At 41.1% G+C, this 121,896-nt stretch overlaps 4 protein-coding genes and 1 long non-coding RNA gene across 6 annotated transcripts; 1 reads left to right on the forward strand and 4 right to left on the reverse strand.

Annotated features, from left to right (window-relative positions):
- Nucleotides 1-12,654: 12,654 nt before the first annotated feature.
- LOC128198931 (uncharacterized) lies at nt 12,655-14,754 on the reverse strand. 2 transcript variants are annotated; one of them, XR_008251630.1, is made up of 2 exons: nt 14,404-14,754; nt 12,655-12,947 (listed from the first exon to the last, which is right to left on the reverse strand). It is a non-coding gene; the product is annotated as an uncharacterized LOC128198931 (long non-coding RNA). The 2 variants fall into 2 exon arrangements; XR_008251631.1 differs by having other exon boundaries at nt 14,213-14,754.
- A 17,371-nt stretch (nt 14,755-32,125) lies between these two features.
- Nucleotides 32,126-33,525, forward strand: LOC112052361 (actin, muscle). Its single transcript, XM_024091400.2, has one exon. The coding sequence runs from the start codon at nt 32,206-32,208 to the stop codon at nt 33,334-33,336; it is 1,131 nt and encodes a 376-aa protein (XP_023947168.1). The 5' UTR covers nt 32,126-32,205; the 3' UTR covers nt 33,337-33,525.
- LOC112052372 (uncharacterized) lies at nt 33,345-38,090 on the reverse strand. The gene is given in 13 exon segments (XM_052884828.1): nt 33,345-33,458; nt 35,423-35,450; nt 35,452-35,471; nt 35,473-35,628; nt 35,630-36,143; nt 36,145-36,189; nt 36,191-36,301; nt 36,303-36,366; nt 36,369-36,540; nt 36,542-36,606; nt 36,609-36,732; nt 36,735-37,178; nt 37,440-38,090. Coding segments are annotated over 13 exon segments (2,448 nt in total). The 5' UTR covers nt 38,031-38,090.
- Nucleotides 38,091-40,184: 2,094 nt separating this feature from the next.
- Nucleotides 40,185-52,824, reverse strand: LOC128198607 (uncharacterized). Its single transcript, XM_052884840.1, has 6 exons — nt 52,679-52,824; nt 51,511-51,608; nt 44,460-44,783; nt 41,874-42,037; nt 40,907-41,102; nt 40,185-40,597 (listed from the first exon to the last, which is right to left on the reverse strand). Exons 1-6 carry the CDS (start codon nt 52,822-52,824, stop codon nt 40,200-40,202), a joined length of 1,326 nt encoding a protein of 441 aa, XP_052740800.1. The 3' UTR covers nt 40,185-40,199.
- A 17,424-nt stretch (nt 52,825-70,248) lies between these two features.
- Nucleotides 70,249-118,233, reverse strand: LOC112051930 (retinal homeobox protein Rx1-like). Its single transcript, XM_024090788.2, has 3 exons — nt 117,186-118,233; nt 98,956-99,200; nt 70,249-73,058 (listed from the first exon to the last, which is right to left on the reverse strand). Exons 1-3 carry the CDS (start codon nt 117,592-117,594, stop codon nt 72,726-72,728), a joined length of 987 nt encoding a protein of 328 aa, XP_023946556.1. The 5' UTR covers nt 117,595-118,233; the 3' UTR covers nt 70,249-72,725.
- Between the last annotated feature and the right edge of the window lie 3,663 nt (nt 118,234-121,896).

A 121,896-nucleotide genomic window follows, 5' to 3' on the forward strand; every position in this document is an offset into this window, starting at 1 on the left:
AGGAGCGCCGCGACAGGTGGGGCTAAATAAAGGTAATAGAAAACGTCGAGTCACAAATCCGAAGTCAGGATTTGCCTCAGTGCGCGCCGCGCCTCCCCGCGCCGTAAAGAAGGGTACAAATCGCTGTATAAACTTAATATCGGGCAAATTGGCGGCGCCGGGGGCGGCGGGGCGCGGGGGGCGGCGCAAACATCTGGAGCTATTATTGCGATGATCGCGTATTGATTCCACTCATAAGCGGCACGCGTAATGTCATCTGCGGCCGACGCGCGCCCGCCGCGCGGCTTGTGCGCGGCTCTGAACAGCTTTTACACGTAACAGAGATACCTACACTTATACGCAAAGAATATGAGATTTGCTCTCATAATATTTCAAATTGAATAACTATGCAGAAAACTACAATAAATAAGAGGTTTTTGCTGCAAAATAATGCGCGAATTCATGGGACTATATCTACCTACTAATAAAAATTAAAAAAATATTTTTTTGCTTTTCTAAGTCAGTAATTTAAATATTATTAGTTTAGTAGGTAATTGAAAAATATTCAGTATTTACCTACTTTTTATATAAAAAAAAGCTTATGTTTGACCACGATATCATCTGATGGTAAGTAAAACACACTAGACTTGAAAATATCCATTTACTCTAGTTTAAAGATATTCAAGTTGTAGAATCAGCAAAAACACTCAAAAAGGTATCACCACCCTAGCCGGATATACAATTATTGTTGTAGAAGTCTTAGGGACATCAACGATCTAAAAATCCACCCAATCTCTTCGCAATGTGACGGTACAATGTCGATAATTAGGTATTACAAAAAATAAACACTGTGCGGGTTTATGAAACCTAGTCGCAAGGGAAACAATTGGCTTTGCAATGCCGAGCTTTCATTTAAACCCCGTTTCTGCATTCGGCTGTATGAAATGATAAATAACTATAATAAATGATAAATCGATAAAAAACATTTAAGACATTTGTTAAAAAAATATTTTTCAGTCGCTTACATTATTACTATTCAATAATTTCAAAATGATATTATGAGGTTGATAATAATTTACAAAGGCGCATCGCCGTGCGGCGCGCCGCAGCAGTCGCTGCACGCGCTAGTGTGGCGCTCGGCGAAGGGACACGGCTGAGGTTTATTAAAAGGGTAGAAAAACTGCTCTGTTTGCTCCCGCCCGCCCCCCGCCGCCGCCCCGCCCGCCGCCGGCAAATTAGTTTTACGAGGGCGTGATTATCCGTATTAGAGGACTATTTGGAAGTTTTTTTATGGATTCCGTTTAATTAAAAAAGTTTGATTTTTGAACCGAAGCTACACACGGAACCGTCTCCTCTCGCCGCCGTGCAGCACGATTCACTCGTCGTCATAGCTTGAATATGTTTAACTTTGAGCAATAGATACAGGATTTATTTCATTGTAAATTATTTCTCTGCAAATAGATATGTTACGTGCCTACAAAATCACCGCAAAAAGTGTTCCAAACTCAGATACTATGCTCTGGGCGCATACCTGCACAATTTTGTGTTTACCTACTTACATTATACTCGTAATATGGGGAATATGTATACATAAACATATTACGTATACAATTCCTGAACATACAACTCGGCATTTGTAGACAATATTTAGGTACAGTTATGCTCAAATAACTTTTTCACTACTCTTGCTCAAAAACACCATATCATCATATTGCCACTCCACAGCGGGGCTAAACAAGCACATTAGCCTCTAGGGGCTAAAGTAATTTTGTTTTTTTAATTCTTGTCTGTTACGAGTACTAGCCAAGTACTAGCCTACTATAACACGGAGGAGGTTTTATTCGAAAATAGAATCATTAAAGGTAAGGCACTGATTGTTTTGAAAAATAAATAAAAGCGAGAATTTAAAAAACAATTGGCGTGAATAATACACACTTGATTTTTTTCAGAAATTCATTGTAAATTTGTGACCGTAACTTACATATTTTTCAACAATAATTGTTATTATTGTCTTTATCTAGTGAGAATGGTGATCCTAATTTGGAGATGGATGAAATTTTCAATCTGTTACCATCAAAGTCGAGACGCATTTACTTAAATAGGTACTTACCTACGAAAAATTTTATAAGTGGAGAAAACAACAACGAATGGATTCACTTACGAAAGGAATTTTTTAAACTATTATCTCCCACGTTTATCTTACATACTTATTATTTATCTGCACAGTAGTCGGAAATTATGTTACTGGGTAAAAGCGGGAGATGCTTTTAATATCCAATTTAATATCCAAAATTGTAGACTTTGTATATTTAATTTTCAATTAAAATAAATCATTGAATATTGTACTAAACTATTTTATTTTCTCGCAATCGTAGTGAAAAGCAGAGTGTAACACGTGGGGCTAAACCCATTATAAACTCGGTTTCAAAAATACCTCGTATATAATGGGTCTTTTTAGCCCCTTGTATAACAATCTACTATTGTTGTTTACTATATGTTTGGCCAATTGGGTGACTTTGACGCTTGCGACGCGCTGGTATATGTACTAAATAAATTATCACTTTTTGTTCGATAGTGCGAGATTGCGTTGACTGCAACTGAAGAATCGCTAGTTTTCTACACACGTCGAAGCTCAGGTGCGATAGGTCATCATAGGGACAGCCATTCGTCAAACAATAAAACAAACGGTCTGTGCGTGTTCTCGCGCCGCGCGGCGAGCGGAAGTAATGCGCGCGCTCGAGTGCTGGCGCGAACAACGGCGGGCAGCGGCTGCGTAATTTGCGCATTATGCGTGTGCGGCGCTAATATCAATATTTTCAAACAAGTGATTAAGTCTGCCTGAGACGAAGACTGCGACGCGTTCCCACGTCATACGACGTTGAGCGTACACTCAGGCGACCTGCGGGCCAGCTCTCCGCCCTGTCTCCGTGCCGACTTACTGCAGACCTCGACGAGTCCGACGAACGTACGACTTACGGAAAAGTAACGATAGTGGCTAGCGAAACCGTGTGTAGCGGCTGAGGAAAGTAAGTGGCGTAAGCTTCGGTGTAGCACGAACAGTGTCGGGTGTCGTCAGTCAACTCATCACCACTTCACATACCTACTATTATCAATATTCAGTAGAACCCGTTTAATACGATTTCGCAGGGCCCCAATTAAAAACGCGTCTTAGACGGGAAAGCGTATTATACTGGATATGGGTGGGGGGTAGTCAAAAATATAATGACTAATGTAGCTAGAAAAAAATTTTAATAAAAAAAATACAACCGACTTCAAAACCTAAAAACGTACCCACTAAACTAAAAAGCGAAAAATAACATCATAATATGTTCTACCTGCTGATCAGTATGAAGTCGGTGCTAAGCCGGTGATGTATTAATTCAAGCCATGTGAGCATATCTTATAGATTTAGATTTTGCAGACAGTGTTGTTTCATGTTTTCCTGTCAGAAATGGCTTAAATTAAGACAACACCGGCTAAGCACCGACTTCATACTGATCAGCAGGTAGAACATATTATGATGTTATTTTTCGCTTTTTAGTTTAGTGGGTACGTTTTTAGGTTTTGAAGTCGGTTGTATTTTTTTTATTAAAATTTTTATTATTTTTCAATTTTTAGTGTAAAATTTCATCTCAAACGAATACATCAGACCCCTAATGACAGTCACAACCCATCTTGGTACAAAATTCTCAGCAATACAAATTAATCAAGCCCAAGCACAAGGTAGCTACCGTAAAAGGTCAAGGGGTTCCCTTCATTGACCTTGGTCTTCATCATCAGACCCATAATAACAGACACAACTCATCTAGGTAGAAAGTTCTCAGCAATACGAATTAATCAAGGCCAAACACAAGGTAGTTACTGTAAACTGTTAAGGAGTTCCCTTAATTGTCCTTGGTCTTCATCACCAAACCCCTAAATGACAGTCACAACCTATCTATGTGGAAAGTTCTCATTAATACAAATTAATCAAGCCCAAACACAAGGTAACTGCTGTAAATCGCCAAGGAGTTCCCTCGTCTGTTTTATGACTCCATCATCAGATCGATTTCAAACCTTCATAATTTTGTATTTTTTAAAGGTACTAAATGGAAAAGTTTACGAACACACTAGACTCCCATATAATTTTCGAAAGTTCCCCTCAATTTCTCCAGGATTCCATCATCAGATCTTGTCATGATGGCAATGGGACCAAATGGGGACTATACCGTTTCAAACAAAAAAAGAATTTTTGAAATCGGTCCAGGCGTCTTTGAGTAATCGGTGTACATACATAAAAAAAAAAAAAAAAAAAAAAAAAATACCGACCGAATTGAGAACCTCCTCCTTTTTGAAGTCGGTTAAAAATTAGTGTATGTATTTGGTGTAAAAACTACCTAATTATGCTACATAAATTACTTATTCTGTTATGACAAAAAGATGTTGATGCATTACCAGTTACGAAATTTTCAATAAAATTTTACTTTTGCAGTGTTTCTTCAAAATTTTCAGTTTAGAATTGCATCATGTCAAGGGTCGTTTGCTGTCAGCGTCTTTCACTTCTTTAAGATATCATGATATCTTATTGATTTTTTTATATTAGATTATTTATTTTTTATATTTTATTATTTATTAGATGATTGATTGCGCGCTAGTCGGACCCCGCAATGCCGCTCACTGAATGTTATTAGTCAAATTGGTCTTGACATACTTTTAGAACTTTATAAATAGGTACAAGCTGATACCCGCGACTTCAACTTGAAATTAGAGTTTCCACATTTTTTTTCCAAATAACAGCCACATCCAGTTATTTTTGCGTTAAAGAGTTTAGCTTGTTTCAACAGGGGCAGGTAGTAACAAGCCTAAGCTACTAAACTAAACACGACAAAGTACCAATTTAGTATCAACTGCGGGTGCTGCCAACGAACACGTGACAGCGCTTCCACTGCCTGCTTGTTGCCGTGTATCGTGGATATCGCTTCCACTGCCTGCTTGTTGCCGTGTATCGTGGATATCGCTTCCACTGCCTGCTTGTTGCCGTGTATCGTGGATATCGCTCATGGGTGCAAAACATTTATTTTTCATTTGAGCTTTAATTAAACGCCTTATTTAATTAATTACTTTCGTGATATCATGATTTGAATTGAGGATTCATGTACATCTAATGATTATCAAGTGGAGCATAACATCTGTATGTTGTTTTGTTAAATGAAAGAAAAGTAATTTTTTAATATTTTTTTAAGTTTGAAATTAATTGCGTCAAAAGGCAAAAGTATAAAAAAACAGCTAGCAGCACCGCGGAGTTGGGAAGTCGTCGATGTTGGTACTTACAAAAAAGCACGTAATGCAGTCGGTCCTGCACCTGATCTTTCACAGGTCGTTTCATCGGACTTATTACAGTGTGTACATAAACACGAGGCTCCGCGCCTTTTCAGTATTAGAATATAGTTATTAATAAAGATTAATAAAAACTCAGATACTCTTTGTAACTTGCACGGGTCTCCTATGAGGGTACTAAGCTGATGAAAACAAAAAAAAAATCGAAAAATTTCGTCATTGAATGAGGTCGTTCAGTATGATAATTTTTTGATGCAATGATTCCTTTACGAAATATTAAGCTCATAGACTGATAGTGGATAGTGTATTGGATAGTGAATAGGTCTCTAGCTACACCAATTACTGGTAATTTCAGTTGAAACTATAAAGTGCTAACGAGCGCACGACGCGCGCTATCGCGAGCTAATTGCGCGCTGCTACTGCACACTACACAGGGTGCTCGCGCCGGCGACTTACAGTAGGTATATTATACTATGTTTTAATCAAGCCCAATCACAAGGTAGCTACTGAAAACCGTTGAGTAGTCCCCTTAAATGACCTTGTCCCCATCATCAGACTCTTTATGACAGTCACAACACATCTTGGTATATAATCCTCCGAAATACAAATTGATTAAACCTGAGCACAAGGTAGTTACAGCAAACCGTTCAAAAGTACCTTTATCTATCCCTCGTCTTCATCGTCAGACCCTTAATGACAGTTACAACACATCTAGGTGGAAAGTTCTTATAAATACAAATTAATCAAGCCCCATTACAACGTAACTACTGTAAAGCGATGAGAAGTTCCATTAACTGTCTCTTGTCTTCATCATTAGACTTCTAATGACAGCGCAACCCATCTTGGTGAAAAGTCCTCCTGAATACAAATTGATTAAGCCCGATCATAAGATAGATACGGTAAATCGTTCAAGAGATCCCTTACCTGTTCTTCGCCTTCATTATCAAACCACTAATGTCAGTCACAACTCATTTAGGTGGAAAGTCATCATCAATACAAATTGATCAAATCCAAACACAAGCTAGCTGCTGTAAACCGTAGAAAAGTTCCTTACTCTGTTTTTCGACTTAATCGTACGATCGATTCCCTTTATAACGTTGTAAGTAGTGGTTTGAAGTCCTTAATGAAAAGAATATTAAACGCCATTAAATATTTTTAAAGTTCCCTTTGATTTCTTCAAGATCCCATCATCAGATCCTGACATGATGACAATAGGACCGCCTCAGAAGTATACCCTTATAAACAAAGATTTATTCAAATCGCGTAACATACATACAAAAACAACATAGACTCGAATGGAGAATCTCGTCCTATTTTTAACGTCGGTTAAAATACAAGTCCTCAAGAATGTTATATAGTTGGTTTACTGCTGTTAGATACTGCTGCGTAACACGGGAGTTGATGCGGGTAACTGACACCTGCCGAGGTAGGAGCACCCCGTGCGTGCCGAGCGTCACTCGCGCGGCAGCGGGCGGCGGCGGGCGGCACTCGGCGCTGCGACGCGACATGGAGCGCGCGCTGCGACTGCTGCTACTGCCGCTGCTGGCGGGCGGCGCGGCGGCGTACGGCGACGGCGAGGCGCGGCGCGGCACGCCGGCCGGCACGCTGAGCTCGGTGGGCGCAGGCGGCGAGCAGGCGCCGCCCGTGTTCCGGCCCGGCTCGCAGGCCTACGTGGTGTCGCAGCTGGTGAAGCCCAAGCCGCCGCACCAGTACTGGGAGGAGGAGACGGCGCCCGCGCTGCTGGCCGAGAACCGCAACTGTCTGCTGTGCGAGGCGCAGGACTCCGGCGCCTGCCGCGCCATGCCGTCGTGCGTGTACTGCGAGCGCACCGTCACCGCGCTGGCGGAGCGCGGCGCGCCGTGTCTGCGCTGCTCGGGTCAGTGCTCTCCTGATGCAGGCGCACCCTGGGGCGCCGGCCGCGCCATGCCGTCGTGCGTGTACTGCGAGCGCACCGTCACCGCGCTGGCGGAGCGCGGCGCGCCGTGTCTGCGCTGCTCGGGTCAGTGCTCTCCTGACGCAGGCGCACCCTGGGGCGCCGGCCGCGCCATGCCGTCGTGCGTGTACTGCGAGCGCACCGTCACCGCGCTGGCGGAGCGCGGCGCGTTGTGTCTGCGCTGCTCGGGTCAGTGCTCTCCTGACGCAGGCGCTGCCCTGGGGCGCCGGCCGCGCCATGCCGTCGTGCGTGTACTGCGAGCGCACCGTCACCGCGCTGGCGGAGCGCGGCGCGCCGTGTCTGCGCTGCTCGGGTCAGTGCTCTCCTGACGCAGGCGCAGCCCTGGGGCGCCGGCCGCACCATGTCGTGCAGAATGTAGAATAGCAGCAAAAAAAATATCATTCTGGTTGAATATGAATAGGGGTAAGATGGTCTGCGTACCGTATTTACCATGCGTAAGTACGGTAGACAATCACGGAGTTTGGACCATAACAGCTTTGGAAGGTAACATATTTCAAGGATCCAGACTCCTTCTTATTATATAAAACATTTTATTTATATCTACTAAATTGAAAAGAACTAATAAAACCAGCTTTGACTTTCGATCTCATCTGCGTGGCATTAGGAAATTAAAAGCAGATAGAAGTTACATATGTCAGTATAATAGTCAGAGGCGGGCTGCCACTGTCGCCGGAGCAGTGCGCGGAGGCGGGCACTGCGCTGTGTGGCAGTGGCAGTGGCAGTGAGCGTGCGTCTGTCCGCAGTGATCAAGAACCCGTTCTTCAAGTGCGTGCCGGGCGAGAAGTACATGGACGAGTGCGACTCGTGTCGCTGCGCTGACGGACACGGCGGGCGCTGCAGCGAGCAGCACTGCGAGTTCCGCGCGCTGCAGCTCTACGCGCTCAAGCTCTCCGACGGCGAGTTCTACTGAGCGGGGGTTCCGCTGCTGAATAATAAACGTTATGTGCTTGCACTGATTATATTATTGGCCCCTAAATATCCCGTACAAGATACAATACAGTTCCACTACACACACGAATGTCAATTGTAAATTATCTGTTTGTCTGTGTGTCCGTCCGACTGAATCAGTGGAGAAAGTGCCGGGTAGTGCGGGTAGAGCGACGCTACCTGAGCGCTAATTGCCACCAATATTTACTCCACTGGACTCAATTAGCCGTTCAGGCGTGTATCCTCCGCGCCGACAACGCCGCCCTATTCCCGCAGCGATAAGGTTGTAAATGGCGCACTCGGCTGGCGGACGCGAGCGAGGTGGGTGGCACCGGGATAATCCTTCAGAGAATAGTTGCTATTACTTCCCGGCGAGTGACGAGGTCGCGGCGACTGCCGCCGGGCGTCGCGCGACACGCCGAGCGGCTCGCCACAGGAGGCCCGTGACCTATAGAAGACTTGTGGGTCTTCAATTTAAATTTATTTATTTGCTAAGAATAGATAGATTGACAAATGTATTCGGCCATTTTCAGTGCGAGTTAACCTCGCGTGACGAGGGATCCGAACGATGTTTTATTATCACGTTTTTTTGGAATCTGGCATTTTTATATCATAAAATATTTTTCTATGTTGTAATGTATGTTATATGTCATTTCGTACAATACCTAAGAAGTAAGTGACGTTCGAAAGGCGTACATTCAAAATTTTCAGTTTTAAGTTTTCCGGAAATGTTCAAATAGAAAGCTAACTTTTGTATTTTTTTTAAATTTTAGATTCAGTACTTTCGGAGAAAAAGGGTGGAAAGGTAAATTTTGTTGAATAACCTGGAATTTATATATTTAGAAATTACAAAACATATATTTGAAATGCTCCTAACAAGTCACATGACGCAGTTTAATTTTTTTTTGTGTTTTCCATGTTGCCCTCCAAAAGTTACCTTTATATTCAAAAATTTCAAAGTTTTTCGGCAATTTTCAGATTTCTTTTTCGTATATTCTTCAAAATTATAATTACAGTAGTTTCGGAGAAAAAGGGAATGGTCAATTTTCGTCTATTTGTGTAAATAAATTATGTAGCTTTTTTTTTAAAGAAGCTATTTTTTTCAATTCCAACAAAAACAATTCAACTTTCCATGTTACCTCATAAGTGCCCCCGTTAATCAAATTTCACCTAATCACGGTATACCGCTGCGTCTGGGTCACAACAATTAATATGTGTACCAAATTTCAACTGGATTGGTCCAGTAGGTACATTCGGAGAAAACAGACAGACCTTAACATGTGCGCGAGTGGTATTATAAAATGCCGTCTATGTACTACGTACATACGTACGTACGTACATACGTCTACGTACATACGTACGTACGTTCGGAATCCTAGAAATAAGCGTAGTAATTAATCTGTGGAACGCAATAGCAATTCCTTAAAAACTATCATTATAATATTATTTATTGTTATCAGAACAAAAACAAAATGAGCCCCGCAGGACTTCCCACGACTTGATGACAAAATGTTTATTGAGACGTGTACACAGTACCTCTACACTGTACTTGCACTGAATCATATTACTATTGTGTGGTTTGTGAACCGGCTCGATGACAGTTTGTGGCAAATTGTGATAAAAAAATATCTAAAAGCCTCAACATGTAAAAGCCTTTTGAATACGAGAATAATTTCCGTTCGGATCGGAACTCAAAGCCTAAGTCCCGAGTAATTGATATTTGAGTAACACCTTTGTGTCGCGAACTGTCGCTGCGACAGAAAAAACACAAATAGAAACGTATCACTGACACAAAGAACCACCGGCTGTCGCCGCGACCGGCGGCGGGACACAGACTCAGTAGGAACCGAAGTGCAGCGAACTTAAGGTCGACATTCGCTCAGCGAGGCGCAACCTCGGCGGGCAGGTTAATAATGTGTGTATTAACATTTGTCAATGCGCACTACACGTACTATTATACCAGTACACGGCGCAGTCGCGGCGAGCAGCGGCGGGCGCGCCGCCATCTGCTCGTTTCTTAATGATTTTATAGAAGTCAGAATTTCCAGTTCAGCTGTTTAAAGAAGGTCGGTGGGATTGCGCTTACGGCTACATCTAGCGTTTGGTTTGCATCAGATGTTCAGACATCGGGCTGCGCTTAACGGGCTCTCCGAAGCACGGAGTGAAAACGCTTAGTTTCCTCACTGCCGGCCGCTACTGAGAGTTTCACGAAAGAAAGGAACATGTAACCAATATTATATAGCGCTCTCCTGGGAATCGAACCCATGATCTCGTGATCCGTAACACCTACTGCGAGAGCACTGGGACTGTGAGCCATCAGCCGTGGCTCGCTCGCGCACCCCCCGCCGCGCCATTGTGCGCGCAGGCCGAGCGCACGCGGCGCGCAGCACGCGCGGTCGTCGCCTCGCGCTCCGTGCGCTGCCGCTGGCTCCGGTGGTTAGCGTATGTGGCTTGTGATGTTGGGCTCCAGCTGAAGTGCTTAGCTTTTTCTTCAACAATCATTCTCGGGTTGGAGTGGCAGCCGGCTGTGTTATGTCCCAGTGCCTCGGAGAACACGTTAAGCTGTCGGTTCCATACATTATTATCATTGACATCTGATAATGGTCGTTGAGCACCCATATTGAAACAGCGTGATGGGTCAAAGCTACAAATTATTATCTTTTATAAGGAGGGAACGCTTGGCCCTGCAGTGGACCGTTGAAATAGGCTGATAATGATAATGATGATACTTTTCATCAATATATTGGCTATCGTAATCTTAGCGACTAATAGCAGTCGAACGAAATAGAGGGCGTTCCTACAAATAAAACTTTCAAACACACATACACGTAGCACGATATTCCCAGTGCATTCCAAGTTAGTTGAGTTAGTACATCACAGTATCAGCACTTCATGCAATCATTATAAGTATCATCATCACCAGCTTTGATTGTGATACACAAACATCATCACTACAAGCCCAAACCTCCTTCCGTGGCAAATGTAGAGTGTAGACCTGCCGCGTTGCTCCAATGCGGATGGGCGGGCGGGCTTTAAAAGTAGGTAGGAATAACTGTTGTAAATTATACAGTGTAATAAGAAAACTTGTTACAATGTTTATTATTTACTGGAGTGCGAGCAAGCTGCCTGAGCCCGCGAGTGGTACGCGCGATAGTTTTGCTGTGAACTCGCGCACAAGTCCCACAGCTGCTCTCCGCCGCCCGCACTACGCACTTGTGCCGCTGCTCGCTAATATTATTCTATTGTATGAGTGTAGAAAGTCCAATAAAACTAATTTAAAGTTGGTCTACTTTAATTTTTACTAAAGTAGCTGGTTTACATGCTACATACTGGCTGGCTTAGATCCTATATTATACCTTGACTTGCATTTTCTGTGTCTCGTGCAGACCTTAGATGATTTCGCGTTCTCTGTAATGTTAAACACATGTACCCTATGTTTTGCTCCAAATTCACATTTACCATTATATCAAAATTCATTTTGATCGGTTCAGCCGTTTAGCCGTGAAAAGGTAACAGACAGACTTACATTCGCATTTATAATATTAGTATAGATTAAACGTGCTCCTGGTCTAAACTAAAACTAAGCGTGTTGTTACAGTAAGTACGCGTTCAGAGCGCGCCGTCCGCGGGCGGCCTGCGCCAGCTGCGCCGGAGTGCGGAACATAACTAATATAATAACTGTGCGCCTCGCCGCGCGCACACAGCGCCGCGTGTTGGCACAATATTACATCGCTCGCTACAATGATCCTTTGTTTCGTGCCGCTTTCTGTGGCTGTTTCAGGATAAAGGCTGTGTGGTTAGAGATTTTTTTAAATCGATAATAAGTTACAAAAATACGGGGCGGCCGCGACCCAACGACGGGGTTACAGTTTGTTTATTGTGAAAAGCTTTTAATGATCCACTCGTAATAAAGGAGTATTGCGGGAGCGATAGATATTACTTCTACCCTCTTTAATTTTGAAATTTAATATTTACACGGTCCCTGCACGGAATTTAACCAAACTTCAAACAAAACAAAATAAGAGAAAATAATATAATACTCTGAGCTGTTTTTTTTCTTTGCAGTTCAGTGATTTTGCTTATACTCGTGGCCTTTGTGGTATTTATAATTATAATGTTATCAATTATTGTTATTCACATGAAATCTAATGATAATCTACCAGATAATACCAGGTGTGAGAGCAGTGTTTATGTCGATCGTGTTGCGGGCGTGTGGAGTAGGAACGAACTCGCGGGCGTCCGCTAGTGGTGGCTAGTCACGTGTGTACAATGGAACGCCCCCCCCCCCCCCCCCGTGAGCGCGCTGCGCATTCTGCGATGTCGCGTCAAAAGACGCATCGCAGAGCGCAAAAACTTGACCCAAAAACCTTGTTCACACGTTGTGCGCTTTTGTGGCGCTCACACACCGCGCCGCCGCCCCAGCGGGACATTGTAGAGCGCAGTTTACCTACAGATCCACGGTAAATAATATGCCATCATGATAATAGAAAATAAAAAAATAGTTTTATTAAAACACAAATAGTACGATTAAACTAGGCTTACGTTAAAATAAATTAAAACTAATACTTAAAAATACTTATCAAAATTGACCGCCCTTGGTAACCATCACGCAGGCAGCATTCCCGCGTTGAATTGCGATTGAAATTAGTTTGCGCGAGAGTGCTGCGTCCGCTGCCGCCCGCGGCGTCCGCTGCTCTCCTCGTGCAGTCTGCCGCACCGACCTGGTGCGTCCACACCAAACAAGACGAATTCATATAGGGCGCCGAGACAACTGTAATATTGATTATTTATTAACTTTGATAACAATTGTCAAGAGCCTATATGAGAATTAGGGTTCCTGCCCTCAAAGCCTTGTCTTGCGTACAAGACAAGGCTTTGCGAGGCCTTCGGTGGACGTACAAATGTAACAAACAAAAACGGACAGACTAACATTTGCCTTTTTATTATCGTCGTTGACAACATATTCGGCTCACTGCTGAGCTCGAGTCTCCTCTCAGAATAAGCAGGGTTAGACCAATAGTCCACCACGCTGGCCCAATGCGGATTGGCAGACTTCTCACACGCAGAGAATTAGGTAAATTCTCTGGTATGCAGGTTTCTTCACGATGTTTGTCTTCACCGTTTGAGTCCAGTTATATTTAATTTCTTAAAATGCACACAACTGAAAAGTTGGAGGTACATGCCGCGGACCGGATTCAAACCCACACCCTCCGGTTTCGGAGGCAGAGGTCATGTCCACTGGGCTATCACAGCACTATATTATACCACACAGCCAGCCTTTTTATTATATCACACCAAAAACATTTAAAAGCAAAGTGGGCAATGCCAAGGCGAATATTGCTTGCACTGTAGGTAAAAAGTTCATATCTTAATATGGACAACCGACTCTATACGCGCTTACTTGGTAGTAATATCATCTCGTCCACGCCGGTCATTACTATTAATATCTTGATAATGATCGTTAAAGAATTTAAAATGTACACCCTACGCTCGCCAACCTGCATTGAAGCAGCGTGGTGGGTCTGGCTCTACATTCCCAACAAGGGCTCTGGCTTTGTTGTGGCCTGTGGGCCGTGAAATAGGCTGATAAAGATGATAACTTTTTTAATGTTGTGTTTGCGCGTGTTTACACGACATTCAGCACTAAATGTGTCGATGGTACCGTTTGAGCTGCGACACGACTGTGCGCCACACGTGGGCGCCACACGTGGGCATCATACTGTTCTCCATTGAGCTTACATGTGCCATCGTCCGCCCGCCGCACGCCGTTGCTAATAAGTAACACCATATTCAGTACTGAGAGAAGTACGAGCGCGCATTTCTCTCATACACAGAAGAAATCAGATCATAATTGCGTTAAATAGAATCAGCAACAGGTTCGCTGCAAGCTACTTTAGACACGCCGGTTGTGAGTGGTCATCATAGAGATCGTTCCGACAGCGCCAACCGTGCGCGCGCGCGTTGGTCAGTCGCCGCGCACGTAACGCGGAGTTCTACAAAAGCGCAATCCTTGTTAGCGACTGTTTTGTTACTTACTACTACTTGCGTTCCATAACATCGGGAGTGGGAGTCGTATAAAATAAATGAAATGCACGTCTCACACTGCGCAGTGCTAGACCACTCCACACTTTAGATCCAAGGTATCCGTCGGTGAAAGCTTGTTTGTATCACAGTACAGCGCGAGTTCTTTTGTTTAGGACCTCTACAATGAAAAATTGAAAACTCACAACGAGTGTGTCTATATAAGGTCGCGGCGTAAGCTTGCGGATGCGTTTCTCTTGTAGACCGAATATGGTTACTAAGATTGCTAGGGATGTCGTAGGTACATTGGCGCAAGTAGCCATGCTCTGTGCGCCAGCGCCACCAGCACCACTGGGAGGCAATGGCGCACGTGCGCGCGCGCCGGCGGCCTCGCGCCACTGCGGCCGGCCGAGCGCGCGGCGACGCTGACGTCGAGCGGCCGGTGCTCACGAGCTCTGTCAACTGTTGATTTGATCACTGATTAAGCTTTCCGAAACAGTAATAGAGCCATCCGTAATGGGTGTCGATGCCACCTATGAAAGCTGTTTTTGTCCGTGACGGTCTGCGTGGGTGACCCTGATCATGATGATTATGATGTGTAATCATAAACATAAACAAAGATAAGCCTTCAATGGAATTTGATTTGATTCGATGAGGACAACAATTCAGAAGGTAGACTTTAATGCAATAGATTCAGGAATTAATTGGATAGAATTTATCAGCTCGCTGTAATTCATTTAATATCCGTGTCTATCCGGTACACGTCATACTTTTTTTAAAGTCTGCGTGCTTTTAACCATTGTTTCTGTAGTATTTTATCTTGTCGAGCTAATTGACGTATAATATGCAAACATATCGGTGAAGGAAACCTGTATACCTGAGACTTGTCTTAATTATCTTCGTGTGTGTGCATTGGCTAGCGTGGTGGACTATTAACCTAAATGTAATTATGAGATGGGTATAATAAATAAATAAGCCGTTTATTCCATATTTACATTTACATTTCTAAATCACATTTCAAAAGTTGTTAGTAGTTTGTTAGTAAGTTTTCTTAAATTATGTTAGTAAGTTCTTTTTAAATATGGACCCCAGAAAGGGTAAAGGCCTCCTCCATCCACAACTCCCTGTCTTTGGGTATAATATGGGTTGTTTATGATGATAATGGATCATGATGATGTTGAAAAAATACACAAAATATTTATTTATTTAGGGTCCCGAACATACGTAGTAAAAAACGGAACCCTATACTACGGTTAGTAGTACTGTTGACAGAGAATGGCTACTTGCGCCAATGTACGACAACCCTAGCAACCTTAGTAACCATACCCTGGACTATCACAGCTTCAGGTAAAACATAATGTAAACGTTAAACAGCAGTGAAGGCGCGGGCGAGCCGGCCCGCGCGCGGAGTCTCGCGGCGACGCGGTCTGCGCGCGACGTACACATGCAGAGATCGACTGCAGCCGCCTGTGACGGCACCGCCTTTCGACTCACGCACGTGTTTCGCTCATTCGACATCTTTGAACACTGGAGTCCATGATTCGCTCTGAAGTTCCGATATTACATAACTCTCTTATATATTTAATTATTTACAACCTTCAAACAATATGCACCCACTCAGAAATTCTGCTCCTGTACCTATATTGTCCATGTACAGAGTATGTGTATAGACATGACCGGTCTGTTGAAAGCATGTGCATATAGACTGCTAACTGACTTAGCAGGCTTCATTCAGTCGGCTAGAGAAACGTTCCTAAACTTATACGTCTTGCATTCCCTGCCTTTCGTACCGAGTGCCTCTGATATTCCAAGGTAGGTAAATTCTTTCATTAACTGAATGAACATATAGATGAGTATACAGTTGATTGGGTTCATCATGTAGAACAAGTGAAATGTGATTTGATTTGTGGATACAAAAGCTTAATCCTGAATCCATCAGTACTGCGAGAGAGTAAGACTGCGTCTCATTATTGTGATGTATGTCGCAGAGATAATACATACTAAGTACTTATGATAATGTACTTATCTCGGAATACGTTTTATATTTTCAATAAAGTGGGCTTCTTTTTTGCTGTTCAGTCTCACCGCCCTGTTTCACTTCGACTAGGGTTTGTAATAAGCTGCGACATGAGACCACGAGCATGTCTCTCAATAAGTTCAAAGTTTTTTTTTATAGAAACTGCTTATTATACAAGTAGTGTATTGATTATATAAACGATAAAATAGCTTTAAAATTAAATGCACTATTTGACAGGGTGCTAATTTTAGAACGTTATAAACTGGTGATAAGCAAAAAAAATATACAATTAGCGTCCGCTAGTTTTTTATAACAAAAGTGCAGGAGTAGCAGTAGTGCGGTGCGCGAGAGATGAGGGCAGTGCAACAACAGGCTTGTTCGCAGTAGCTGCTTTGTTTATTTCGTCTAGTTTATAATACGTTACGCTGAGTACAGCGAGCGGCTTGCGCTAAGTTGCAGCGAAGTGCGCAGAGCGAGAGCTGTGAGTACGGTCACTAGCGGGCGCTTGTGGCTGCGCTGCGGAAGTGCGCCCAACTCTAACCGCGGCGCGCCCGCAGCGGTGCGGACCGACCGATTATTCTAATTGATTGGCAGGTTGTCAACAGTCGTTGACTGCCAACTCACCTGATGTTAAATGACGGTGCAGACTCAAATGAAAGAGGTACAAGTTCATGTTACCCTACCTCTGACGGTTTCTGTACCGCATCGCACCAGAATGCTAAATATATAGAGGAAAGAGGGATTACTATCTATTTGTACAGTTTATATTATCTAGTTAGCTTAGGTTAATAATTTAGTTATGTTCAGATGACATCATCTGTGTAGGCCGACAGACTCGAGGGCGGCGGTGGTCATCGTCAGTACTGTACTGATGTGCTGCCGGCGGAGACCGCTCTTGAACGGACTTCTCGAGCTTAAATGGACATAACGTAATCGATATAATTTCCAAAACTCCATGTCCAATGCGATTTGACAGACTAAGTGTGATAAAGTTTTGGCTGTGCTAACAGGACTACTGTTAAATAATAATTATTATCGACCGTAATCATCGAGGCCGATGGCTCGACGTGCTCTCAGACAGGAGCCTATCACATCGCCGACTTCGAATCGACACTGATAATTAATTTGTAAACAAAAAATGCTCAATATTGTATTGCCTGCAGTCTCCGGACTCGAATTCGGGTCTTCACGATCCGAAGCCCCACGAGCTGACCCCTGGGCCGACCGGAACGCGCCTGCCGTTCAACAATAACCGACATCCACGCACGAGCGCCGCGCTCTCACCAAATAAGTCAACTCGGCGCGCATTCTGCAACATTCTATTAATACAGCGCGCGGCGCCAGCGCAATGTGCACCTTGCGCCGCCCGCGCACGGCTCACAGTCGCTCGCGTCCACACCTGCCCGCTCATAGACGTCGCCTCTCGGACGACTCGCGCGCTTTCCAACTGACTGAAAAATTCGACACCGTGTCACCGTCCCGCGGGCCGGGGCGAGCCCGTGTCGCGCCGTGTCGCGGCGTGTCGCGGCGTGTCGCCGGGCGGGCGCGGCGGTGGCTGAATTGTTCGCTGGCCGGCCCCGCGGCGCCCGCAGTATTTAAATTGCACTTTAAACTTTTAGCGGCTGAAATGAAATTTGTTCCGCGCTGTGTAAATCCAGGAATAGCTGGCCGAGAGCTCGGCGCTCGAAAATCGACTCTCCGTCGTCGGCCCGAGGTCCTCCTCCTAGGGTATTGCACGGCGGCAGGTTTTCGCCTGAAATGGTGTCCCGCTGCAGTCGTTCCGTTTCAGTCCCGCGTAATAGGTTTTTAGCTGCCGCGCTACCGTGCGGATGTACGCAGGCGGGAGTGCGTAGGGGCGTAGCACGTAGGCTTGCGCTCGTAGCTGCCTACGCGTGGAGGGCTACGGCTCGAATGGTGCGTAGCCGGGGCTACGCGTACTTGAAGAAACTCTCCATAAATATTAAGAACTCGAATTTTTTTTTCAAAATTTCCCATTTAATAGTGTAGTGATTCGTCAAACAGCGTTAGAAATTTAATTATATTCTTTGATCCTTCAGTAATTAAGCATCAAAGAATATAATTAAATTTCGGATGTTTTAATTTTTATTGTATTGGGGTTTTCTGCACATCTTTTCTGAATTATTAAAACAAATTAAAAAATTAACAAAACTAAACTTTATTACACACACAGCAAATGTTTGAATTGTTTGGTTTAGTCGTGCGCGTCGTGCACACACAGACACACACAGACACACACAGCCGGTCCGCCCAGCTTCACTTACATACTCGACGGGCACTACCTCAAGAGGACAAACAGCACTCACACACAGTTTGTTGTCTGTCTGTCTGTAGAGACACTTTTTCTCGAGAGTGCGTGGAGCTTTTTAGTAGATCAAGAGGTTCCCCATACAATTCCACAAATTTTACCGATAAATGTAAAGAGGTACAGATTCACAGAGTCTAATACTGATTCCTCACTAGTGTGCCAACAACAAAGCATTAACAAAACTTTCAAATGGTGGGGTATTAGAACGAATACCATATGAATTTAATTTTTTTACACTTATTTATTACACTAAAAATTCTAAAACAAAAATGCAAATAAGGCTTGGCACCTCTTTCAAACTGATCAGTAGTAAAATATTTAAATGTTATTTTTTCCTTTTTAGTTTCGTGGGTAGGTACGTTGATGTTTTGGAGTCGGATGAATTTTTTTTATATAATTATTTCGTTAGTAAGTATTTTCTGCTATTCTCCGAATTATCAACATCTATAAGTTAAAATAAGATATGTGTAGTTACGCGAGTGAGTAGTAATCGTGGGCGGTGTGGTGGTCGTTTGGTGGGCGCTGACAGTGGCCCAGAGGCGCCGGGTATGACACGCCACGAGCGCTGGTGTAGCGGCGCGGAGCTCCTGTATGTGTAGGTCACATGTGTCTATAATAATAATCATTGCCCGTTGCCGCTACTGCATCACAAAATAATTATTGGCAATTATTATTATTGGTAATGATGATTATTTAACAATGTGAACAGTAAATAATTTAATTCGCTCGTTTGCGCAGACCCTTCGTGTTGTTGTTTACCCAACAGTTTCGCGGCCGAGCGTGGGAACTGGTGCGCCTGCGCCCACAGCTGCTGCAGCGCCCGCCACCAGCCGCCAGCCACCAGCCACCAGCCACCAGCCACCAGCCACCAGCCACCGGCCACCAGCCACGCCCGACTCTAGCGCCAGCCATTCAAGGACGTGAAAGATCTGCTCGAGGAAGCGGCAAATAAGAGGAGAATATTTACGTACACCACTCAACACTTGTTCTATGTATTGTCTGTATATCATGTTTAATATTATTTAAATATACGATATATTTAATGAAATTTTAAATAGTACTATATAGGACAGTTCCATAACCAGTAGTGGGATTATGTGCTCCGTAACATACCTACTCTCAGATTCAGTTTCATTCATATAACAAAATAAATGAATTGTACAAAACAAACATTTGTCTCCGGCCGGCGTGCGCCGCGCCGCTCACTGAACGAGCTAATTGACATCTCCGGCGGGAACGCGGCAGCTAATAAAATCTGTCAACTTAATAACGGTCACGTGGCGTCCCAAAAGAGCAACAATCGGCAACAATCGGCAGCGGGCGGCAGCGAGCGGCGACAATGGGCAATTAATGCGGCAAACGAGCCGCAAGCGATATTATCGCGCCGCACCCTTTCCTCGTGCGGGCCACGACAGCTCCCGCTCAGACGCTCACGCTCCGATATACTCAATATGCGATCTACAAACGAGCTTCGAGCATGATTCGTCAGACCTGTCACAGGAACACCTGTGTCTGTCACTGTTCACTTTCTTTGTCTGTAAACTGAAAATAGGACAACTCATAAAATTAATATTGTTACCCCGATACCAAAAAAAACATGATTAAATGACACAAAGAAAGGCCTCTATCCGATGAGATGGGATTATTATATTTTTTAATCATATTAGCCTTAATATCTGATTAAGGTTTCTGAACATTTCTATTTTATAAATCGTTGAGCAAATTGAAGATCTCTCTCTAGAAATGTACCCTCTCTAGGCCTAAGCCTACTGGGCCTAGAGAGGGTACATTTCAGGGGCGTACTTTGAAGTACATATGACCGCACTAGGTCCAGGCCTAATAGGTCTTAGAGTAAATGTAGCTGCTCTAGGTCCAGGATTACTGGGCCTTAGAGTAAATGTAGCGGCTCTAGGTTCGGGCCTACTGGGCCTAGTAAATGTAGGGTAACTGGCAGATGTCACAAATAGGCTCACAGATACACGGCCAGTCACGTAGGACATAATAATTCTGGTACTAAAAATAAATTTGTTATTCCATTGTCCAGCATGAATCAAATGTTATGAATGAATGAATGATCATTTTATTCACAAACATGTAGATCGAACCGATGGTACAAATAGAATTGAGTCCATACATTTTACCATAACTGTTGTATGAATGTTATTATCTTATCTATTTAGATACATATAAACGAAAATAAAAAATTAAATAAATACAATTTTACAATTACAAAATGTTCCATGTCCATGTTTGGTCTTTATTATCAACCTATTAAAATAAATATCAAATCAATTGACAAAATGTAACTACCTACTATAAGATATCCACCAGGAGGTACCGGATGACATTTGTTACATAGAATCTCAATTTCGTATGTGTCAACTAGCATATGTCAAAGATAGTGATTATAGATAATTAGCCAGCAAGGCTTCTCTTGTAGATTATTCGGAAGTTTGTTGTAGATTTTCATTGCCAAACAAAATGAATATTAAACAATATTTTAGTAGTCGTATGATTGCAGAAGTGGCGGCGGCAGCGGTCGTGGCCCGCCGGCGCGGCTGCAACAATTAGCGCTGTGCTTGCGGCGCACACGCGGCGCACACGCGGCGCGCACGCGGCTCGGCCGGCACAGACTAGGCGCTGCCAGACGGGACGGCTCAGTTTTAACCTAATTTAACATGTACGGTCGCATTATAGTAAATCAGAAAATCGAAGTTTTAGAATTATGTAGTTTTATTTTCATCCATTAGGAATTGTCTATCGTTATACTGATGCTACTGTTTACAAAATATTGTGATTCAGAAATACAAAATTACCTTTCGGTTAGCGAGTATACCGGGTTTTTACCTTCATTGCAAACATATACGAATGTAAGAACAAACGTAGCTGAAAAATACAATACAGTCTTTACCTTTCTGTTGAGTTTTGGAAGCGGGTGGGTCACCTGCGCGGCGACCAGTTCCTTCTATTGCCATGTTAAGATATCTGCGCTCATACATAACTGTTTGACCCGTTTGTACTTTGACGTCGATGGCCGGTCTGCGGCGGCGCATTCTTTGACGAGTGCATCTCGGTTGATTTAATCTGTCAGTGTATTAGTGCCCCCCGGGCTCCGCGCCGCCCTTTATTGCTGCAATTTGGTTGCTAATTGATTAATAATCTTTCCGCTACATCTTTATTAAATCTTTTATATCGAATTTATTAGTAACATACATACCTATCCTATTATAGGATCGATAATTTTTTTCTTGTACTCGGCTGCACATATAGCCACTAGTAGATGTGATCGTTTTATAAAGCGATTTATGAAAGCGAAAAATGCCTGCATATAAAGTGTCGCCTTGAAGATACTCATATCATAGGTTCCGGTTACAACGGAACCATTCCACTGTGTATCAGAAACGAGCACCCGAACTGCTGACGTGAAGAGGTCGCCGCACTTTCTGTAACAACTCCTCTGTGTGAAGAAGTTGACCAAAGATCAAACAACTAGGTGAAACCATCCATCCGGCGCACTCCGATGTTCACTTTCCGAGTATTTTCCTAAAGTAATCTCGAATATGCATCAAATCATTGCAATTAAAAGTAAAATTGTAGCTTTCTTCCACCACTCACTCTACTTCCACTGCGCGCCGTGATCTGCCAGCCCCGCGATACCGGTGGGAACCGCGGGGCTGGCGGATTAATACAATAATAAACGATAATACTATCCAATGTTATAATAAAAGGGAATCAGTTATCAGGGTTACTATCTGCGTACTCTATAAACTGCAACAATATAATTGCATTCACCCGTTCCATGAGATAAACCTGCTTTCAAAATCGATTCTTTTGTCATCGAAATAGATTCTAAATTGGCTTGTCATTTTCGAGATCAACAAAAGGTATTATATGTCAAAACATATTTAATGAAAATCAACTGTACGTCTACGAGATAAGGTTTACCGTGGTCTGCGGCGACGGTGCGATGGGTCATTAAAATCGCCATACGCACACACACGCGTGGCCGTTCAGAGGGATTACTCTTTGTGTCAGTTATCGCCAATTAACGATGTTATCGAGTAATCCGCTGCTATCGGCGGCCGCTAATTGGCCGGCCAGCGATACGGCGGTGCGGCGATACGCGGTGCGGCGGTACTGCGAGTGCGTGCGACAAACGTCAAACAAAAACATCCAATAGGTATATAAAGCCTGTACTCAATTATTTTCATAAACTTTTTAATACATATTTTTAGTCAATTACAAGCTATGGTCCAATTTGGCCCAACTACAATCATCATGAAAAGCGTGATAGGTTTAAGTTGAAGCGCGCTTGTCTTGAAAATCTTATAAAAATTTTCCTTGAAAATGTTTAAATAAGAGACTCGTGCCAGCAAACACAAACGCCGGAAGGATCACACAAAACATGATGCGAGTCGCCATCCCGGCGGCTTACTGTCGCATTTAGATAGATTACGCAACGTTTGCAATTTCGACTGCGTCATCGATACATTCACAATGATTCTTCTTTTTCTACGACAGAAGTGCGAGCTGGACCATCCTAACTATTGCTGTACTCTATGCTAGCAGTAGGGCTGTTTCGTCGTTCTACATTAAAGATTTATTTTAGCATTTATGGAAAGCTTGTTTAAAAAAAATAATATTTTATTTATTTAAAAAATATAATATTAATTTAAGTTGTAAATAAGATAGTAGGTACAGTGGTGGCGGGCGGCGGCCGGCACTGAACTTGCAGTCTATTAATACGCAGCCGCCCTCCGCGCCACTGCGCCGGGCTCGCCTGCCGCCGCCTGAAGTCGCGAATCTGTTCGGTTCGTCGTGTTTGTACCACACCATACTTGTACCAGGCCACATTTGTAAAACATAAAATTACAAAATCAATTTTAATTTTTGGACATTTCAACTGTTCTTATAGGTTTTCACATTTCCTTTTTTCCGGATCACATAGGGAACAAACTTCGAAAGTTTTTGGAATCTTATAGAAATGAGAATCAGTAGCGTTTCACACGCGAATCCACGGAGAGTGACCCGCCGACCTGCAATGAAGCAGCACGGCGGGTTTAAGATCCAAACCTCTTCTGGAGCTGGTCCGACTGAGCAGTGAAGCATTGCGGCAGGTGTATGTGGACGTGCCGTCAGCTCCCGGCCGGCGTCCGCTCGGGCCGCGCGGCTGACGTTATCAGAAACACAATGAGCAGATAGCGTGAAGTGACCGCAACATTTGCTTTCCGTGTTTCCTTTCCACTCCGCTTCTGTGTTCACAATCACACTCACCCCTTTTAGTACCCGATTGCAAGAAGTATGTATGTAACTATGTAATATTTTTTATTACCATACCTTCCAATATACCAAACCGCTGAACGTATTGACATAATTAAGATATCGTTAGATAATCTTGATAACCCAATTGTTTCTTCAAATAAGTGAAATTGAAAAAAAAAAACCAACACAACTATGAGACGCTATAGACTCGAGGTGAAAAAATTTTTTTTTAGAATATTGTAATATGGCTACCAAATTTAAGGGCTCATCGTGAGGATTATTTTAAAATAGTCATGTTAAAAAACTACAATAACTATACTATAGGTGCGAGTAAGTATGTGAGGTGAAGTCATAAAACACCTAAAATGAATTAGATATATTGATTTTAAAAATCAGACAAGTGCGAGTCGGAATCGCCCACCGAGGGATATAAATAAAAAGATAAACGTAACAAATCCGAAATTTACCATCATATTATCATCGTAACTAAAAGCAATTATAAAACAGTCGGGACAGTTAAATAATGTAAACTAAAACCATTCTATCCAAATTGGACACGACTGTTTTCTAATTGCTTTCGACAATTCTGGACTGGGCTTGTTTTTTTTCTCTTCAGTTTTATATTTTATGCAGTCGGGTTTTTAATTTTTAAATTATTTTATTTATACGTCTGGGTGTCTGGCTCGCAGATACTCCAGCCTAACAGCTAAATACATACAGAATTAGATCGAAACTAGAACAACATGTATCGTAAACATTTATTTTATGTCCATATGAAAATATTTACATTTATTTCTGAACGTATTCGACGCACACGTAGACAAAACTTAATTAATGCAACAGAAACCATAGAATTGATCGTACAGTAAAAATGTACCATTGTGAATAATAAAGGCGTATCGGAAATACAGTAGTCGCCTACCGTCGGACGCCGTCGCCACCGGCAGCGTGGCGTGTTGCGGCGGCGACGGAGACGGTGACGTAGAGCGACTGCTCGTGTTTGTATCTGCTTGTACTGCGGGCGAGCGCGCCGAGCGAAGGATTACATTCATCATTGCGATGTAGCGAATCAACCTGGATACGGTGCAGTTTGTTCAATCCTTCTGTTTTGGTTCACATAGTTGAGTGACTTAACTGTCACTTTAACAACTGTGTGGTTCGGAGACGGCGGCAGATGGCTGCTGCTGCTGGTATTAGTCGCTGGACAAACGTTTGATATCACAAATATATCCATGTTTTGCACTTGCCATTCAGGTAACATCGCAAGTGCGTGCGGAACTATTAAACTAAACACACCGACAGCACTGGAGATAAGAGCTTCGAGGTGTAACATATGGTGATCTCGACAGCTGACCTCCAGTATGGAGCTTCTACTGAAAGTTTCTTAAAAGGACAGCTAAAGTTTGTCGGTTCGACCGCGTACTAGAATTCCGGAGCTCGCTCTCTGTAGTCAAACGCGCCACCCCCTGAAGCGGTAGGTTAGAGGAGCGAGAGGTCAATCGCACCGTTTGTTTGAAACTTATATAATATCTTAAAAAGAGCATAGAATGTAGAACAGTACTGAAATCATTCATCGATGCAGAAGGATGGTCTCGTTGACGTACGTTAAATAGCTGCCGATAATTTGATATACACTGCTGACAATACTGGAGCACAGTGTCGCAGCGTCCTCGGCGCCGCGGCGATGCATGCGGCGCGCGGCGGGCGCCCGCGCGGCGGGTGCATTGGCCGGCTATTTGCGGCGCGCGCAGGTGCGCTTGTATGGCGATGCTGTACGCGCCATCGCTCACGCCGGAATAGCGCCGCGTAGGCGTGTATTTATTTCTGCAGTGGCCGGCGGCCGCCGCACAAGGAATGTGCACTGCCGTGTCGACGCAGCGTACGAGTACGTAGCGCAGAGAACGAACAGGATGCTCCGAGAGAGTCGAACTTTTTAGTTCTCACGCTTCGTTAGTGACTTGGAGGCTAAAAGACTAAAAAGCTCTTTAAACTCGAGCATTGTTCAATATCATATAAACAATTATCCATACTAATATTATAAGGCTGAGGAGTTTGTTTGTTTGTTTGATTGAACGCGCTAATCCCAGGAACTACTGATCCGATTTAAACAATTCTTTCAGTGTTAGATTATTATCTCCGTCTCGATTATTATCTTCCTACGGGAGCAATAGAGTCGAATCAGCCAATAGAACAAGCAGGCTTTAGATCTGGATTTTCTACAATAGACAATATACACGCTGTCGAAATATTGATAGAAAAATTTCAAGAATACCAAAAGCCACTCTACATAGGCTTTATTGACTACAAAAAAGCTTTCGACAGCTTGAGTTACAAGGCTATATGGAAAACATTGCAAAACCTAAATATAAACCAGGAATACATAAAAATACTGAAATATCTTTACGAAAATAGTACAAGCAGGATCCAGCTAGAATCCACTGGTCCACCATTTGCTATCAAGCGCGGGGTAAAACGAGGTGACCCGCTATCTCCGAAGGTTTTCATAGCAGTGCTAGAGTCAGTCCTAAACACTCTAAACTGGAATAATTTTGGAATCCGTCCGATCTTAACCTACGCTAGTGTAGTGTTTGCCCACCGTCCCAAAGCGACCCTTAGGCCGCTTCAAACCCTACAGAATCGTTTTCTGCGTCAAATCACGGGCGCGCCGTGGTTTTTACGCAATAATGACCTCCATAGAGATCTAGAATTACCGACAATAGCTAAGTACATGAAACAGCTCTCTCAAAACTATTTTGACAGAGCTGCCATCCATCCCAACCAACTAGTGGTTGAGGCCTGCAATTACACTCCCAACCTAAACGCTAACTGCAAGCAGAGGCGTCCCAAGAACGTCCTTTACGATCCAGACGATGACATAACAACCGACAATGCTTCCCAGGCAACACAATCACAAGCTACACAGCGTCTTCGCCGGCGAAGACAAGGTCCCCGATATCTAACGTCACCCGGACGTGGGTTTTCTAACTCACGATCTTGGGGGCGTCCGGACTGATTCACTCAGGTCACGGTTACCTCCTCCAGAATGGCCTTCTAAGCCGAGGTCCGAGTCTCATAGGAGACGCCCTTAGAGAGCCGTTCCGTCCTCTATCTTTCTTTCAGCCTTCGGGTCACATCAGGCGATGCTTCTGCGCTCGCCCAACCCCCCCGGTGACGCCGTAGTGGTTCCGCAGGGAGCTATCGGCACCTACTCAGACAGAAAAAAAAAAAAATAATTTTGGAATATATATACGAGGAAAGTACTTGAGCCATCTGAGATTCGCCGATGATATAGCCATTTTCTCAGAAAGTAGTGAACAAATGAAGTTCATGCTGAATTCACTAAGCGAAGCAAGCGAAGAAGCACGTTTGGAAATAAATTTTAATAAATCAAAATTAATGACTAACCATATAGAAACTCCAATAATGGTAAAAAACACACAACTGGAATTTATAAATAAGCACATTTGTTTAGGTAAGCAAATATCCTTTCAAAATCATAGGAACGAAGAAGAAATAGAAAGGAGAATTAAATTTGCGTGGAATAAATTTTGGAGTATGAAAGAAGTTTGCCTATGAAGCTGATCAGCAAAATAATGAACTCCTGCATCCTACCTACTTTAACTTATAACAAATATCAAAAAAAAATCACAAAATCCGTCACTCCATCATTAGACAGAAAACATAAATAATTGACGCCCTAACCTTCGCATTTAAAGCCAAATGGAAATGGGCCGGACATGTCGCTCGACTCACAGATGACCGCTGGACAGTCAGATTAACGAAATGCCCGGGACCTAAAGGATCTCGAGGTAGAGGCAGACCACGCTATCGATGGGACGACGACATAACTAATTTCACCGGCGAAAACTGGCTACTGAAGGCAAAAGACCGATCAAAATGGCAGCACCTGGAGGAGGCCTTCACTGCTAAAGGTTCTTCTTTTAAATAAACTAAAAGAAAAAACATTTAAGATTTTAATGCACTTAAAAACTAAAATACTTAGTACCTAATCAATTGTTAACTATTATGAAGAAATAAAAGGCTTTTTTTTTTATTTATTCCTACGGGAATGGGAACCACGCAGGTAAAACCGCGCGCCGTCAGCTAGTAAGATATATAGCTTTTATTTAACTCCCTTTTCTGAAATAAACCTAATGCGTTTCGCAATTTTTAACGTATAGCATAAAAAATTCAAAAGCTCCTTGACAGAGAAAAGTGGAGATCGATCTTAATGAAAAGTGGAAAAAGAAGGCTGTCGAAGGGCACGCTTACGTATATAATTAATTATGTGTAAATGTAACCAATCAGCAGTAATTAAAGCTTATTTATAATTTTATCAATCGACGAAAAACGGAATGAATTCGACGTGTACATTTTTGGAGCTTACTCCGTAAGAATCGATTTTTCATAATATACCTATTAGCTCCCGGTATGAAAAAAATATGGGCTGTAAAATTCGATGAACGAATGACAGACCTTGCGCTGCCGCCAACAGCGTGCACATGCGTGCGTGCGGCGCGCACGCCGCGGCCTGCTGCTCCTCGGTCGCGCACCTTTCACTTTTCAGGCGTTAGTATTGAGACGTACATAGAAAGTCGATCTGAAAGAGTAAAATCCATTCGTGCGTCGGAGTTGACACAAACTTTTTTATGTAACTTTGTACTGAGTGGTCTGATTTTGATGATTTTTTTCTTTATTGTTAAAAGTATACCTTAAGTTTGATCCGATATAAATTTGGAAAAAATATTCGAATTCTAAGGGAAGATTGATTGTATTCCCATTATTTGTAAAATAAAACCACGCATAACTTTCTATAGAGTAGTCCGATTTTGATATTTCTTATTTTATTAGATAGGGCCTCAAGATAAGCCCCACTTTAAGTTGAAAAAAAGTTTCTTACCTAAGGGTGGGGGAAAACGGGTGATATTATGTGCATCATTATTGGAACGAAGTTCCTTGTCATTATCACAGCCGCGGTTTCACCCGCGCAGTTCACGTTCCTGTGACAATGCGGGGACAAAATCGGGAAAGTCGGTGCCGAGCCGAGTGTTGATTTTAGTCATTACTAAAAAAACCACATGAATGAAAAAAAAATAAAGTTCAAAAACTATAACCCAACTACGAAAAACAGTGGTCTTAAAAAGATCGAAACAAGATAATATTTCTGATAGATATCGGGAAATGCATAGGTACAAAAATGTTCAAGGTAGAGCCGTCTCACCCGTTGTATACCGACCATGTTACGTGTACCTATGTTTAGTGGAGCTGTTCCCTGCATTGTTACAGTACGTATGTAGGTGCGACCACGGCTCCACCGTGATAATTTTTGTACCTATGCATTTCCAAAATTTTGATCTCAAACACATAGTGATTATCTTGAATTAATTTTTTTCGAGGTTAGAATATGAGGTTTAAACTATGTCATATACTTTTTTATAAAATGTATATTATATAGCCTTTGTCACCCGCGATATTATTACAAATCTTTTGACACCTCATTCATTAAAATCAATTCCGTAGTTTAAGCGGTACGGTCGGACATACATAGATACATAGACTGCCAAAATCATTACCCTTCCTTCTAGCTTCGCCGTAGTAAAAGAATGTCTGTGAAACATAAATATTTATGATTAGATCACATTGCCTGAGTAGGTCACGTCAGAGGCTTGACGTGCTCTAAAGTGATCAGTGCAGAAACTATTATAATGTTATTTTTCGCATTTTAGTGTGGTGGATACGTGTACCTACTGAAGTCGATTGTAATTTTTTTTAATACGTATTTATTTTGATTTTTAGCGCTAATAATTCTGTAACGATGTTTCATATCTCGGCAATGAGTTCAAGTCTCTCTCTCTCTCTCTGAGGTACAGAAACAAGCAAAAAAAACTACGACAGGTCAGACCTATAATCTATATCTAAAAACTTATAATAAATCTGTAGAGAAATCAATTCTGTACATGAAATATATTTCCGAAATACATATAATGTATATAATAATATAATGTCAGGGGGTGATCGATACTGATGCCAAAAATGCAATCAGTAAAATTTTTGTCTGTCTGTCTATCTGTCTGTCTGTATGTTCGTTATAGAAACAAAAACTACTCGACAGATTTTAACGAAATCGAGTAAAATCATTTTACATACTCTTATAGTAGGTATACTTTTCATCACGCTACGATTAATAGGAGCAGAGCAGTGAAGGGAAATGTTGGGAAAACGGGAGAAGTTACTCCAGTTTTATAGCGATACTACTGTAGGGCTGGATTAAAAAGGTCTTCTAATGGCGGACGAAGTCGCGGGCGTCCATAATATAATACTAGTCCGCTGTATGAGACAAGTGTCTTTTTTTTACACGGTTGTCTTTTTTAACATTTTTCCTCATAAAAATACTGCAAGGATTATATTTTTAGTGTTCAGTCGAGGGCTCAAAAACACAAGTTGCGTGTTAGGTATTCAGATATTTTCGATCTAATTCCTTCTTCACATATACTTAGTTTTTCATTTATGCTTATTTTGGGCATTCAGTTATGGACTTTCCACCTAGAGTATGGTTATCTATAAGTCAAATGTGAATAACAATACATACATTGTGGGAAAAGAACATCATGCTGAAGTCTGACGCATTCATAGCTTCCTTTTTTCCTAACGCGAAATGTTCCTTCCTTTAACGCGAAATATTGTCAGTGGCGTGCACTTCAGATACAAATATATACTCCCTATCCTGCCTGTGTTGTTTATGGAGTGTTCCATTTAGTACCTATTGGTAATTACCACATACAGCGCGTACCCTAGTTGCAAGCCTTGTGCGCGCCACTGTATGCATTCTGCGCCCGCAGCAACGCGTCACGACTCGGCAATTACCAGCTCAACACGCTGCACAGTCCGCCACAGCTGCGGAACCCCGGAAAATGTTTTCACGTTTTCTAATACTTCTTCTTACAAAACGAATAAATAAGATATTAAAGTAAAAGGAGATGTTCCATTTGAGGTCCACTCTTGTACCCCGTATCATTATAATTAAAAAAATACAAGGATCTTATTAAAATTTATTAAAGTGAATAAATGTAACTAAGTAAAAAGAAATAAATAAAATTAAACCCCAAGTTTTTGAGATAAATCAAGTTGGCGCCCTTAAAGCAACTATGACATGACAATTCATAGCAAACGTCAAATCGATTACTGCATTGAAAACGTCATCTAGCCGCCATTTACCCCGTTAAATTAGTGTTGCATTTCTTGGGAGATAATGAATATTATTTCGAAAGAATAAAGTAAATTCGTAGATTTGTATAATCAAAAATAGTTAAAATAAATATTTTCTTTTAATTCCGCTAGAGTACAATGTTTGATCCTGGGCTCCATACAATTTTGGACCATCTCCTTTTAATCATAAATTCGAAGAATAGAATAAACTAACCATTCAGAAAAAAATATACCTTCCATTTGCTAATCGCATTTATAATAATATTATTATAAATGCGACAGTTCGTCTGTTTGTTATCTGTTTACGGCAAAGCCGCATATTATTTGAGGCAAATTTTCCAGTACAATACAGTGGCACACACAGAGACCGTGGAGCTGATCTCAGACTACTTTTCATCCTGAAAAGGTCCTTGGCGAACCGAATCTTTATAGCTGTTGTGTTGACATTTGCTGTTTTATAATCAAGTAACAAGCGCCTGCGCCGGCCAGATGTGCCGCATACAGTAGGCTGACAGTTTGTGCGGTCATGCTCCTGCCGTAAGGTATATGTACGAGTGAGTGCCGCGCCCACTTATGGAGTATCGATCGAGGTGGCGTTGGACTGATGCGGGTGTCAAGGGTCCAGATCTTATTTGTCAACCTGAAACATTGAAACATAATGTTTTAATATTTTTTACCAGACATCATGAGGGATCATTTCTCTAGTCGCCAGGCCCTTAGCTATGTGGCAAAGTGTGGTTCTTCACTAAATCACCTTAAAGTTCTCTTTTCACTAAATCCTAAACGATGCTTTTCGAAGGCTTACCGCTTGACTGGTATTTGTAAATTTCCATAATATGCTGAGTAAAACATTAAAAATTACTCCGTTTTATACTGCACGTTCCAAGGGTCCAGATCTGGGATCTGAGACCTGGGACCCTTGGAACGTGCTACACCAAAGTCCAGACACAAATGCTGACAAAGGCTCGTCTGGCTGTCGCAGGCCGGCTGCAGCGCGCGGGAGGGCTGCAGCTGCAGAGCCGGCGCAGGCGGTGCAGTGCGGCGCGCGCGCAGGCCGGCGCGAGGCGCACCTTGTATGGCGCGCGGCGCGCGGCGGCAGCGCTATATAAGCGCCGGGCGCCGCCGTCCGCCGCACTCGCAGTCTCGCTGCCGTAGAGTCAACTTCCTGCGCGTCCCGACACACACCCCGAAGCCGAAATGTGCGACGACGATGTTGCTGCGCTCGTAGTGGACAATGGCTCCGGCATGTGCAAGGCCGGTTTCGCCGGCGACGACGCGCCGCGCGCCGTCTTCCCGTCCATCGTCGGTCGCCCCAGGCATCAGGGCGTCATGGTGGGCATGGGTCAGAAGGACTCCTACGTCGGCGACGAGGCCCAGAGCAAGAGAGGTATCCTCACCCTGAAATACCCCATCGAGCACGGCATCATCACCAACTGGGACGACATGGAGAAGATCTGGCACCACACCTTCTACAACGAGCTGCGCGTCGCCCCCGAGGAGCACCCGGTCCTGCTGACCGAGGCTCCCCTCAACCCTAAGGCCAACAGGGAAAAGATGACCCAGATCATGTTTGAGACCTTCAACTCCCCGGCCATGTACGTCGCCATCCAGGCCGTGCTCTCCCTGTACGCGTCCGGTCGTACCACCGGCATCGTGCTGGACTCCGGAGACGGTGTCTCCCACACCGTGCCCATCTACGAAGGTTACGCCCTGCCCCACGCCATCCTCCGTCTGGACTTGGCCGGCCGCGACTTGACCGACTACCTCATGAAGATCCTCACCGAGAGGGGCTACTCCTTCACCACCACCGCTGAGAGGGAAATCGTGCGCGACATCAAGGAGAAGCTGTGCTATGTCGCCCTGGACTTCGAGCAGGAGATGGCCACCGCCGCCGCCTCCACCTCCCTGGAGAAGTCGTACGAGCTTCCCGACGGTCAGGTCATCACCATCGGCAACGAGAGGTTCCGCTGCCCCGAGGCTCTGTTCCAGCCTTCCTTCCTGGGTATGGAATCGTGCGGCATCCACGAGACCGTGTACAACTCCATCATGAAGTGCGACGTCGACATCCGTAAGGACCTGTACGCCAACACCGTCATGTCCGGCGGTACCACCATGTACCCCGGTATCGCCGACAGGATGCAGAAGGAGATCACCGCCCTCGCGCCCTCCACCATCAAGATCAAGATCATCGCGCCCCCGGAGAGGAAGTACTCCGTATGGATCGGTGGTTCCATCCTCGCCTCCCTGTCCACCTTCCAGCAGATGTGGATCTCCAAGGAGGAGTACGACGAGTCCGGCCCCGGCATCGTCCACCGCAAGTGCTTCTAAGCGCCTCGTTAACCCTCGCGCCGCCGCCGCTGCCGCCGCCGCCGCCGCGTGAGCGAGTGCGTGATAGCCGCTCCAGAGGAGCGCGGACGTTGTGCGTAGTGATACCCGCCAGGACTGAACATCTAAGTGACGCCATCTATCATAATGTAATTTATTGTAAAATTTATATAAATTTAATTTTCTTTTTTATTTTTATTATATTTGGGATCGTTGTGGATCCCGCGCCAAAATGTAATTAATAAATAAACGGTTAATTTATTTATTTTAATTACATTATTTCTTTTTATACACTCGTTGACTTTCGTTTTTGATTAGATTCCCTCTCCTATATCCTTCCGTGTAACATTACACTCGCAAAGTCGACGCACGTGTCAGTGACGTGACGTCACGGCTACGCGCGTCGACCTCTCGCGACTCGACTCCGCACCTGTGGAAAGTGGGTCAGCTGTGGGCCACGGGACGCTGGACGCGCCGGCGCGGGCGCGGCGCGCGGGCGGGCGCTCGCAGCTAACTATAGACCGAGGCTCCCCCACGGGCTCGGAATGAGCCGACGCATGCAACACCATAAATAGTCAACACGGCTCCCGCGGCCGAACCATTTTCTAATTTTATCGAAATCGGGAGGCGCCAGTCACCATAGAAACTTGAGCTCTGTGCTCTGGCAGGCGGCCGAACGTGGTTATTTATACCCGACTTCCCCTCTCCCGCCCGGCGCGATATATCGGGCACGCTCCAGCGGCCGACGCCTCGCGGCAGTCTCTGCTGACTCACATTGTTTTGGCTCGGTTGTGGGCCCAAAGAACGACGTTAATTTCAATGGTCGTATTTATTTCTAATTACGCCATTTGTCTCTGTTTATGACTAGCAGTCGTCTGATTGTTCGCTCGGCCGAGAGCACGGGTGCGGGTCGCCATGCGGTGCGAACGTTTTTCGCCATTAAATCGAAACTATCTCAACGAAGCGACTCCGCGATGAGCACAGTGCTCATCGCGGCATTAGCGAGAACGTGGAATGTAGGACGATCGCCTCCCAGTGTTGGGTTTCGCCCGGAGAACTTCTTTCAGTAAAACATCTGTTTGTTTATTTAATGCCTTGATTTATGGCCCCATTCATGAGTAACCAAAAGTATTTTCAGTAATTGTAGTACCGCGCACGTCACAGTGAGTCGTGCGCGTCACACGCGGGGCCGTGCGCGTCAGGCCGGTGTCTCCCGCGTCACGCCGCTCCCTGCAGCGCGACGCGTAGCGACCACTACTCAGCCAGTTGATGTTGACTAGTCAACCGTTGTGAGCTACTGCTATTTCAATCTCTTTTCCGACTTCACTATAAGATTTGACGTTTTCTTTATTTGAGTATGCTGATTTGTTCGAGGATAAACTGGCAATTTTTCAAGCTTTCTGCAAGACAAGTTGAACTGAAATCTCCCAAAGTAATTCGTACAGGCGAAAATGTAACATTGTTGTACAATCAAGTTTTTCTGAGGATGGCGTCTGGCTGACGTTTTCTGTTGTTGCTCACTGGATATCACACTAGTCATGTTTTAATAGTGTTTCCAGATAGTCGGCTTCCTTTGCTGCAGTAAATAAATTTGTGAACCATAGCTAGAACTCGCAATCAGGACAGTGTCATCGGCACATCTGATATTATTGATTCATTCACCGTTTTTAACAAATAATTGTTGGTTACATTTTATCAAATCTGTTGATCAAATTTATTTAGATTGAAAAGTACCAAAGATAATACAACCCTGACGGACTCCTCTTCTAATTGGTCGCCAGTGTTATAACAACCCATCTATTTTTTACCAGAGCTGCTTGACTCCAATCGAGGAGGTTTCTGAATATGTGAAGATCTTTATCATATAAACCATTTTTCTGCAGTATCTCCATGAGCAATACGTGCTTAACTCTGTCGAATGCCTTTATATCATTCATCATCATCATCATTATCAGCCGATGGGCGTCCAGTGTTAAACTTTGGCCTCATGCATGGACTTCCAAACAAAATGGTCTCGAGCCACCAGCTTTCAGGGGCTCCCTGCAACCCGCTTGATGTCTTCGGTCCACCTAGTGGGGGGTCGACCAACATTGCGCTGACCCCAACGTTCTTAGCTTTCGAACTATGTGGCCTGCCCATTTGCCACTTCAGCTTGCCGACTCGTTGAGCTACGTCAATGACTTTGGTTCGTCTGCGTATCTCCTCATTTCTGATTCGATCACACAGAGAATACCCAAACATAGCTCGTTCCATCGCCCGCTGTGTGGTTTTGAGCCTTCTAATGAGGCCCACTTTTTAGCGAAGTCTCGGATCCGTAGGTCATCACTGGCAACACGCACTGTTCGAAGACTTTCGTCTTCAGGCACTGAGGAATTTTGGACGAAAAAATGTCGCGGAATTTCGCAAACGCTGGCAAACCAAGTTAATTGATTCGGCGATTCACCTCTTTCTCGAAATTGGACCTACCTAACTGGAGTGTGTGTCCTAGGTATATATTTTCATCTACGATTTCGAGCGCAGAGCTCTCAAAAATAACTGGGTGAAGCGGTACATGAGCATTAGACATTATCTTCGTCTTACTCATGTTCATTTTAAGGCCGACACGTTGAGAAACTCTGCTGAGGTCATTGAACATGGTACTACCAGAGTCATCACCTGGTGCTTTGTTGTTCTTGAGTTGTTTGAGAGCCATACTAATCTCGTATAGGCTGACGTCTGGGATATCTTCGGTATAGTGTCGAGACGATTTGGCTCTAGGATCTTTGGTCAAATTGTCGACAGGCTTTTGGTTAGAGGTGTATTAACTGTTAGAACTCCTCTACCTCACTCAAGATCTCGGGCTTAGAAGAAATGATGATCCTGATCGGTCTTCAAACGCGTCAACTGTCTGCGTCCAATAGACTGATCTCTCACAAACACTTTCGAGTCACGATTATTTTCGATTGTATCCTTGATCGCATGTCTGCTTTTTACAGATCTGTCTATTGATCTGATGGTACTTTGCGGCGTCTGTTGGAGACTGCAATATCATTCTTGCAGCTCCTCCGTAAGCTTGAGTATATGGTCCAAGAACTTCTTGGTTCTTTTTGTACGGTGGGTTTTGAAAAACTTAGACTCGACCGTATGGACAGTTTCCACAAGCCTGTTGTTTAGATCGTCCACATCAAGGCAATCTGCTAGGCAATCGAAGCGAACTACTATCGAACTACTGTTGAAAGCTTTCGGGGTTTTGGATTTGGGCACGAGTAGGTCGGAGCGTAGATATCACCAGTTGTACAGTTCCAGCTGTAAGTTGATATTCAACGTGCCTCTTACCATTCGGTGATCACTACCGGTTTTGACCCTGTTGATCACAGAGACATTGTTGAATATATCTCGTCTGGTAGACAAGATGAAATCTTGTCTCATATCTCGTTTTTTGTGGAACCATCAGGGCTCATCCAAGTCCATTTCCTTTGCGGTGGCTTCTTGAAGAAGGAGTTCATCATAAACAGACCCTCCTTCTTCATGAAGTCAACAAACATTTGGCCTCTCTGGTTCCGCTGCCCATAACCAAATTACTCCACTCTCAACTCTGAACCGCTTCTCATACCCAGCTTTGCATTGAAATCCCCCATCACAATTTTGTAGTAGGAGGGCAAGGTATGTATGGCTTTCGATATATCCTCATACAATACCTCTACCTCCTCGTCGGTCTGTGTCGCGGTCGGCGCGTAAACCTGTATAATCTTCAACGAATACCGTTTGGTAATTTGGATTATGAGGTACGCTACCCTACTCGACACACTCTCGACTCGAACAACATTGTTCACGAGGGACTTCTGGTCTCCAAAGAGTTAAAAAATCTTTTGTTGGTTTGGGTGTACTTTTTATAACAAGATCCCCAAGACTGTGATGGACCTGCCAATGCATAGCTTTAGGCAATGTGTCAAAAAACATTTACTTAGTCGAGGTTACTACTTCATTGATGAGTTCCTCAATGATAAAAATGCTTGGAGGCCATTGGATCAGCTTACACCTTCACACAGGAAGTAAAACTATAAGAAAATGAAATATTCTCATCAGTTGTAAATTGTAATATTCTATGATTTTTTAAAAAGAGTAACTGTTGAGTTTCCACCCCGGGACAGTTGGTCGCCCTCCAGATAGTAGAACAAGTTGGCGCATTCCAAGGTTATCGAGTCCTCCCCCTTTCTTCGGACTTCAGACAAACCTACTACACCCCAGCGCAACTTGCTCACTACTTCTTCCAGCTCGATCATCTTTTCGTCGGTCCTTAAGGTGCGTGCGTTAAATGTTGCTAGGTCTAGTCGTCGGGGTTGACAGCGGAATCTTTCCTGGAGATTCTTGACACTTCTTGCCCCGCCGTTACCACGACCTCTGCAAGAGCCGGGAATAGCGGGATCACCGGGGACTAGGGGCTGTTTGTTTTTGGTTGTATCCTTAGAAGTTTGTGCCCGTAAATAACCACGCTGGGCATGCGGGTTGGTCATTCGCAGTCCTAGACTTCTCGCACCGGTGTCACTGCTGCCCGACACCGGTGTGTGATACTTATGAAGTCGAGCTGAATTGAAATGGTTATACCGCCATTTATCGGTCTCCAGAGCCTCGTCGGTCCATCTGCAGGGTGCACCACGAGCAGGTGAGATTGGCAGTTGGGGAGGCTGACTGGTACTAGCCTCCCCCTTACACCCCATTTCAGCCTTTATATACTTGGTCTATTAAAAAAACTTTTAGTTGCATTTTTATGGCTCTCTCTAATACTATATTCTATATTCTACCGCCTTTCCTTTGTAAAGCGATTGCAGAGATCAATCTAGAACATTCAACAACTTGACCAATCGCGACTGTAAAGTACTGATATAGAGCTATTCATAGTTTTAGCCGTTCTTTTTACTCTACCACAATGTGATCCACCACAACATTATTCATTGTTTCATCGAAAAAATTACAACATATCATTAATTTAAAAAGTATTTTAAAATTTTTCTGTCAATGCTATAATATATCTTACTATACTATACTTAATCGATTATTATTTCATGCGTATGATTAATAAGCCAGTTACAGGCTCAGATTTTGTTATCGGACGGAAATGGATCAGACTCGCTATGGTGTGGTCACCAAGTTCAGAGTGTCAGATTATTGGCAGTACGATGGACGGGATGCGCGTACTGACTCAGCACCGACGCAGGCGCCCGAGCCGCGCACACGGCTATAAAAGACCTGCGCTAAAAATACTCGTACAATAGTTCTATTATCGCACCATAGGGCGGGCGGCGGGGCGGCGGGGCGGCTCGCTCCTTGACCGAGAACTTCGGCGACGGCACCGGCGACCTCGCCAGTGATAGATTGAAAGGCTTTACAGTTTATAGTTTTAAATAGTTTATTGAGAACAATTATTAATTAAGTAAACGTCTGATAGAGCACAGTTCAATGGAAAAAGAGACCGATCACAGAGAACAGTTAACATAGACAACAAACTAGTGATTGTTAAGCGGCCACACTATCAACATCCTCTCCTGGACGCGTACACTTTGGAATCAATCCCATAGCTGCTGCAAAAACCTCATGCTTCGGCCGATGCAGACCCTTGGTTAGACTGTCTGCGACCATGTCTCCAGTGCATCTATATTGTATTGCGACTTGCTTGGCTGCAATCTTCTCCCGTACAAAGTGGTAACGGATGTCTATGTGTTTACTTCGGGCATGGTAGACAGCATTTCCTGAAAGACTAATCGCGCTTTGATTATCACAGTAAAGAGTTATTGGTGTACCTTTGAGGTCAGGCTGAAACTCGTCTGCCAGCTGTTTCAACCAAAGAGCTTCCTGTATGCTGTATGCTGATGCTAAAGCCATATATTCTGCCTCACTCGTTGAAAGTGCTATAGTTTGTTGTTTTTTGGAGTTCCAACTTATTGCAGCTCCCTGAAATAAAAATATATACCCAGTGCAAGATCTTCTGTCTTCAATATCATTTGCCCAATCTGAGTCACTATAGCCTGAAATATATCCATCAGCATTCTTCTTATAAATTAATTTCATATGTATTGTAGCTTTCAAGTACCTCATTACTCGTTTCAGAGCTGCCCAATGTTCTTTAGTAGGTTGACTATTGTATCTACTCAAAGAATTCACAATGTAAGTAATATCTGGGCGAGTGCCCTGTGATAGGTATAATGAGCAGCCAATTATTTCTTGATATGGAATATTATTTAAAATTTCTTCTTGACTTTCAGCCTTCTTTAACTTAACATTGGCATCAGCTGGTGTCCACATTGGTTTACAGTGAATCATTCCAAATCGTTCAAGTATCATGCTTATGTAGATAGATTGATCAATAGAGATTTCATTATTTTCTTGTACAATGTTAAAACCAATACAATGTTTTGCTATTCCTAAATCCTTCATATAGAATGTATCGCTTAATTTTCCTTTTATCTTATGTGAGGTATCCTCATTATTGAAAAAGAATAGTATGTCATCTACATACACTGCTATGAAAAGCATATAATTTTCACTCAAAATATGGTGGTAAACACATGGATCTATGTTTGATCGAGTCATTCCAATATTTAACAAAATACTATTTAATTTTTTATTCCATTGTCTGCTGGCTTGTTTAAGCCCATATATTGACTTGTTTAATTTACATACTTTATTTTGATCTTCATAGCCAGGTGGTAAGGACATGTAAATTTCTTCATCAATTTCACCTTGTAAGAATGCAGTGACGGCATCCATTTGATGTATTTTAAGCCCATATTTGGCAGCAAGACCAATTAGATATCTTATAGATATATAACGTACGACTGGGGCGTATACCTCATTGTAATCTATGCCTTTGACTTGTTTGTATCCTTTAATCACCAACCTCGCTTTATAACGAGTAATAGACCCATTTCCATCCATCTTAGTTTTAAAACCCATCTGCTGGGAATTACTGATTTTCCTTCTGGTAAGTCAACCTGTGTCCACGTATTATTCTTTATTAATGACTGATATTCTTCATGCATAGCTCTCTTCCATTCATCAGCTTTTTCGCTGTGAAGAGCTTCTTGAAGACTTTGTGGATCATTATTCAATAAATTCATTGTTGACTCAACATTTTGACACATTAGTGATGAGGGACTCTGATTAACATCATCATTGCGCCGTCTTCTTCTCTGCTGCAATGGTCTAAGATTAGGTACCACTGGGGAGTCAAGTGACTCGTCAGGTATGTATGTCTCATCATTAACATTTTCGAATTGATCAGAATCATCTGAAAGAAAAATACTCTGTGAAGCATCCTGTGTTTCATTAATGTTTTTTTTTCACAGATTCTTCAGGTTCATCACTTAAAGGTAAGTAAATATTTTCCTTTTTTATTACTTCATTATAACTTTCCTTTTTATTTTCTTCTAATTCTAAGTTATGTCTACTAATTTCATTTTCTTTTTCAGGTAAATTATCTAGTTTATTTCTTCTAATTGAAGCTTCAAGGAATACAACATCTCTACTAATAACTGCCTTTTTTGTTTCAGGATCTAGCCTTTTGTACAGTCGCTATATCCAACAAATATTAACTTACGTGACTTTACATCAAGCTTAGTTCTGTTTTGTTTAGGGATAAGCACCATTGCAGAACATCCAAATATTCTCATGTGACTGAGATTTGGTTTTTTGCCAGTCCAAACTTCATGAGGCGTCGCATCAGATAAGGTACAGGTGGGAGAGCGGTTCACAATGTATGCAGCTGTAGCAACCGCTTCTGCCCAATATGTGACCTGTAATTCAGCATTTGTAATCATGCATTTAGCGCGCTCAATCAAGGTTCTATTCATCCTCTCACTGAGTCCGTTTTGCTCAGGAGTATGTACATTAGATGTTTGGTGCAGTATGCCATGTGTCTTTAAGTAGGATTCAAAATTATTTTTTTTGTATTCAGTTCCATTATCGCTTCTTAAAATTTTAATTTTGCTATTTAACTCATTTTCTACCCTGTTTTTAAATTCCATAAATTTTTCCAATACTTCATTTTTACTTTTAATAAAATATACATGTACTCGTCGAGAAAAATCATCAATAAAGGTTACAAAATACCTTGCCCCTCCAATAGAAGTATGTTTCATCGGTCCACATACATCACTGTGGATTAGCTCTAGCAAGCTTGTTGCTCGGGAGCCTTCAATAGGGAATGGTTTTCTTGTCTGTTTTCCTTCAAGACAGGTTAAACAAATATTATTTCCCTTTCTTGTTGAAAACTTTACACCTTCAGTATGGTTAGGTATTTTCTGAAGATAAGTGAAATTTAAGTGGCCCATCCTTTGGTGCCACAGATAAGTATCATCAGCTGTAGCCATCATGACTGATGGAATGAAGCAAGTGTTTAACAGATATGTTTCATTAATCAGTTGTGCCTCAGCAATTAACTTGTTACTAGGATTGTAAATTTGGCAACCATATTCATTAAATGATACTCTGTATCCACTTTTAATTATTTTACTAACAGACAACAAATTCGTTTTAAATTCAGGTACATATAATACATTTCTCACCTGTATTGAATCGGTGCTGCCATCCTTTGTTTTTACCTTGATACATACATTACCGCAGCATTCAACCTTCAATAATTTGTTGTTAGCTATTCTTATAGTTGGTACAGATGAAGGAGTGACATCAGTGAGCCATTCACGGTGCATGGTCATATGCATAGATGCCCCTGAGTCAACATGCCAAAGATTGTAGTCATTTGTTGTACAAGCTGAAAAAGCTGCAACATATCCTGTATTTTTATCTGTTTTTTTAATATTTGTCTTTTTATGCCAGCAATTTTTACTGAGATGGCCGTACTTATTACAAGAAAAGCATCTAGGACCTTTCTTATCACTTTTGGGTTTGTTTGCATAAAGAGCGGTAGTGTCTGAAACTTTCAAAATCAAATTCAAAATCAAAAATCATTTATTTCAAGTAGGCTCAGTTTACAAGCACTTTTGACACGTCAGTTGACTATTTGTAAAGATTCTACCACCGGTTCGGAAGGCAGGTCCTGCTGAGAAGATACCGGCAAGAAACTCAACAGTTGCTCTTTTGAAAAAGTCATACAGTATTATAATTTACAATTGATAACAATTACTGTTTACATTTCTTGTAGTTTTACTTCCTGTGTGAAGGTGGAAGCTGATCCAACGACCTCCAAGCATCTTTATCATTAAGGAACTCATCAATGTTGTAGTACCCTCGACTAAGTAGATGTTTTTTAACACATTGCTTAAAGCTATGCATTGGCAGGTCCATCACAGTCTTGGGGATCTTATTATAGAAGAGTACACCCAAACCTACAAAAGATTTTTTTACTCTTTGGAGACGATATGCAGAAATAACTAACTTATGCCCGTGTCTAGTAAGACGTGGGTATAAATCTCCTTTTCGTTTGTACAAATTAATATTTTGTCTTACATATACTATACTGTTATATATATATTGACAGGCTACTGTTAGTATACCTATTTCTTTAAACTTTTGACGAAGGGACTCGCGTGATTTTAATTGATATATTGCTCGAATTGCTCTTTTTTGAAGAACAAATATAGATTGTATATCGGCAGCCTTGCCCCACAATAAAATACCGTAAGACATTACGCTGTGAAAGTACGCAAAATAAACAAGCCTAGCTGTATCAACATCAGTAAACTGTCTTATTTTTCTCACGGCAAATGCCGCTGAGCTAAGTTTACCAGACAGTTTTTCTATATGAGCACCCCACTGAAGTTTACAATCCAAGGTCACTCCCAGGAAAACTGTGGAACTCTCCATTTCCAGTGTTTCACCATCGATCATTATAGACTTATCTAATTTTTTAACATTTGGCAATGAAAACTCAATACATTTAGTTTTCTTGGCATTCAAAAGTAGGTTATTTGCAGTGAACCAATGCGACACATGCGATATGGCACGGTTTACGTCGTCAGAGTTATCTTTATTTCTGTCGGACTTAAAAATTAAGGATGTGTCATCAGCAAACAGTACAATCTCACATATGCCGCTGACATGGTATGGTAAATCGTTTATGTACACTAAAAATAGAAAAGGACCCAGAATTGAACCCTGTGGGACGCCCATTATGGTAGTGGAACCGTGCGACTTTATATCATTTATGCATACCTTCTGCGTTCTATCACTGAGATAAGAGGCAATGAGATCGAGTGCAACACTTTTGATGCCATAGTGGCTTAACTTGAGTAGAAGGGTGTTATGGTCAACACAATCGAACGCCTTGGACAGATCACAGAACACACCAATAGCATTCTTAGAACCTTCCCATGCTTCATAAATATGTTTTAAAAGTTTAGCCCCTGCATCAGTTGTATTGCGACCTTTTGTAAAACCATACTGTTCAGGATGAAACAAGTTATTTAAATTAAAATGACATAAAAGTTGATTTAATATGATTTTTTCAAAGACCTTGCTAAGTGTTGGCAATATTGTAATCGGTCTATAATTATTAAGATCTGATTTGTCACCTGATTTAAAAAGTGGTATCAATTTGCCATGCTTCATTAGGTTCGGAAAAATACCTAAGTCCACACATTCATTAAAAATAATGGCTAAGTGGGGAGCAATTACATCAATTATATTACATATTACTTTCACTGACATGCCCCACAGATCTCCGGTTCTTTTTAATTTTAACAAATTGAAAGATTTTTTAATGTCTGATACAGTTATGTGGTGAAATTCAAAAAGAACGTTGCACTCTTTAACATTGCCTCTTAATAGTCTCTGGGCTTCCGTAGCAGACGAATCTAGTGACTCAGTTAACAAGATAGGAACATTCTGGAAAAAATCTTCAAAGGCATTAACAACCTCGATATCAGTGTTTACCTTTTTGTCATTGACAATTAATTCAAAACTGATATCCCGCGGTTTGATTTTTCCTGATTCTCTATTAATTATATTCCAGGTGGTTTGTATCTTGTTCTCAGACTCAATTATTTTCTGTTTGATGTGTAACGATTTCGCAAGAATACAAACACGTTTGAAAATTTTTGAGTAACTTTTGACATAATCTAAATAAGTTCGCGTTTGAGTATATTGTTTTTCCTCGTACAACTCGTTCGAGGAAAAACAATATACTCAAATACGTTTCACTTCTTGAAGTAGTTTATTTTTAACTAGATCAGCACTAATCTTCATGCCAGAACTTTCTAAGCCCATGATCATGGGCCTGTACACCTCCGACAACCCTGCCAGCATCAAAGTGCCCAACCACTCATCATCAACATGGAAATTGATATTTCTCAACTTGTGCGCGGCTGTCATGATCTTGTTTACATAATCTTCAACGGATAAACTATTTTCTAAGTTGGTATTAATGAGTTCTTTTAATAAGCCAACCTTACGAGTTAACCCACTATCTTCAAATGCCTTTGCCAATCTTTCCCACACCTGTTTTGCATTTTGAGCATCTTGAATATGTACATACAAAATAGGGTCAATCAGTTATATTAATTTTGACTTAGCTTTTATGTCCAGTTTCATGGAATCAGGCTCGGAGCTCACCGGTTCTTTTAAAATGCAATTATATAAATCCTCGTGTTGCAAGTACGCCTTCACTGCGAAGCTCCAGCTAGACCAGTTGTCTCGACCCATCAACTTTTCAATAGATAGCATTCCAGTATTTGCAGACATATTAATGTATTTCTATGTAAATTGCTGAAAAAAGGAATCACTCGCGGCGCGGTAACTACGGTTGAGGTTATGCACGCGGTTTTACTTTTACCGAAAAACTTCGTAATTATTACTTTATATGCAAAAATAACTTTATTCGGCAGGTACGGTATTGCCCATAACCTGATAGATTGAAAGGCTTTACAGTTTATAGTTTTAAATAGTTTATTGAGAACAATTATTAATTAAGTAAACGTCTGACAGAGCACAGTTCAATGGAAAAAGAGACCGATCACAGAGAATAATTAACATAGATAACCTGAGCCTTCAGTCACAACCTTTACTCAGCATGCTTCAGTCTCGAGTATTCACAGAGACCACATTCATCATCATCATCATTATCAGCCGATGGACGTCCACTGCTGGACACAGGCCTCTTTTATGCAATTCCACTGTCTCGAGCCGCACACGCCCAGTGGCTCTCTCCAATCCACTTGATGTCTTTGGTCTACGTAGTGGGTGTAGACCAGCACTGGGCTTTCCGATGCGGGGTTGCTATAGCACTTTGCGACTCCAACGTACACCGGCTCTTCGAACTATATGCCTTGCCCATTGCCACTTCAACTTCACGACTCGCTACTTTGGTACTTTGGTTCCGCTCCACTCCAAGCATAGCTCGATCCGTCGCCCGCTGAGTGAGTATCAGCTCATCATTGGTTGTCATACTCAGGACGTATCTTTCTTTGAAAGAGAAGTCTAGCTTTCTACAAGTGGTATAAAGCTTCACTGGAATAATACATACAGCCTTGCTATACAGCTACTTCTCTGGCCGAAATACAGATTTGCCTAGTATAGTAACGCAATAGCGTAGTTACTATCACACGTTGTGATCATTGCTAACAAAAGAATTGATATCTAAGTGGGTGCCACATTCTATAGAACTTAGAATACATTAAAGCTCACTTTGATTTGACTTTTGGCAAATTTCGCATAAAAGTATTTTTATTAATAATTTAGAGTTTCAAATTATTTTTCTTATATGCGCGTAAGGTATTTTAAGTGTCAGAACTAGCGCAGAGCAGCTGCTGCAGCCATCGTTCGGACGGATCTGTCAAACACCAGCTCGTGTCTAAACTTGCGCAGAGCAGATACTTTCACCAACTTCTATTTTTATTTTAGGGTCAAAAAGTGGCCTACGTTTTGCTCTAGGATACCATTTGCCATTATACCAAATTTAATCTTGATCGGTTCAGCGGTTTAGTCGCGAAAAGGTAACAGACAGACTGGCAGACAGACTTGTTTTCGCATTTATAAAATAGTATACGAGTAGAAGTATAGATTCAGCCATACTATGAACTATATTATATATGAATGTGTGCCAAAATTAAGTTCAATTCGATCAGCTGTCTTTGTTCTGAATACATACATCCAAGTATCCATAACTTTTACAGGATTGAAGATACGCGAAATTAATATCTCAAGTAGGGATGTAACAGAATTCTTAAAGTAAATCTGCGGGCGGCGGCGGCGGCGGCGGCGGCGGCGGCGGCGGCGGCGGCGGCGGCGGGCGGGCGCGCGCCTGTTGTGCCGCACCGCCGTCACCACGCGTTGTGATCTGAGAGCCTGTGGATGGTCAGATGGTCGTCATTTTATGACGTCTAGCCAATGGGAAAAGCCACCATGATTCAAGCTTATCTCATGTTATAGTACTTAGGTATACCAACAGGAGCTATACACTGACAAAATTTCAGCATCTATAAAATCACGAAAGTCACATACAGGCTCTCGGTGATAGGTATACGACTGTACGCGATTTTCAAGTTGGTAATGAACATTTGCGGCCAAGTTTGTTTGAATTCGTGGAGTGGGGCTGACACACTGTTGCTTCCCTCCCGGCTTCGTGTTGTTCTCGTATGTACGACAAATAAGTAATATGATTTATTGCGGACGTGTTGTTGTTGACTGTTGTTGTCGTTGTGGCCGACCACGACCACGAGTGTGTTGTCTCCGGTACTACGAGTAATTTAGAATTGTAATATTAAATCTGTGCCACAGAGCATGCATATCTAAGTATTATTAGTATACCTACATAAACAATGTTTCTTTTGGTCTTGTCGCGGATGATCCGCGACTTTCAGTGGGTCATGTAATCACACTAGGTACCTAATAATTTTCATACTATAGTTCAGTTTAAAAATGTACTATTACATATAAATATAAAGTATAAGTATGATGTAATACCCAAATGTATGTAATGTAATAGGTACTCGATAAAAGTAAGCTTCTAAAAACTTTATAATTATCTCAATGCGGATGTGTGCGTTACGTTGACAAACACAAACACCCCCCTCCCCCCACATCGTGCGCCTCACAGTACGTTGATAGTCATATTCCCCGAGTGCTAATAAAGTGCAGAGTTTGAGAACAAAACAGTGAAAGGGTTGCGGTCGCCGCGAACGAGATTATGAGATGAGCTTCCGAACTACTCGCACTACTTAACAGTGGGCAGGAGATGTGCTCGCACGCCTTATTGCTAATTACATTCTATCGCGACGAACTTGTTTGAATTTTGTTTTTAATTCCCTTGTAATATGTTTCATAATCAGATACTCTAACATTACTGATTGGCCCTTCTTAGTACCATCATCTCATAGGATTTGTAGCTTACACGTATCGGCCGCCGCTGGTCCAGCGAGCGAGCTGATAGGTTTATTACGAACACCGTTAATACTTGTAGGTATATGCTAGAAGCCGAAGTCCGCACGACCCTAGGTGAGAGTGTAGGTACTGCTCTAGGTACTTGCGGATCTGTACCTACCTAATGTTACTCGTTACTCGCACTTTTTTCCACATTTTATTGGAATACATATTAAGGCGGAAAAATGTAACGACACTCTTCACAGAATGTTCGCGGCGCACATCAGGGCGGTGAAGTGGCGACTGAATGAAACTTTTCATTAGGTAGTACCTACCTGTGTACCTATCCCTGAAGTAAAGGAATTACTACCGAATTCATCATTATGTAATATTTCATAAAACTCTAGGTATTAGCTGTAAAAAGGCGCGCCGGATTACAAAACAGCTGCATCTTTTTATCTGGCACGATTTCCGTACCTCGCCGTACCTATGGCGTGTTTTGCAATGCGGTTGTGACATGATTTATTCTTCGTGTGCTTGGAGAACACTTGGAGAGCCAGGTGTCGCGCTCCGCCCACTGAGGCAGCCACCACTGAGCTGGCGCTGTGACAAAGTTGGCGGCATCCAGAGAAGCAGCGAGATTCCTTCGCGCGTACAATGGAGCGATCCTCCGCACCGACGCGACCGCGGCGTTATTAGACAAGTTGCTTATTTACACCTCCCGCCCCCGCCGCCGCCGCCCCCGCCGCCCGCGACTTCAAACTATATTAATCAGAGTTATTAACCCAGGAGCGGGGGGGGCGGGAGCGGTGTTGCCCGCCTCGCGAGAACTCCTCGAAAATGAACACAAATCATACATTCACTGTGGTAATTTATTGAGATATATATCTTTTATTAAAATTTTGCATCTTCTATTTAAAAAATCACAATCAAAATAAATCTATTTTAAGGGTCGGAAGGCAAATTCTGCTGAGAAGAGCTGGTATTAAACTCACAATTGCTCTTTAAAAATCATTATTATTCAATAAATATTGATTTACATAAATTATAACATTACAAAAAGAATATTCTAAGCCTAAAGCTCATCCCATTTCTTCCATCTTTTAGCATATTATCTCTCATCGTTAACATCTTTGTCATTATTTTCATTTTATTTTTATATATATTTTTTTATTATAAGTAAAGTACTTTTAAGATAATAAACATAGATAATTATTTAGTAATTAAGCTTTAAACTGCTGTGTAGGAAATATTATTAATTTTTGTTTTGCTGTTGCACGCTGTGACAATGCCAGCTCACCGGTAAAATGACTGTACCTTCTTGTGTACATCTATGTTGCAATCAATAAATGAATTTGAATGTTAAAAATCGTCTGAGTAAGTAATTTTGGCCCTTTCTACTATTAGAAAGGGCCAAAATTACTTACTCAGACGATTTTTAACATTCAAATTCATTTATTGATTGTTATACCAAAAATAACTCACCGTCCGCTCGCAGTCCCAACCTACCAGCATATTGTACAAGTGCTTAAGTTGAAATATATTTTTATTTTTTATTTGCATGATAAATACGGTATTAACAATTAAGTTTTGTTGTAGTATTGCGGCTCCACCTGACATCTAGACACCGAGTGTCAGGAGCAGCCGCCGCCCCCCACGCGCGGGCAGCAGGCGAGCGCCGGCAACCCCGGGGAGCTGATAAAAGAGCATTGTAGGAATGCCGTCAAAGCATAGATGAATTTAATTGCGAGCTATCAATAAGGGCGCGCGGGGGGCGGGCGGCGCGGCGGGTGCGGGGGGGACACAGCTGAAAGCTTTTTATCGAATGCGAGATTCAACCTTAATAACTCGACCTGATATCCGATTTCAATAACGATTGTCATTTTTTACTCCACGTTGGAACTCTGTCACTGTACGGGTGCGGCGATCTGTTCCCTGGCACGAATCGAGGAATTACGAGCGCCAGAGCGACAAGGTTCTAAACTCTTTATTGTTGTTTATGAGTGTACAAATGGAACGCTTTGATATCATTGTGTCAGGATCTGATGATCGGATACAATGTGCGGGCGGGGGCGGAGGGGGCGGGGGGGCGGCTCGCTCGTGTGTCAATTAATTTGCGCTTATTACTATCTGTGTCGATACTTTATTGGCATCCCTCTGTCACCTAACATTTATATGACAAAGCACTCGACACTGCGGGTTCGTGTCAAAGACGTGCCGATCACATTATGATTTAGCATTTACGAGTGTGTATGTGAGGTAGATCTCGTCCGTACCCACTCAGTGCGATGTGGTGAGCACTAGTAAAGGTCCGGAAGACGTTTGCGGCTTCCAACATAATTATGAGTTTAGTACGTAGGTAAGGCTTTTTGTGCCGGAGCGCGTCCGGGCAATTATTGCCGCCATGCGTATTCCTGCGGCGCTGCTGCAGGCCATTGTCGCGGTAATTGCAGCACACGTAGGGCGCACCACCGGAGTACGTACGCGCGCTGTCTCCGGTACGTGAGCTCAGGCTATGAGCACGACGTGTACGCGATTACGAACTATTGAGTACGTATTCAGTTAGTTTGGCGATGCTGCCCAATTACGAGTGCGATACGTGGCTTATTCCATTATTTTCCATTTATAAATGGTTAAGTATAATACTTTTTTCGCTTTCAGCGGTAGACTAGTAGAGTTTAGAACATTTTTTTACTATTTCGGCTCACTGTCTTAACTTAATTATATATTATTCGGAGGATTATTTTCTTCAAATAAAAAATAATAAAGAGTTTTACTTCGTAACTTTGGAACTCCCATTCTCTTACGTTAAGATTTCCTCTTTTTCTACTTTTGTGAACCTAACTTACCTTATTCTTACCTGTCGTACTAGTTGAGTATTTCTGAAGTTACCTACTTTTATTTTGGTTGCCCTAAATGTACCAATCAATATCAAGGGCTCACACTTGGTGGAGGCACTTACTCATGTGTGCCAGCCGTTGAATGTACACAGTATGTACGTATGACACAGTATGTACTGTGTGCACAATTACAAACTAGAAGATGAAGTGCAGTATGTGGGCCGCTTTTGCCATCAAATTATAAAAAATTGAAGATTATGGAAGAGTTTGGGGGAAGCTCTTTTATTATTGGATCAGCAAACAAGTTACCCCTAGTACTAATTCCTTTTCTCCTTACTACAATGCTATGGTGGCGGCAGATCGTTCACTTTACGGGTTCACTCGTATTTATTGTTTGATTTTCCCTTTAAATTTAGTTTCCCATATATGTTAATTTTGTTATTTTATTACTCTGTCCTTTTTTGTTTCATTATTTTATTTGACTTAGTATAAATTATATAATATGTAATCATGTATAAGTTTTAAGTTAAGACACGTCACGTAGACACGTCCGTGAACGCACAAGGTTTCACCTGACAACCAGCGCCACAGCTCGCTGTGGTATCGTGCTGAGGTGGATACCTGTTTTGTCCACGACCAGATATTTGTATGTTCTGTTTGTTTATTTTATTACTTGTGTTTGGACAAATAAAGATATTCTATTTTTTCTATTCTGTTCTATTCTATTCTAATCATAGATATAATAAAAACGATCTACGCTTCAGCGATTCGTTTACGAAACCTATCGATGAACAGATACACTCACACACTAATCTTATTTCCGTCATTGTGTAGCGTGGAGTCAGCGAAGGCTACCTGGAAATACGCAGCTCATACTTTTTGTCATGTTTATCCATCTCACAAAGGCGATAATACTTTGGAAAGTAATTAGTTTTAAGTAAGTTACGTGAAGTCGGTTAACAAGTCTCCGCATTAGCGATACACAGCCGGGCTTAGCGACGGAGCCGTGGAGAGGAATGCTGAGAACAAAGGGAGCATTACCACTTACCGGGTAGTGCGCGCCGCAGCTCGGCAGAGAATGGACTTCCGCTGCGCGCGCGATACTTACGAGGATTACGTTGTATCGGTGATTGCTTCTGAGAAACTCTACACCGAACATTACACTTATTCGTCGTTATACTTCTTCGGCTTTTCACAATCAGCGGAACACACGAGGTGGACTAATAAATTAGTATATCAAATCCAAATGTTAATGACCTGCAGACTTGTTCACTATCTTTGACGTATGCTAGTTGACATATTATATGAAATTGAGATTCTATGTAACAATGTCATCCGGTGCTTACTGGTGGGTATCAGTATCCTACACAGTAAGTAAATGACATTTTGTCAATTGATTTTATGTTTATTTTACTAGTAATAGGTTGATAATAAAGACCAAAATAGTGAACAGGCCGGCTGGTTGTTGGATTGAAATTATTAATATTAAATTAATTGTGTCAATAAATGTATTGCAAATGGATTAACTGAAAAAAATCAGTCATGAGTATGATTAACTAACAATAAGTTTTTCACCTCTTTCATATTTTTTTCAATTTTCATCAATTACCTACTCATATTTTTTTTACATTTTATCGGTTTGTTTAAATGGACAATAAAATCGATCCCAATCAAAATATGAAGCCTATCATAGACTATACAAATGTTAGATAGACCTACACAACTATTGCTCAAGCAAGTGTAACCAGGTAACTCGACAGATACTACTTGCACTGTTCTGGTTAAACATTTACGAGTTAAAGTGAAGTTTTTAATCATAGATTAGGTATTTCATTATGGACACTGGTAACAGTCTGAGAAAAGTCTGTTAAAAACTTTGCATCTAAGAAGCTCAGTCACAGAATAGGTATATCACGTTCACATGGCTCGATGAAAGTCGCTGTGAACTGGGATTAATACGAGTAATAATAGTAAACACATCATAATCTAAAGCTCTTGCACGTCAATACATCAAAACGGAGAGATCGAGCAGTCGCAGGCGAGTCGTCCTCGCCGTCCGAGCAGCAAACGAGCCAGTAACGAGCAGTCTCCGGCTGAGTGTTCACGGGCGACCTGCCGCTGACTCCGCGCTATGGCGACATCCAAACTCCCTAATTCATTCGCTACGTCACATGTCGAGTCTCCCTCGTGCAGTGGGCTCATTGTGCGCCCCTCACTTGTGCTGCTCTTTAGCTGCAGTAAGCCGCCGGGGGCGCGGGGCGGCGGGGGGCGGCGGGGGCTTGTTACTCGGCTGGTTTAGATTTAATGCGACTTGTTTTTTGTCAAAACAATAACATTGTGTAATTGAAGTAGCGACTGGCATCGCATTGTCCGCGGAGATTAAATAAACGTTTCACTTTCATTTGCTTTGTGCGTACTTCTGACAATTGACAGATTACCAGTCTAATACTTGACAGGCTGAGATCATTCAGCCCGTTTGTCTGTCTGTTTATCCAGTTTTTGTTATCTATACACCCCTTAATAATAATTTAATGGGAATAATTGTATAAATATTATTCCCGAAGATGCGCTGGGCCAGTTTCTCAGCAGCGGGGAAGTACTCCCAGCGATGCCCTGGGCCCGTCCCTCCGCAGCAAGACTTTTCTACACTGGTACATTTACTAAGTACCTACTTTTACTTCTTGTTATATAGTGCCTCTGCGATTAGCGATGGTTAACAGCCAATTTCGTAAAGACTTCCCTAGCTTTCCCTAGCTTATGCGAGAATAACGTGCGGCACTCGCGATATTGGTGACTCTCGGATGTTTCGAAGCCAGGAGCTTTGCGACCAATGCTTACCGGCAACTTTAGCCATCAAAATGAGCGGTAGGCATAGCTGGGCACCGTTAATCAAATAGTTAACTTCGTTAATCGTTAATCCGCTACAAAAAAAATTAGCTTCGTTAAACGTTAAAGCGTTACATTCCGGAAGAATTAACGCAAGTTAACGTTAATCGTTAATTCGTTAATATGACTGTATTATTACATTTTTATATCATAGTGTGAGATCACCATTGGAAAAAAAAAGATGAGCACTGGGAAAAAGTGCCATAATTTGTTTTTTGTTGATTTTATCTATATTTAACATAAATATAGCAATTTGTTGATTTCTTTGAAAAAAAAATCATTCATCATTTCTTACTTGTCTGAACCTGATTTTCGCGTCGCGCGGTAAATAGTAGACATTGGATTAACGATTAACGTACTTCTGCATATTAACGGAAGTTAACGTGTCCGTTAATATTTTTAAAAGTTAACTTAAAAGTTAATCCGTTAATCAAAATGTTAACTTCGTTAATTAACGATTAACGGATTAACGAGTTAATGCCCAGCTATGGCGGTAGGTACTCACACCTCTCGTGCCCACTACGTGCCCGAGATATGCGACTGTCTTTATCTTAACAGTTTGCAAAAGTTCACACTTCTGGTTTACGCAGTATTTTCACATTGGTGACTTGACGAGCATGAGTCCAGATTATGGCGAACATGTATCTAAATGTCCATATCTTGAATGCTTCTTTACGTTTCCTGATGTTCTCTTTAATTGTACAGGCCTGAACTTTTTGGCCTGCAACGTCGGTTTCAAGGTCATCAATATAACAATACTTTTTTTTAAGTACCTACTAGCAATTTATACATAGACCCAGTATATAGCCGTGATATCCCAGTGGATATGACCGTCCGGGGTTCGAATCTGATCCGGGTCATGTACCTCCAAATTTTCAGTTGCGTGCATTTTAAGAAGTTAAATATCACGTGTCTCAAACGGTGAAGGAAAAACATCGTGAGGAAACCTGCATAACTGAGAATTTTCTTAAATCTCTGCGGTGTGAAGTCTGGCAATCCGTATTGGGCCAGCGTGGTGGACTATTGCCCTAACCCTTCTCATTCTGAGAGGAGACTCGAGCTCGAGCAGAATATGGGTTGATAATGAATAAATGTACTACGCGAGTATGAGTCACCCCGCCGCTTCCCCGCCGCCGGCCGTAGCGACGGTACGTAACACGTGTGGTTGAACAGACGGTAAATCACACCAACGATTTCAACCTTTTTTTTTTTTTTTTTTCTGTCTGAGTAGGTGCCGATAGCTCCCTGCGGAACCACTACGGCGTCACCGGGGGGGTTGGGCGAGCGCAGAAGCATCGCCTGATGTGACCCGAAGGCTGAAAGAAAGATAGAGGACGGAACGGCTCTCTAAGGGCGTCTCCTATGAGACTCGGACCTCGGCTTAGAGGGCCATTCTGGAGGAGGTAACCGTGACCTGAGTGAATCAGTCCGGACGCCCCCAAGGTCGTGAGTTAGAAAACCCACGTCCGGGTGACGTTAGATATCGGGGACCTCGTCTTCGCCGGCGAAGACGCTGTGCAGCTTGTGATTGTGTTGCCTGGGAAGCATTGTCGGTTGTTATGTCATCGTCTGGATCGTAAAGGACGTTCTTGGGACGCCTCTGCTTGCAGTTAGCGTTTAGGTTGGGAGTGTAATTGCAGGCCTCAACCACTAGTTGGTTGGGATGGAAGGCAGCTCTGTCAAAATAGTTTTGAGAGAGCTGTTTCATGTACTTAGCTATTGTCGGTAATTCTAGATCTCTATGGAGGTCATTATTGCGTAAGAACCACGGTGCGCCCGTGATTTGACGCAGAAAACGATTTTGTAGGGTTTGAAGCGGCCTAAGGGTCGCTTTGGGACGGTGGGCAAACACTACACTAGCGTAGGTTAAGATCGGACGGATCGTAGTTTTATAAAGCGTTAGCTTTGAGCGGAGGGACAATTTACTTTTCTTATTTATCATAGCGTAAAGACGGTGCATTACGTATGCGGCCTTTTTTCTCGCTTTGTTAACGTGCATGGAGAAGCTCATGCGGTTATCGAAGGTGACGCCTAGGTACTTGGCAGTACGTTGCCAGGGGATGGGTGCTCCGTAAAGGGAGACTTCTTTGAGTCCGGACTTGAGACGGGAGACTGCTTTGCCAGTGAAAAGCACGGCTGCGCTTTTCTCTGGGTTGACTTCTATACGCCAAAGGCGGAACCATTTACCTATAATGTTTACCGCCTTCTGGAGGCGGGCTCTAATGTGGACCCGGTTTACTGCCGTCGCGTACAGTGCGGTGTCGTCCGCAAACTGGGCGACGTGTACGCCCGGGTGGTCGGTGGGAATGTCGCTTGTGAAGAGCGAGTATAAAAGCGGGGAGAGCACGGAGCCCTGAGGGACTCCTGCGCGAATCTGTCTGGGTGAAGAGAGAGTGCCGTCTATACGGTACCTGAAGGTGCGGTTGGACAGAAAGCTGTGTAGCAAGCGTACCATTTTGTTTGGTACGCCGAAACGGTTTAGTTTGAATATCAAGCCTTCGTGCCAGACACGGTCAAACGCTTTAGCTACGTCAAAGAAGAGCGCCCCGGTGGCGATGGGGTTATGAAATGTATTAAAACCGGTTAGAATGTGCTCCGTGAGGCGGTGCACTTGATGAACACATGAGTGTTTACATCGAAATCCAAACTGTTGTTTGATGAGAAGTTGCTTTTCATCGCAAATGGCTTTGAGACGATTCAAAATGATTATCTCATACACCTTGCCAATGGCGATTTCAACCAAATTGTATTATTTATTTGTTACGAGCCTGGGGTCGGAATTGCAAAAATAAACGTGCGTAAAACGTTCTTGAGCTTTTATTTGGATCACTCGTATTAATGTGACAATCTCGTGGTACATTTTAATGACTATATGCAAATGTTCGCATTGCTGACTGCGTGTTGACATTGTCAATTATTCACTCGGTTGCCAGTTAGAGAAAAGTGAGGTTTTAAACGTACACAAAGTTTTAATGCTTTATTTTCCTAATTTTTTTCTAAATAACTATTTTTGAATGTATCTACAACTACAAGGTCTAGAGCCCGGGATGGGATGGACTATCGTTAATTCTTAAAATCCACATACGAGTCGGTCACCTAAGTGTGGTCGGTGAGGTAGGCGGCGACTGTGGTGTGGTGGACTTTGGGACTTAGAAACTTTCAATTATCCAAATATAAAGCGTGAAATTTTTTATATTTTCGCCGGCATAATATAAGAAAATGTATCCGCAGTGGTCAGACACTCAGCATCGCGGTAACGCTTCGCCGGCCAATTCAACCTTTACGTAGTTTTGAAAGAATTTGCTACGAAGCTAAATATTGGCTACGTAGTATTAAGTTTTTTAACCAAATAGGAACAACTTAATTTCTATATAAAATTAAAACTAAATGCATTCACTCTAAACACGCGTTTTCTGAGCCCGCAGAGGCACCGAACCAGCTGAGACCTCGGTAAGGTCTACGAGTAGGCACAAAGGTAGAGTACCTCCGCTGCGGCGAACACCTACCGCGCAGTAGACGGAGAGGCGGGCGGCGGGCGGCGGCGCTAATGAGTGCCGCCGAGCAGCACTCGCGGCCGGCCGCAGCGCATCGTGTAACTCGTGTACCGCGGGGGCGGCCGGGGGGGCGCACCCACCGGCGGGCGGGGGGTTTGCAGAATTTAATATTGGAGCGCGGGTTAAGGCGACGCGCAAATAAAACTGTATGAGAGCGCGCCGGATTAAGGCGAGGATATCGCAGAAACAATCCGCGCCTAATCCGCAGGTTATTTAAATGCTTAAACGAGCGAGCGGTAGCCTGCACGGCGAGTATTGGCTCTCAGTGTTCGATCGACGAACATGTTTTATTACCATTTATGACGAAAATTAATTAAAAAAAAGATAATTCATTTCAGATAAAAATTTTGATCAACTAGGTACAATAATTTTTTTTTGAAACACATTCTATCCAGTAAATAACGTGTGTTCGAATTCCTTGACCAACACTGTATTTAGCCGTTTACGTCGTGTTTACTTCTCTACAAACTGATAAAAAAGTCAGAGGAAACTGCAGTTTGCTCATTGCAGCTCCACACGGACTCGTGTCTTCGTTCAAAATGTTATTGCACTCCTGGTTGGCTAAAGGTGGATTTTGAATTTTAATAAGTACCTAGTAGGTACAAATATACGTATTGTAAGTAGCTATCCTAGGTACACAGGTACCCTCAACTAAACACCGAGCAGACGTACCGGTACCGGTCAATGATATGACACAGGTACATATTAATGAGTTAGCAGTTTATATCTCTATTCTCTCACTGCGTTCAGCAAATTTTCGCGAAATTGTACCTACTTAATAAAATTTGTAAATAACTACAAAGGCTCTTTCAAAGTATTTTAATCATCAAAGATAAAGAATGAAAACGCGTTTTTTAAGTCAATACAATGAGTATATTTTACAGCGACATTCTGCCAGTGAGTGTCGGTTGCCAGCGCGGCGAGTGTTCGCCCGACTGTTCGCCCGTGTGTCGGGCTGCGCGGCGGCTGGCCCTTAACTCTGTGTCTGCGGATGTTTTTACAAACGCTATTAGGGCGGGGGCGGGGCGGCGGCGCGTGACGTCACCGCTCAGCTTTCTTTATTAAATTGTCCTCCGCGACCCGCACGTCGCTGCACTGTCCCACCGCTTACAGCCGCGACACGACTGCGACCCGACTGCGATCCGACTGCGATCCGTCCGCGACACGAGCATCGCTAGCTTAGGTTTTAAGGCGACTCATTAAATACACACATGCGTTACCTACTCAAATTAACCGATAAGATTCCAAATCCTTTTAAATTTTTCAAGTATATTTTTGGAATAATAATATTATTATACAAATATTTACCCGTGTTAATAATCTCTATCTATCCATCAAGCTTCAACTCCTATATCAGTCTAAAATTTCACCGAACTTGGCACCATTTTCATGTTAACTTTTTGTTTGAGGTGTACCAAATTATTGATTCTTAATGTAATGTAAATACCAAATGATTCTTATTAAGTTCAATTAATTATTAGTTTTGGCTTAACGAAATACAAGTACGTTTACAGGTACTCGGTACTCAAACCAAGGACCACCGTCTTGTAAATTCACCGCGCATACCACTGCGCCACGGAGGCCGTCAAAGTATAGTATAATTGGTATACTTTTGTGAAAAGGCACAAAATATACCTACGTACTAGAAAGGTAGATTAAAGCCCTACATTTAACCGATTAGGTTGCCAGATGCGGACCTCTGTGACATCGCATAGATTTATGTACTAAACTCTTACTTCACTCACGCTAAGTAGATATAGTTGCCAAGTGCGAGAGTGTGTCGTGTCGTGTCGTGTCGTGTCGTGTCGTGTGGAGCGGCTCGCGAGCGCTGCGCTGAAATGTTATAACGCAGCAGATAGCGGGACATGAGCCTGCCGAGAGCTGTAATTATAGCGAGCACTCGCCGCGTGGGAACCGCAGCAGCGCTGCGAGCTTGTGTGATTATATTAACTTTTCTATCTGGAATATTGATGATAATGATAGCTTTATTATCAGTTTATTATACACCTGTTAACATATAATGTTTCATTACCTGTCACTGATAAATGCCTGCGACTTAGTTTGCGTACAGTTGGGCTTTTTTAATGAAAATCCATTCGTCTGATAAAATGACCTACAGAAAGCCTATAATATTACACTTATTGCTCTTAACTAAACTTAATCAACTTGTGAGCAAGACGTATGAACATCCTTTCAATCCGTTTCGGCCTTGTATCTAGGTGCTTTTTGATAAAGTTATTCGCATGTCGCCCTTCAAAATACGTTCAGATGTTTTTAGCATTAGCTACACAAAGTTTCATGATATTATACCTACTAATACAAATACATCCGATCCTACACGTGGTCGCACGGACATCTTTAGCTGCGTACAGATAAATATCTGAAAGTGATGCTGAAGCACAGAATACATAATATTATGTACAAGTATTGATGTAGAGCAATTAGTTGTACAAGAACTAACATCAGCGTATCTACAATGACTCTCGGGAGTGCCGAGACATCGCAGCGGCGTTGCCAAGGACAGAAACACCACAGAAAACTTACGTACAATAACTACACTGATTTTGTGTGACGTCACAACGACGAAAAATCGTTAACTTGTATAGACGTTCATACAAAATTACAGATATCTTTGTCACCAGTATTTGTATGTTGTTAATGTTAATGATCCTTGGTGAAATTTCGAATCGAATAATATTTATTTTACAAATAATTCGTCATTTTTAGTTTTTTATGTCTTAATTAGATAATATTGACTTAATTTTCCGAATTACTCATAAAAGTCGATAGGTATATTAAAAGGTACAAGTAAAGATACCCAATTGTAAGAGAAGTTAGTTAACACATACCTAGTTGCCACTGTTCAGACTCCTGCCATTTTGTTTTCATTACCGTTTGCGATTTAATTCGCTATTTGTTGATTTTTTCAAGGTATAGGTATAATCTTCCGTAAATTCAATTGCAATTGTATTCATTTTGATACGTTTAAGATCAATGGAGATAATCGATCGTAACCGCTATACTATGCTAACCAACAACAACAACATTTTACAGGATTCTTTTGTGGTTACAGGTACGTTGAAATAGGAATTTATTATTTTTTCATTTTACCGGCGTGGCAATTTTATTACATCATCTTGCTCTTAATTCAAAGAATTTTATTACATTCGCTTACAATAAAAATGACAATTGTAGATTTTATTTAGCATTAAAAATAATAGTAAGCTAATTTCATATTATTTTATTAAAAATAATTATGTTTTCGGAGTATTTTTGTAAAAAAATTTAAAAAAAAATCTATATTAAATTTTTAATAGAAAAGATTGGATTGTTTCTATTGAATAGGACAGACGAAAGGATTTGACAAATTATTTCACCATTAGAATCCTTCGAGTACGTTATCTCTAATGAACAAATGCTATATTTTATCGCTGTATTCCCCCGGGAACGGAAACTACGCGGAAGGAACCGCATGGTGTCTGCTAGTAGGTACATTACATTAAAATAAGGTAAGATTCAATTTTTTGTTTATTTGTTACGATTAAACTCAAAAAGTTTTTAAAATTACATACTGTATTAGCCTTTGTCAGCAACAGTTACCTCTAAACATTGTAAAACATCAATACGCGAACACCAGCGTTTAGCGGCCTGGACTTTCAGAGGATTACACAAACCAGGAAAATTAGTAGAGGAGGAAATGGTCAGTTAAGAAGTGACGCGTTTGAAACGTGGTGTTGGAGGAAAATGCCCCCATGAACCATCCCATCTATCTATAATTACCCAAGTCAGAACAGGACTCTCTACTATCTGCCTAAAGCGAATCCTTGAGTAGTTCGGACACATTGCCAAGAAAGACTGAGATAATCTTTAGGAACTGATGGTCACTGGCAGAGTGGAAGGAAAAAGGTTGTGGGGCCGCAGCCCGATGCGTTGGTCTGATCAGATCCGCACCACATTCGGCTCCACAGTCTACAATGCTCTCCGGGTGGCCGAAGACACGACCTTCATATATAAGCAACTCGACTGAAGGAAGAGGAAATAAATATTGTGACAAAAAATTTAAAAAAAACATATATAATACTAAAGCCTACATTATCTATGTATTTGCTAATTTTATCTCTGACAATCAATACAAACACGATGCTGGATTTTTATAACCACGACATGCAAGACAAAATGGTCTTGCACTTTTGCAAATTATAATTTCGCTCCAGGTACATAAGCATCATCATCATCATCTTCCGTTAATTCCATTATAATTCCTCACAGTATTTATTTATTCTGTAGACGTAAGTACGTTTCCCGTTGTGGTCCATAGAAAATTCAAAACATGTCAGCTATCTATAAACCTTTTTTAAATCTTCTTAAAAATATATATATAAAATTATTTACACTTACGATAAAGATGTTACAGTACAGTTGGGTACATTATGGGTTCGTTATCGTTAGTAAAACTAATTTTAAAATTTTACAATTTGAAATATTACTTGTACTAAAATTGACACATATGATAAAAGTGTCACTTACTATAATTTGCAGGTCATTATGTCTGTTTGTACCCCTGGTGCTGTTCCTAGCGGATTTTTTCAACACCTTTATAGGAAAATGGCTCATTGGGTCCGAGTCGCCGACTCACATACGTGTACCGCACAGCTCAATCGGCGGTAGCTGCAGAACAAATAGGTTGACATAGCTACTCGTAGGCCCACGCGAATCGGTACTCATTGGCGTATTATGCAATTATACTTGCTTAACAATTCTGCTTTTTTGTGTCGAAGACAACTCTCAACAGTCACCGCCAGCACCAGTCTACAAGTCCACCAGTCCATCAGACCATCAGTTCACCAATCCATGAACTTTGATTAATACCTAGGCCGATCTATTTGGTTGTGATTTTGAAGTTTCTATCAGGCAAGAACTTGAAGAAATATACTTGAAATATAAAATATAATAAAGAAAAAATAATAAGGCAACTTGTAATTTAGTCTTGCATAATGTTCTATTAATTGTATTTTAAGAATAAGTAAAATAATTGTTTATTACATAATGTCATACAATAAGTAATGAATAATTATTTTACTTAGTATTAAAATCACACTTGACATAATTTATTATTTTTATCTTCCATCTGTGTCATTTATTTGTAACTAGAATGTTTTATCTTTTCCTTTCTAGGTGGCGCTGATGTAACAAGACTGACGAATAAATAGGAACCCAGGAATGTTAACACTTAGCGTTACAAATGTACACCGCTAGGTGGCACTGTTAGATGTCTATGCAATCCACCCATTATAAATGCTGTTTTTTTGAGAAATGGTTTGTATTTAGCTTCCAAGATTTGGTCAACAAATTAAGAACAAATCCTTCCTCTTCAAATTTGTCTGTATATATGTAACATATTGTCCTTGCCCTCCTACTTAGTAACGTATGTTAAAATATTAATTATGATTTAGAGAATGAAGTAAGTATGGAAATGAAACTTTGGTAGGTACCCGTGAAACTTTGGTAGGTTTGGTATCTACAGTTTTCCACAGCGTTAGCTTTGCGTTTTCTATGGTAGATCAACGATATTTTATACTATTAGATATGACAATTTTATACGCACGTAACAGTGCGTATGAAATCACCGCAAAAAGTGTTTCAAACTCAGCTACTCTACTGATCTCCCACCTGCACAATTTTGTGTACACCTAATTAGCTACTTATATTATATATTTATGTATAGTTACATAAATAGTTTAACACTTCCTGTGTGCGACTCCGCTATTTTATAATCGTCGATAAAATATTCGCCTACAACAAGTTTTATTCGAATTTATTTCTATGGTAAGTATGCCAAAAATAAATAGTCCCTAAGAACCAAGTTGCCGTGGAAACCAATGATGTCACAGCGCTGTAAATTTACAAAAAGCGCGGACTGAACAGTTGAAAGCACTACACGACGTTGTAAACAACATTTAGGTATTATTATGTTTAAATAACCTTTGTAGTTTACTAAGCGACTAAATTAAATAACGAGTGAGATATTGGGCGCCGTTGCCGTAGCCTCAGTTTCGACGCGCTAGTGCCATATCTAATAATATACAATATCATTACGTTTTTTTAGAAAGTCTTTACTTGCCTATTTTATTTCAGAAATTACACATTGTATATAACCTACTTAACAGCTTATTTTTAGAAATATAATTCAAATTTAATCTGAAATAATTGCAAGCGTGTAAGAATAGGTATGTTTTGTAAAATATTTTCAAGCAGACATTTAATTTTAAATTTTAACATAGTAAAATATAATTATTAATAATTTATTAATTTTTTAAGAGTACATTTATCATAATTAATTTTGTTTCAACAGAAATTATGGTCGGTGGCAGTTAATTTTATTTTAATTTATTCAAGACTTCTGTTGTTTATTTTATTTATTTAAAGTTAATTTAAAATCTGTAAACTACCTAGGTGTATAAGTAAGACATACATGCCAGATTTATTATCACACCAGCTAATGTAACTATACAATCTGCAAACAAATAAATTGATGTAATAAAAGATTCCAATTAGAAGAGTCAATGTAAAGGGCAAATTCATTAGCTGCGAGTAAGTGCTGCATGTCGACGGTAGAGGGCGCTGTAATGAAGTGTCGTCGTCAAAGAATCGAAACAAAGTGGTTGGTTGCTTTATGAAGCAATAAGGCAATCCAATAAGAGCGGGGGCGGGGGCGGGGGCGCGATATCTGCAGCAATTACGGCTAAACAAATGAAACCTAACGAAATTCACCTCCGAGAGAGCGCGGCGCCGCACAGCGCGCGCGTGGAGTCGCCACGCTGCCGACAATGACACTTTACTGTGCTCGATTTGATGAGCACTTTCTGCAATACTTTGTACAGCCCGTCAATTCACTAACTTTGACGGAAGTTAATAGAATTAACATCAAATCAATAACAACTGCATTTTTCGTATTCCGTAAAGCTTATTGTTAACAAAATCCAAAACGAAATAGTTATTTAACTAAGTAATACAAAATATGTAGTTACAGTTATCAAATTTTAGATCATTTCTAGTGATTATAATACTGTGAGGTGACTGTGAGTGTGTGACTCATATCGCTTTATTAACATTATCAGAATATTATAAACAGAAATAAAGATGTGTTTGTTTCTGTTTTAGAAATAAGAGCATGCATTGGCGTAACTGTAAGGTGGCAGCTGGCAAAATCAAAGCCCCTGGCTCGACGGTTCTCCGCCGAGAAGCTACGAGTATGAGCTTAAGAAAAAGAAAATATTAATGAATTTTGGACATCATTAAACATTTTTTTGCATGATAAAGTATACCTATTATAAAATAAAATATGACTTTTTAACCGAAAAAGAATAAATCCGCCTCAAGGGTTCTATTGTAATAATTATAGTAATTATTAAATTTATGATATGTATTTTTATTAATACCTAATGGAAATGTTATTGGAATTAATATTTTTTTCTTGTGCCCCACATACGTGAGTTGCCTGAACTTTTAATATAATTGTTAGTACCTACTATAATGGTAAATGGAAATAAAAAAAATAAAAAAGTCGCATCTACGGTGGTCTCTGTCCCCAGGCGAGTGCCAAAGGGCTGTGTGTCGGGTGTTTTAGGTTTTTTCAGCGGCTTTGAATTGCAAATTGTCGTCGGCTCCCCGCGCCCCGCGCCGCCGCCGCCTGCCTCGCCCCGCGCCTGAAGCTACAAGAGTAATTAAAAATCAGGTCGACTGCAGCGCTGCTGCGGTGAGTAGCAGCACTTCTAGTAGTAACTGTAACCGGCAATTTAGTCCTTAGTCTCTAATAAATATTGAAAGTAATTAATGTAGAGCAATATACTAACATTGAAATAATATTACAATTTAGAAGGAGATTATTTTTTTATTTTACTTTATATTTAAGATCGTTGAGTGTGGGTTCACATCATGACGCTCGACAACAGATGGCGCGCAGCTCATACTTAAAGCAAAATAAATACTCGTAATAGCCGATGGTATATCTCGTAGCGTCTTTCAATTTTTTATTGAAATTTTTTACAAAAATAAAATAATTATGAGATGAACAGTACTTACGTATAGGAAAATATATGTTTTATTTACCGCAAAGATGGTCCTATATTTTTTTGTGTTTTAAAATATAATTCAAAATAACTTATCTACTACAAGTAGGTAACTATTTAATAATACTACAAACTATCTATATTTCTATTAGGCACAGTATCTATCAGCCGTATCGTTGGTTCAATTCCTGGTTCTAAGAATATTTCAGTTAAAATTGTCAGCCGGAAGGTTGTCGGTGCTCCACCCGCGTGCCTCGCGGAGCACGGAACGCCGCCGGCTCCGGTCATTGCCGTGAACAACTGACACTGGTGCTGCAACACCCTCAGCCCGCCAACCAGCATTGGAGCAGCGTGGCGGGTGTAAGCTACATATCGGGCGGCCTGGCGCTGTTGTGGGCCGGTACAATATAGGCTAACAATGATGATCTATTAGTTTTCTGTTGTTTCGTTGACGCCGAAACTGGAAAACATTTATGCGCCGACTGTGTGATTGATAAAACTCAATTAATAATAAACATTGGAATGTTACCGTGAATGTAGCACATTATTCTCCGCGCGCTGCGGCCGGGGCCCGACCGTCCATTTGTCGGCGGCGTGGCGGGCGGTGCCGCTAATGCGCGCGTTCCGTGCTAACCGTGTTTACTTATAATTATCCCGCAACCACTTTTATAGTGTAGGAGCCAGCGTCCTTATGACGCGACGACTAAGTTCTGAAGACTGAGTAGCACTTTAAAAGGTACAACTATGAAAGAATTTTTTAAATCGGCTCAGTAGTTTCAGAGCCCATTTACTGCAAACAAATAAACAAGCATATAATCAAATCTCTCCTCTTTATAATAGTTATTTAAAGATTTATCATTTATAACTTTGACAAACGAACCACAATTTACAAATAAATTGCGGTTCAATTGGTGGCTTTTAATTTACAAATAAATGTATAATAGTGACTGAAAAATATTTTATATCGATAGTACAATAAACAGTTTACGTATTCGTACCTAAGTATTATACCTATTTTATTCGTAAAGAATAATAACCAAATCTTTTATTTACATATCCCTTCTTTCCTTATTAAGATTTTTTGTATATTTATTCTTATGTCTGTCTTTTATTGATACGAAAAACCTCTAAATATAATATTTTAATAAAATTATAACAATCTACATTGCTACAAGTGTGTTGTAATGTGTTGTAATGTTTTTGCTAAAAAAAAAAGATAAAAAAAATAAAAACAAGTCAAGTTTCATATAATTCCGCTCAGTCGAGAAGATATCCTGATTGCTACGTCCGGCTGCAACATGGAGCGCATTCCAAGCAGATAATCGGAAAGCGATTTCAGCCAACGACTCATATCAGAAGTCAACCTCCTGTGAGTGTAGTGAAACGTCGAAGAGAGTCCCAACGCTGCCGCGTCGCGGGCGGGCGGCTCCCGGACTACGCGGTGGCGGTCGGCTGCGCATTAATTCGTAGATTCAGTTAAACTAAGCGCTTTATGCAAATCCCGCTAATATATTCCCTCGCTAATGGCCGTAATTTGTTTTATTAAATAATTTTTAGCTTCCTTAATTAGTTGTAAACCGCTTCCATGTCGACTCGTTAGCGAACATCAGATAGTCCGATAGCGCCGCGGACAGGCGCCAGTAGCTCGCCCTGTGGTAACTGTAGCTGTGGTCTACGCTCGCCTCACAGACGAGCCAGTGGCCTGACTTCATAGATGCACAAATGCACTGACTACCTTGGGGCAGGCAGGCACGGGCCTCTAGGCTTTGCCTCCTTGCCCGGGTGAGGCGCGGAGATCTTGCTCTGTTGGTCATTGTCTTCCAGCCCCTTTCGGCGCTGAGGCGTTGTGCCTGTGGGTCGTCTTGAGTGTCAGTCCAGATGCCCCTCGCGGACTGCGATTGCTCGCTATCTTGTGCTGGGGCGCTGACTACCTTGAAACTAAACGAACCTATTGTTTACATGTAGCTGGCGTGATGGTGCTCGGGAGTATTTAACATAACTTCAAGGTGTTGACAAGTCCACTTATAGGAGCCAAATTGCATAAGTAACAAATTCTTTTTTAACTAAAAAAAATCACTTTTTATGTTTTCATACAAAGTAATTCAAATAATTCCGACTATCCATGGAACACACGCCTTTAGCTATCCTTAAGTACATTTTAAAATACGTAATCGTATTGGTAAGACTGTTGATATCGACGATATATTTGCAACTGGCACTCCGCACTTCACACACACACACTAGTAAGCTGCTTCATGATTTTTATGTTGCCAAGTTATCAAGGACCCCAACCCCCAAAGTTTGTGTAAAAAGAAGGCCCAGGTCCCGATAGGTACTACTAGTAATAAAGCACCAAAGCTTCTGCCGGTCGAATTGATCGACCTCCTGGTTTACATCTTCAATATTCTCCTAACCCACTGCTCCGGATGTTTTCACCGATTTTCGGAGTAAACACTCCTATGCTCAACGTGTGAGTATGCACCGTGTAATAAATTCTATAACCCTATCGCCGGGGCGCTTTCATTTGACGTAGCTATAGCGTTCGGTCGAGTCTGGCACGAAGGCTTGATTTTAAGCTGAACCGTTTCGGCATGACAAACAGAATGGTCCGCTTGCTATTACAACTTTCTGTACAACCTCATCTTTAGGTACCACATAGACGGCACCCCCTCATTCCCCAGTCAGATTCGACCCGGAGTCCCTCAGGGCTCCGTGTTCTCCACGCGTGTATACTCGCTCTTCACAAGTGACATTCCCACCGACCATTCGGGCGTACCTGCACATAGCGGTTGAGACTGTACTGTACGCGACAGCCGTAAACCAGTACTCCATCAAAGTCCGTGTCCAGAAGGCGGTAACCATCATGGGCAAATAGTTCCGCCTTTGGGGAATTGAGGTCAACCCAGAGAAAAGTGCAGCCGTGCTTTTCACTAGTAAAGCAGTATCCAGAGACCGCTTTTTCGGATTGAGAAGAGAAGTCTCCTTAACTTTACGATGCACCCATCCCCTGGCGACGTACTGCCAAATACTTAGGTGTAACTTTCGATAACCGTATGAGCCTCTCGACGCACATTAGAAAAGCGAGAAAAAAAGGCTGCGTGTAATGCACCGTCTTCACGCAATGATCAACTCCAAATGACGGGTGCGCCGCAATTTGTACTCAACGACGTCTACTTATCTACTGTAACCCAGTAGGTATATGAAAAAGCTCTCTCGAAACTATTTCGATACGGCGACAGGTTACATACTACTAATCTAGTACTTATTAATAATTTTGGTAATAAAATCACCAAAAACTGATATCTGAAACTGATCAGAAAACAGAGAGAGATTATCGCTCAACAATTGATAATTTTTGGACTTTCAGCATGTTTGGTATAAAGTTGTGATAATTGAGTAGAAGTAGAAAAGAGTAAGTATAAAACTCAACTACTAGATGGCAGCTCAAAGCGACATCATGTTCTGTAGCAAATACGAGAAGGATGAGCTAGATTGTCGAGTTCCTACTCCCGTTCGCTTCCCGGTTTTATAACTCATCCTCACAAAGTAAAAAAAAAACAACTACACTTCTCTTGTACCCTTGGTCAGTGCTATTCAACTCGCACACAGACTATCATCACATCTGCAATGGTACTTCCTTACCCGCCTCACAGGACTGTGTCAGTCTCATACAAACAGAGCCCAGTAAGAATTGACAGTTGAGTAGGTAACGATGTTCGGCGAGTTCTCGGATCTAGATTAGTCAAAGCCCGGTCTCGAATGGGTCACATGGCACATACGACTACCTGTTAGTACTTCGTAGGGAATTTACTTTGAAGGTTTGTAATTGCACTGTCAGCTCTGTTCAAGGAAATGAACTGGGTTTTGTAATTACGAGTACTTGTCTGACTCGTTTCTAGTCGCCAATCTATCGGTAAAGACGTACAATCAAGCGAGTTAGCGTTGCAGTCAAGTCAGGTTAAATACTTTTTAAAACTACTGTTCATGTGATTTTAATGTGGTGTCATTAAAAGTACAATTACAAAGTAATCGAGCACTTGTTCATTGCATATCTAAGTTAAAAAAAAATATAAATTACTAAATACCCTTCTCATTTATGTGCAGGCATGGGACACTTTGAAATAAACTGAAAGAAAAAACTAAATCTTTTATAATAATGTTCAACTGTTATTTTATCTGCAGATATTCACATAAATTATCCATGTTCAATATTTTAAGTACTACACACTCTATCATACTCGTAAGAAGCGTCTTTTAGTAAAATGCCCTGTCCGATTGTGCAGACTGATTGCGATTGCTACGATTTCGTAGACCGCGCTACGCAGCCCTTGCTACGCGGCGTAGGTGCGGCTACACAGAGATGCCTTCGCTACGCAATATAGCAAGTAAATAAGTTTTATTTATTTATTAACTTGTCGTGGTACTTTAGCACTGGGGACATGGAAGGTAAATGAAAGGCGCATGTATGAAAGAACACATTTATTACTCTGTCAGTGTGTGCGCGCGGGTGTAGCGTACTTGTGTGGTTCCCTCCCCCCACCCCCACCGCTAAATGCACACGCACACACTAGCGCTATGTACACGTCTTAGCTCACTAATAGTGACAAACATGAGCGTACAGATAAATACTACAGATACTTTAGTTAAAGATAAGTAACATCCAAGTTTGCGTCCAGTGTCCAGCCGCATAACTCGTCAAACCGACGCAAACTGACGTTGGAAGAACTTTGGAGCTACGAGTGGACGCGCGGCGACGCCGAGAGGAACCTTAGGTGACTTTTTACTAAATTCAGACTCAATCGACACTGCCTGTCCCAGGAGTTGTGTGATATTAGATTATAGTGCCGGCGATTCTTTTGCTAGTCGGAATTAAGCGGCTTTAAATGTAGTTGTATATAATATATTATATGTATAAATTGATACGAGTACGTACCACGATAGTGAGTTCTTTTAAATTTGATAATATTTCCATTCAGTTATACGGATTTGGACAAATCCTACTCATAAACTACTCAACCGATTATAATGAACTTTTGCATACATGTTGTCATAGGCACAGAGAAGCCTACTGAACTATTGGAAAGTATTCAAGATCAAAGTTCACACGCCTAACCTTGTTCGGCGAACTACCTCTAATGTCACACGAAGCCTGGAGCTGGCACCATCTGAGGATGAGCTCGATTCATCAAAATCTCTACGGCTGTGCTGATTGTTACAGCTGTGTGTCGTAAAATGTTGAAGTGAACTCAAAAACGTTTTCAAAATAAAAAATAAAACTCCCACGAGCAAACATTTTAATAAAAATTCTATACATCAGTGATAAATTATATTGTTTACGATATTCTTTGAAATACCCAAATCATTAAAATAGCCTTAATTATAAGTTACACAATATTTACAGAGGTTATGTACAAGCGAGCCGACGCTGCGTGTTCATGCCATTGGTTACGACTTACTATAGACAAATAAAATATTATATTTTCAAAATCATGAAAAAAGGGCATTGCCAAATGACGGATCCATGAATCGTAATCGTCGATGTTCATTATGAACGTCGGCTAATGACTGCTCCAATAGAAATATACGTTGAGCGTCATTTCTCACGAGTGGCTAAATTGTCGCGCGGTGTCGTTGGTTGTAGCGAGAAAATCAATTATTTTTTTAGAATTTAAACTATCCCGATAATACGTAATTTATATTAATTTATTATGACACACGGCTAAACTCATATACGAAGTACTTCCTAGAATACGTCAAGCAATAAAAATTAGTCGTCACCCGAATTTTAATCGTGATCATGGATGGTTGCTGCCGACAGCTTCGAAACCGCTATTTCATTCTATGTAGCAAATAACAGACTTGGAACAAGATAGTGTTAGTTTGCTTACAAGAAGACGGGTGCAATCAAGATGACATTCACGAACTGTCGAAGAGTCTAATGGAGCCTGCACTCCCCACCCCTCAACGCCACTCTCAATGCACGCCGCCGCGTTGCAAGAACCAACTCATGACCAAGGGCCCCGTATGGGCTCGAAACATGTCGGACGTATTCCGACATTGTTTCACGTGAGTTAACCGTGTTTCATAATAAATTAATTATGCATTATCATGTCCCACAAGTTTTCCTGCGATCTTACGAGTAGGTATATTTAGATCAGACGGTCAAATTAGAAACAAACAGTTCGTACGGCCGTGGAACCTTTCCACTCTACTGTCCGAGGAGCGCACGAAGTGCGACCTTTTCATAATTACATTTAATTTAAATATTAGGAATGTAGATCTAAGTTAATTACTTCATTTATATATCTCTTTATTTACCTAAATTATAGTACAATATTTACATTACAATACTCTTAAAGTTACATTTCGAATTCAATCTTTAAAAATAACTTTTCACGCAATAATGAAGACGATGATTGTAAATAAATAATTTGTGAAGTGGTGAAAGGATATTTTTAGTTTAAGTGGAGCCTTGAAGACACGCGTCGTAGACATAGCGCGACTGTCGCTATTCCGGTGCGACTGTCGCACTGTCTACTGACAGGAAATTTCTTAGACATAATATCTACTTATCAATATGAACCGGGGGCTCATTGCTATAAGCTACTCACTTAGTATTACACACTATATACATTTATTGCTTTATCTTCTTCTATCATACTATATTATGTTGTTTAAAACCATATATCAATCGATAAGAATGCTTCTTATATACACTTACAAAGAATAGAGGTGGCACCAGAGACGCAGAGAGGCTGCGCAGGCAGTAATATGTCACATGATAGGTAGCATTGTGAGCCGATAGTTCGCAGGAATGCTTTTATTATTCTAAGTTGAAATGATTTTACTGTTGGCAACACTGAATACAACAGCCGGAGAAGGTGAAGCGGAGAACAGACGACTGGCAAGTGTCGCTATGCCAGTATACTGATCAGTTTTGACATATTACATACAGCCTATCTATATCTCTAGCTTGATATCTTGGAATTTTCAAGTATCTAAATAATAAAATATTCTCGCAGTGTTTTAGATTTATAATAGTTTTGGTAAAGTAATCAAATAAAGTAGTCAAAATAAACATTCACTCTTACATAAATTCTCAAGAAGCTTTCCGTGAACGTCCACTTTGACGTTACGCGCATCTTGTCATCGCCACCTCGCATGTGCATGTGCATGTGCGAGGTGCACGTGCGTGTAGGCACATAAATGGTTGCAAAGGCAAACTTCGCGAAAATGGTTTTGTTTTGGATTTTGTAAAAAAAATACGTAAAATTAAAGACATAAATTATTATACATCGCAATATAAAACTACAATAATCATTTAAACAATTATGTTTCCTAGCATTTACCGTTTTGGAGAAAAGGCGATTCTTTAGTTTATCAAGCAAATTATGCCCTTGTACCTCATAATAATGTAGGTAAAACACTTTTCATCCATCAAACAGACGGGTGAAGCTCGTTTGTGATACGGATCTTTATGTCTATTATTTTTACATCAGTACAAAGAATCACCTTTTCTCAGAAGAGCGTATCTATAATATAACAGAATCCAAAAATAAACTGATTTTTAGGACACTAAGGATCGGTGTAGGCTTTTCGCAATTCCATTTCAATGTTTCAGCGTTCCTGTGAATTATCAGCTTCCAGGGAGCTTGTACAAGAGTATCTTATTTTTTGGACTAAATGAATAGGAGTGTTGAAGTTGTTATTTAGCGTGGTCGGTCCCGCCCGGCCCCGCCCGGTGCGCCGGCCCGCTACACCATCTGCAGCCCCTTGCTGATGCTCTCCACGTGCTCCTTGGCCTTGAGGCGCAGCGCGGCGATGGAGGAGGAGCGCGGGTCGGGCGGCGCGGGCGGCGCGTGCGGCGGCGCGGGCGCGGGCGGCGTGAGGTAGGACGGGTAGCCGGACGGCGGGTGGCTGAGGAAGCCCGGCAGCGCCGAGAGCAGCGGCGGCGCCAGCCAGGGGTCCACGGGCAGGCCCAGCCCCGCCAGGCGCGGCACGGGCGCGCCGTACTCCGACAGCCCGAGCCGCGCCGCCTCCATCTTCTCCTGGCGCCGCCACTTGGCGCGCCGGTTCTGGAACCACACCTGCAACGGAAACGGCGACTTCAGTACACGGCTACAGTCCGTCTCAGCGCAGGGCGAGAGCAGTCCGACTGTGAGCTCACATGATGTAAGTGACGATGCACTCTGAGATGAAAGTGTAGATACTTGGAAGAGGTTAGACCTGAGCCTATTTACAAAATTATATAATCCTATGCTGACCCTGCGGTAGAAATCGTGGGGTCGATTTCTCTCTGAGCTCTCTATTGAGCCTGGTTTGCTCAATACCGCACTACCGACTGCGCCAGAGAGGTCTGCGGGAGGTACGTTTGCTAAGTTACGGACGCCTGCAAATCATCCTGTGAGAGGATTTAAATTAGATGACCATCGCTAAAGTATAGGTACGCGTTTGTTTTAATTTATATCTTAAACAGAAAATAATAAGTATACGATACTAAATGATTCCGCTCGTCGTCAAAGTGATTGTCGGAACTACAGCGCGTGGCGGCGCGACCGCGGACTGCGGGCCACGACCGCCCGCTGTATAGCGAGCAGTGCGCGCGAGCGACGAGCTGTGCTCAACGACTGTATTTAAGTTATGAACACACGATAATATTTTCCAAACAGGTGACTGCACAGTTGATTAAAAAAATCTAATTTTGAATTCCTCTATAGATACATACATATGTATATGGTTACAATTATACCTATTATTGATCCTACCAAAAACTATGTTTCAAAGTCAAACATTTACAACAGAAGAAGAACAAATTATTTATACATTTCTTAATTTGTAATTTGTTTTAGATAAATTGAATTGGTTACACCGATAAGTTTTAAACTATAAAGCGCCCCCGCTCACGCTTTGTTGTCGAATCCGTGGCCACCGATATATCACCCCCAAACCTTCGACGCCATAAATCAGCGACGATCGCGTTACAACCGGCGCGTCGTAAAACATGCTTCACATTCGACCTGAACTTTGTACCGAAATAGGGGCTACAGTTTATAGCATGTTAAAGTTAGGAGGGCAAAAATTATAAATTAGGTTAAACAATTATAGAGATAGCATAATCTTGAGCCTTTGTTAAGTTGCGTTTGCAGTAGTTCCTACGTAGGACTGCAGCCGTCACCAAAAGCTCTGCCAGAGTCGAGCTACAGGACTCTGTGAGGTACATGATGTCCCTCCCAGGAATTTCCAGCGTTAGTGGGGTCTGGGAGAGACGTAGAGACCGATGTGTTCGGTGGGCTGAGTGAAATTATACCTAACACCTTGGTGACCAGGGTTGGGACAAAAGGCAAATGTCGACCAAGTTTTTCGTCCCACCGCTACGAAAGAGAGAGGGAGAGCTAATATTGATTGCGTCGCTAATGGTTTTATTGTCTTTCTCTCTTCTTTAGATATCGCGGCGCGCAGAACCGCTGGAGGCGACAGCGAAGGCTACGTTTGCTGCGCGCCACATATGACACATCCGCGTACCGAGTGCGCCAGACACAACAAAACTAACTCGGGACACTATAAACCACAAAACGCGAACTCGCATGAACGCTGCATTACAATCGAGTCCTGTGCCCGACCTGCGCTGTCGCTCGACACTCACTGTTAACTCCGAGTGATAGAGCTCACTAGGGAGTGATCGTCAAAGACGTACGATTCAAATGTGGTGTCAAAGCGTAGTGTGAACTGATGTATTCGTGCGGAGGAGGGCGCGGGGGAGGGAGCGGGGTCGGCGGAACTCGCGGTGTCGCGTGACCGATTCGATTTCAGTTTTAGAGACAGGCCGCGACATGCGCCGCCGCGCGACGGGACGCGCGTGACGCCAGCTCAGCAGCTGTGAGGTTCACCGTCGACTTGTTCACCAAAATGTCGCACAATCATTATCACCAGATATCCCAGCGCTGGACACCGGCCTGCTCTCTACGGCAGAAAGACGTTCGCATCAATGAGTGCTTCTTATACTAAGTCAGTCTTAATGCCAGCAAATAAAAGCTGAGGCTTCATTAAAAGCTATATTACATGAATTCCTTAAATTCTAGCGATCACCTGGAATAGGGTCAAAAGCATGACGGATTAACAAGTAAATGGACGCAGGAGAACACATTATAACAAGTACCACGAATAGAACATATTGAGTTAAATGTTTAGTGAAAACCAGTTTTAGAAAGTTAGATTACGTATACATATACTCGTATATTTAAGATTCGTCATAATGTTTTATATGAAAGTAATTAATTAGTCTATTAATATAACCTCATCCATTTATTATTATCATCATCATTAGTAACAGCCGAAGTCCACTGCTGGTCCCAGGCCTCTTGCATGGACTTCCAAACACCACGGTCTCAAGCCGTCAGCATCGAGCGGCTCCCTGCAAGCCGCTCGATGTCCTCGGTCCACCGACGTTAATCGGCTCTTCGAACTATGCGAACTGCCCAATGCTACTTCAGCTTCGGGATTCGCTGAGCTATGGCAGCGGCGGTTCTTCTGCGGATCTCATTATTTCTGATTAAATCACACAGGGAAACTCCAAGCATAGCTCGCCCCATCGCCCGCTGAGCGACCTTTAGCCTCATCCATTAATATGAATCAAGTGTCCAGGTCTGTTGACAATCATGTACAAGATGTTACTCAGTGTTGCTACGAGTAGTGAGTAGATGCACAAGTGTGCCGCGAGCTGCGTGCTGCCCGCACGAGTAGCTCGTCTCACCGCGCGCTCGCGGTGAAGTGTACAGAACACGCCGATAAAACCCTCCGCACGAATTATAATGAAAGCACAAATTCCCGCGGTCGGCACCATCGCAAATCGGGGCACCAACCGACGTCGGCCCACGGCGATGCTTGATAAGCGAAATGTTGGCAAATTAAATTTAATTAAATATAATTTGGAAAATTAAATGGCATTATTAAAATAATATTTTAATTATTTACTTTATTCCTTTGATAACGAAGATTTTGATAATGATAAATTATAGGTATATTAAATTTTGAAACTTAAATGAACAGCTAGTTTATCTAGTTACTTCGTAAGTGTTTGACTGTCTATTATGATGATATGCTACTAAGCCCGTGTAATCTCGAGCCACCGCCTTATTTTCTGTAGAAATAAAGAACTGCTTGGACCGCCGTTAAGCAAAAGTTGTGGCCCGCAGCCAAGACTCCGTGAAAGCGACTCGGAAATCTAATTATAACTGAACAAACGGACGCAATAGGCCTGTTTTGGCAATTAATAAAAGTGAAATTACACTCGCGAGCATGTAACGACTGGTTCCCTGCGCGCTAACAAGTGAGGCGCCGACACGCGACGCGCCGCCCGCCCGCCCGCGCCGAGCGACTCGCGCCCTAGCGCACCCCGCCCTACGGTCGCTAACACTCGCACTGAACGACGATATTTTTTATTTAGGCCTCCCTTCAAAACAATGTAATACTATGCTCACAAGTCGTAAAAATTAAAAATAATTAAAACATGGTACAAATAACTTGATAGTTCGTTGATTATTATTTATTATGTTGAATGTTGTAACTTAGTTGCGAAAAATCAAATTTAGATGAAATTTTTAGTTGTTTACGACTTGAATTAACACTAGATATTATTATATTAGTCTGGTTATCGGTTTGTTCCTCTATCTCGCTAATTGAACGTGATTTTTGTAGATAAATTTAACATGGTTTGGAGCTATAAATTTAATACACACGTACACTGAGATTTACGAACTTATATATAAAAAAGATACTGTAACATACTAATAACAGAGGCTGTCCTATTCCGATGCAGTCGATCCAGCCAGCAGTCTGTCCCGGGGGTCGCGCCGTGTCCCGGGGGTCGCGCCGTGTCCCGGGGAGGGGGTCGCGCGGTGTCGTGCCGCGCCGCTCGTTGTTCCGTGCCACTTACGCTTTTACACGGAAAGTTTACGCGCCGCCATCAAACTCTAACATGCTACTAATAGACTAATCATTCCTAACTTTATATTAATGGCCCATCAGTGCCGCCCCAACGACGCTCAATGCTAGCGACGAACACGGAAGACAACGCTCTCGTTATCATAAATTATGTTCTTGTTCACTAAAACAAAACTTACTCGAGTCAGAAAAATATTAAATTCACAGGAATCTACAGAAGTGACATCTCTCTGTGCATTATGTTTTTATGCATATCTTTTTGAAATTCAGTAATTAGACTACATACAGACAGTAGGTGCACCAAACCTGTTTAGTGTAGGTATCTCTCTGTCAGATTTGACAAGTAGGCAAATTCACAGATATAAGTACAGCTAGAAGTGCTTTATGTTCGGTGAGTAAATTAAACTCACTTTGGAACAACTTATCCGTATATTTTAACTAAACTATACTTTTGTTAATTGTAGTAAAATATGGAAATATAATAAATGACATTTTTATTTTGGGATCTATCTATTGTAGACTTCATAACATCAGTTGTGTAGTATGCACTAGGTGTAACGCAGTCGCCGGAGTCGCCCGCGCCGCCAGATGTCGCGCCGCCAGATGTCCGCCCGCGGCGCGCAGTGTCTGTGCGAGTCGCGCCGCGCCCGCCGTTTGTTGTATTGGATTGGATGTAATCGAGTTAGTCGGCGCTCGCGAGCTCTTTTAATGTTAATCGACTGACAAATTGACTTTGCGTTACTAACATGTGTTGTTTCGCCGTTTCAATAATGTTAACATAATATCCGCAAATTCAATTTCACAAACGAGACTGTTTGAGTCCTTTCATGTCTGATATTGTTTTTTGAGGGAATTATTTTTCGTTTTGTCGGACGAGTTCCCGCGCGGCGGGCGACTGTTTGTTGCCGTCTGTGACGCGCTCGCTCGAGCGCCTCTCGTGTCTGCTGCGACGGTGTGGGGGACGAGGAAGGAAACTTTACTCTGTGACAGGTACGAGGGTCAGACTTCGATAGGGAACTCTAATGATCAGTCGCATTATGCATAAAAAGGTATTTAGAAAATTCTGGTTTCCACTAGGTCCCCCTGATTGTCAACAAATTGAAGAAATTAGATTTTTTTAGAGATCTAGACACGAGACAGCAACAAGAAACATTTTATTTTAAAATTACTACCGAATTCAATAATTTCTGTTTCTGATGAAGTGCTGGCAAGTGCACTGTAATCCTGTACCTACTTCTCAGTTACTCAAAACTATGGAGAAGAACATATTACATAAAAAAACCATCAAAATAGAAGAAAAGTTTGTATGGCGAACCTATAATTTTTCAATTTGGTCAAGATAAAAAAGTTTAATATGACTGAATTTTTTCGCCGGGAAATTAAAAGATACTAAGTAGTTTAAAGAATGATGAGCGAGTTAGTGTAGTTGTACGGGATAGCGTTGCGCACTATCTACTATAAAACATCTTTCATTCTACCCTCAGGCTCAAAATCATTAGAACTGAGTTGCCGATAATTATTCAATTTGGTGAATTCAAACAGTATTATGGACATTTTGATGAGCACGTTCACGAAACTGTAATATCCCTATCACAGTGCAGGTCGTGATGGAGACACCTCAGCCGTGAGGCGGAAGTGTCATGCCCCGCCGCCCCGCCGCCCCGCCGGCCGCGCTCAGAGCTTCCGATCTAATAACGCGAAGGAGCTTACATTTGACAAACAGTGACATCGGCGGAAACACGCGAGCATTATATTCCGCGGATTGCGTCGCTCGCGGCGCGCGCTGTGTTGCGTCTCGTGTCAACAACGAGACTTCCTTTCCTTATAACATTTTTTACATTTTAAAGACAGAGCTGGCTGCAATGGCGCCTGATGGACGACGGTGCGAAGATGCAGCCTGCGGTGAAAGGCGCTTCCCGCTAGGTAGGTACATACAAGGTGTCCCGTTAATAGTATTTTAAGTATCTCTAAATAGTACGTAGGTATATATATAGTTCTGCGGAATAAATTCTTAATAGCAATATACGTAAATTATATAATGATTTATTTATTTTGCTATCATCCGCGAAAAGTCGACGATCCCATGCGACAACGTCACCCAGGTCCGACAAAATACTCTCTACGTACGTTTCACCCCGAAACCAAAGATCTTTCTTTGCAATTGCACGTCGCACCTCAGAAATCTTTGTTTTTATCACGGAATTTAAAAAAGCCCTGTCGGATGTTTTAAAAAAGCAATGTTGCCATCCCGAACTCCATGAGAAAAATATAGATATACCTACCGTTACATTCGCGTGAAATTGATAACCTTTGATTGGCGGACAGCGGGACAACGATGTCACAATCAATAGCCACGCGACGTGACGCGACGTGACGCGGAGTGACGCCGAGTGACACGCTACATAGCAAAAGAAACGAGCGGCGCCGGCCGCGGCTGCCGGTGACGTGTGGCCGATACATTTAGATGAGCTTTTGAAAACAGCGACCGCATAGGTACAATTGTTTCTTTTCTCTCGTCGATATTTATAATATAGTAAATGTCCAAAATCCTAAGGTATTAAATTTTTCAATATTAAGGTCACCTCTGAGGGGCAAGATGGAAATTAAAAAAAAAAACTTGCTTAAACTGCATTTTGTGGTACATCAAACCAACGAGCTTGGTAAGGGGATCGCAAATATATTTTTTGTGATTTGGAAATAAATAGTTTTAGTTATTCAATAAAATAGGCCCTTTCTTTTCTCCGGAACTACCAAACCTAAAATTTTGAAAAAAAATGCAAAAGTGCTTTTTTGCTTTTTGAAGATTTTCTGAAAAATATTAAAACTCTAAATTTTTTTATCTTTTTTAACTAACGTGGTAAATCATTCAATATAATTAAACTTATTCATCTACAAACTAATGTTATTTATTTATTTATTTAAGCCTTTACAATCTAAATTACATAATATTTATTACATGCTTTACAGTTAAATTTCATCCCACAGCTGGGCAAAGGCCTCCCCCTTCCTCTTCCATTGTGTCCTTTCCATTGCTGATCGGGTCCAGTATGTCCCTTCAAAGGCAATCAGATCGTCTTTCCATCTACTAATTGGTCTGCCTCTTTTTCTTTTTTCCTCCCTTGGGCACCACGATGTTGTTATGCTACTCCAATCGTCATTTGATTTTCTTGTTATGTATCCTGCCCAGTTCCATTTCAACCCCTTTGTTATTTTTCCTACGTCTTTCACTTTACTTTTTAGTCGAATATGGGTATTTGGCACCCTTTCAATCAATTTTATGTTTAAGAAGTTTCTTTCCATGTTGCGTTGTGTTGTTTTTAGTCTCTTTTCAATGCCCATGTTTGACAACCGTAGGTAAGGGATGGTGTTATACATGCATCAAAAGTTTTCGCTTTGAGACTTACTGGTATGTCCTTGTTTTTAAAGATATATTTTAGGCTCCAGTATTTATTCCAACCTTGTTGTATTCTTTTATTGATTTCCATTTCCTGCCAATTTTTAAATGATACGGTTTGTCCTAGATACTTATGTGTATTTATCTACAACTTCTAATTTAGTGTTATTTATTTCAATATTTATAGATTCGTCTGTACTTCCCATTATTTTTGTTTTTTTTCATTTTCATAGATAGCCCAACTGATTTTCATTCTAGTTCTAAACCTTGTATCATTATTTTTAAGTCATCTACTGTGTTTGAAAACAATACGACATCATCCGCAAATCGAAGGTTCGTTAACAAACTAATGTTAAGTTTTGTTCAATACTATACTATCATAATAATTTAAGATTTAGATAAATATTTAATGAAACAAATATCTGGGCTTATTTGTTTCGGTAAATAAAAATAAAGAAACCTAGAAAATTATATATCTATTTATTATTAATGAGTTACAATTTCAGGTCAGTTTTCAAAAATTGACAAAAAAGTTCGGAACCCTCGTCACGCCAGTTAAACTCACGCTTGTCCGGTTTTTTATACCTAGATTGTCTATTTATCTTTCAATCATTCTTTATTCAGACTTTTGCGTGTAAATTACTAATTCAATCCTTTACTTTCTTTTCCTTTTAAAGCTTAATTAGGTAGGTAGTTATCTTGGTACAGGTTTTAGATAAACTACGAGTAATATTTAAACAAATTTTGGATTGAGCTTTAGCTTAATCTTTACAGTTTAAATAGGCACACTTTGTTTGTAGCGAGCATGGTTTTTGTTTTTAAACCGAGTGTTGAACTTTTAATTTAATATTAAAACTAAACTTGGAGCAATGTTATGAAGACTGGCAAGTGGCAACTATTCAGATTCAAAATCAATATCACCTGGATATCTTGTTAGCATGTAGTGTACCTACATTACCTACATGTACATTTCCACCTTAACCATCTCTACCTACAGCTAAACCGAAAAATTACTCAACCCAATTACCAAAACTTAAAAACAATAAACCTCTTCAGGCGCGTCTCCATCGATCCCTCAATACCTCTTTATTTACCTAACACCCCCCCCCCCCTCCCCTCCTCGCCGCTACAACACAAACACTGACTTCTTTCAAGAAACAAAAAGAGACGCCGCCGCCCGCCGCCACGCGTGCGAGCGAGACGCCGACACATCGCCATCTTAGATGCAGCCTGTGGACCGAAAGTTAGCCAATAACTTGCTTTGTTTCACAACAAAAGAACCTATCTGCTCATCTGTGCGTGTTGCAAATTGAACTTTATTGTTACGGCGTGAGCATTTTATTTCGCTCGGCGAGGCGTGCGGAGAAATTAATAATAGCGTCTGTAACGTCTTAAGGGGAGGGCGAGCGCTGTCTTTGATGGGCGCCGTGAGCCGCCTGCATGTGACTCGGCACTCGGCGCTCGGCGCTCGGCGCTCGGCACGGGCACACAATTTGGAAACTGTACGTAGTTTGTGCGGCCGGTGCTGGTACTACAGTTATTGTCACAATAACAGAGTTATGTGCAACACAACGTGACTACTAAATACCTATTCAATTTTTGAAATTTAAATAAAAATAGAAGTTGTAGTAGTCAATGATTATTTTATACTATAGATATCTTACGTGCCTACAAAATCACCGCAAAAAGTAATCCGAATTGAGCGACTCCACTGAGCGCTAGGTTATATATTTTTTACCTACACTTCCTAACCACACAACTCTAGAATTTAAACAATATTTTGGTAGGTATAAGGTACTCGTACCTATGTGTTTAATTAAGTCTTGTTGTTTAATAAGCTACTAAATAAAATTAAGACAATATTATGCATATTGGTCCGCCTCAGGTAGGTATACCTACAATATAATTGGTAGTAGTAGTAAAATTACTACAAAGCTTAATGGACATTTTGTACCAACAACTATTGATTGTTATAGGGTTTTAAAGAATCAATCTGTACAATTAAATAAAATCTTGTAATTATTAAACTCCAAATAGCTCTGAAACTTATCGTTTACTTTTATTATTCATGCGAAAAAAATTGTTTGTGGACATATACCTAATTCTAAAAGGCAGATTTTGAGAAGTTTTTACAAGGTTACTTTGCAATAGCAAGTTGTAGAGTCAACATCTCCTGAAGATGCTCCGGTTTCGGAGTGAAACGTACGTAGAGAGTATTTTGTCGGACCTGGGTGACGTTGTCGCATGGGTTCGTCGACTTTTCGCGGATGATAGCAAAATAAATAATTCATTATATAATCATGATGAACTTCCGCAAAAGTAACGCCTGCTTCTATCCAATATTTGCAGCTAATCTAAGTAGGTATTTTAACAACTTTTCTGTATTACAGTTCTTGCACTGTAGCATGGTGCAAGTGACAGTTCGTTTCACTCTTGAAAGTTTGCCGCGATTGACGATAATAGTACGCATTATGAACGTCATACAGGCAACAGTCACCCGCACCATGTAACAGCGCACAGGATAAGTACTCACACATTTTTCTCATTTTCATTATAACATTTACATACCACTATGCAACACAAACCACAGTTACTTGCACATTGTTTATTTGTTTAGCAACATAACAATGCATGTTAATATGTAGCTAGTTCATAAGTTAAATAGATGAATGGGCAGTGCGCACACGGCCTTAGCTCGACTGCAGGCCCCAGCGAGCCCAAAAACATCAATCACTCAAACTGAATAATCCACAACTAAATTAACTCTCGAGTCTCGACAAACAACCGGCGACCCCTTAACGCGACACCGTGTCAGACAATAATTGGTTTTAACGCCGAGCAACAAGATTCATTTTGCATCAACTATTAAGTCTCCCTCTCACTAGCATCGAACGATTTTCAACTGTGAGCTCTGACAATAAAATTGAAAACCAAACGCAGTTATCTCACTTCATATTTTTATCAATTTAACTTCATCAACGGTAACGGTTCAAACAAAAATGACTTTTATTAACCGACACAAAAGAAGGAGGAGGCTCTCATTATTTTTTCTCCCTCGTTTTTTTTGCATAGGTATTTTGCTTTTGTGATGATTTAACTTTTTAACTTCAGCTGATGTCGAACTGGAGGATATAATCATCATTATCAACTCTTATTCGGCTCACTACTGAGCTCGAGTCTCCTTTCAGAATGAGAAGGATTAGGCCAATAGTCCACCACGCTGGCCCAATGCTGATTAGCAGACTTCACACACACAGAGAATTAAGAAAATTCTTTGGTAAGCAGGTTTCCTCACGATGTTTTTTCTTCACCGTTTGAGACACGTGATATTCAATATCTTTAAATGTACACAACTGAAAAGTTGGAGGTGCATGCCCCGGACCGAATTCGAACCCACACCCTCCGTAATCGGAGGCAGAGTCATATCACGGCTCTCAGATAGAGGATATCCTCGTAATATACCTAATATTATCTACTTCCTAATTATACGATGTTGTCCTCGAAAGCCTCGTAAGTATTTTTTTCAACTGGTAGGTTAGGTAGATCGACCTACATGGGCAGGAGCAGGTACTAAGAACAGGACTACAGGTTTCATCATCGAAAGGGCTCGTTTTGTTTCAGCCGGCCTACCTACAAGTTTAACCAGCGCCGTCTTGTGACTTGTTTAGGTCTCCACATGCACACCTCAACAGGTAGATCGATGACCCTTCGCCGAATGTTAATGCGAGGCTAATGTGCCGCGTATTGCTGCAAGCCAGACAGCGCAGACTAATGAAACGTTGTGCAAACAGACGCGCGACGCAAAAGTCGGCACGCGCCGCTCCGTGCCGCCGCGTGCCGCCCTGTGCCGCCGCGTGCCGCCCACGTGCCGGCCTCTAATTGGCCCGCAACCGCCAATCTACGCAACTGTATCGAGTTACATCGAAATGAGTTTGTCGTTTAACTAATAGTTAGCGAGCTGCGGGCGACGGCTTGATCACACGGCGCTGGTGACAGTAATCGCTTCTTCCGTGCTGCTGTCGTGTACCTACCGCTCGGGAGCGTGGTCTCTTCATTGCGACTTTCTGATTGTTTATTTCTAGCACATAAGCCTGCAGTAATCCATATAATTTATTGAATACTAGCTGATGCCGCGCGGATTCACCCGCGTGGTTTCCGTTCCCATAGGAATACGGAGATAATAATAAGTAGCCTATAGTCTTCCTCCATAAATAGGTTATGTAACACTGAAAGAATTTTTCAAATCGGATGTAAGTAGGTATGTATATCAGGGAGACAGAATCAAGACCGGGAGCCGCAACAGAAAAAGCTGAAACCGGTATGTGGCTCAAGTACCTATGCCTCTCTCAAAAGATCAACCTGGCTGTTCAGCGCGGAAACAAAAACGTAATGACGCTAGTGTTCATAGTGGACTAGTTGGGAAGAGGTTACTCAGGACAGAATAGAAAAGTTTAAAACCTGCCACTAGATCTGCTCTAGTGTCAGTGCCCAAAACAATAAATTACAAAAATAAAATCATACATTATCCTAAAAACCGGAACCTCATGGTCCGCAATCAAAAATTAATTTCAAAAGCAACGTCGTGAACGCAGACCGAGCACTCCGGTAGGCGACTATACCTATTACTTATACTCAAAGAAATTGATACCGTAAAATGACTTCGCGAATTCAAACATATCTTAAAAAGGTTCTTATTGTCATCTGTACGTGGAACTGGCAGTATCGCTGCATCAGCTGCGGATGATTGGCACAAAGAGCCGCGCGCGGGCGACACCGGACACCGCGCCGCCGGGCCACGGGCTCACAGCGACTGCGCCCTGCGGTACGTCAGCGTCGAGCATCATCGTTAATGGAGTAACGCAGTGTCGAGGCATTCAGTTGATTAATTTTTAACTAGCGGACCCGGTCTAGAATCGCTTTGACTCATTCCCTACCCCTACCCTACTCTTACACTATCCCTACCCTACCCCTACCCTGCCACTACCCTACCCCTACCATACCACTACTCTACCTCTACCCTACACCTAACCTACCATACTCCCTATCATCGACTACCCTACCATACCCCTACTCAACCCTACCCTACCGACACCTTATGTCCTTCGGTTTTTAGCTACCTCTTCATCAATTTTGAACCAAATCGCTCCAGCTTTTTATGGTCGGTCAGTCAATAAATATTTTCAAACAGACGATAAATGTCGCAGGTAGTTGGTGGCGTTAACAACACAATGCAATATAACACATAAGAATTATGAATAATAATATTATGAAATACTAGCGGACGCCCGCGACTTCGTCCGCGTAAAAATTGAAGTAAACTTCCCTACCTCTACCTTACCCTGCTCGTAAACCTACCCAACCCTACCCTACCCTACCCCTACCTTACTCCTACCCTAACCCTACCATCCCCCCACCTTACCCCTACCCTAACCCTACCCGTAACCTATCCATACCCTACCCTACCCTACCCCTACCCTACACTACCCCTACCCTACCTCTATCCTACCCCTTCCCTACCCCTATGTGCCTTTTGTGCGTGGTGCAATGACCAAAAGACTACAATTTCCCAAGCGACTTCTATGCTAATACTATAAAGAGGTAATGTTTGTGTGGTTGTCGGGGGTAATCTCTGGATCTACTGGACCGATTTGGAAAATTGTTTTACCAATAGAAAGCTACGTTATTTGCGAGTGTCATAGGCTATGTTTGATCCCCATATTCACACGGGAACGGGAACTATGTAAATGAAAGCGCGGGGCGTTATATAGCGGAATTTCTGCGTCTTTTAGAAATTTTGTATTATCTCCGAAACTATTTAAGTAATTAACATACTGTAAAGGGCAAATCTTATTCCATAATATTCTTGTGATTATTAAATAATTTATTTTGATAGGAATTTAAGTTTAGTTGTGTAAATAATGACGTAAACCTTAATTTAAAATTTAAATAATTTATTAAAGTACTAAAGGTACTATATCTGCTAAAATATAAAAGATAGATATATGGTGTCGCGGACTTTTTTGTAGAACTTTTAAAGGTTCAAAAACCTTCCTTCATTTATTCCAGTTATACGCAATGGTTGAGGCAGCGCATGCGAATAAGTAAGTTTTTCGGTCCGACCTGTAAGAGAAAACCCGCGATAAGTCATTAGTTATATATGATAGAAATATAAAATATATAATAAATAGCCTATAGCACTCACCGATAACGTAGCATTCTACTGGTGAAAGAATTTTTAAAATCGGACCAGTAGTTCCGAAGATTACCCCATTTCAAAAAATTGTTACAAACTTACAAACTTTACCTCTTTATAATATTAATCAAATTAAATGAATGATAAATGAAATCTGAGTGGGTGGGTACCTTTCACGAAAACGGTAGTCGGTTAGTAATATGGCCATTAAGTAATATTTCGCGCTGTAGCGCGGGCGTCGGTGAAAGCCGCAGACGCTGCAAGTGATCATTAAGTTCGTGGCCTTATTTATAACTCAATTATGCAAAAACAACTCAAAATAAAAAAATAAAATGGGTCTGTCCGAACTGAACTCCGTGCGAGCTAACCGCTCCCGAGCTACTGAGTATTTGACCTAAATACAAATTCATTTTAACATTCAATGCACTGGATGGTAAGCTTTACATCTTTCAAATTAAAGTTTTTTTATTGTATGTCCCAAAAAGTCTGTTAAGTTTCCCGTCAATAGTACCGAAGCACCGGCCCGACACTCAACACCGAATTGAATAGTATTTACCTATTGAACGCAACAGAAAGCGTTGGATTGAATAGAACAGGACAAATTGGACGGATAATCTGTTTGTGCCCGCCATTGTCAGCGCTCGGCGCTAGGCGGGGCCGGGACCGGTCGTGTCGCTGGACGTGGCTGCAGCGTTTGTTCTGTGAGATTAACATTCAGGCACTAGTCTATACATTAACATGTTTACTAATAAATATCTTTAATTTGTAGTCATAGCGTTTCATATTTCGAGTTTTGGGTTGGGGGCGTTTGAAGGATTTTTGTCGAAACTGAACTACATAGTAGCATGGATTGTCAATTTCTGCGATAATAGCAAAGTAGTTTCAAAAAAAATTGTGCGTCTCGGGACGCTCGACACAAGTGATAACTTAAACCTGCTGCCGTGTGCGAGAGATAAAGGAAACCCAGACATAGTGGCGCCGTAACGCGTTACGTTACGAAATGTTTTACCCTCTCATAAGAAGTTATCTCTTGAAAAAACCTAATTAAAGGGTGTTACTTAGGACATAAAAGAAAGTTACAAATAGTTTAAGTACGTACGTAGTTACCTAACTTTATTTGCTAGGTAAGAAGGTGGAAGGTGCAATTACTAATATTTTTCTTCAAATGTACTTTAGTTATGTATATATTGTGCTTTATTTGTTATTGACTTCACGCGGGGGAGGCTTCAACACCAGTTAGTGAGATATACTACTACACGACTGTGTGTCTACCTATCTACCTGTGTGTCGGCGTTCGATGACGCCAAATTCCCATAATTGGCCAGAAAATAAAAACGCCAGAGCGGAAATATCAAGTTTAGAGTTCCGCCGGCGAGTCGCGTAATCCACACCGACATGATACGCACGGAACCTACAATTGAGCCTTCTAAAGGTGATTCAGAGCTTTGTAGGCCACCGCCAGCCCTGCGAGACCCCTCGCCGCGGAGCAAAGCCTTTCAGAAAGTGAGCTCTCACGGGTCACCGTCACTGGCGCGGCCGAGCCAGTAATTCAATTACCCTTATATTTAGCCGTTTCCTGTTTTCAAAGGATTTTTTTCCCAGGAAGGAGCCGTCAATTTTTAATCAAATTATTCGATCACAATGCAAGTTATGATTTGCTCTATTATGATCATTTTCTATTGATTAGTGAAATAATGCACTCGAGTCGTCGACAGATTTGTGAAGTTTAATCACTTTATTATGTCGGTTACCGGCCGAGCTCTACTACACTTCTATATCCGTTATATATTGTAAACGAAAACTTTTACTGCAGATTGTCATATAAAAACGGTTTGTATTTCGCTTTTTTTGATTGTAACCAATCAAAAAAAGCAAAATATTGTTTATGTAAATTTGTTTATGTAAAGTTGCGATCAAATGGGAGATAGGTTCCCATGGTGTAATGTCAGACCTTAGTGTACCTATAGCGCAGATCCTGTAAAAGTCTGTTTATGCTATAGCCAAACATATTGTTTCCGACAACTGTACACTTAAAATTAAAACACGTGATAATGTTCTTTGCTTTAAAGTTTTTCGCGGAACCGTTTCCGATCTCGGAGAAACTCTGGGATAAAAGTGGCCCATCTGTAGCTCAACGTCCTCTGTTGACAGAGATTGTTTGATTTCGAAGTCGTTATCAACCCATATACGGTTCACTGCTGAACTAGAGTCTCCTCTCAGAATGAGAGGGGTTAGGCCAATAGTCCATCACGCTGGCCCAATGCGGATTGGCAGACTTCACACACGCAGAGAATTGAGAAATTCTCTGGTATGCAGGTTTCCTGACCATGTTTTCCTTTAGGTACCGTTTAAGACTCGTGATATTTAATTTCTTCAAATGCACACAACTGAAAAGTTGGAGGTGCATACCCCAGACCACATTCGAACCCACACCCTCTGGAATCGAAGGCAGAGGTCATATCCATTGGGCTATCACGGCTACACCGTGCCGTTTTTTATTGTTTGATTTAGTGTCCTATAAATAATTATTGCTGTATGTACTGTTTTCTTAAGATTTCTCATAAAATAAACCAAAAGTTCGGTCTGTACATACGAGTATACACTGTAATTTTATATATATATTACCTACCTATTGATACCTATTGATAAGTATAAGTATAGATAGGTGCTACCTAATATAAATCACTCCTATCATAAAAAAATCGGCATTCATGGAAGGCTGTTTGTAGCAATACCTACAGCGCGAGCTCGGCAGGAATAAACTGATGACAATATAATAAATCAAACGATTTATTACATTCCATACGACATAGCCATAGCCTTGGAACGCTGATTAGCGCACGGCAGTGCCCGCGCCAACTTTCTATCAAGTTAGAACTAAACCGCACAATTCAAGCGGTTTCAATAGCTAAAAGGTTCACATGTTTTCCTTAGGGGATGGACTGAAAGGTCCATGGTTCAATTCCCACTCACAATGCACTAGTTGTGCATACTTCAAATATTTTTGCAAAAAATTGCCCCACTACTCCCCAGCCTGGTCTCCACTGTATCGGCGTAGGACAGGAGCAGTACAAAAGTAGGTACCACGTTGCTCAAATATCTACCCAAAAATGTCAATGAGCTAACGATCATGACGTCATATCACTAAACTACACCTCACAGGTGCCAATAGCCAGAGATTACTTCAACGTAGGAACGTTCAAGTAGTTTGTGCTCCGTAGGTACAGTCGGCGCAGACTATGTGTTATCGTCACGGAGAAGCGTAAAATCAATTGCGGGCTAATTTTATTTATCATCGTCGCGTCGTCACGGAAAGTGAGCGTGTAAGATCCGTGAGAGCCGGAGCGTGCTAGCGATTTGATACGGTACCCCCGGCCCGCCGGGAAACCGCCCCGCGCGCTCACGCCACTCCCGGCCTTGCCGCTTAAGACGTAGAGGCGATTGTGTCGTAACGCAATTTGAAATTCGACACAACGCAACGTTTATTAAACGATCTAGTATATAAAAATGATTCACCGTACTAAAGTTCTTACATCAATATGCAATAAAAGTCAAAATTGGTCGCGGGTTTTTGCTGTTTTGTTTGTTTTGCGTTGACTGTACACCGTTTTACTTCCTTAGGGTGAAATGTTATGGGGTGTGATAGGTCTTTTTTCGCCTGTTTATGAGGGTAATGAAGAGAGTTTATACTCGAGCTCATGATCCCGAAGACCCCAAGTTCAATTACTTTCGCGATAAAACTTTGTGTTTACATTGTAGGCCAATATTATGAACACGAAACTGAGTTTGTTTGTTTGCTACATTCGATTTAACTGTTCCGATATTTCTATTCAAGAAATTAAGAATTCCGTTCTCCTGTGATTCAAGAACTCAATTCGTATAATAAACAAGTAGGTACCTACATAAATGTAATATTTTGAGAGTTTCAGAAATGGCACATGATCAGTTCAGTTTGCACAGATTCTGAATTGCTTTGCTATAGTTGCTACGGCTCGCAGCTCGTACCGACCTCCATGTCCATCTCTACGATGGACATGGAGGTCGGTACGTACCCCTGGGCGCGGTCACACCTCGATAGGTATATAATTAGTTGGTCATTCAAATTGTATGCCTCAAACCGTTCTGACCTAGTGTCATTGTCATTTAAGATTACTAAAACCTTTAGCAATTAGCAATGACATAAGGATGGAATTTGGTGAAGACAAAATATGTGCGGTTATCAATGTAAAGCGAGGCGGGATAGTGAGCTCCGAGAATGATTGTGAATAACTGTCATTCTGAGATCACTCCGTGAAGGCGAGACCTATACGTACATAGGAATGACAGAAGCACTTGGTATTGAGGCAAGAAATATGAAACATGTAGTGTAGGAACGCTTCTTTGGCCGCCTGAAAAAAGTCCTAAAAATGATTTTATAGGGTGTAAAAAATATTTCTCTTCTATATAAGTTAAACAGAAAGGTAATTAATATAGTCTCGTGTAACGAGTAACGACATTACGAGCGGCAGGCGTTGGACGGGCGGGCGGGCGGCGGGCGGGCGGCGCTGTAATGAGTTAACGGAGTGTGGCATTGGGTGAGCGCGCGCCGAACGGCGACTCATTCATTAACATTATAACTTGGTCCAGCGCCAGCCTCCCCGCCCGCGTCAGCGCCCGCGCCCGCGTCAGCGCCCGCGCCCGCGTCAGCGCCCGCGCCCGCGTCAGCGCCTCACATCCCCGGCAACCTCTGCAGGATGTAGCCTTGCTAGAAGTTGGCGTTTTTCGCAAACATGCTGACTTTATACAACAGTCGAATTTATAAACACTCTCATCATCAAAAGTATAATCTGTAATGGTACATATAAGTGTTCTGCAAGGCGCAGGTCTTCGGATATGTTCCTTCCCAAGTCTCAGAATTGTACTGAGAAGGAGAAAGAAGAACACACTAGCATCAGCCCACCTCAGGATCCTAGCATAGAACTCCTAACCGGCGGTTGTATTTAGGTCGCCACCATACACAATAAAATTGTGCTCGTAAATTTTGTGTGTACCTACCTATGAGTAGGTACCTACATTAGTTTTTTTTCTGATTGTGTAAGTGCCGAAGGCTCCTTAATGAGACCTTAACGGCGTCACCGGAGGGTTGGGGGAGCGCAGAAGCATCGCCTGATGGGGCCCGAAGGCAGAAGCAGAGTGGGTGGATCGACTCTCCAAGGGCATCTCCTCTGAGACTCGGACGTGCGTCGGCTTAGTGGGCCGTTCGGGAAGGGTGATTTGGCCTGAGTGAGTCCGGGCGCCGGACTGCGAGTTAATAAAAAAATTGAATAAAAAAAATTGAACCAACTTCAAAAACATAAAACATACTGACTAAACTAAAAAGCGAAAAATAACATCATACAAAGTTCTATCTTTTCCATTTTTAGTGAAATCATCCTAGATATTGATCTAGCGCCTAATGTTTGTTGCTATATTGTATGGAATAGCGTCGTCTGACTTAGATTCAAACAAATTAATGAGTAGGGCACACGACAGTCACAACCCATGTAGTTGGAAAGTCCTCATCAATACAAATAACCCAATGACAGGGTACTTACTGTAAACAGATGAGGAACTCCATTCTATCTATCATTCAAGTCCTGATCAATACAATTAAATCAAACTCAATCACAATGTACCTACTGCAAAAAGTAGAGGAGTTCCAGTACCTGACCATGGTCTTTATCATCAGACCTCAAAACACTTGTAGGTGGGAAGATCTCATCAATAGGAATCGGTCAAGCCCAATCACAAGGTAGCTACTGTAAATCGTTCAGGAGTTCCAGTACCTGTCATTTGTCTCCATCGTCAGACCCCTAATGACAGTGATATCCTATCTAGGTGGAAAGTTCTCATAAATACAAACGAATCAAGCCCAATCACAAGGTATCTACTGTTAACCGTTGAGGAGTTCCAGTACCTGTCCTTCGTCTTCATCATCAGACACCTAATGACGGGCACAACCCATCTAAGTGGAAAGTTCTCGTCAACACAAATCAATCAAGCCCAAACACAAGGTAACTGTTGTAAACCGTTAAAGAGTTTCCTCGTGTTTCTTTCGGCTCCATCATCAGATCGACTTCAGACCTTCTTAGTTGTAGTTCTTTAAAGTGTTTAATGCAAAAAATATAAAACGCTATAGTTGCCTCTACGATTTTTTAAAGTTCCCCTCGATTTCTCCAGGATCCCATCATCAGATCCTGAAATGGTGACAATGGGACCACCTCAGGGATATACCCTTTGAAACAAAAAAAAATATTCAAATCGGTTCAGGCGTCTTCGAGTAATCAGGTAACATACATACAAAAAAAAGAAAAATATACAGACGAATTGAGAACCTCCTCCTTTTTTTGAAGTCGGTTAAAAAGAAAAGTATAGTACCTATAGTAAGCTATGAGAAAAGTAAGTTCGGCTATCTACTATCGGCGTCCGCGTCGGCTGCGGTGTTACTGTACTGTGTACTGAGAATTCTTTGAAAGTAAGTGAAAGTATTCATGACAAACATTGGACTTTAAGAACTTGGGCTTACTGAATTTTTCTCTGGAATTTCTTGGAAGACAGAGAAGCTCAGCTTCAGCTTTTCTCTCTTGGAGAAAACACGTGTGAGGTGGTCCTCATATTCAAAAGTAAATAATTGCCACCGACAGCAACAATCCGCTGCCCTCCTTTGCCCGTTGACTTGATCCATAGTTACGAATCTTGTGCCTGTGCTTGTGTTTATTATATCTTAATATAGGAGGTATATTAGTAGGTAAGTACCAGACTTAACGTTTAAACTTTAAACCTCAGCTTAGAGAACAAACCAATTCTGCTTGTTGGCAAATAAATATAACGGTTGTAAGTATTTCCCCACATGAGATCTATCGCAAAAACTTTACTAGATACTCGTTAGTAGATACGTTGCAAAAAGGTGGCTAACAAACCTACTCGTACTCTGCCTCTACCTAAGTGGTTAGTTAATAAGTAATTACCAAACGATAAAATCAAATGAATCCGTGACATGACATCAATTAGCGCACTAAATGTTTAATTAGATTTAAAAGCGTCTAGCAAAAAGCGCTTGCTAACACGACTCAGGATACTGATTTTATTACCTATATTATTATATTATTATTTACATGCTCAGGTCGGTATATATACTCGTATGTTATATAAATAACATGAGTAGCTCAACAATAAGGCCGATATCGCTATATGTACATCAGGCTTGTGACTCTATACAAAGCATTTTAATGCTGTTATGATGTGAAAATTATAGCTACTAATTATATGCTAAGGGTGAGCGTTTAGTCACAAAGTAGGTAACTATTATTTAAGTCTCAAGTAAGTAATAGATACTTAGTTACATGAGAAAAACAAAACAAAATAGATTTACTTGAGACTCAGTAAATGAGCGACCCAAATGCATCTAACAGCAAGTTATTTTTGAGATCGTTGACTAACTTAATTTACTGCACTGTGGCGGCGCTGTCGCCCGCGCGACTGTAATATGTCGCCGTGTCAAACGTTCTCAATGATATAGTTAAGCGATTAATTACAAGTTCACGGCGACTTACACGGGCCAGGTGGCGGAGCACTATCGCGAGCACTTGGAGCAGCCCTATAATTACAGCTAAAATGCCCTTTGAAAGCGATACCGAGAGAAAACTGCGAAACAATGCCTTCACGCTAAACAAACACTGAACCTATTTCGGCAACCCTAACGCACATCACCTACATTAAAATGAACGACTTATGCACATTAAAATAAGGTACACTTTTAAATGACTAACACTCGAAGGTGCTTGAAAAAATGCTCCAAAAAAGGGGCTCTATACACGAGAATTTAAATAGCAATTTACGATTGTTGGGGCGATTGTACTACGTGTCGGCGGAACGTTTATGAGCGGCGAGCTAGTCGGGCGTGCGACGAGTGACGAGTGACGAGCGACGAGCGACGGTGGCCAAGTGCTCGCGAGTCCGGGGACGCGACGCGATCGCTCCCGGCGCGCAGGGAAGGGACTTAAAAGGGTCGTTTTTATTTGTTTAAGTAGTCGTTACTTACGGTTAACAGCTTAGAAGTGGGTAATTGAACTGGGCTTTCATGAGTTTATTGACAAAACAATTTCTCCTTAAACGTGTTTTAAACATTAAGAAACTCATTTTTAAAATATTAAATAGCTTCAATTGACAGTGATTTATTATTAGCTCATATTTAAATCTTAGAGTCATCGATTAAATAAATATTAATAATAGTTTTATTTTTTGATCGATCACTTTATGAACTTTTTTTACATTCAGGTTTATTTGTCCTCCAGCTCCAGCTCAGGGCCTCCAGCAAGTCGTCCAATTTTATTCATTTTACATTTTTTTTATACAAAATTGCGATAATCGGATCAATACCACATTTTACGCTGAATCCACTAAAATAATGTAAATAAATATTTGTATAAAGGTACTAAAAGGACATAAGCTTGTACTTAGCTTACGTACGTTTGTCGTAAAAATATAATTTGATGACACGATGAAACTTCGTTTGGATCAATAGTTTTCTCTGAAATATTAGAAAATATTATGGCTAAACCTCGCATAGAAATAGCTGAATCTCATCGTCGTATTTTCGTCATTTTCGTACTTCTAAAGAAAAGTATTGACGCATTTGAAACCTGCATTGCTTTAGTTATTTACGACATAACTTTCCATTTACGACTTAAAGTGAACTGTATGGTTTTTTGTTGTATAAAATGTTTTTTAGTAATACTAACTGACTGATTAACAAACTATCCGCGTGCGTGTCGCGGCGTGGTCGCATTAGCGCACTAGTACGTCGCCCGGCGCCGCGCGCGCTGTCGGTGCGATGTGTTCGCTTAATGTAGGGTCTACCCGCTATCAGGCTCATCGTGTTACTTTACAATTAAACTTGCAATATGTCCGCTTCTTGAGGGCAGTTTAAATGTCATACAATTGTGTCGTGATTTTTTATTTTTACAATCTATCTATAACTTACTCGTAAAATCGTTATAACTTATTTTAAAACTTCAAAATACCTTTGTTGAGGATTTCTTCTCAGACTTGCGCCTTTTCCGTTTTAAATTACTTCATAAACTATGGAGCTTTCAAAAAAAATATCCCCCTTATTCTATTATTTACATTATCTTTGGGCATAAGATAGTAAGTAGCTTCACTTGTAGCCCAATCTGTGGATGGATCGCTGTATTCATAACATTACTTTACAATAATATTGACGGACCAATGACCCTTCTAATGGTAAGTCGAAAAGCATCGCCTATAGGTATACAGAATAGAACATTTCGCAAGGGCGTGAGCAACACATCCTACGAAGTGGTCCGTCGGCCGAAGAATGCTTTCGCATTAATAATATTAGTACCTATCGATTAACTAGATGGTGAATGCGCATTGAGCACAATACGAGTAACTCAAGAGGCTGCGATCGGCAACAAAGCTCTCTCGAGTGAGCGGCTCCATTGAGCCGGAGAGTGCGCCATTGTCGCGCAGCTGATAGCGGAGATAAGCATCAGTCGGCGCAGGCGCAGGCGCCGGGAGCAGCGCAGGCGCAGCACAAGGAGCTTATTTGTTTAGCATTAAATAGACATCGTGAGTGTAGTCAGAGTATGAGGGCCCAGTTAACGTAAAAGCGGGCCCTGGAATGTGTACCCACCGTTCATTAATGCGGCCCTGTACCTAACAAAGTTTCAATATGCGTCTTATAGGTGAGAAATGAGAAATGTCCATACCTATTCGCATTTTTCTACTGTGGCGGAGCATGGCTTTACTTTTCACTCTGATAGGAGAGACGTGACTGACTATTTTCTTATTATTGCTATAAAAAACTCTGTCGCAAAAATAATTATGACAAAACAACTTTGGGCGAAACATAAGACAGTCATCGGGATAAATTTTGGCTTACTTATTTACATTTTGTGCCTGTGAGGCTGTTTATTAATTTTCAGAATACTCATTAAATTGAGATTTAGTTAGTGTAGAGCAGACCTCAGCTCACGCGCCGCTCGCTCACGTCGCCGGACGCGCCGGTAATTCGCTTAATTCGCTTAGAGCCTTCACTGCAGCTCACCTCCACACGGCGAGAGGTGCAGTGTTGAGAGCTCTACACCGACACCAATTTATGTCTGCCTTATGCCTACATGATACACTAGAATTTACCTATAAATTTCTTGGAAAAAATAAACTAAGAATCAAGTTTTCTTTCTCTCTTGAGAAGAGTGAGTGAGAGAGACCTAATTTAAGATGTCGGTCAGTATCTAGTGGTAAACCCACACCCAGATTCCTCCCTGTCCCCTCTCTTATAAAGAGGAAAGATTTAAACGGTAGTAAACAATTTGAGTAATAATGATGATGTACATAAAACATCGAACCGTTCACAATTATGTGTTAGTGGCTCATATTTGTACTGTTACGATTTAGGACGATTTAAAGATATTCAATCTACATCAACAGTTTAAGCGACGCCATACACACGCACACTGATACATACTAAACTAAACTGACTGAATTTGCTGCTGACCACACAAAACAAGAAACAATTTATTTCTGTAGTTGGCCAGCAGTCATGAGGCAAAGAGCCCCCTCACCCCTTCCCCTACAGTCCGCTAATGTAACCACAAGAAATGTAATTACAGAAATAGCTGCACTGTTGCCAAATTACTCGCCGTTTTTGCAGAGTTAACTAATTGGATGTTGGCGCGAGACGTTTCAATCAACCCTTCCCTCGCCGCAGTGCCGACTGTCGACCCTGGCGAGCGGCCTTGGTTAATTCATTGTACGCAATGGTACGCGGTGGTGAGGAAAAATACATGTGCTAATACACAGTACGAACTCTCGACTTCAAAAATTGTAGAATAAATTATATTATTCTTGAGTTCAGACGTTAAATATTTATTCATTAACGTATGCGCAAATTTTGTTTAAGTTTTAAGATAGTGTGGTCTAATTTGATAAACATAATTATTATTTACAAGATAATACTAGTACCTACATTTCTATAACGATTGACCATAGATACAAAATTTATATGCCAGTTAATTTATGTGATGCGTTTCTTAGTATCCTAATATTTTCACACTAGAACTACTGTTACAAATTTTAAGAATATTTAAGAATATTATAAATTCTAAGAATATTTTTTAGTAATTGGTCAAGCTACAGGCGTAGGTAATATTAGAATCAGAACACGCAAACATTCACAATTTATCAGAAAATAATTTCATCAAAGTCTAAATATGGCTTTACTCACTTTATTACAAAAAACTTAACGCTTATATAGTTTGCGCTTGTGTACCTAAGCCTACTTGAAATTTTAATGAATTTGATTTGAATCAAATGCGCCCAATTTGAGATGAGAAATGAGAACTTAAATTGGCAATTGATTACGGTAAAAATAATTAGAGACTTAACGGTTTTATACATGTGTAAGTATAGTATAAAGTATTACCTGCATGCGAAGTTAACAGAATGTCAAGTTTGTTGAACACATTAACAGTTCAACAATAGGTTTAGCAACAATAGGTTACTTTGTGTCGGCGCCGAGCCGCGCCCAACGTCGCGAAATGCCGCGGGTTCCCATCGAAAACATTCCTAACCCTTTATTAACTACCAGATTAGCTGCGACCGCAGCGTGCGACAAGGGCCCAACCGCTGGATGCGCCCGCCCCGGCCCGTATGTCCGACGGAACAGAAACTATTTTCACCTAAACTTTTGCGTTTTTATGTTTGTCGCAAAGAAGCAATTACGGAGTGCCCAGCGCGCACAGAGCTCTCGGCTCGAGCTCGCGTACCGGGCGCGCGGCCGCGGGAGGGAGTCGCAGGGCTCCAGCTACGGTGGCGGTGGTTTGACATATGCTCGTCTTGCGTACGGGGGATTGAGTGACATAAGCCCCTTGGGCTCATTACGGACCCTTCGAGCCAATTCTGTTTGCGAACTTCACATTTCACTTAATAAAGGGCGATATTATTTAATACCGTTTGTTGTTTGTTAAACGGCTCGGAGATGCAATATGCGATCGCCGGGACGCGACGCTGAACCACTCATTGTGAACTACATCGAAGGCTATTCGGGAACGCCGTTACAGTTCCGATCGCGCTTTGTTTTATTATAGTCACAGTGAGCAACCTCATCAGTCTATTGTAGATTTGGAGCCTAGACGTAGAGAGGTCCACAAAATACCAGTCATTCTTTCTAGAGTGCCTAAAAATTCTTAGCGGTCAGGTAGAATGCTAAACAAACAACGATAAGCATTTAGAAACGTCATTACTGTAACTACTTATTTTCGACCTCAAAATGTTTGCAACGCTCGAATTCTTCATCTTACTCTTATTGACACATACGAGTATGTATGAAAGCTGCTGAGCAACGCTCGTGGTTTGGAACGCCCACCAACGGTGAGCAGTGACAGAACCGCTCGGAGTCGCGCACGGAGTCACTCACCTGCACGCGCACCTCGGGCAGGTTGACCTTCATGGCGAGCTCCTCGCGCGAGTACACGTCGGGGTAGTGGCTCTTCTCGAAGGCGCGCTCCAGCTCGTGCAGCTGGTAGGTGGTGAAGGTGGTGCGGTTCCGCCGGTGCTTCTTCTTGTCGGCGGCGGAGCCGGGGCGCGGCGCCTCCTCGTCGGAGGCCGACTTGTCGTCGGCGGGCGCCTGGAAGCCGTCGTTGCTGTTGCACGAGCCCTCGCCTGCAACCGATCGAGGGGTCAGCACGAGGACTTTATATTGATCTAATGAACGCTTAATATTAATCTAATGATATCATATAATGCGAAACTCCAAATATCACCTGCTCCAGCTTATTATCCAGGGAAAGATAAAGGGGAAACGAAGGCCTGGTCGTAGACGTACATCTTGGCTCAAGAACTTACGCCAATGGTTTAATATGAGTACCAGATCACTCTTTCGGGCAGCAGTGAACAAAGTTAATGATTGCTGTCCTCTGATAGGAGATGGCACTATAAGAAGAAGAAGAAGAATAAACGCTTGCGACATCGTCAGCGTGAAATGCAGAATGTCAAAACGCTATGAAATTTTTCGGAATAAAAAGTAGGTATGTGTTGCTCAATAACCTTCTTCCACAGTGAAAGTTTCAATAAATCGTTCCAGTCGTTCCAAACAACAAACAGACAGAAAGGCAAATTTACCAATTGTGTTTATGTTTGTTGTAAATAACAAGATGTACTTGAGATACTCGAAATGCTGTTGTTTTGAAACCACAGACAAACACTTTGAATTGTGTATTCGCTGTAGCTCCTTATCGGGACGGGTATTAATGGCATTGGGTATCAACAGGGGCTTTGACGAGCAGAGACGGCCTGCCAGAGGAAAGCCCTAAGGTTAGATAAAGAAGGGAGGAGAAAACTGTTCCATAATGGTAAGGCAAGGACAAATAAAATGTTTTATGACAAAACTTTGTTCTCCTCCTTAATCCAACCCTGGTGCAAACTCGTTTCTTAGCGCACGTCTACTATTCGTAACTATAACTACCTCCATGCCAAAGGAGAACGCCAGATAAAATATAGAACCTCACTCACTAGTACCTAAATACCTAGTGAATTTCTTGGCTTATGCATCATTTTATTGCTATTACATTTTAAAAACATTTTTGATTTTTAGGGTTCCGTAGTCCACAAGGAACCCTTAAAGTTCCACGCGGCTTAGCGCAGAAACTACTAGAAAGCTGTAAAGGAGTTGGTACAAAATTGAATGGAGCCCAGGATCAGTCATTGTACCCTGGCGGAAATAAAATAAAATATTTTTTTAACTAATTTTGATTATACAAATCTACGAATTCACTTAAATTCTTTCGAAATAATATTCATTCTCTCCCAAGAAATGCAACACTAATAAGGGTAATGATTTTTGTTTTCAGTGCAGTAGTCGATTTGACGTTTGCTGCCAATTGTCATGTCATAATTGCTTTATGGGCGCCATCTTGATATAACTCAAAAACTTGGGTTTTAATTAAGTGAGATTTATTAACTTATTTAGATTTTAACAAAATCTTTGTATTTTTAAAATTTTTATAAAACGGGGTACAAGAGTGGACCTGAAATAGATCATCTCCTTTGCATGATATGAACATTAAAAATTTGAACAAACTCGTAAAATAAAATAATTTTTAGGGTATCTCACCTACGTATAAAGTGAGGACGATTTGTTTACTCGTTTATTTCATAGTGTGGTGTATCGTTAGATAGGTTTTTGAAAGATTTGAGGAGTCTTCTACCAACATTCTTCGAAGGTAATTGTTGTTAGTGACCCCAGCCTCTACCGGCTAAACGGTTAATTATGGGTACGTAAAAAAATTCACAAGAGTAGGATGTATAATGAAATTACAAGGAAAACTATAACAGCTAAGTAGCAATTACTATTTAAAGAGTAATAGTCGAAAGTGCTTACTAATTCCGTTGTTAATTCAAAAGATTAATTTGTCAGTAAGACTCAGAGTCTGTTTTCCATTTAAGTGTGAGTGCATGGATAAGAGTATCGGTGACTTTAAGTTTTTGTCTGCTGGTCACACTCTTATTAGCGAATTTTCATGCAAATTGAGTCTTTCGAGTTAATTAACATTTTCTGAAATTTAGCATTGAGAAAAAATCCTGGATTATTTTGGGCAGTTTTCAGTATTTCGTGATGAGTGAACTTTCACTTTCATATGTTTATCTAATTGTATAGGTATGAGTAAGTATGTATATAGATTTATTAAAAATTACGTATTGTTTTTTATAAAATTTTATTCACTATATTAAGTAATTGTTCTAAGCTTATTACTTAATTAAGATTAATGATTTAATTTAGGATCAAGTACAATGACTGTTAGGTGTAAAATTACTTACTAGCGTTTTTGCATTTCAAATGTATTTATTGATAAACATTCCACAACGACTTGGTTTAGTATCTCTTTAGTAGCTCTTGACTTTAAAAATCTTATTTGGCGCAGTCGGTAGGATCCATAGGAAGTTGTGATCATAAATTGCGGCCTACCTCGCTGCAACCGGACACCGAGTGATAGCCAGTAGCGACCGACACCGCGCGCTGTGCCGCATGCAGTAGCGGCTGCAATTAGCGGCCGACAATAAATCAAACAAGTGTGTGTTTGCGTATGCTAATGCGCCGTGATAATGCAATTATATTCAAATTCCGCGGCGCGCGGTGACGCCGTATCTGATGCAGGAGCGACGTCTGCAGACAGGGAAGGCTTCGTGTGTAGTCTTTGAGGTTCTAAGCTAGTCGTAGAATTGCTGTTGTTAGAGATTTCACGCCTAATCTTCTATAGATCTATAAGTCTGCCGTTCCTGTACATTTTCAGTAGTACCTATCGGTTATGGTGTTTATGCTTTAAAACATATTTGACACATTTGTATGTGCTGGTCTATAGCATAGTCTCTAAATAAAGCCCGCTCTTCAGTTTGGCCAACTCATTGGCAAATACGCCGGCTATCATGTACTGCTGCAGTTTCGACGACCACAACAATTTCCAACGTGAAGAGCGGGCATTAGTGTAAATAGAGAATTTGAATATGACTGATTGGACGCAGTAGACGTCAACGTCGCCTATGTGTTGTGGACACAGTGCAGCGCGTGTGTGCGTCCGCCGGCGGGATAATATTTGTCTTTTGCGTTCACATTCATAACCTAAAATACATGGATACGACCATAAACGATGACCCCAGTTATACCTGTGACTCAATATCTTGTCGTTTATTGATGACTACGCAAATAAACGACATGGGTAGAGTTACTAGTCAATATAGATAAAGCTTTTGTTTTTTCTGTAAGTTTAGTACTACGAATAGATGTATTTTGAAAACTGTCTATTAGAAAAGAAACAATACCTGATTTGTCCAAAAATCATTTTTGTACGCATAAATGGCTCAAAACGGTTGTCATAAATCGTGTCACACATAACTTATAGTCATGATTTAGACGCGTGTGTGCAATGTGAACGCATGACCCGTCGGCCGCTCGCAGGCGCCGCCCGACCGACCACCGGTAAGTGTCAGCTCCCAGGTCGCGCTAACCATTAGGCTTAATGCGTTTCAGCGTTATCTATTCCGATCTGCGCTAATACAATTTAACGAATTGATCGAATTACACAACACGAAACAAGATTAAATAAACATTTTAATTCAATAAAAAGAAACTGAAATCGACTGTCAATTGTAACACAGATTAAGTAAAATCAGTGACAAAAACTTTTAGTCAAACATTTCAGATTGAGCGATCAGACGTCAAAACAGATCCCGCGTCTCGCTCCGACTCGAGCGGAGAGCGCGCGCGCGTGAGCGAGACGGCGCTGCGAGGTACAAAACAAATAAAGACATTACGGACAGCGCATTAAGATGTTTTACACTTACGGCGATATGATCTATCTCCCCTTTTTGTAGTAATTATCGGTAATCTGGCAACACTCCGCCGCGCGGCGCATAATGGGCAGTGTTTTTGTGCGGCAACCCTAATCACGTGTCAGATTTGCCGTGTTGCTACATATTAAAGCTCTTCGATATTAATGATTTTACAAATGCGTTCGTTATTCAATTTTGTTTTTATTGGCGGTCGGACCGGTATCGAGATTATGTACCTTCGCGCCCACGCCTCGCTCGCTCGCCGCGGACCAGCGCCTCGCGCTGTGCCATGCTGTACAGGCTCTGGGTACAAGAACAACAACAACAAGCGGCTCGAGACCGTAGTTATTTCGAAGTTCTTAGAAAACGTCTGTGTACAATATTTGAATTCCTAAGGTTTTAAGTACGCTTACTTTGAGGCTAGATAGCGATAAGTGTATGTTTAAGTCCATTTATTTTATCTATTTAGTAATTTTTGTCTTGCAGCTCTATGCCATAATTTGAAATAATCGTCAACATTTGCCTGTACATCAACATTTTGATTTTCAACGAGGAGTCTCTCGTCGTCATCAACCCATATTCGGCTCACTGCTGAGCTCGAGTCTCCTCTTAGAATGAGAGGGGTTAGACCAATAGTCCACCACGCTGGCCCAATGCGGATTGGCAGACTTCACACACGCAGAGAATTAACTGAAGTTATTAAACTATGTGCTGATTATTTGACGACTCCGTTAAGCCACATCATAAACACTTCTTTCTTGAATGGTATATTCCCCAATAAATTGAAGTATTCTATAGTAAAACCCATATTTAAAAAAGGCGATAAAAATAATATTAGTAATTACAGACCCATAACACTAGTCCCTATCTTGTCTAAAATATTCGAAAAAATAGTGTGTAACAAGATAACTGCTTTTTTAGAGAGTAATAAAATATTAAAATCACAGCAATATGGTTTTAGGAGAAATAGGAGTACAACATTGGCGTGCTTCGCACTAAATAAAACTATAACAGAAGGGTTAAATGAAAAAATGAACATGGCTTCAGTATTCCTTGATATGTCGAAAGCTTTCGACTTAGTTTGTCACAAGACACTACTGAGAAAGTTGGAACGTTATGGGGTAAGAGGAAAAGGGCTCCAGTGGCTAACAAGCTACTTAGGCCAGCGTGAGCAATGTGTCGAAATCCAACAAACTTTAAATAGTCATTGTAAAAGGTTTTGTTGCTGCTATAGTAATCTAAACCCTTACGGTGTACCTCAAGGGAGTGTCTTAGGACCGCTATTATTTATAATTTATATCAACGATTTACCAGAACACATCCCTCATGACTGCATTCTATACGCAGATGATACTACAATTACAATTAAATGCAAAGACAAAAACATGCTTCAAAACGAAATTAACACCACATTACAGAAAACTAAGGATTGGCTGGAAGCTAATAACCTATCAGTTAATACAACAAAAACTAAATGTGTTCAATTTCTGACCTACAATAGTACTCCATCAAATCTATGTATTGTATATGATCAAATGCCAATAGAAGAAGTAGATACTGTATCATTCCTCGGCCTCTTATTAGACAAACACTGTAATTGGAAGGACCATGTGGACAAACTATGTATAAAATTAGACCGATTCACCTATGTCCTGAGACGGCTTAGTCGAACCCTCGAAAAAAATTTAAAGACTGCCTTACTAGCGTATCATGGTTATGTATCGTCCATACTGCAATATGGATTAATCTTGTGGGGCAATTCAGTAGATGCTAATCGAGCATTTATACGTCAGAAAGCATGTATTCGGTCTATGTACGGAGCGCACTTTTTGGATAGCTGCAAACCCTTATTTAAAAAACTTGAAATTCTTCCATTACCTAGTCAGTACATATATCAAATGCTTCTTTTTGTAAAAAAAAACCCTAGTCTATTCTCTATTCACACCAACAACGCAAATCTGAGAACATGCCGCAAAAATAAATTGGTTACACCTCCCACAAGATTGACAATATATTCCAAGAGTTCTTTTTGTATGGCAATAAAAATATATAATAAACTTCCTCATAGTCTAAAAGAGATGCCCTGGTCAATATTTAAATGTAAAATTTATAAATTATTATTAAAAAAAAGTTATTATGACATTCAAGATTATTTTATGGACATGGACATTTTCTAACTTATTATTTTCTAATTGTGACATTGTATTAATTTAGATTCTTTTTTTTTCTTCATTCAAATGTATTTAATTATTTAAGATAATTCATACACCAGTTATGGTAAAATGTATAAAGGCTCAATTGTATAATATGTACCATCATGTTAAACCTACATTTTCATGAATAAAATATCATTCAAATTCATTCATAAGATAATTCTCTGGTATACAGGTTTCCTCACGATGTTTTCCTTCACCGATTGAGACACGTGATATTTAATTTCTTAAAATGCACACAACTGAAAAGTTGGAGGTGCATGCCCCGGACCGGATTCGAACCCACACCCTCCGGAATCGGAGGCAGAGGTCATATCCACTGGGCTATCACAGCTCAAGGAGGAGTCTCTACTAAGTAGCTAATATCGTATCTCGCCGTACATACTCTTAGAAGAAAGCAGTAGGTATTAGGCTATTGCACGTCATGTGACATGTGTGTCGTGTGTCGTGTGTCGCGTGTCGCGAGCGTGACACGTGAGTCGCGACTCGCAGCAGATCGATGGCAACTGCCGAACAACATTCATGTCTCATCAAACTATCAATGGCGACGGTAACTGATGGCGGCGGCGGACGATTTATGGTGTTTCGTATTCCATAGCAGCTTTGAATTATGCCTGTGAGTCTAGTGTTAGTTTATGCCGATACGGATTTTTAAGTCACGGAAAAGGTTAATAAAAATGCTATGGGTTTTTAGTTGTACGAATACTTTCCTACAGGATTAGGAATTGTACACAAACTCGCGCTTTTCGTACCTAAGCTTTACGTCGAGCACCTAAAGATGGGTCAAGTCGATAATTTCCGTAAGAAACCACATGTGTCGGTGCTACGAGCAGGCACTGGAGGTGTGACCATGTCGTTGAGGACCACGGCGCGACAATTTCAAATCGGGTTATTCGCCGGCTGTAACACATTCATGACTTCACTATTGTTACTTACAGCACAGTTCCGGAAATCTTGATCGTGTTCATTTCAATAATAATAATAAAAGAAACAATATATTTCACTACAATATTACAATTTCACTGTGTTAAGTGTTTTTGAAATATCGAAACTTTGGGACTGGAGGTAAGCACACGGAAGGAACGGCCAAGCGAAAGCTTCTTGAATTGGTATCGGTCAAAGCTTTTCGCTAAATACCATTGACAATCAAGAAGTAATATAGGAGGCTTCGTTCGTAACACTCTTGAAAACATCGCGCAGGGCGGGGGGGCGTGTAGCAATGAATGAAAAACCCACGACTGATGCACGTCACTTCCCCGCACGCACGATTTCACACCCGCGCAGTCTTTCCCCCCGTCGTCCGCATATCATGGGAGTGTTATCAACGAACTTGTCAGACCATACCTAAATATTTAAGTATCTACATATATCACATTTTCTTTAATACCCATAATATTTGCCGACGCAAAAATGTTTGTACGTAGATAATCAAGTTAACCACCTTGACAGCAATCCCTAACAAAATGAAAAAAAGATTTCGTCCGCGTATAAAATTAAAAGGAAAGATAAACGCGACCTTTTTGAAATCGATTATAAAATTAGCCTCTTAATGAAGTGTAAATCATTAATTACCAAATAAATGACGTAAATGAAGACCCGCGCTCGCGGCGGGTGATCGCCGCTGTGCTAATTACACTTGCTAATGAGTGTCGGCACCACAGTTGCTGTCGTGTTGTCGGTTTGATTGTGTCAAAGACATTCTACTCTTGGAATCAGACTTTAGCCACAAGCTCAAAGACATCATCCATGCGGCGGTAAAAATCTTGAGGATATCACAACTCCCCGTCGCACTCCTCGCTGCAACTGGCTTGGCCTCGTCATCTGATCCTGTACACGGACTGCCGCGCGGCGCGTCGCGTGCGGCTGCGTGCGGTTATCATTACAACGATCTCGGAGTCGGCGTCATTAGCGCGCTCATAGCTCGCCTTCCCCAGCTGTGAGCGGTCCGCGCGCTGCCCGTGCGTGACCGCGCCGCTCATGTTACTTATTAAATAATTAGGTAACAATCTTTATTATAAGAAATATTTTACTATAAGAGATAACATTCGAAACTGATTGGTGTTTCCGAAAGTAGAGTATTAACGTGGCATGGGACGACTTACCTACTTTGTAAACGTTAATGATATTAGGATAGAATAACTAACGAAATCAATGACTAATCATTGTACTAAATACTTGAGTAAGTATTTACGTATACATATGTATAATATGTTAATGTTATGTTAATTGTAATGTTCACTTATTATAACCTCGTCAATTCGTCATTGATACAAGTGGCGGCAACTTGGTAATAATTAGTTATTAATAAAATTTGGTAAACACTAAAAGTAAAATTAATTATCCCTGCCTTTAATTAATTATTTCCGATTGATGTTACCTACCGAAATAAACTATTTTTATTTATTTATTTTATTTAAACCGACCCGAACCTTCATCGATTTCAATATAGAGATGTACCTACCTATTGAGTAATATTGAAGTCGATAAAGATTCGCGCATGTTTTGCTGACTATTTTAAGGTTAGTTAAAATAAAAAATACTTTTTACGATTTATTGGAAGTCGTTTTATTCAACATATATTTCATTTGTTAAGTTATCATGTCTCGTGCGTTAACAATCGATGTAGTTTGTGTGCCTACGTAGCTCTGACGGAGCACATAGACCCGTGCAACAAACACCGAACCGCACACGCACACGCACACGCACAACGCACGACGCAACAATTACCGCACGCAGTGTCCATTAGCGCGCAAACAAACGCAATTTCGTACATAAACAGCGCACTACCGCGAGGGGCGGCTGTAATCGAATCGTAATGGCGAATCGATTGTGACCGCAAATCGAGAGCCAATGAAGCCTCCATCAGCTGCGGCCGGACCCCCCCCCCTCCTGCTCCCTCACACACAACCCCCCTCCACCCGCGCCGCAGCCTCACAACATTGCTGTGTTTGTTATTACTCTAATTAATCTGTAATTAGCCATATTATTTTAGGTGCTTATTATCCGAGCCAAGCGTTTAATGCGCTGTGAAAATAAAACACCAGACAAGCGTGAGTCAGCTGCAGCTACGGAGGGTTCCATAACTATTACAAAAATCAATTCATATTTAATTTAACTTTTAACGTTTAATTTTACTCAAAATTCGGCTGATTCTGTTTACTAGCAAAAGACTTTGTACCTATGAATTTTTTGTCTGGAGTATCAAAATGTACTTATTTTGAGTGTACTTAGTTTGAATGTTCTAATTCAAAAGACTAAACTTGCCTTACTACTCTGTCCGCGGGCAGAAGCTGGTGGCACTTCTTGGCGCAAGTCGTTTGTTCAGCAATTAGTTACCGCTGAGCTGCGTGCGGCAGATCGCCGTGATAAGCGATAACGATAATTATTAATTTCACAGAAATTATACTCGACCTTTACACCCCCCCCCCCCCCCCCCTGCACCGCGCCACCCCCGCAATGTTCACATCGCATGTTTACTTTGCCCACTAACTGCGATTCCTAAATTAAAGGACATCGTTTATAACTTTATACTACGATACTATTGAAAATCCCTTTGTAGAGGGCAATCAAACATGAATATTTTGTACTAATTTATTTTTTTACAAGGGACAGCTACAAATGCGCAGTGTAGGATTCCGTAGTTTAAATTAGAAACACACACTATAGGATAGACGAGGAAAAAAATCACCTCACTTTTCATGTAGGGAAGGAACCTCAAAAGTATTTTTATTCCAACGTTCTTTTTACCGTGTATGTATGCCAAATTTCAGCTTTCTAGTTTTAATAACAGACTCTTGAGTTATCTTACTAATAACTTTATTTATTTAATTAAAAACAGAATTAGTATGCAATTATTAAATTCCAATTACGTTTTATAAGTTGCTCGAATTTAACTCTTTCAATATCAATTACTACCTAGTTTTTATAGTTTTCCTTATTATTTAAATATACTTTTGTGATTTTTTTCACGGATCCCCAAATCTTAATTTAAAAATAATGGTAGAAGACCCTCATACCTTTAAAATACCAACACTGCGACATAACAAACAAAAAAAATATCCCTAATTTACATGTAGGCGACATACCCTTAAAAAGATTTTCAAGATTTTATTTAACGATTTTGTTTATATTTTTAATGTTCATACTTACGATAAATTACAGCTTTGCAGTAGTCACAGTCTCTGCGCTAAACCGCGGACATATGAAGGGACAGACAGACGGACATAACGAAACTTGGGTTCCTTGTGGACAACGGAACCCTAAAAATATCACATTTACTACAACATACTTATGTAAGTATAGTTTATGTAAGAACTCTTAAAAAGTAAGGTTGGGTAGGTACCCACCATATAAATATGATATGTCTGCTGTGAGTTTTCGAAGAGTTGGGGTTCTGTAGAGACCATTTTGGTTGCAGTATTAGGTCGAATAATCAAACTCTCTCAATCTAATTAAACAAACTTTTACACTGCTGGACCGACATTAAACCACATAAAGAATATAAAGAAGTTAAGAAAAACCACAAGAAAATTGGCTTTTAAAATAAAAAACCGGCCACGTGTATTAAACCACGCGCATAAAGTTACGGATTTCTTAGAAAACTTAATTTAAATATCACGTATTTTTTCAAATTTTCCAAAAGTCAAAAACGCTGACGTCTTGATGTACTAACACACTTAATGTACTAAACGTCAAACTAATTGTTAACTGATATTTTTGTCAAAGTCACGTCATGAAACAGTTGATATATATACCATCATGGCCGACAGGCGTTTTGGCTCATATTGTCAAAAACGTATTTAAAAACTAAAAATTTCATGTAATCATGTCTAAAAAAATATGAAAATTTTTTTAGTCTAGTAGAACGATTGTGAACTATTTATGAACATTAAAATAAAAGTGTCAACTAGCCTATTGAATAGAACATCCAGATTCGACATTAGTAGAGCTGAGCTGTTTAGTGTCGGAGTGTCCTAGACATTATGGGCCATCTAGCAGGTCTAGTGACACTGCGCGCGCGCATCTACGAGCTACGGCTGCCAGCGCGGCGGGTGCATCAGATAGGATTACGATAAGGAGACATCGCTTAGATGCGACAAGCACGAGTATTCTCTAACGATGACTTGTTTAACTCGCAAGTGCGAGTGTCGAATTCACCGCTATCTTTCTCTTTCTATAGTATTGTGTTAAACAGAGAGAGATAGAGGTGAATTCGAAACTCGCACTTGCGAGTTATAAAAATATCGGCTTGGAGGTCTAGTGACACTGCGCGCGCATTTGAGAGCTACGAGCTAGGCCTCTTGGCGCGGCGGGTGTCCTAATGCAGTTTCGATCGCAAAATAAATAAATACATTAAAAATTATTTTAACTGGGATTTTGTATTTTAAAATAAAAAGAAAAAGAGAAATCAAGTATGACGATGTAAACAACTCTCTCAAGAAAGTTGATTTTTTTTTGATTAATAATTTAGTGCTCAAAAACGAAATGCATAATATTTGCATACAGCAAGTAAAGGCCAGTGTTAAGTTTAGTGATGAGGAATTAGATCTGGTACCACTACTGGTGGTGGTGAATACCACTGTTTTTCTTGAAATTACGTCAGACGCTAAGCAACAGTAGGGCCCACATTTAAATAATCCATTGGACAGACTTAGTTCAGCTGCAGATGCGGTTTAAAAAAAAATTGTAATATGACTGATATAGACTTACTTTCATAGCATTATATCATATTTTACTATAATAAAAATAATGACTGTGCATAGTCAGTATATATTTGAGAATTTAGTGTATGTACATAAAAACGTACGCAATTTTAAAAGGAAATGTAATTGTAATAATATTAAAGTTGGAAAAAAAAATTGATGCACACCACATTAGGTTACAAAAGATTAGTAATTTTTTTAACACTAGAAAGACCGGCATTTTCTTTTACCTAAAAAGACCAACACCGCCATTATGACGCTAGTATGTCTGTTATCGTATGTCCAGTAGATAACGAGATAACGATTACTTACTAATATCCAGTCATATTGGTTTAGTTCAAATAAATTCAATATTTATCATTTATCATCAATACATACCTATTATATAGTATATACTATTGGAGTATCTGTCTATGATTTCAAGATACCTGTGTTTTCTGAAGTTTAGTTTACACGATACTAAAACATAAACAAGCTTTTTAAAAAAAACGTGGACTAATTTTTGGAACGACTGAACCTATTTTAATGGGACTTTCACAGGAAGACAGAGAAGATTATTGATCAACAGGTAGGCTAATTTTTATCCCGCAATAAAATACATGGTTCCCGCGGTATTTGTGAGAAACTGAATTTACGAAGTCGCGGGCGTTTAATAATAACGAATACAAATCCAGTTTACACACCTCTGATAGATCAAATTGAACAATAACAAAGCCGGACTTAATAAAATAATGTAGGTAATCAAATATTTTTATACTATAGGTATATAAAAAAAAAAACATATAAAAGAGTCTCAGGCCTAAACAAAGTATAAATTTAAAAATATACATATATATTACTTCACGGAACCGTCAATTTGGCCGCTGCGGTCTTTCCAGTGTTAAGTTAGTCGACTATTACTCTTTAAATAGCTACTGCTACTTAGCTGTTATGGTTTTTCTTGTAATTTCGTTATATATCGTGCTTTTGTAATTCTAACAAAAATTTGCTATTAAAAGCTTAATATTTTACAAACGGATCTCTAAATCAAAAAATATTGGTAAAAGACCTCTCATATCTTTCAAAGACCTATCCAACGATATCCCTCATTATGAAAAAAAACGAGTAAAAAAAAATCATCCGCACTTTACATGTAGGGGAGGTACTCTAAAAAAATATTTTTTAAGATTTTACTTTACGACTTTGTTCACATTTTTAATGTAGATACTGTAGATACATGTTGCTAATTTACAGCTTTCTTATAGTAATAGTCTCATCGCTAAGCCGCGGACAGTCGGACGGACGGACAGACTGTCATGGCGAAACTATAAGGGTTCCTTGTGGACTACGGAACCCTAAAAATTAAATGTGATATTAAGGTAGGTACAATTCAAAACTTTTAAAATTCTAATGATTGCGCACCGATGCCTTTTCTTAATATTCTCTGTGTGCTTCTAAAGATAAAGCGTCGCAGTTCTAATTTTTGGGAGGCTATGTATCTACCTATCTCAGTGCCTGTTTGACTTTATTGCAATACCTACGCAAACACGATTACGAAATTGTAGCCAACTTACGAAACTTGTAGCCTCGAACTTAGAGGAGTTATGATATTTCATACTAGAGATGGGGACTGGCGCATCAAAACTGAGGCGGACAAATGTGGAAAATTTACTCAATTTAGTCACTTATTAAACAACGAACGTTATTTAAACAAATAATACCTAAAATATATCGTCTACAATGTCAAGTTGTGTGTACAGAAAGTGTAAAAACTATATATACCTACATACGAGTAAATATACAAATTGTGCATGATTGTATGCGCTGAGTGGTGTAGCTAAGTTCGGATCACTTTGCGGTAATTTTGTAGGGACGTAAACTATCTATAGTATAAAATTATTACTGCTTATTACAGTTTAATAATAGCTGTAAAGCCAGAGGCCTGCACAAGGTATTTAACCAGGCTGTGCAAAAATTGTACGAAATGGTAGGCCCGATTGCGACGGGATAATAATTGATATTTGACAAACGTTCTTACAATATATGTGTGATGATCGGATAGCTAAAATATAAGCATTTTTTCGTACTTAATATCAAAGTAATTTCTAACACAAAACTCGCCATTTTAGCTGATTCCTACCTACACATCAATTGACTCTCAGGGCTCTTAAATTTCTAGTTTAAACTTAAAGAGCTAATATCACTCTAAAGCTATCCGAATATTAATTCTTCTCTATACTACTAGTATAACCAACTGTACTTTTCATAAAATGTCTATCATCAGAACATCAAAAGTTCTGTGGCATACGAAGTTTGTATAATAAACGCTGTCCGGTTCGGCCATCCTCTGTAGTCAGTATTTAGTGGTTACGGTAGATAGGTGAAGGTTAACATTCAATACTAAGAAACTCGTATAGGTATTCTCGTCATAACTCTGACGTTTCCAGTTACTTAGGAGTAAAATCAAATTGAACAGCCGTGCTGAGTGTAGCGGCGCCCGCAGCGCAAGGTCCTGCGCAAGAGCGCAGCCGATGGTCTCTCGCGCAGCGCAACGCTCGATAGTTTGTGAAGTTGCGCAATTGTTTATCATGATCACACATTAGCTCGACCGATCGCTCGATGGATTGACAGATCGATTTGCTTCGATTGTGAAATACACGTTAATGAGTTTGTATGAGGTAATTGGTGGCCCCTGCTGCCACTAGGAAGGTGATCGCCAATCGCCTCTGACTCGGTTCTACTCACAAAAACTTACTGTAGCGTACATGAACGGGGATAAAGTAGCATATTATTTAGCCGTAGGGTAAATATTTTTTTAATTTTTGTCGTTTGCCAACGAGCTATCAAATATAGGGGAGACCGGGGCAAGACGAAGCTCGGGGCAGGACGGGAAATGTGCTTGTGTGCGTGACTTATGAACGCTACAAAGCCGAACTTAGTGCCATTTGGGCGATATTTTGTCGCATCATACGAGTCCGAGCGGTGCGTACGCGTCACTGCGTGTTTTGGCTGCGCGGCGAGAATAAACTGATTTTTGAAGGATTTTTACGAAGTTTCCTATTTTAAGTCAATGTGCACAAAGGTAGGTATCAGTGCTAATGTAACTTTGTTTACGCAAACTTGTTATAATAGTGTCAAACTAACGTATTTCAATAGATTTTTCGTTGAATAATTTTGTGGGTTAGAACTATTATTACTTTTTTAAAATGTGGCAATTGGGGCAAAATGGTTGGGGCATAATGGGATAGCTCTTTTTGTATACAATTCTTTTTACAGCTATTTAATTAACGATATTTTTTTGCAGTTATTGTTACGAAATTATAAACGTAAAACGAATTGTGGAGCATAAGTAGAAGACGATATGAGAAGAGCTTTACTTTCTGATACAGTGGGATTTCTTATAGCTTCAACTATATATGACGTACCTAAATAGACCTTGGAACGCCGAGTAAGAAAAGCGTGATATGCTGAAGATGCCGATACTGAATCAGATAATGACTATGGGAAAAAGAAATTAGGACGCTACATAATAGTTTTCAATAAAGGCATACCACAATAAAATATGTACTCATTATGCCCCATAGTTTTTCCCATTTTGCCCCGATCATGGGGCAAGACGGGATATTTGACATGTGTCATTTATTTAATTTTTTGGATAATAAATATGTAGTTTTGCGAAATAGAAGATTGTAATTATATTAAATAAAACTGTAAGTGTTTCATTCAATGCAAAAGATTTAAAATAAACGTGTTTATTTTCGTATTATGATGGCTTTTCTCTTAAGTATCCCATCTTGCCCCGGTCTCCCCTATACGTACTTAAGTAATTATCACCAAATGGATACCTACCTACCTAACTAAAAGATTACCTACAATTTTATTATTTAAAAGTTAAATTACCAATTTTTTATTTTATTACTTAAATAAACTAGTAATAATAATTTGTGCGATTATAACGTGCGAATTCGATACCCCAATATACTTCTAAGCAAATAGAACACACTAAAAATAGAATCGATAGTCAATATTCATTTATTTCAATTAGGATTAGTTTTCAAGCATTTTCAAAACGTTAATACCTACTCGTTTCAGGATTGAATAAAAGAAAAAATAATGTTTGATATACATAATATGTTCTCCCTCACTTCGCACTGACTGAAAGTTTGGCTTGTGTCTCAACCTAGAGATGGGAATAAAAGAGAGTTGCAGTACCGATAATTTCAAAATATTAATTCAATGAGATCAATCAAAATGTTTTCATTAAAACAGGGCACAAAAAGTAACGATTTTTTTATTTTCTTTTTGCTGCCTAAGTGCTATAACGTAAGCCTTAAATCGTCACAGCAACTTACGCAGCGCTTTCGTTGAGAACCTTTTTGAAGCAAATGATTAGCACATCTGCTAGCATAAACGCCATTTTTAGTTTTAACGAGTTTAAATAATTATACTATGTGTGTAAAGGTGTGCGTGCTGGTGTAGGTAGTTAAGTGTGAGTTAACGTAAAATGTGTGAGAATAAAATTGTATGTACTTTTACTCATTGAATAACAGCAGTGACCATTTCAGAACCGAACGTGAATTTGCCAAAAAAAAGTGAAGATTCATAACTAAAAGAATCCGGATTTATAAACAAAAAGTTTTAAATACGAGTATGTATATCAACTATAAAATCATACCCACGCCTTATAAAAATGCATATGAAACAACCCAACCGAGCAGGAGAAATCGCAGAAAAAAAAGAAAATTTATGATTTTATTTAAAACACGAAATAATGTTTGCTATTGCAACTGCTTACAGCAGCGAAGAGCTATCCAGGACCAGATTTTACGTACAAAGTTTAATGCATGAAATATGGCGTAAAAGGCATGCAAAACATCAAAGTATGATATATTTTTATATATCTCGATTTTTATAAATCTCGCTATCTGTCTACACCCACGATGTGATCTTGAAAATATCGATAAAAGTCGAGCACTAATTATAATTTTGGAGTCAAACTTCCTATTAGGTAGTTACATACTTTATTTTTATTCCGATTAATTTAATTTTCCCTAAATTTTAGCTTAATCTGCAAAGACGTTGGACTACCCTACTTAAGTAACTTTTCTATGAATAAATTTACAAAACGCACATTTTCAGTTAGGAATGAGAATCTTCTTAAATTCGAAGAGGTTAATTCATAATTATGTTAGGTAATAAAGTTTATCAGTGAGTTAATAAAAAGAATCACTAACAACTGCTTCCAGAAGTTTCCGTCGGAAGTTTGCTAAGCACATACCGGCACGGATGCAAGAAACGCGATGACGCGGGTTCCAAATCTATATTATCTATACGAATATAAGAGGGAAGATTGTTTGTTTGAATTTAGTAGGCTCCGAATATACTAAACCGATTAGAAAAATTCTCTCACTGTCACAAAGCTAGACTAAGCAAAGGTACACTATCTCCTTACTCCTACGGGTTCTGTCATAATATTTTATAGGGTAATCTCTGGATCTACTAAACCGATTTTGAAAATTCTATTACTTCTATGAAGCCACGTTATTTATGTCATATTTTATTCCCGTACTCTCACGGGAACGGCTGAAACTATCCCGGTAAAACGTGGTGTCTCTAGTTTAAAATAAATACTATTTTTTAAATTAATACATATAAGTAATTTAAGTACATTAGGTACCTACAATAGTCGTGGACGTTATTTACTTAGCTAACAATTAAACCTTAATATTGGTTGCAACAGGAACATTAGGTAGGTATATCGGCAAACATTGTGTGTCACATGTTCATAATATATAATTTGATCAAACAGGAAAGGAGAATGTCAGATATCATATAATAGTTTAACCCTCTACTTAGTAATGTTCAAGCATATATTGCTGTTTATTTACTATTAAACGTAAGTTCTAAAACCTCTAGAACTTGGTAAATTTAATTTAATTTAATTTTGAAAATGGGTTCGGATAAAAGTGCAAAAGTGGACGTAAAAGAGAAAGCATTCAAATGTGATTGTGGAGTCGAGGTACCAAGGTACTAACTTTTAACTCGTGAGAAACAGCAAAATGAGGTGCGACACTGACTGACTCTTGGACTCTTCTTTTAGCCCTATTGTGAGTATAAAATGGAATTGGTATAAATGCTTCGAACCCAAGCATTAATATTCATGTCTTTAAGAAAGCTATTAAGAAAATGTGTAGCGAGAATGAGAAGTGTCTTGTAATAGGAAACTGTGGAATGTACCGGTAAATATTTTTCGCAGACTTTTATCCCGGTGTGTCCCATTAAACCAGGAAAATATTTATTTAGAAATTTGTATACAAACTGAGTAACTTCTTTATTTAATGTAGGTACTTTTTTTGGTTAGCTGTCCGATAGATCAGAGCGTGTAACCCTCTCACAGCACATCGGCCCGCGGGCGGCGAAACACTCACCGGCACTCTCGACGGCGCCGGGCGACACGGGCACGGCGTCGCACTCGCGCTCCTCTCTCCTCTGCTCGAACTCACTGGCCACTCTCCCTCCCTGCCTACTCCCGTTCAGCCCCAGGATCGCGTCTATCGTGTGCCGCGGCCCCTGGCTCATGTTGGGCACTTGGGTCAAACCTAGCCTAGTCTTCACTACGTCGAAACTTTGGTTGAGATGCATCTGCTGTGCGTGAAAGAACATCCCCATCCTGTTCAGAGTCTCCAGGTTCTGTTGGTGCTGGCTCATGGACATGGACTGGTCGGTGACGTTTATGGAGGATGTCGAGTTCGGACTGCTCATCTGCGATCGCGGACTGTTTGTGTCGGACCGGTCCGGCGTCTGGGAGCCGTAGAATCGGTCCTCGGTTACGTCCATCTTGCCCGAGCGGACGAGCGCGACTGACTGAGGCCGCGGAGCCGCGTCGGGGTCGGGAAAGGGGCGGAGCCTAGGGTGGGGGTGCAATTGCCCATTGAAAGTGCGAATTTTCGGGTCGCGAAGTGATTTTGTTTGGCAAGGCGCGAGGCACTATTAGCATTTGCCCCTCGGGACTTCCTTATGGTATTGAAACGTTCAATAGTGTTTTTCGCTTCTGATTCGGCCGATTGTGCCAAGTGTTTGCTGATCGAATTCTTTGAATCTCAGTTGTTACTGTTTAGTTTGCGTTCTTTAAACGCAATAAAGGGTTTTGATTGACTGTGTATTTACTTGCACCTACTGTTTTTATTTTTTCGTCTTGATTGTTGTTTTGGCGGACTTAATAAATGACTTCAGTTCATATTTAATTATGGAAATAGATATTTGGTAGGAATAGGCGATAAAGTACATCGCAAAACTTTTCTTATTTCTGTGACGATTGCTAATAAAATAAATGTGTCTTAGATGTTTAAAACAGCCAGAAATCATAACCACGTGGGAGGCGCAGCAAGGTACAGTATGAGCTCTAATTAATCAGACTGAGACAATTACACTCGCAATTGGCCGACGAGCACGCGGCCGAGTAGGAGAGAGCAAACAGTCGCCCATCTGTCTGTTAACACATGAATTTAACCAAATCGGTAAACCGGTAACCCAACAATAACAGCTTTCACGACTGACCGCCTCGATACATCTTTTAAAAGTGACTTCATCACTCGGGAAATTGGACTTTGTTTACTATATGCCACAATACAAACTTTCCAATGATACGAGTGGGACATTAGGATCTTCCGAGTTCAGAAGCGCGATCGTCAATATGACGACCGTCTCGTTCGCCGGAGCGCGCGTCCCGCTCGGCTTCATCTCGGCGGTGGCGACGGTTGCTAGGGGGCGGGGCGCGCGTGACGTCACCGCCGCTCGGCCAATCGTAGTGCGGATGCTTTTTTGCTTCGACGCGGGTCTTTTGTGCCTCGTTTCTTTTGTCTGCGCGTCGGAGGGTTAACTCGGGGAAATAACGAGTAGCTTAGAGAAAACCGCGTTAGCTTTTGACCGGCTTTTTTAAAGTTAGCGCCATTAACACCTTGTTATCTGCGGGTCTCGGCTTGCTTCCCATTCAGACTTGTTTGAATAATTTACCTTTAAATGTATTGAACTTTTTTACTGTATTTTGTAAGGAAATATTTTATATATTAAGCGACTAGGATATTTTAAGTTGATTGTCGACTTGAAAAGTTCATTTTTAATAGAAACTAGCAGAAGCCCGCGACTTCGTCCGCGTAAAACCCTACCCCTGTCCTAACATGTTATTTTTCGGTGTATTATATAATACCCAAAAATAATATAATCTATCGGAAGTGAAACTGTTAAATTGTCACTCAGGATAAATTTGCCATAGAGTTTACAAAAAAAACACAGCGGACATAATAAAAATAGTAAAAAATGACAATGGACAAATCAAAGAAAAAAGAAAAAAAAGACACTAAACACTGGTCTTCCATTAGTAAAATTTTGTTATTGTTAATTATAAGTGTAATTTAGTCAAATCTTAAGTTAGGTAAGGTTATCAAATCAAAGTTAGTCAGAGGCAAGTTCGGCCAGGTGACGTTTTAAGATTGCAATTTAACGGTTTCACTTCCGATAGATTATAATATCACGAGTGAGATTATAAACTAACGTACTTTACAATTTAACGGTAACATATACATAGCGTCCCGTACCTAATTAATAGATAAAACACAAGCGTTAGAAATAACACCTAATTATCTAAAACTAATTTGAATAGCCTTCCAAAAACCCCTTCAAAAGCACCTCTTATACATTTATACCAATTTACAAACCTCGATAATTGTATAACTTTTTAAAATGGTGATTTTTTACAGGACAGTTTTTTAATAAGGTCATCTTAGTGAAAGAAAAATAGTTATTGCACTCAAAGCTCAAAAAAAACTAAATTGAAATCATTTCATTCACTCGGGGCCTATGGTGCCACAGACAGACAGACACGTGAAACTTATAACACCATTCTTTTTGCGTCGGGGGTTAAAAAGAAATTCTTCTTTTTCGTTGCAGTTTTATTGCAGTTTGCCAATTCAAGAGTAATTGCCTTCTGTTTCCTTGATACAGTGATTGATAACAGTCCAGGAAAAAGTCTGAAGGTGCTGGTCGAACCTTTTTGCGAAAATACCATTTTTTGAAACGACTTTTGGAACAATAGATAACAGTCAGTCAAAGATATGATGATGATGATGATGATCATCTTCATCATTATCATCATCATCATCATCAACACCATGAATGCCTCAGGCGGACGGGTCGATCACCTGGGAGCACATAGCATGGGCATTGTACGACGTGCATCAAGCAAAGTGCTGCTCTGTTATAGGTGTCGTTATTCTGCAAATTCCGTAAACTATTATAAAAAATGTATAAATACGAAGTGATGCAATAAACCAACTGATTCGTTATCACCACAGTGAGTATCGAAGCGGCTAAAATCATTACAATAATGAACGCTTGACGGCGCGCGACAAATTGCGGAAAATTAAATGGCTTTTGAAAATAAGTGAAAATACAACAGCGGCTCGCGTGCCGGCGCGTTAACTATTTACACTCAATCCGGCTAATGCGCCGCGATTTGGTCGGCTGTTGTGTGCGGGTGCGGACACACTTGCGTTTGTTAGTGCGGCCGCTTGCTCTTTGTGCGGAATCGGATCAGTGTCTGGAGGTAGTGAACGGACACACGTAGCTTACATCTGTAACACTTGCCAACGTTTGGTGTATACCTGCACTGAGAAAAAATTTAAATACCTACGTAGCAAATTAAACCCTATTACGCTTTTTAGCTGGTACCATGTTGTATACGAGCTCTTTAAACGTAACATGGTTTTACTTCTAAACGGCACTATAATCTGCAGCATTACAAAGTATAGGGCATGTACCTATTGTATACTGCAGCCGTAGTAAGTAGTAATCTGCAAGCTCCTGAAATAAGTAGCTTATTCTCAGCGTAACGTAAGCATCACCGCTGTCACAGCACGTGGCAAGCTTCCTGTCGGTAATCCATACATTCTCCGGTGTGGCGGGTAATGGACTGCTCGGTCGGATCGGTCGGGTCCGCAGTCAGCTCGCTACTGGCACATCATCATCATCTTTCATTCATCATTCTTTTGTAAGAACGGTTGGAAATAAACATGGATCCTGCCTGCATCTAGCGACTCTTTGTGACTAGCTTGCCGTAGCCATTCCAACACCTCAAAACCGAACGTTGTTCGGCTTTTGGCACTTACCAAGTCAGCTTGGCGACTCGTTGAGCTACTCGTATGTCGGCAACTTTGGTATTTATCCGGATTTCCTCGTTTAAGATTTGATCATCAAAAAATGTTCCAAACATAGCTGTCTTCATTGCTCATATTATGTCGTCCAAGCTATAACGTGTACCTAAGTATGTCTGAGCTTTCTCACGAAGTGCATTAGTTAGCGATCTGTACACTCATAAGAGTCGACTGATATCTCCTACTGCAGGTGCTTACGATCTAATTAGTCAGTGTAAAGGCTACAGCGTGAGTCCGCTCGCGAGCAGCGCAATTCATTACCGATATTGCCACTGAATACTTAATGCCCCCCCCCCCCCCCTGCCGCCGCCACCGCCGCCTCCATATAAATTAATTACGCTTTCCATACATTCCGATAATTGAAGATCATTAACAGCAATAACGACGCGACACTGTGCGGGAGTGTTCCGCACACACTAGATTTGTTTAAGTTCATCGTCAGTAGCTACTATGGTGGATAAAATGTTTGACTCTGATACGATAGTTTCAATGTTCTCTCCATGCACGGGGTTCATTGTTACCTGGGTTAATACTGACAATTTCCTGTATACCTATACGAGTATAAGAAAGAAATACACATTATGAATATTATTTAAACGGGTACATTCCACGATATGATTTTTAATGTCAATATTTCGACCCAGTTGCATGGATCGTGGTCACGACGGGACTGAAGTTGCGAGATGCGAAGTTGACATCAGCTGTACCCGTTTAAATAATATTCATAATGAACAACCACGAAATAAATTTAAAATCATTAAATACACATTAATCTACTTTTCTGGTTCAATTATATCTATTAAATACAGCCTTAAAGTTGTCTATTATTTTCAGTAAATAAATACAACCTGTACCTACTTACCAATATTTACTCGTATATTAATTTGTTTATAAGATTCTCACATATACAGAGTGCTCAAGAATATTTCCT

Source organism: Bicyclus anynana, chromosome 2 (genome assembly GCF_947172395.1).
Source record: "Bicyclus anynana chromosome 2, ilBicAnyn1.1, whole genome shotgun sequence".
Taxonomy (NCBI): Eukaryota; Metazoa; Arthropoda; class Insecta; order Lepidoptera; family Nymphalidae; genus Bicyclus; species Bicyclus anynana.

Bases quoted from the DNA above. Each gene is read 5' to 3' on its own strand.
- LOC112051930 (XM_024090788.2), bottom strand. From the start codon at position 117,594: ATGGACGTAACCGAGGACCGATTCTACGGCTCCCAGACGCCGGACCGG. The intron at 99,201-117,185 runs GTGAGTGTTTCG...GATCGGTTGCAG, and splicing joins CGGCGCCGTCGAGAGTGCCG to GCGAGGGCTCGTGCAACAGC. The intron at 73,059-98,955 runs GTGAGTGACTCC...TTTCCGTTGCAG, and splicing joins TGCCCGAGGTGCGCGTGCAG to GTGTGGTTCCAGAACCGGCG.
- LOC128198607 (XM_052884840.1), bottom strand. From the start codon at position 52,824: ATGCCAGTCGCTACTTCAATTACACAATGTTATTGTTTTGACAAAAAA. The intron at 51,609-52,678 runs GTGAGGGGCGCA...TGTTCGGTGTAG, and splicing joins GCAGCTAAAGAGCAGCACAA to AGTTTCTCAGAAGCAATCAC. The intron at 44,784-51,510 runs GTAAGTGGTAAT...TACATATTCAAG, and splicing joins GCTGCGGCGCGCACTACCCG to ATGCTCAAAATGCAAAACAG.
- LOC112052361 (XM_024091400.2), top strand. From the start codon at position 32,206: ATGTGCGACGACGATGTTGCTGCGCTCGTAGTGGACAATGGCTCCGGC.